This window comes from Homalodisca vitripennis, chromosome 3 (genome assembly GCF_021130785.1).
Source record: "Homalodisca vitripennis isolate AUS2020 chromosome 3, UT_GWSS_2.1, whole genome shotgun sequence".
Classification (NCBI taxonomy): domain Eukaryota; kingdom Metazoa; phylum Arthropoda; class Insecta; order Hemiptera; family Cicadellidae; genus Homalodisca; species Homalodisca vitripennis.
Window position 1 is genome coordinate 8,627,774 of NC_060209.1, and position 114,859 is coordinate 8,742,632.

General features: G+C 32.9%; 4 protein-coding genes across 4 annotated transcripts; 2 read left to right on the plus strand and 2 right to left on the minus strand.

The window, feature by feature from the left end:
* The first annotated feature begins 2,730 nt into the window (after positions 1-2,730).
* Positions 2,731-15,219, plus strand: LOC124356569. The gene is made up of 4 exons (XM_046807648.1): positions 2,731-3,407; positions 10,742-10,874; positions 12,907-13,036; positions 13,778-15,219. Exons 1-4 carry the CDS (start codon positions 3,013-3,015, stop codon positions 13,861-13,863), a joined length of 744 nt encoding a protein of 247 aa, XP_046663604.1. The 5' UTR covers positions 2,731-3,012; the 3' UTR covers positions 13,864-15,219.
* A 4,221-nt stretch (positions 15,220-19,440) lies between these two features.
* On the minus strand, positions 19,441-63,158 carry LOC124356570 (vacuolar protein sorting-associated protein 54-like). The gene is given in 21 exon segments (XM_046807649.1): positions 19,441-24,827; positions 26,186-26,338; positions 27,814-27,994; positions 31,992-32,254; positions 33,355-33,460; positions 38,915-39,047; positions 40,183-40,339; positions 40,628-40,783; positions 41,746-41,846; positions 44,774-45,002; positions 45,004-45,038; positions 45,167-45,296; positions 47,839-47,981; positions 48,119-48,202; positions 48,205-48,220; positions 50,928-51,070; positions 52,247-52,449; positions 52,762-52,867; positions 58,342-58,464; positions 59,905-60,175; positions 62,765-63,158. Coding segments are annotated over 21 exon segments (2,955 nt in total). The 5' UTR covers positions 62,869-63,158; the 3' UTR covers positions 19,441-24,709.
* A 4,838-nt stretch (positions 63,159-67,996) lies between these two features.
* LOC124356571 (retinoblastoma-binding protein 5 homolog) lies at positions 67,997-83,676 on the plus strand. Its single transcript, XM_046807650.1, has 11 exons — positions 67,997-68,132; positions 71,539-71,564; positions 72,849-73,021; positions 74,220-74,337; positions 75,323-75,433; positions 77,156-77,328; positions 78,264-78,383; positions 78,752-78,905; positions 79,615-79,827; positions 80,738-80,978; positions 82,175-83,676. Exons 1-11 carry the CDS (start codon positions 68,114-68,116, stop codon positions 82,258-82,260), a joined length of 1,434 nt encoding a protein of 477 aa, XP_046663606.1. The 5' UTR covers positions 67,997-68,113; the 3' UTR covers positions 82,261-83,676.
* Positions 83,677-85,119: 1,443 nt separating this feature from the next.
* LOC124356524 (probable methyltransferase TARBP1) lies at positions 85,120-114,626 on the minus strand. The gene is given in 13 exon segments (XM_046807578.1): positions 85,120-85,394; positions 96,804-96,940; positions 97,047-97,345; positions 98,308-98,476; positions 100,727-100,900; positions 102,710-102,733; positions 102,735-102,866; positions 104,390-104,542; positions 106,410-106,512; positions 107,529-107,678; positions 110,223-110,294; positions 111,458-111,621; positions 112,971-114,626. Coding segments are annotated over 13 exon segments (3,414 nt in total). The 3' UTR covers positions 85,120-85,213.
* Positions 114,627-114,859: the final 233 nt, after the last annotated feature.

The window sequence follows — 114,859 nt, forward strand, 5'->3', positions numbered from 1 at the left end:
TATTACTTGAATAAGGAAAACTGGGCTGATTTGTATTCATTGACTGACTTAAATGCAAATTTTGAGCTGTTGTTGAGTCACATTGACTATTATTTCAACGTTTGTTTCCCCTTGGTCAGGAGAAAGATCCCTTCAGAGAGTAGGGACAAGGGTAGGATTAAGCTAGATGGTGAGGCGATAAGGGTTAGGGAACAGTTAAGATCCTCTTACTTGGAATCGAAAGATTTGCCTTCTGTCCACCCCCTTAGGCAAAGATATCTTGGCCTCAAGAAGTTGTATCGTAAGCTTATTCTGAAACTCAAGTCTGATAGTGTGGCTAAGCGGCTCAGAACGTCATGTAATAAAACCAAAACACTTTGGGGGATCGTTAATCAGAGTCGAGGTTCACATGACTTTAAAAAGAACCAAAAACCAGAAATCAGGAATAATTTAGGAGAGGTTGTTAATGATCCCTCAGAAGTGTGTAATATGTTCAATGATTATTTTCTTAATGTGGGTGATAAGTCCAACAAGGTTCCGCCTAATACTAGCTCTTCTGCCTTGATCACATGTCCTCTGAATTCGTTTTTCTTGTCGCCTACTAATCCTATGGAGATTGCTGAGTCAGTTCGCAGCCTAAAATCAAAGAATTCCGCTGGTTCAGATGGAATATCATCTGCTTTGTTGAAAAACGTAGTCTTAGAGCTGGCAGAGCCACTCAGTGAATTGATTAATCATTCATTTTCAATGGGTATATTTCCTGACTGTTTGAAACTCGCTATGGTCACCCCTTTGTACAAGAAAGGCTGCAATCTGGACTGTTCAAATTACAGGCCGATTTCTGTAGTTTCAACCTTCTCTAAAGTTATAGAGAAAATAGTATTAAAAAGGCTTTGGAGTTTCCTACAGCACAACAAGCTGATGTTTCAACATCAATATGGGTTCACCCAAGGGAAAAGTACTGTTGACGCAATGTTCTGTGTCGTGCAGAACATTGTTGATACTATTGACTCGGGTAACCGGTCTAGTGGCTTATTTTTTGATTTAACTAAAGCCTTTGATTTAGTTGATCACGTTCTTCTTCTAAATAAATTGTCTATCATGGGGATTAGAGGTGTCGCACTTCAGTGGTTTCAATTATATCTGGTCAAAAGGGCACAGTTTGTTAAGGTTAGTTCTATTGATGCGTCAAATAACATCTGCAATAGTTTTTCCACGAAAGGAACTATCAGCAAGGGCGTGCCCCAAGGTTCAATTTTGGGCCCTGTCCTTTTTTTAATCTTTATCAACGATCTTTGTAAGGGCTTAACTGTGCCAAACTTGTGCCTATATGCAGATGACACGTCACTAACGTTTTCTAATTCCTCCAGAGATCACCTGGAACTCGACACATTCTTAGAAGGGAATGCACTTGTTAATTAGCTTGAGCAAAACAGTCTTCAAGTAAATGTCTCAAAAACTACACTCATTGAATTTTCAATTAACAGCCATTCAAGCAAAAGTTGGCTCAGTATTCATTTGGGTGATGAAGCTGTTTTCTCAGAATGCTCCGTAAAATTTCTTGGCCTTATCATTGACTGCAATTTGTCTTTCCATCTCCATATAGAGCATGTATGTAGGAAGCTGAGTCAGGGTATTTTTGTGCTCAGAAACCTGGCTCGTTTCGCATCAACTGAAATTCTTACTGCTACTTATTATGGCATCATCTATCCATTCATATCTTACGGGGTTTCCATTTGGGGTTCTGAAAGCACCAAAACTAAGTCTGTGTTTAGGCTTCAAAAGAAAGCTTTAAGAATAATTTGTCATGTCCCATCCAGAACCTCATGTGCTAACCTTTTTTCCTTCAACAAACTTTTAACTTTTCCTTCCATTTATATTCTGGAAACCTTATCATTTCTTCATAAAAACTTTCACCTTTTTAATAGATTTTTTCCGACTCACATGTATGGAACAAGAAGTAAACCCAGATGCATTATGAATATCCCGCCACACTCCACCTCATTTTTTGAAAATCATTTAAAATATTCAGCAGTAATTCTTTTTAACAGTCTTCCATTAAGCTTAAGATTAGTCCAAGATTACACAGTTTTTAGAAAAAAATTGAAATGGTTGTTGATCGAGAAGGCTTACTATTCTGTTAAGGACTTTTTAGCTGATAAGATAGTGTAAACTTGAAAAAGTAAAATTATTTTATTGAGAGACATTATTATATTTTGTTATGATTTGTTGACTTGGCATATACATTGTTAACTCTGTCTACATGCTGAATAAAGAATTTGAATTTGAATTTGAAAGTTATCTACTAGACCGCTTGACTTTGACCTCTGTCTGAGGATGGGGAGGGGTTTGTGATAAGACAATTCCTGTTTTATATTGACGAAATATTGTTCTATGCTAATCTAGTAATCAGTAGAAGCAAAATGTGAAATAACGATTCATGTCTGGGTGTGGTCGGTATAATCCCAAAGCACCCTATTAAGAAATAAATAGATATAACTGATACTTTATCGTTGTTGAGTTCAACATTTTTAAATATTAGTTGTTTTAGTTCAACTATTCTAACTTTTGCACATATTTGACGATATTAGAACTTTTGAATGTAATATTATAGAATAATAAAATAATACACTTTCCCAGATATAACCAATTTGTTACATATAACAATGGCAGCTTCAATGAAAAAAAAATATGGCAGTTGTACCGAAGAATATCATGGTGGCCATGAATGTCAAATTCGAAAAACACAATGTGTCAAGATGGCGAAGATGGAGAAACTTGGTGCTGTGGATGTGAAACTAAAAACTGCGTATTTATTCGATCAGTTTGTTATTTTGAACCAAAATGTGCTAAATAAAGGTGCAAATATGAGTGAATTGAAATTTGTGTGTAAAAGTGCACGGACACAAGGATCTTCCCATCGCAGCCATTTTAGACCCGCAATGTTAAAGAAAGTTAGGTTATGTATCAACAGCTACTGTTGTTTTTACATTGTTTTTAAGTATATTATTAAGATTACCATTATTGGATGGTATGATGAAAAGTGCTCTCGGTATTAGATGTTTTTTACCGAACAATTACTTTGTATGGGAGGCTACTCGGCCCATTGCGGATTGTAATATTTGTAGAGGAGTGAATGAAGTTTTAATGCTTCCAAACATCACAAGAGAAGAATTTTTTACGTATGCATATTCTTATAAGCCTATTTTAGTCAAAGGTGCTGCAAAACATTGGCCGGCGGCAAAGTCGTTTTCGTTTAGTTTCTTTAAATCTCTGTTTGAAAATATTGATGGTGCGTATGAAAGCACAGAAGAAGATTGCCAGTTTCTGACATTCAAGACGGACTTTCTCTCACTAAGAGATGTGTTTGCGATGCCACAGTCGAGAGTGACACTTCAAGAAGGAGAGTCATCATGGTATATTGGATGGTAAGTTTTAAACTAAGTTTATTATGACTTTTTGCAGAGTACAATAAGTGGACCCAGTTTTTATATCGCTCATTACAATCTCCGATACTCTATATATAGAATAACAGAACTATCAATTAATTGATATCAATACATTAAATTAAATTCCCATGTTTCAAATTAAAATAAATAGTTTAAACAATTTTGTAATGTCATAAATAATAAAGGAACCATAACCTTAATTTAAACGATAAAATTAAGACAGGTGACAGGAAAAATGTCATTAAAAGTCAATGAACAAAACAAACTTCTTGAAACCGAGAAAGACACAGTAAACCATCTCTTAGTGTAATTTTGTTTAGTTTTCTAAAGTTAACCATCTGTTTTTATTTAAACGAAGTTACCTTTAGAACAAATTATATTTAGAATATGAAAGTGAGTATACAGATGATTTAGTTATTGTCCAAATTATTTACTATTGGTTGATTATATTGATGTGTATAATATTCAAATATCGATTGAAAATTTCTATATAAAAAACCGGGTCCGCCTATTATACTCTACCCTTTACTTACTATATCTATTGTATACACTTTAGACTAGATAATAGTTAAAACTGACTATTTTTCTGTGCCAATAGAATTTATTTTGCCATTCCAAGTTAAATCATTAAGCAAACACAATGTTTTAAAAACTATCAAAAATTTACTTTATTGATCAACAGATAGATTTTGATTTACTTAAATTGTAATAAAACTGAAACATTGACAACGCTCATTGTTAGAATCCCTCTTATTGTACAGTATAAATAAATATATTAATATAAAAAATAAATAATTTAAAATAATGTTTTATCATATAAATATATATATATTTAAATATTTTGTACTTAAAAAATTGAATTTTATACATTTTACAAATGACACCTCCAGCCGTCATTGCATCTTTGGTGCTACCCGTGTTGAAGGTGATAAATGTAAAATATCTCTCAAGATTGGTCCAATCAGTAAAATATAAAATTTCAAAAAGCTGATCACTAACTTAATGTTTCCAGCCAAAAAAAATAACAAACTCACTTAACCATATTATTTTACGTAGCAGGGCAATGGCCGCTAGCCGCTATCATACACAAGGAATTTATATTCACATTTAAAAGTAAAAAAATACAACATGTCTGTCTATTTCTGGTACTCACAATACTATTTTTACAATGAATATCTTGAAAAACACCACTCAGTAGCACCAAAAAGGAGCATAACTATGATTATTTATGTAAATAGCTAATAGAACTGAAATAACAAAGGAAAAACAATGAATAATTTTCACCATGTAGGTAGAAACAAAACATCTTCACCAAAGAGGTACGTACAAACTTTGATCAAAATGTTGAAAAATAGAAAAAGTACCGAACATCTCTGAAATTATTTTCTAATGCAGTTGGTAAATACCTAAACCTGTTCTTCCAGCTAGCTCAAATTTTCACGTGAATATTGACAACTTTGATATAACCTCCTCTTAAACCAACCCCTCTTTAGTTTCTTGTCCTCTCCCTCCCAGAAACCCTGATTCACTTTGATTCCTCTTGATCCCCTAGATAAATGGACTAATAAAGTTTTAACCTAAAATTAAAACACCTTAGTAATTTTATAACACTTAAAGTGTTTTATAAAATAATTATTTATGAAAATGAAAGTGTTTTTAAAATTGTCAAAGATGGTTTTAGATTGTTTTATGTAGGTAATGTTTATTATTATTCAGAGAAAAAAATCTCAAACTTTTTTGTCTATATCTTATTGTTTACATATTAAAAAATTATAGCTACATTTACAAGAATAATTAAGAAGCATAATACACATATATTAGTCATACGTATCTTTAAAATGAGACCCATTTTTTCCCACAAATTAAGAGAGTAAAATTTTGTTGGTTGAAAATGTTTGTTGCGGGTAAAACTTAGGTCACTTCTCAAATCTAATCACGATTTATTTCCAAAATAAATCTAACAGGCCTAATAGGGCCTGAAATTTACAGCACTTCACCACAAAGTACTGGTGGCCTTCTGAAAATTAATGTTATTAGGGTCAGACACAAATTAATTTGAATTAGGTGGTTGTAATAAAACAGAATTTTTATTTGAAATTTAGATGTAGGCAAATTAATTTAATCAAAACTGAGTGTAGGCCTACTTTAAACAGTGAAGACTTATGGGAGTATTACCAAAATTGTAGGGACATGGGTATGTACTAAAATTTAGGATAGCAGAAACAAGATTTGTATGGCTGCAAAGTGTGGCAAACAATCCTTACGGAATAAATTGTGATGGGAAGCAGAGTAACATACTTCTCTTATATAAGAGCACTCAATATAATAACTTAGTTGTTCCGTAGTTGAAATAGTAAGTTTTCTAAACTACTGAGATAACTGTGCGACTTCATTGTACTTCATTTGCCCAAAAGAACAACCTACAAACATGAATAATAAATAAATACAAATACAAAAGTTTAGTGATAGAAGTCAATCATCAATCAAATCATTCAATGCAATTATTAGTTGTGATCATAATGGTTCGTATTAAATATTTGTTTTAATTTGTGTATCAGATCAGAATTAATGTGTCAATCATAGATTTTAATCAATCTGTAAATTTGTGTTGAGTTTTTACTAGGATAAGCCTATTACGTAATTTTTGTAATGGTTTAAATGTTTACCAATGGCACTTTTTCAGCATTTTTTTTAAATGAGTAATTTAGTTTTAAATTTTAGTCTTGAGGTTATATTAATACGCTGCTCTACATTTAGTAAAGGCAGTAGTTTTTTTAATGTCTTTAATATACTAAGTTAGGCTTTTTAAATTGTTTAATTTTTATTTTCATTTTAAGTAACATTATTACTGTTACTACTACTTGTTAATACTTCTCTTACTATTAATTAATAGTATTAATACAGTATAACAAAATATACAGATATTAAAAAAGTAATGAAAAATCACTTCTTAAAGTTAATCACACACAAACACATTCCAGTTTAAAAACTTAAGAGGCAGCTTTAGTAAAACGGCATTGAGTAGAACCGTGGGAGATGTTTCTTAATTTAAAGATAGATTAATATGCATCCAAACGCTTTATAAAGTGTATATATTTTTAAATATTTAAATGATAAAGTACTTTGAGATTTTTTTAAGAATAAACAATTAAAATATTTGTTTGTGTAGTAATCACATCTTTAAATGATATGTCTCTCATGATTCTACAACCAAAAATAAGAGTGTAAAAGTCTTTGAAGCTTAACATTGTTCTTAGGGCGTAGAACTCTAGATCAGTTCTTAAATCTGTCTCAAGGGTGAGAATCAATGTAAATTGTTACACAAAATTAGATTGTTACACAAAACTGACTGTATAATTTAATGTTTGTTAAAATATAGTTACAGAAAGACTACTTTACTTGTATATAAAAGAGATATGTCTGTCTGTGTACGTGAACAGTTTTTCTTATCAAAAGTGATAACCCTTTCTAAATGACAGTATTTCATAGTGAAAACTATAAAGACTCTTTGTTAATACATTCTCAATGTACTGACTCGCCTAATCAAACCAGATCAAATAAATCTTTACCATTTAAAAATGATATTCCATGTAAGGTACTTTTATATATACTGGCGCTGGCTAAGTATTATACTCATTTCTTATTAAATTCTGTTAATTACTTCACACAACTATATTTAATATTGTGATTTTGATTTCACTGCTTATTACATGAACAGAATAACTGGATGTTCTCCAAAATACAGTTGTGTATTATTGAATAGGAAGCTAAAAATAGATATGAGTTATAAATAGGTGATTACGAATCTGCAAATTTAAACACTACCCACTAGTGTTACAGTATATTTCCAACAACAGAACTGAACTGCATTCTGATAGATTATTGAGATTACTTTAGTTTCAGTTAAGTCACATAATGAAGAACTAGAATGTAATTAAATATAAATGTGAAATTATTGAAGACTGTTTCGGCTTGTTTATCTTACTCATCTATCATTAGTCACACTGCATCACATTCTCAAGAGTTTTTCCTGATAATTATATAATAGTTGTCTACTTTTCTGTTTAAATAAACTGATCTATGGTATTGGTTATATATACATAGTACTTTATTTACATATCTGCATTTTAATAAAATAACATGGTTTTTTTTTAATCTAAGAAGCTAAACCAAATTAAAGTAACACAACATTTTTTATATATTTGTATATATGTTTGTATATATTATTTGTTATTTTAGGCTAACTCTGTTACAAAAACTAATAATGCCATATATACAATAGTGCTATATTCTATTTCTCCTCTGCAAAATAAAATAATATTGATATCTCTCTGCTATTGGATAAACAAACAGTAAATTGCGTTATGTCTTATAATTTTTGTTATATTTATATTAAAGCTTTAATAGAGTAGACGATAAAGTATTCCGTCATTGTTTTGTACTCTCTAAGTAAGTTCTAAGCTGTTTTCAGAACTGTAATAAATATTAATTAAATCTTAAATAAAAATTTAAAAAAATATTTTAATACAAACCACTTTATTTTTACTAGTCAAAAATTAAATAACTACAGTTTATTCTTTATATTTAAACTTAACATTGATTTATATAGTATATAAAATAGCAAATGTAAAGAGTTGCATTCACTGAAATAAAAAATGTATTGCTTATTAAAATAAAATTTTAAATGTCAACATTAATTAGAGGAAATTCTATAGTATTCAATAAAGGAATTTTTAACTTATTAATGATTTGTATTAATACACATCTACTAAAGATGATGTTTTTACTTATAATGAATTGTACTTTTTCAATACACTAATTTTAAATGGAAATCAAAGCGTAAAATAAATTAAAAGTAGTAAATAATTTAAATTGGTTTAGATGGTTTAAATTATAATTTTTTTATAAATATAGAATCATGAATCATAAATGTTGTTTTCTAGAGCTGGCAGCTGAGTAGTATTCCAGTAGCAATAGCAGTGGCAGGAAGCCGGGGCAAGGGTGACATGTGTTGGGGTTCCACTTCCTGAGGCTTTGATTTTTTTGCCCAGATTGATTGTAGGGGGACCCTGCCACTTAGAAGGGTTCCAGGTGCTAGACCCACATGCTAATGAATGGCCTTTCAAATAATGGCCAGACCCCTGTTTTGTCTGCCTTTCTACTAAATTGAGCAGCCCAAAATTGTGGGTTGGTTTTATATACTTACAGATACTGGAGCACTTTGTTAGGAGCAAAAAATCTTTTCTGTGAAGAATCCTTTATAGAGTAATTCAGGTGGAAGAGTTAATGGAACTGTTTTGTATTGTTCTTTGGTACAATCTTCCACTATAGTTCTGTCAGAGCACTTCCTGTTAGTCAGCAGGTTTTTATCATAAAATAAATAAACACAACATATATATATATATATATATAAGTTTTTTTTAGATTGACATACTACATAGTACTACATATCGTACACAGGTTTAACTCTAAAAGCATTATATTTAAAGCTAGGATATGTTTAAATCTTATAACTCGTTAAAAGCAAATAGGAGTATGAATTTTGAATTTAAAAAATGTTTGTTTTTTAATAACTTATAAAGTTATATGGAATATGAGAAATCACTGCTTTTCAAATGTAACGCATGGTTCAAAGTGTTCATCCGTACTCGTATGCAATTTATTTGGAAAAAACATTAGAAACTTGTTTCAGAATTGTTAAAAACACCATTGTAACCATTCAGTTTTTTATTAGGCCAAGTTAGATCCACTGAAACAGAATTATTTTGTAAATAACGCACCTTCTAATTTGACATGCTAATTTATTTGAATATTTAACTACTTTTTATTAAAGCAATTTTATAAAGTTGTTTAGTATAATTATGTTAGAAAGCTTTAAATTTTCATTAGCTTTGGAGAAAATTGAGAGTATTCTTTGTCTCTACAGTTTCTGGTAGTTATTTTGAAATATTTTATTATTTTCTGTAAATATTGTTACATTTTCTATTTAGTATTTTAAAATAATATGCCACAAGTACATGTTTTTTATGTAGAAGCTTTGAGACTTATAAGACATGTTATAATTATACTAAAGTATAATTATATAACATGTATAGATTAGATGGGGATTAAAAGGGTTGTATTTAATTCCTCCTGATTGATTTGTGGGAGGTGGAAATAAGTTTATTTAATCTTTTTCTTTAGATCTAGATTGTCCATAGTCAATTATTTAAAATATATAATGTAAAACACATCTTATATAAATTTATTGCCACATTTTTTCAACAAAAATTCTAAATAATGCCATGCGTAACGATTTTAGACAAGTTTGTTAACTAGCAAAATGCAATTGTCATGGAGAAACTTTTGAAAACTATGTTTCTTGTTTCATTTGAGGAAATTTTTTAATAGAGGTAGTACATGCTCAAAATAGTTCTTAAGAAAATTTATATTTAATTTTAAAGTGGTAAAGCTCAATTATGGGACAAAGCAACATTTATCTTTACAGACCAGTCATGTGCTTCTCTCAAAAGCATTTTGATCATTGTAATAGATATCCATAAAACCATAATTATTGAACATAACAAAAGCTTCAACTGTTAATATAATTTATAATCAAAATTTAATTTATTTTGAATATAAATCACATGGGAGTTTAGAGAAAGTAAAGTGAACTAGCATTACATCATACTATTTTATTTCTAAAGCACGTATCTATTTAGGTGTCTAATTTTCCATACAACCAGAATAAATCATTTTCAAACTTGTTAGATTTTCATTAAAAACGAGTGATTTTTTTATAGTAGTTCTGATTTTAGTTATTGGTAACTTATAATTCTTAAATTCTAATGGAAAGTTTGGTGCTTGAGTTGGAATCAGCACATCAAAAGTGCAAAGTTTGCATAAGAACCCAAAATTGAGTACACTCCGATAGTTCCAATTCTTTAATTCCATACAGTTAAATTTCACTCAATTATAACTTTGATTTGTGTTGTTTTACCGCAATTTGACAATTTCTGTTGTACTGAAATGAATGTAGGAACATTTTGAAACACACTAGTTCAACAATATTACAATTAAGAGAGTGAAAAACATTGTTCAACTTTTAAACAAGTAAAAGAATCGCTTACAAGGTTTTCAAAATTTAATATAATAGGACTATGTTTATATATCTTATATAAATTTCCAAATGTAAATTTTATGTTATATTACTATTTTGTAACTTTCATGTGTAAATACGCTTTGAATTTGTTTCTGTAAAAATATTGTAAAATGTGATCTTTTTTAGATGAATGTTATCAGTATGATTGGTTTACGGTGATGTGTTGTTGCAGGAGCAACTGCTATCCGCCCGTGCTGGAAGTGATGAGACAGCATTACTCGAGGCCACACTTCCTGCCAGCAGACGCTGAACATGCTCATGTCGACTATATCTTCATGGGTTACCAGCAGGGTGCCGTCATGCACGTGAGTTAACTTAGACTAACTTATCACCATATCACTAAACATTACAGGAACAGATTATCAGTTATGTAAAATAATGTTGGTTAAATGCTGTATCTGTTGTGGTGTTGTATCCCATAATGCACAAATGCATTAAGATCACAAAATTACAATTTTTCTATATAAAAATTTAAACAAACTTAAAAATTTAATTTTTTAAAATAAGATTTTAGTTTGAAAATTTCAACAGATTTTATCATTTAATTTTATAAGCTATAGCCTACTTTCCCCCCTTATAACAAAACAAAACTCATCCCATTATGTTTATTTTTGAAAAAGCTTTTGAGTTATTTCATGGAACACTACACAAATAAATTAAGGTCATAAAATTACAATTTTTGTATTTAAACATGTTAATATGTTTTTTTTTTTTTCATTCAAATAAATATTATAAGTTATAGCTTACTTTTCCACGTACGTAATAAAACAAAAATCATCACGTTATGTTTATTTGAAAAAGTTATAAATTATTTGGCGGAACACTACACTAACACCAAAAGAGTGCTTGGCACTGAGAGGGATGTCCTGTCAATAAATCCTTAGCACTGACAGCACCACCCCCTCAAAAGTACTTGGCACTCAAAAGGGTTAATATTAAACATGCAAAAACCAAAGTTAAATTATTTAGCTCAGTAACGTTAATAATCAATTCTAGAGAGAACTTATTAAAATAAAAATTTGATATTTATAATTTACTATTTTTATGGCTGATCGACAATCTAAAATAATGAATGGTACATTTACTTCCGCAAACCAGTTTGATACAGTTTGAGTATATATAAAATGTCATAAAAGTATGCAAGAGTAAAGTTCAGATCTATAAGACTCAGAACAGAATGGTGATATTACTTAAATAAATTAGCCCTCATTAATTGAACAATTTTTGCATATTTCAAAAATTAAGAATACTTTGTTAGCGAACACCTATATAATCCAAGAGTAATCCGTGTACCAATGTTCAAGTTCTTAGTCGTTGTGGTGTTGTTTGCTGGATGTAACGTATAACTCGTCCATGTGTGGCCTAGCCCTGGGGTAGGCGGCCGACCGTGACATTGTATGGGGTCATTGCTCCCCCCTTGCAATCAACTGTTCCCTCACAATTAACATACCCACTGTACAATATGAGTGCAGTCAGCTGTCCGTGACGAGCCCTATCTCTGTTTGTTTTAGCATTGTTAACTCCTTCGTTAGCATTAGCCAGTGCCGAGTTTAGAACACGGGAGTCTATAGAGATCAGTTAAAGGAAGAAAATTTAATTCAGTTTTACTTATATTAATGATAAATAATGCTGTCAAGTAAGGTAGTTTATTTTCTAAATTCTAGTAAAATAAGCTTTTAACAAAACAATACTACCAAATCAAAAACAAATATTTTTTCCAATATTAAGGTGTGTCTCCCGAAGGAGCAATTTCTCTTCCTGCATTGTAAGGACAGCTGGTGAAAGCATCAAGCCATCTGGCATTGTTTCTGCTGCTGCTGTTGAAAGAGCATTTGCTAGTTTCTGACAGCTATAAAAATGTCATTTGTTCGGCTGTGTTCATTTGCCGCACTAAGAATTGTTGTTAACAATGGATGTTTTGTATGTGTATGAAAAGAAAGCCAAGTATTTAATGATCTGTTACAGTCTTGTTTGGAAGATCTCCCATTTTCTTCTTCCACCTGTCTTTTCACTTTTAGTGTAGCAGCAGTAACTTTTTAAAGTGAAAGGCACACTACTTCAAAATTATATATGACTAAACGAGATCATTTAATACAACCTAGATTTTGCTGTAATATGAACTTGACTGTACCATTAGTAATTGTCCTGCTTGCTCAAATTGTTACATAACAAAATATTTCTAATGGACTACAAAATATTACAAGCAATCACAATATCGCAACGAGCATCGTTCACTATTACAGAGAAACAATGATCATTTTGGAAGTAAATGCACTTTAATGTCCATCATTTTTTCCCTTTTATTTCAATATGGTACAGTGTAAATGTTTGTTCCAGCTGGATTACATCAGTCGTCTGATGTGGCAGGCCCAACTACAGGGACACAAGACTTGGAGACTGAACCCTCCTCCGGAGTGTGAGAACGTGTGTCAGGGCTTCCAGTTCAGAGTAGAGCCTGGAGACATATGTGAGTACTCATATGTGATACAGAAATTAAACTAAAAATATCAAAAGAAATATTTTTACTAACAGACTTCTTAATAGTCACATAATAGCTCTATCTCATTTGTGTTTAATGATATATTCCTGAATTGGAAGAATTTATTACTATGCATACGCACAGTACAAGTTCCAGAACTGTATTATTTTTTGAAGTTAAAACTCATTGTTTCAGTTTATTAAAGGCTGAGAACAGTTATTTTGGTCATGTGTGCAATCAAGATTATAGCTAATGTAAACATAAGGACTCACTGTAAAACTTTATTTAAAAAGTATGGTATTCTTACAGTACCTGCACTGTATATGTTAGATTGCCTATTGTATACAAAAAGAAATTTACATGCCATGCTTACAAATAGATCTGTCATAACCATATGATCAAGACACTCAAATTCTCTTAGAATATCTCAATTGTAGTCTTAAAACCACTTTAAATTTTGTTGCTGAAACAGGCATTAAACTCTACAACTCTCTTCCTTCTCATCTTAAATCTCTTAAAATTAATTATTAATTGTTTGTTGAAATTAATTGTTTCAATGAAAGTGTAAAAAAACTATTGATTAATATCAGCTCATATAACATCAGTGATTATTTTACTATAATTGGATATACACTTGTTATTAGGCCTAGGCATTGTACATCATAGATAATTGTTTATGCTGAATTTGTGTCTTTGCCTCATATAATAAGTGTATTGTTTGTGTTTCAGTTCTTTTGGATACGAGACAGTGGTACCACGACACCTTCATCGAAGAAGGGGAATTCAGCCTCACCGTCAGCTCTGAGTATGGATAAGATCTATTCTCCACTTCCTTCCATCTCCTCCCTCCCCGTCCCCCGTCACTGCTCCCCCTTCCTTTCGCCCTAGGTTGCACTTTCTACTTAGTGCCGCAGCTTTTTTGTTATTGTTTTGTCTTTCAATTGTATTGCCTTTAGCTTAGTGTAAGACCCCCGCGTTTGTATGTATTTACAAACACAGTTTGTTGTGAGTTTGCTGGTCGGACTACAGTGTAACAACTGTAGATGTTTGTAGTTAGTTGTAAGAGCTTTTTGATAGCTGCTATATTTTTAGAATTAAATTTATTTTTATTGTAATTTTCTTAAAAAATAATATTAGTTTGAAGAATCTTAATTGAATCTAATAATGTGTATTGCAACTATTATCAATTTATTTATAAGTAATGTTAATTGATTCTAAAAGAATTTAGTGCAGTTTTAGTTAAACTTTTAATTGTTTTAAACATTAATTTACCTTGTTGGGAGTACACAATGTTCTGTATTATATCTACACTGCCGTGTTCTTCCACAAAATTATCACCACAAGTTTGTTCAAAACAATCTTTCTTCTTAAATTGTCTTCCTAGTTCTTAGTTTGTAGTGAAAATAAACATTCCCTCAAAACATTAAAATGTTTAATCTTAGTTGATTTTTCTAAATTTACACTCATGTTCATATCTTTGAGTGTATAATTATCAAGTTTTAGTAGTAATATTTCAAACTTTAAATTTTACAACTATAGTTTTAGTTTTTACAAATGTTTGTAATTTTTATTTTACAACATTTTAATATATTTTTTAAACAAAATTTATTGAATTTTTTGAAGCAAAGCTTCAATAATAATTTGTTTGCATTTCACATTTAGCTTCAGATAGTTTTTAAGTGAAAAGCACTAATTATTCCTTTTTGATTAAAAATGTTTTGTAATTGTAAAATTAACAATATTCACTATTTTAAATTTACATACATGCTAAAAATCAAAACATATTTACGTACCTTTGAAAGGATAAGAATATTTTTTTAAATAAAAAATATTACAGAGTACATAGTTTTATGTATTAGTACAAAATAAAATATTTGAGATGTTGTTGAAATGTTTGTGCCATATGTTTAGAATTTAAGGTAATTTGTAGTCGTAATATTAGAACTTTGTAGTTTCATAGTGTTTTTGTTACCATACTTGTTTAGGCTGCTGTAGCACCCATTATAGTCATACATACCAAATCATTGTATGTAATATGTCTTGCCTTTTTTTGTATTATATTTAATTTAGAGTATTTATTTGTTTGAAGATGTTGATACATTTTTCATTGTTTGAATTTTGTTTATTTATTATCAGTGCTGCTATTTACAAAATAAACTTTATTTGAGAAACTAGTGTTTTTATTTTACTTTAAACCATCCTAGTTTCCTTTATTTATATTTATTGTTTTTTTATTAACCATATAAAGAAGTAGCGTGCTTCTTAAGTACATTTAAAATCTACCTTTATGTACGAGCCAATCTCTTTTAGAATCAGACTCCTCAGTGTTTTCCCTTAATTAAAGATTTTTCTAAACTATTTTTAAATTATTAACATTGATTTAATAGACAAGTTCTTTGCACTTAATATTAATAGCGTGCAAAAGAATCCTATAGACAAATGTTTCATTTGCTTTAACAATTCCTGAGGGATTTCATCTACTCCTGATCTGTTATATTTTAATTATATTGGCATAGTTTAATAGTTTTCCAAAATATTTAGCAGTCAAAACTTAGAAAGTACACTCATAGTGTTTCAAGTAATTCCATCCTATTCTCCAATGCTGTAACACAAGATTTAGAGATGCTAGGGTTTGATAAGATGTTGAAAACAGCTGTTAAACTTTTATTTGAAGTTCTCTCAGGTCAGAACAACATCACATTTGCACTTCAGTAGTTACACCCTTACCATTGAACGTTGTGTATGAATCATTAACTTGATCATTAACTTGGTAAATGTTTTATATATATTGATTATCAATTCATATTAATATTTTGATTTATTTGGTTATATTCTTTTGACACTTCCCCCTCCCCTAAATAACATTTGATATTTTGTATTGCTCATAGTGCCTAGCATTTGGGAGGTTTCTAAGCTAATTAATTAACCTGATACCAACTTAGCATGACAGACGGCCGTATACGTTGTGTCCTGAGTTGTGATCTGAATTTCATCCTGTAATAATGAAAGTTACTCGTACTTCCCATGAGTTGGCAGCATATGAACCATTGAGGACAGAATATAAATGATAGGTCAAAGCTGTCGGACATGCGTTATGGGATTTTAGATTGAGTAAATCATCTTCCACAATTCTTTTTTACTGTAGCTCCTAAACGAGTAAGTTTAAAAGAATAATGGCATGAATAATAACATTCTTAAATGTTCTTATATCCAAAATTTTATCAAAGTATAGGATATTCCACAAGAAATTTTGCTACCAAAAAAAGTTGGTTACTATATTGGAAATGGTGGCCATAATTTGAAATTCTAAAATCGTAACAAAATATAGGAGATTCCGTAAGAAATTTTGAAGCTAGTTGCCATATGGGAAATAGTGACCGTAATTTTAAATTCTAAAATCATATTTTTAATTGTCCTTAAAAAGTAGTAGAAGTCTCACATACAAACTTTCCTGTACATTTAATAGTTTTTGGGATACCAATGGTGGCACAGATAAAACAGACACATTGGTATTTCAAAAAATATTAAATGTACTAGAAAGTTTGTGTGTGTGTGTGTGTGTGTGTGTGTATATATATATATATATATATATATATATATATATATATATACAAAACACTTTTTTATATTTTGTATGTATTCAGTGCAATACCCCACACGTTAAAAAAAACCATCCAGAAATTATCCTTTTCCATGAAGTTAAAAGTATTTTAATACTTCTGTTTATAGACGTTTGAATTTAGCAAATTTTGCACTCTTTAATATTTTATTTGTAGAATGAAAACTGAAGTTATTACTAGAAATTTTACCGTATTAACTGTCCCAGCATACAATGGGAGGTTATTTCCATAAATTAGAATTATTTCCCACCTTTACACACATTCCAGCGAGAATAGCCAACTGGAAACAACAGACAATAGAATTGTTATAAATGGTGTACATTCACCTTCTCATTCCTGTTATCTTGTTTTATTGTTCAGGTAAATAACGGTTCTTCATCATTCTTGCAGTCTTTCTGCTGTATTGGAGATACACCAAGAGAGACTTGTCAAATTATTGAAAAATAAAAAACAATGGCTAATGAGTTTTATTTCGAATAAAAATTTATGTTATGTCTCATTGGTTGACCATTAGCAAAGCTCGGTGGAGCTAGACAAATTTTATTTCTGTCCGACTGCACGACATCTCAAAAACGAATTACCCTGCAGATTTCAAATTTTGCATGAAGCTTCATTTATATATTAACAACACTGAGTTCAATGATTTTGCATGTCACTCCATGGGAATTGGCTGAGCATTAGCAAATTTATGTTCCTTGATCTTATGGGGAACCATCATGGCAACGAGAAGATAACAGTGTAAGTAATAAATTTGTAAATATGCTGAGTACAATCATAAGAGAACTTGTGTAGATTATTCAGAAAAGAAATAATAGAGCAAAAGTCTGTAAGCCGGTGACGAGACGATTTCAGTGCACTATTGCATTGTGGTACCCTCCCTACCCTCACCGGAACTTTAATTATTTAAATACTGCTATGAAACAACTCAGTGAACAAAAATGTGAATGTATCCTGAGGCAACATATCCCAATAAAACTCATCTGCAGACTTTAAATTATGCATGAAACTTCAATTCTAGATAAACAATAATTAATTAGTTATATTATGGTGCATATTAAACCATGGCTGTACCTGATAGGCTGGTACAGTTTCTTTTTTATCTACCAGGGATATGTAAAAATTTATTTTATGTATGACCTCTGTCTATCTGACGTAGGACATTTCGAGAATGAAAATGAACAGAAGGGTTGAAATTGTTAATGCTACTCAGCGAAGCCTGTAACGCAACATGCATGAAAATTGTTAGTACTTATGTATGGCACCAATAAATATGTGTATTTATTATACATTATAAAATAGATAGTAACTGTTAGTGAGACTAATCAGATATGTGCTTGATTGTTATAATCCATGATTTACTCAAAATTATTATAATTTTAATTTTTAAATTAATCTTAATATTTAAAGCTAATAGCCAAAAAAAGATTTTATGACACATTTAAAACCACTTTGTCCAGATACAAAGTCCAGATTTCTCAAACAAAAAATGCCTGCTCTCTTTCATTAAACTAAAGAACTATTATATTTTTGTGAAATGTTGGCAATGAGTCAAATACTTTCTAATGACTTGCATTTCCTTATTCTATAATATATGAATGGCTTACCACATTGTATTATATAAAACCGTGCAGACATATTGAAATGAGTGACTATGCTGTAACGTAACTGTGAGTTTCAATGTTACGTTTTTCTTGTCAGGGACATCCGCTGCCTAGCACTGCAGTCTCTACGTGAAGATACTAGTGCTGTGTCTAGTGTGTCAACATCGGAATTTGGATTCCAAAAATTGATACCAAAAGGAGATGCAGCAGGTTTTCAGAAACTAGGAAATGAATTGGGAACTCGTAAAATTAGACATTTGAAGAGCATCGATGAGTTCTTTGTATGAAGGTTTTTATCTATGTTCCTATGAATTTATGTTTTTAAACTTAAACAACAATTGGGAACTCTTTTTCCGAGTATGGTCGAAGTACCAAGGGACATTTTTGTAAGAAAATTAACAACAGTAGAGAAACCAAAATCTGTACGTGCAAGTTAACAGTGATACACTTTTAGCTTTCTATGAAGTAGCCATTGTGAATTGCCAGAACACTCATCCAAAAACTTTAAGAGTTGGTTTTACCAGTAATGTAAAACGAAGTTTGCAACTTCAGAAGACCTGGACTCGTAAGTTCTAAAATATTCGGACTTTCAGTTTTTAGTTTTAAAACCTAAACCCTACAGGAAAGTCTTCTGTTGTCATAGAAAAAACTCCTTGGTACCAATAATTGATCCAAAAAAGAATAGTACAAAAAGTATGAGTGAAAAAGAGTAAAAAACCATTCTCCAGTTTAAACCAAAGCTAGTAAAGATATTTATATTGTCCTAATAAGAAAATAACTACACATACTACTAAAAACATCAATAATATGACTTCTCAATCTCCAGCAAACTTGATCAACTTGTTTTCAGTCTTTTTTAAGTGTATCCCATATTTCACGATTCTCTAATACTTTTGTAATATTTATTGTGCGTTTTTAGTAAAAGATAGTGAATAAAAGGGAAGTCACTTTCAACACCACCACCATCCAAACATTAAATGAGTAGTGTGGAAAATTAAAAACTTTGGTTATTTTCCAAAGAGCCGAAGGTCAGCTGGACATTGTCTACACGACTATACTTCAACATATCTGTTGAAATATTAGTCCTTTGACGTACGCTTTAAACATTTCAAGGAAAAGCTTACTTGACTCAATTAAAAGGGTACAGTTTCTAAATAAAAAAGACAACACATAGTGAGCAGTGTTCTTTATTTTATAAATAGATCTTTGTATATAATATATACAACAGCATCCTCGGTTAATAGTTACTATAAAAATCTTACATTTTCTTGTAATATTACCTTTTATTATTTACAAATAAATATTATCTAGTATATTCTATAACAAGTAATAATCTTATATAGTACATTTGTTTAAATTCAGTTCGACAGCACTTAACATTAAGGCATAAAAACTTGAGTTAAAATATTATTAAAACATTGAAAAAGTGTACATTATTATTAATATTATTACAGTACAGTCTCACTTATCTGATCTAGGTATGGCATCAGGCAACAGGGAGTACAAATAAAATCATAATATCAAAAGGTTTTATTTGTGAAAAGAATGTGAAAATATATAAATAGCTAACAATTATTAAAAATATAGATGTTCATTTGTAAATATTATACAACAAGACAAAGTTAATCATTAATCTTAACCAAAAAATTAATATATTCATCATGATAGATTTGTACTGAAAAGCAGCTTGTGAATAAAGTAAATTTTCAGAATGAATAGATAAGAAATGTTCAACAGAACACAGGAGAATATTCTCTGGATACTCATTTTTTTCATCTTTGTTTGAGTCTTTGAAGTGGAGGGGGTGGGGGGGGTAACGATTGCAACTGCACTCACTGCTCATGTACAGCCGGAGCTACTGTCATACGTGTGCTGTTATTGTTAACCGATAAAAAACCAGATGCGCCACTTACATTGGCCAACCATTTTATTGTTTGGCATACAAATACTTCTGTTAGACCTTCACAGAGAGCACCCCAATACACTGACAGTTCTTTTTGTTTTCATAATTAACATGATGCCTTTATAATATAACGTTTTTCACCAAATAACGTTTTTTTAAATGCTATAGCATTTATTATAACAAAAAGTAATAATTTGTGTGGATATTAAAATTACACATCTTTTTTATATAATACAAAGCATTGTAGAACCGTAATCAGTTTAGTATTTATTTTTAAAAAATGTACCCCTTTATTAGAACTTAAATTTGCCTTTAAGAAACAAAACTTTATTCTCTTAATTAATTCATGATAAATTTATAGGATTTTTATACAACATGCAGAAAGTCAACATTCCGACCTGAAACACGTTATCTTAAACATGTTCTTGATTTAAAGTTGGCCATGATTTAGAAATTAAACAATACAAAAACGCTGTTACAAAAACCTTGTTTTTACTATTTTTAAACAAACGCAATAACAGTACACTAGAAACTAAACAAGATAATATCTTGTTAGTTAATAGATAATTGGATAATATTATAACTGTTATTAAAAACAATTCAGATGACAACACAGGCACCACGAGGGCGGAAGTGATTGGAAAAGAACAATAACATTGGAACGATACTGTTATATTACTGTTTTTCTCCAAATAAATACACTTTTTTGCTGGTAAAAGGGTTTTTTCTCCTCCTGTGTTTTGCCAAAAAAGCCCTGTCCTTCAGTCGGATATAAGGGGTTCTATTGTACATTATTAATTTGTAAATACATAGATAAATATTTTTTAACCAATCTATATGAAGTTATGTAATCAAATGTTTTTACCAAACCGTCAGATAAATGTGACTGTACTGTATTATTATAATCACTCACTGAGCCACCAAACACATAATATAAAATAATCTGTACTGCACAGTATGTTATTAAAACTCTTACAACACTTGTTTTACAACCACATTCTTATATTTTGGTCAAGTATTGTCAAAATATAAAATCACATAATAGACATCAGATATAAATTACCTCATACGTATTTTAAAACTAGAAAAACAATCAACAAAATTCGAACAAATTATAAAGATAATCAAAAGATTCCTTCTACATGAACTTTCTTGTCTTAATTTTGCCAGTTTTTCATATCATGCTATTGCCTTACATAACGCCTACACTCCAAAAGACACACAAGACATTTAACATAACAGTTGAGCGTTTACCAAAAAAGCACACACTGATTATCTAAAATACATAACTAAGGCATTCTTTTCATTTCTTAGTAATGATAATTTGTCGATCAACATGTTTTAATAATAATTGTATGCAACATTCAATACTTACACATATATAATGATGATTGATGACAATAATCATTATTATTTTTTGTATCCAAACACCTTTCATTTGTGCCATAAAATTCCATGCAGATCCAGCTGTCTAATAAACTTGTTGTGCTTTTGGATGAACCAGAAAATAGTTCTGGCTCCATTGGAAGAATTAGGTAGATTCTGTAACAACTGAGTATTATTAATTTATTTTTTGGGATTTACTCAATGTCTCAAAACCTGCTGGTGTGTTCCTCTCGCTCCCCCTCCCACTCTTAAATAAAAATGTCTATCTTTTTCAGTATTTCCAGTGTCAGTAACCAGACAAAATGGTTCAGTTTATTTACAGTTTACAGTCTCCAACACCAGAGGGTTGGTAATTTAAAAACTGTATTTTGTAGGTTGGGATGAAAAGCAGTACTTTATTGTTGAAACAGAACCAATGAGTCCTCAAATCCACCGTTGAGATCAAAGTTGATAATCTCCAGCTCCAGATAGAGATGCAAAGGGATAAAGGGCTTCTGGAGAGAGTGGAGGAAAGCTTCTCCTGAGGATTCTGGTTGGGGTGGTTAGTTTAATTTTCAATTCCGGCTATTGAAATTACAATTTAATAAAATTCATATTACTGTATATTGTAATTAATATAGAATACAGTTCAACTTACTAATTGATTTGAGTCGTTTGGAGCGGGATAAAGTAACTGGCCTATTACAGTCAACTGATCTTAAAATAAAATTTAAATTGAGAATATTAAAATTGATCCTATATACGAACCGTCTGCAAAGATTGTCCACAGTATATTACTTTGACGTTAATACATAAATATTTCTTTACAATTGAACATTTCTGGAATAAATCCTTTACATTTTCTTCAAATTTTGTAGGCAACACAAGTTTTATATTTCTATATATCTCCTAAATATTTGATTTATACTATATTTGGTATACCGTGTTTTCCATGTAGTTTTGAAAATATATAAAAAGTCACTTACTCCCTAATGTTTCTCCACAAAGAAATATTCCAAACATAGAAAGTACTCATACAAACACTCGGTACTTTGTAATACTTAAATCATTTAAATAATATCATAATGGAGTATTTAAATTACATTATTTATTGTTTCTCCAACACTGTATAATGCTAGAAATAAAGACATAATCAAATCTGATGCACATAGAAACATTGTAGGAACATACACACCAATATTAAAAATTTTTAATTTTCAGTAAGTTACCTTTGGCTATTGAAAAAATATTTTAATAGTAAACAATGTTTTAAAAGGGTTTCTTAAAAAATGGCTATTTGGAGAAATCTTCTACACAATACAAGAGTTTTTGAAATTTTATACAGACGCTAAAACTTGATATTAAGCTGTTTTAAGGTTTAAATTCTTGATTTGTAAACATATCAGTCTTGTGTTTGTTAAATTTGTTTATTTTGTCTTAGATTTTGCTGCTGTGGGTTTCAGCTATTGCTTTGAGTTTATAATGTATATTTTCTCAATGTTTTAATGGGTTTAACAATTTTATCTTTTTATTTAAATTTGTCTTTTTCATATTGTTTAATCTAATGTCAACTGTTGGCCTTTTTATCATTTTTATTCATTTTTATCATTCATCCTTTAATTGACCTGGTATATGTAACTGTCATTTTCTCGCTAGTGTCGTTGTGGTACAATATTCATTATTAATTGTTTTATTTAGTTTTTAAGTACATTTAATGTGCTAATTGTGATGTAATGTGCAACTTCGAAATAAATAAACAAATACTTTTAAACATTTTGATAAAACTCTTCCACATTTCTTGGGTATATTTGTATACAAACTATATTGTTTTATAACTAAAACATAATCCCAGCTGATATTCCAAATACTCCAGCACATCAAACATTTAAAACACTTGTTTCTAGTTCAATACTTACACTGGGTCATCTTGCTAATCAGTGATCATTAAGGTTTCTTCAAGGCTAACTATTCTAAATTCCAGCTCAATTAAATTTATAATTGAACTGAATTACACAAACACAACAACAACGAGATAAGCCACTCTAATTTTAATACAGTTGCTTACTTTTTGAAAAAGAAATGAACTCTGAAACTTAAAATGTGAACAGTTTTCACAAAAGGTGAGTTAATTGCAGAAACGTTTGAAATTTATTGACTATCCTTTGTATTACGGTCCTTTTCACTCGATTCCAATACAATCATTTTCAGAAAGTATTTCACGATAGAAAAAATAACTGAAGTGCTTAAAATATCCTTGGAGTCTATTTGTGGAAAACAGCTGATCGGTTATTGGTTGCCACCAAACGGGAATAACCAGATATTGCTGATTGTCGGAAACTCCACTATGAAATTACGCAAAAACTTACGCCACTTTCATTTTGACTTCCCGGTCCAGATAGCGTTTATTACAACCTTGCAGCAGCTACTTTACATGAACCTAGCAGACTCTTTCCGTTCTCAAAGTTCAAGAGAAATCTGAAAGATCACTGTTTCAAATATGTTCTCAACCAAATGGTGAAGTTGCCATAGAGTCTCTGACAGAGGCTGTGGCAGCTAACTCAATGCTTAAGGAAACTATTTTGAAGCTTTTAACTCTATATACCGATCGGAACAATAGTTTTTACCAGACCTAGTCTTATTCGATACTTACGAACAAATTGAATTATTACTAACTGACTCTCTGTCTTTCTTGTGATACCTATTATCATAAAACAGCTTAAAATACCCTCTTTAACATTTTACAAGAAACAATTTAGACTTTGCTTTTGATGTCAACTATATTTTTACTTTACATAGTACTTAATAACTGAACAACTAAAATGAGCAATGTCCAACATATAAACAGTCTCTACAATAAAAAAACAAGTAAACTATTCAGAACTGTGGTATTATACATGACCTTATAATAACTAAAATTACAAGAATATGAATGCTAATGCTAATTATTCTAAATGCAAAACCTTTACAACACTGCATTGCAATGCATCTCTACAGTCATAAAATTGAGAAACCTAACTGACGGATAGACCTGCAAAAAGAACTAGTTATGTAAAAATTCAACAAAACAAAATCTTCTTGTGACTACCAAGAAAAATAACAAAACTGGTAACTCAGGAAAACAAACTTAAGGTTTGTTGGTGTTTTCTAAACCTAAGACTAGGTAATGGAATGTTTATCTCAACTTCGGCTGCCAGATATCGGCCATTGCTTCTATACAAAGTTCTTCTTCAGGTAACGCTTTTAACCTTTTTAGGTCCTCCAGGTAAAATGTCAGTTCTTGAGTGACCAACCTGAAAAATATGCTAGCTCTCAGAGAATGTCTTAAAATCATTACACATTTTCATACATACTATTCACCATACATGTGTTCTGAGCCACAGTTCGTTTCAACCAATCAATGGATTCTGTTGATTGCCACTTTTAGGGTTTAAGTTTCAGTAAGCCTATTTATTACTTTGTAATGAGTAATAGTAAAATGGCATTATTTTGTCACTGGACAGTTTAATTTTTCATTAATGTAATCTTTTAATTAAATAATATAATATTTATACGATCTCTCCTAAGCCTACAATGTAATAAACAATATTTCTATTTGATCTTGAATGCTGTTTATTATTTATTTTATACACCTATTTCTGTATTTCGAATTGAAAACAAAGACAAAAATTAATGCGTTATTTATAAACCGGTCCATTTCTGCCAAACAACTACAGAACTTCTCGCACTGTATCCAAAATATATTTTGGCCTTTTGCACAAATTTTTATTTATAACTTTTAAAACTCAACGAGTCATACTCATAGTCAAACCACTTTATTCATTAATATGTACAAGGTACAAAGAATCACGTCACTGCAATAAAACTAAATACTAATATTAATATTAAAATATAAATAAAAAATGGTAACATTAGTTCATTTAAATGATAAAACTTACATCTTAACAATTTATCTTCAATTTTTCTTTAAATGAATTAATTGGTTTTTGTATTGAAATATTCCTCAAACGAATATAGTGACAAATTAGATTAAATAATCCTTTACTTGTTTTTTTAAATTTTAACAGATCTGTTTCCATTATAAATTTTGTTGACAAATTATGTAAATATCTCACACCTCTGTAATATGTTTTCTTTTTGTAAAATTTGACATTGTGTTGATCGATATGTCTATTAAAACGGGTATTATATGTTACAGTATGTTCATTATTTTTTAGTATAGGATCAAAAAATTGTTTTACATAAATTATTCATTCAAATATGTGTAAACCATATACTGTCAGAATTCAAAGTTCAGAAAAAATGTGTTTAACAGAATCTGTATATCTCAGATGTTTCATGACTCTCAAAAGATTTTTTTTGTAGTACCAACAGCCTACCTAAATTGCTCATCGTTGTTGCTCCTTAAATGCTTATTCTGTAAGCTAAATGTGAATGGATCAATGAGAAATACATTATTTTCAGTGTATTTAAATTACCAATTTTTGCCATTTGTCGCAATGCAATAGACCAGTAGACATCTTATTAGCAACATGATTTACATGTTTTTCCCGAGCTAAATTTTGATCTATTATAAGTCCCAAAAACTTTATGTGGTAAAATAGAGGACTTGAACAAAAATAGAGTAAAATAAACAAAGAGAAGCACTGACCCATGCTGGGGTCCCCCGTTGTTGACAATACCAAGTCGGTTCAGCTGGTCTCTCAGAAGGTCCTTGAAGGCACAGTTGATGGCTCGGAACAGCTCCTGGGTCTGGACTTCCGGCAGGATCCCGGATACTGCCTCGTTCAGCTTCATCAGTCTCCTGACAAGCACATTCAATTTGTAAAGCTTGACATGGACGGAGGGAGATCATATAGTTTATTTGTTGGTTTTTATTCCCAGAAAAAGATAACAGTCAGAATTCATTAAGTGGTTTTTTACACAATTAATTGAGAGTTGAGGATTGTACTGGACATTACAATATTATCAACTCTGGTCACTGAAATATTATGTCACAATACATTATCATTATCAATATTTTTCAAAATACCACAGAAATTTGTGGTGAATACGTGCTGACAATCTGAAGAAATGACAAAATTAAACTCCTTAGTTTAAAATAAATCCAAACTCTGTTTTAAGCTATCAAAAGTCAAAATCAGAAACATAAATTCAAAATGTTTCCAAGTACCCAATTTTGTTTAGGTAGAACACTAATTTTCATTTGATAGATTTCATGTAAAGTTTTTTAACAGCCTACTTTTGTTCAAGTGATTTTTGAGTGTAAGGTATAGATAAAATTATATTCATACTAACAAGTTTTGTATTTTAAAAAGATATGGGAAAAAATATTGTGCAAGCTGAAGATTACACCTGAACCGGTGATTAAACCTAGATCTAATCACTTCACTATCTGACAGATGTTCATTTATCTTTTATGCTTTACTCATAGTTAAATTCATCACTATATAAATCACTATTTAACCCTTCCCACGCCATAGGTGGATATAATAGAATGGTAGACTTTGACCAAAACGCCAAACCCAATTATATCCAACATTACACATTGTCTTTTGGAGTTTTTTAATTCATAAAAGGCCTTTGAACCCTGAGCAGGGGGAGGGGGATCACCCTTTGTCTAGCTCAGTCTACCTGCTCCTCTCTTCTGTACATCCTACAGAGCCATAACCAAATATATCCACTGTCTGCCCAGATGATAATATACAATGATAGACCTCCGCTTTTGTTATCTACTGAAATTTAAATAACAAAATGCTCTAATAATTAGTAGTTTATATAATTTTTCAGTTTTATTATATTGTACCATGAATTAACACCAAAAAAGACCAAATTAACAGTATGGTAAATAGTTATATTTAGATTTTTATCAATAAATATGCTAATTTGAACTAAAATACCCTGTGTTATATTTTATTGTGTTTACCTCTTACAGCGTGTTATAATAAAAAATTACCTTTCAACTTAAAGAAAAGTATATTTTAAAGATTTCTTGGCTTTATAGGGAAATAAATGGATTTATAAAGCGGCATGCAAAAGGTTAGATGCATAATAACTTTAGAATCCAAAAGAATGAAAAACAGCCGATATAGATTTTCTGTGATTGAAGCGATGTTCAGATGTGAAACAAAGTAATAAAAAATAAATAACGTGACAATTAATTGTTATCTAGCAGGCATTTTCTGGTAAGTATACTGTGCAACCACAACCAAATCGGAATCAGACATACAACTTGCAAGGATCAATGATTGTATTTATAATGCATGCACTGGCACGTACTTGCAGATGTTCTGGAAGGGTCTGGAGGGCACAGGTGGGCGAGCCTCCCAGTGGTGCAGCTCGTTGGCTACCAGCGGCTCCATGATGGAGAGCAGCTTGGCCTGCACGTCCTTCACGTGGGTCTTGATCCGGACTGTCACTGCCTCCAACTGGGTCATCTTGGCACTCTCAGGTAGCAGGGCTGCCACACACACTCACAGTGTTACCACTATAACAGCACTTCTGAGGTAATAACTTAACTGTTTCAAAAGTCATTGACATTGAGGAAATGTTACGGTTCTGTGATATAAAGTTCAAATTTATAATAGAACCAACCATAATTCGGAGTTTGGATCAACAAGTTGGATCACACAAATATTAATGTATACTATCTTTAAGTTGTCCTCAATGTGTTGTTACATTGTATACTGAGTTGTGTACATCGTGTTTATGTTTTTAATTAAATTAAAATATTATGTCCTCTAGGCTTCTAATAATTAAAAATAACTAAAAGGAAATTTACTTCTTTCTTAAACAAAGAAGAGAATAATTGTAAAACTAAAAGAAAAGTTCTATCGTTTTCTTCATTTAAATACAAGTCACTTGTGCTTTTGATGCAGAAAAGTGCTATGATTCAATGCAACATAGCAAAATTCCTTCACAAAGAAGCAAAATGTAATTAATTCAGATTTATTTTTATTATGTATATTAAACTTTTACACAGCATTGTAGATCATGAAAAAACAATTGGTCAATTATGATCATGTTATACTCTAAGAAAAAAAACAGAAAAAATAATCAACAATAGGCTACACATCACTATAAAACCAATTACCCAATCCAATTACTGGACCTAAGTATAATCACAGCTTTAGATTACTTGGAGAACAACAAAATGGAAAACATACTTTGATAGTAATTTTTAATCAATTGTTTTTTATCTCACTGATACTGATTTTAGTACATTTCAACATTAATAATTATTTTAATTATTATTCCCATTTGTCAAGTTTCCCTCCTTCCTAATGTCAAACTATCATATTTTCAAGTTTATTATCACCAATAAATTTATACATCTTCCATCCAGAGTACTAATCAGTTATCAACACTCCACATCACTACAGACCAACTGTGCCCATGATTTCAACGTCACACATGGGGTAAGGGTGGGGGAGGGGCAATTTGGATAGATTAGTCACAGCTAGGCTATCAACTGATATTATTTCTCTAAGAAATCATTCACTTGTAGTTTTCATATTACTAGTTGAAAGATTACAACTTAAGGGATTGGGAGGGAAATATAAAGACACAGTATAACTATTTAAACAATAATGTTGTTAGTTATGTCAATATATGTGTTATGTTAGTTTCTTGCAGGTACAATTACGCACTTTATTATGATCCTTCTCCATTGTAACTGAACACCTCTCTGGCTGTGATGGTACATGTACATCTAGCTTGGAAAAATCTGCTTTGGTAGTCTTTACTTTACTACCAGGATTTAAAAAGTATTAATATTTTTTCTGCACTAACAACCTAGTAAATCAAAACACTACAATAGTAATGAGGTACATAGGAATGTTTCAAAATGGCGCCTACTAACAAGAATCCGATAAGTGGGAGCTTGTCCGAAAAAGGTTACAAACAGTTTTGATGGACTTTTGTGTGAAAGCGTTTGTGCAAAACAGTTTCCATTTTGAGTGTGCTAGAAAATTGATTAATCATATGCCAGGGGTGAAAATTCAAATTTTAAATGTGACAGTTTTCAGTCGACAACTGGTAAATGTACCGCACAAAAAGACCCGATGAAGAAGAGATCAATGATGGCATAGGCCATGAAAATAAAGAGAAGAACATGGGCTGCATGTAAAAACTGATGTGCCCAACACAACTTCAAAAAATGCAAGCTCTACTGTGTGTGTGGTAATCATCGTGGAACACCGGTATATGAACCAGACAACATAGGAATGGAAGTGGAATGTGAAAAAATCTATTCTCCAAGGTTATGTATAAGAAACATAAATGTATACAAAAAGAATGTAGTTTTTACTCTGGTAGAAGGCCTAATTTCTTGACAGGCTGTGCATTCGTGGATAATAATAAAACTAATAGTTGTTGAAAAACATAGATACATTTTTGCTTCTAGATTTGCCGAAGATGCTGTGTAAAATTTCAAAACATGTATTTCAAGACTGTGAAATACATACAGACTGTGAAAGACTATGAAATACAGGTTCAAGACTGTGAACCTGGCAACTTTGAAGATACAAAATTAGGTATCCAGGTTATAGCTCTTTCAAAATTGGAGTTCCCCCTGTGTCTATGGAAGAAAGTTTTTGATCCTGATATCTGGCCTGCTGGGACCTACGTGAGTATAATTTAGGTACTCTCCTGCAAAGGCCTCCCTCTAGAGCCTTTTTTGGAGCCTGTCAAGAGATAAATAGTGGAACATAGGGCCTACCTCACCATCAAATCCTCACTGTTTACAGATCAACAAAACCACAACATGTGATAGGCCTAATAGTGATAGGATTAGAAAACATGAACTAGGAAACTTCGTTTAGGCATTAGTTTGGCTACCACACTGCGTTCAGAACTTATTTCTCAACAAGATCATCTGCTTCAAACATCTATTCGTTGATATATGTTGTAAAGATATACCTTCGAAGCATTGAACATTGTTTGTGACATTTCTGTAATGTTAAACAACTAGTATTCACTAGTATTTTGTTGTTTCAAAATTGTAATATTATTAGAGTTGTGTTAGTATCAAACAACAAACTTTTCCTTGTGAAATGTGCCATTAAGTGGTTTAGATATCTTCAAGAAATAAGTAAATTTATTATAAGTGTTTAATTTTATGATCGAGAACTTATAACTTTATAATTTCGAGAGGACTATAGCCGCCATATTGATTGATGCACCGGCATTACTCATTATGTATTCTAAACTTTTATTTGTCAATTCTAAACTTGTAGCTATAAATATTCCTTGATCAATGGTTTTTTTGTGATTCATTTGTTGTACAATAATTTGGTGACATTCACAGGTTCTTAGACAAAATTGTGGGATAGAAAATGTTATACCTAGACCTACACCTAGATTATAAATAATGTTTATTTTATTATTTTTTATTTATTGAACCCTATGAGTTTTATTATAATATAAATTTACTTCAAAAAGTAAAAAATAATGCTTAAAAGTTATTTTCTGACAGTATATTACGTGTTTTTTACAACTTTTATTTCTTGAAATAACACTTTCTTAGGATTTGTAAACAAACATTTTTGGATATAAAAGTATTAAAAAAATCAAAATATATATTTTTATTTTTCAGAACTTTTATTCTCTACAACATAGAAAAGGTTTCAAAAATATAATAAGCATACAGAAAATATCTACAAATGATGGAATTTGAATGTCATTTTTTTGTCAAAACACATTTTATATTTACCAAAAACAATTTACAAATTTTGGTGAAAGTGGAATTTTTTGATGTTTTGTAAAAAAAAAACCATTTTTAAGACATTTTGTATATTTTTTCAAAGTAATAAAAAATATTTCTATATTTTATAAGGCTTTACTTTTGGATTATTTTTGTTTTACTTTTCATTTTTTCACATATAATAAAAAACACCTAAATTTAAGTAAAAATGTAATCCAACTGCATGCAAATGTGCCTTGTTTCATATTGAAAAATGAAATATATAATAGTGTGTACTTTACCTCAATAATAAATATTCTACAAAGGTTTGAATGAAGGTGTGCACAACTAGCAAAATAGTGATGCTTAATGGAATAGGATCCTTATGTAATGGTGTGTAGTAGGAATTTCAACTGCCAGATGCAGGGTTAACCAGAATATCATATATTTTCAAGTAGTGAAGTGTTTTCCCAATTTATGGGAAACTTAACAAAGACCTTTTGCACACCCTTTGAGTGTTATTACAATTATCTGCTTATCCAAGAATTATTGGAAACTAGAATTATAACACTATGAAATTAATAAAATAATTTTTTGCTTTAAAACTGATGTTTCAAAAATGTTTTTTTACAAAAGTATTACACGTTCACTTATGGATTGCTATAGTCCAGTACTAATAGCAGTTTCATTCACTAATTTGTTTGCTGCACCAAAGTGTAAAATAAAATGTGATAATCACTCTTGTTACAATTCTCGTGAACAGTTGCTGGCTCACCTTGGAAGTGCAGCCTGATGTAGGGTACGAGCCAGAGCAGCAGCTGCAGAGCCCGCAACACCAGAGCTAGGTTGGCTGTGGTGATCATCTTGAGCCCAGTCTTCTCCGACACGGCCTCGGCGCCCAGCACCAGCTTGAAACTGCGGGAGTTGAAGGTGTTGAGCAGCTCGACCAGGTAGCCCAACAGATTGGCTGCGGAGAGACTCATATCCTCGGCCCTGACACAGTACTCGGCCACTATGTTCACCAATATCAGCACAGTGCTGCAGCAAACATGATAGAGTGGCTTAGTGGCTTCATGGCCGGATGTGTGAGACTCATCAAAGAGAACAAGGAGGAGGAGAGGAGGATACTCTTGGTACAGTATTGATATAAAGTGCACAGTCACAGACAGATTTGAACGTGCACTATTTTAACTCAGCTCCCCTCCCCCCTCCACGCTTAAGTCCAACAAGTGGGAAAAATAGTAATAATCGTGATTACAAAAATAATTTTATAGCACTTTAATTTGATTGAGTGTTTCTGAAAATGCTCAGTACCGAACTGAGTCATTCTACTGTAAATTGTACATAAAATTTCATTCAAATTCACTTTATAAAAATACCTCAAAAATAATAACACACAGCAACATTTGCTTTGAATTAACTTTTATTTTTAACTTGAGACCAACAAAAGAACTAAAACAATTAGTGAAATGTGTTTACCACAAAAAAGTAGTAAGAATGCTACGCCACAACACATTTACAATTTTTTTTTCCAAAACCCAAGATGGCAGCCAAAAATATCAACTACTTAAAGCAAACTATTTATAACTTGACAAAAAACATTGATTGTTTGGTACAATATTCAAAGAAATTTAGAAAATTATAGGGAAAGGACTGATTTATTATAAACTGTGTTCTAAATATATTACGATTTACATTTAGTAATTGGCTGAGTGTTAGCGAAGCTTATCCTTCGAGAGGTTGAAAAATTTCATTTCTGTCTGTCTGTCCCCACGATATCTTGGGGAAGCAAAATGATCTACAGACGTAAAATTTTGCATGAAGCTTTGTTGCATAGGCAACGGTTTGTTGATGTTTGGTTGTTAGTGAATATTTTTACATTGGTCTCATGGGTAACCATGATGGCAACGATAAAGTAACAAAATAAATCAAATTGTAAACAAACTGAGTACAATCATATGAGATTTTAACATGTGATGTTTTTATTCATAGAGCACAAAAAAAATAATTCATTGGAAAGTCAATGTTAAAGTTGATGACAAGACTTGATTTGTCGTGTCCTTCCTAGCTCGCAGAAACTTATTATTTGAGCACTGTAATGGGTTACATGGGTCTGCTATTGCATTGGGACAACTTACCCAACAACAGCGAACTTGTCCCCTTCAACAAAGAGAAAGCTGGCAGGCTTCCGATCTCTCCCGGAGTTCAATTTATCAGTCTTATCTCTTGATAATGAGAATTTACCTGCAAATATAAAAGAGTCTAAGTGTAAATATTACTAAGTGTAGTTTTACTGATTTTTCTACATTTCAATGTAAGAGCCTAATTTATGGAGAGCAATACAATACAATACAACATTCTTTACTCATGGACATAGAGTACAGAATAGGCGTCACAGTATGCTAAGCTATGCAATAACAATAACAATAATAATAACAATACAGAGATAGAAAAAGAAAAAATGATTTTTTAGTTGTTCCAGGTCATAAATTTGTCAATTGATAAAATGTCTGTTTGATGAGCCATATTTTCAGTTGAGATTTGAAGTTCTTCACTTTACTGCTTTTCTTTAGATGGTCAGGTAGGAGGTTGAAGAGTTATCGTCCCATGTAGCTTGGCTGCCTCTCGTAACTTTGTAAGGTGATGGTTGGGCAGCGTGAAGTCGTTTGCATTTCTGGTGTTATAGTTGTGTGTCTCTCCCAGTCTTGTAAGATTTTGCGAGACAGCAATAGCAGATTACTTCCAAAATGAACAAGGACACAACTGTCAGTATGTTTAGATCTTTGAAAGCTGATCGACAGGGAGTCCAAAGCATTTAGGTTTGCTAATGTTCTCACTGCTTTTTTCTGTACAACTAATACTCTTTGCTGATTTGTTATTGAGGAGTTGCCCCACACTGTCACACCATAATCGTAAATGTGACTCGAACAGCGAGAAGTATGCCGTTTTTGGCTGTGTCCCAGGTTGCAAGTAGTTTTTTAGCCTTTTTATAACATATAAACTGCTGTTAAGTCTTTTACATAGTTGATTTATGTGTGAGGTCCAGGTTAGTTTACTGTCAATAATAATCCCAAGGTATTTTGCTTCAGTTGTAAGTTCCACTTCTGGAAGACTGGGAGGTTTTTATAGTTTTCAGCCCAAAATTTATTTGCTGTGTTTTACTTGAGTTTAGCACAAGCTCATTCTGATGGCAGTGTTGTTTTGCCATACTCAGGGCAATAAAAGATGACACCTCAAGCTCCGAAGGTTGTTTTGTCGGCTACAATTAGAGCAGTATCGTCTGCGTACATCATCACCCGGCTGTAGTCTTGAAGCTCTTTCGGTAGGGTCGTTTGTGAAGAGGATAAACAGTACAGGGCCAAGTAACCGAGCCCTGTGGGACCCTTCTATTGATCGATAGTGGAGTAGATGAGACCTTGTAGATTGTATTGTTTCTTGTGTATGAGATTTCTACTATTTGTGAACGCTCCTTCAGGTAGCTGGTCATCCATTTCATAGTTTTCCCTGTCACACCCATTTTCTCCATTTTCTGTAGAAGAAGTGCGTGGTCCAAGCAATCAAAAGCTTTGCTGAAGTCTAAGAAGAAGGCACTGGTGGAATTCCCTTCTTCCAATAGCTCCAGTATATTCTCAGTGAAGCTTATGAGAGCTGAGGCTGTTGATTTGCCCCTTAGGAAACCATGTTGCTGGGTTGTAAGGGAGGTTATGAGTTGAAAGGTGGTTCATGAGACGGGAAAGTACAATTTTCTCAATTACTTTTGAGATGGTAGAGATAAGGGATATTGGTCTGTAGTTATCTATTAAAGTGGATGGGTTCTTTTTTTTAGTTTTGGATAAACTTTTGCCAGTTTTAGCGCTTTTGGAAAACAGCCTTGCAGAAATGATTGATTTATAACAGAAACAAGGGGAGGTGCTAGTTCTTCCTTGCAGTGTTTGAGAAGAACTGAAGAGATTTCATCTACTCCTGATGATGGTTTTGATTGTATGGAAGAAATGGTGTTTGTGACTTCCAGTGTTGTTGTTGGGAGGAGGATGAGATCATGTAACACCATTATGGGTTACAGGTTCTGCGTTATTCAGTTTTGTAGATTGTCCTGCCTCTTTGAGTGTTTTTTTCAGCGATTGAGACAAAAATATTCGTTAATATACTGTGCTACGAGGAAGGGATCTTGTATTACTTGATTGTTTACTTCAAGTGTGATCTGATTTGTTTGGTATGAGGGTTTACATCTTTCATAATCGATCACTCTCCAGAGTGCTTTCTGTTTATTGGCAGCCTTGTTGATATAATCAGCTGTGGCCTCTCTCTTTGTCTGTTTTTAGTTTCAGATCATAATTTTTCTTTTGGCAGCAGTTCGTGCTTTAGCTTCTTCGGTACCTTGAAAGTATCTCATCCTGTAGTGCTTTGAGGTAGTCTTTTTTAAGGTTTAACATTTCTTCACTTGATATTGCAGTGAGTTTCTTTTTTGGTTTTGTTCTAGTCATCTTTTGGGGACATGCAGCGTTCAGGGCAAGTCTTAGTGTGATGTTTAAGAAATTATAGGCTTCATCTACATTGTTTGATTTGAAAACATCATCCCAGGATTCTTTTGCTAATATGTTCTTAAGATGGTTTAGATTTTCTTGAGTGTAATTTCTGAGTAGTTGAAATTGGTGATGGGGTGGTATTGGTCTGAAAGTTAACTGTACAGAGCTGTGCTTTATGATCCGATAGTCCTGTAGTAATCACATCTGTCATAATTTCTTCATCATTTAAGTTAGAACATATCATATCAATGGATGTTTGCAGTGTCAAGAGTAACTCCTGTCGCCGGAAGCTGAAGTCTTCTGATGTTGTGGCTTTACTAGCATACACTCCCAGTTTAATGTTGTCTTGTTTTCCTGACAGTTTGTCCACATTTATATCGCCCATTATAATTGTGGGACATTTTCCATGTAGGGATTTTCTCCAGAGTTTCTGATATAAATGTCCAGGGCTTCTTCAAGGTTGCTGTTAGGTGGTCTGTAGACGCCTAGTAAGTACACACACGGTTTTTTTCTTCAATTCAATTTTTACCGAGTGGAGTTCACACACCAGTTCTCTGGATAGGTTGCAGTGCTCTTCGATGTTGTTTACATTACTTAGGTCTTCCTTTGAATAAATAGCTACACCTCCATTCTTAGAGTTTTCCCTCGAAAAGCCTCCGACTAGATTGTATCCTGCTAGTCTGGTGTTTTTTAGCTGGTTATCTTTTAATCCATGTTCAGATAGAATGAGTATGTGGGGTCTTAAAATTTCAAGTGTGTGTTCCAATCTTAGTGTTTTATTCCTTACAGAGTTAATATTTTGATGGAAGATGGTTAGGCTGTTTCCGGTGTTTGTGGTTTTAGACCATTTTGTTGCTTTAGGTGATTGAAGAACAGGTTGAGAAATTTGTCAAGAAGTCTTTTTGAAGGAGGTATTTAAGATTACTCTGGTTTGGTATTCTCTGTAACGTTTCTTTCGCTTTTGAGGTTGCCCTAAAAAATTATAGAGTCCCGAACGATGGATTCTTTGATCGCTCCTCCTTTGCTTGAGGTGTTTGTGACCTTAAAAGTTTTATATCGTTGATCTCATCACTTGATACTGTAATGATACGGTCAGGGTCTTCTGTGGGCTGAGTGTTAGATTTATGTTACTGCTGATTTCTTCTTAATATAGTGAGGGATGGGTATATATCTGTTCCATCATCATATTTGTGAATCTCAGGGAAGACAGTGATGCTATGAGGGTAGGAAGTCAAGGTCTCTAATGTTTCCCGTCCGGGTGAGATGTTCCTATAGTCATCTTGATTTATTTGTGGCTGGTAGTCAAGGGTATCGTGAGGAGTGGCTAACTGTTTAACTTGGTTGACAGTAAGTCATTTAATGCTGATGAGGCAGATTGCTTTTCTGGATGAACTGTAGATAGAGAGTGTTTTGAGAGAACTTCATCGGTATACTCACCAGTCATTCTCACCCACTTGCCGAGTGTACAAATGATTCCTGTATGCCTGGAAATCGCAACAGTGCAGTGTGGTAGGGACTCGTAGATATCCTCTGATGTTCTTGATGTTCGAAACTACCACCACGTGCGGTGCTTGTTTTCCCTGGAATTCGTGTATTGTTGACACATTAAAACCCAGTCCATGCAGCTCCCTTTTTTCAGAGATTGTTTTGAAAACGAGAAATTTATATTTATCTTTGTTTGCTTGCAAGTCAATCAGACTAGTCAAGTTTAAAATTTTTGTTTCTTTTTTGACAGCACTGCTCAGTGATCATTCCATGTTCGTTGTATGAGGATAAAAGAGTTGCTACACTGAGTGTGCCGCGGTATGATGTGCTCAGGATTTGAGTAACTTTGGCCATATCAAGGATATTGTGGTGGGTCACATCGTGAGTGGTCCTATTTATGTATGGGATTTGTTGCTTGTCTCCAACTAATAGTGCATTAGATATTCCAGCGAGTGCACAAGTAAAAAAGATCTCACCGGCGTGCAACATCAGAGCCTCATCCATAATGAGCCGTTTGTAATGCCCTCCTCCTTTTTAGATGATCAGTTGAATTTATAAGAAATGAATGAACTGTCCGACATGAGTCTTTTGGTACTGATGGGGTCGTATTTAGGATATTCTCTTTTCAGTCTTAGTCGGAAATCAGACGCTCCTTCAAAAAGCAACAAATCTACAGTTACTTGGTGAGGAGAGTAACTTCTCCCGCACAATCTTTCTTGTTTTGTTTTCCCTTTCAGGCCAGTCTCACCACACATTTATTTTCCTCGCGGCAGAAGAACTCCTGATGATGATTTTGAAGGGAGGTTGGTGCCTACTCCTCCAGCCTTATAGTTCTCCTTCTTAACGCCCATGGTACAGTCCTGTTTATAATAACCCACATGTTATATAACAGTTGCGAGAACTGTACACAACTGGTCAGCACAGTTTTGTAAAAAATGGTAAGAAAACTGTTGCTGCATTCATAATTGTTATCTCAAGCAGGAATATAAATACTAGAATCCAAATGGAGATACTTTCCGAACATGGTATCCATAATTAAAGTTTTATTCCTTTTTTCACATCCATTTCACAACAAAGTTCCTCATAATCTTATATAACATACCATACAAAATGTTGTTGATACCTTGATTGTGTGTTTCTTTCAAATAATCCCTGACCTATTCTCAACTTGGCTAGTTATTTTTTGTAAAACCATCCAGCAACAATTAGAATAGCTAAGCAATGTAATAGGCAGTTTCGTGCTTTATTATTCTAAAATACACAATCAATTTACACATATATGTTAAAAATTCAATCAATCTGTCACCTCTAGAACTTAATGTTCAGGTTAAGCACAGCTTGGAAATTCTTTCAAAAATGAATCTATCATGATCCAGTACATGTTTGTCCTATCACATAATGTGTTGTCATAATGTCGTTTGTTTATCACTCACTGGTTCAGTAATATTGCTGAAACTACAAAAAACCTCAGCCTACTTCCAGGACCAGAGAAGTAGATCAGCAACAGTTTGGTGGTTCTTTAAATTTAAACTTCTATATGAACAAGGTAGGTTAGTTAAACGAGACTGAAATATCCCTATTCCTGTCTTCGGTAATCACTGCCAAAAATCAGTAACAACTTGACTATCTCTTTAAAGTGCAATCTCTGCATGAACCATGAATTTTGTACTAGCTCATCCCAACTTACCAGTCTCTGATATCTGGTCCAGCAGTTGCTGAAACTCCACCGGAACTTCTGCCTGTCTCCAGGATTCACTGTCCAAAATTAGAGACAGCTTAGTCATCCTCTCAAAGTGGAACCTTTGCATGAACCGGTTCGCCTGCGCAAATAACAGAGCTTTAAATATGATAGCAACCTCTCAACCCTCCGACTGATAATAAGAAACTCCCACAATTATACACTGGTTTTTGTATTTGCACAGCATATTTTTCAGACATATCTAAAAAAATTTGTGCTTAATGTAAGTAATAAGAGTTATATATAAATGTTATTTTTATAAATCACAAACAAATTTAAAATAATAAAAATATGCACTTACTACAGTATTTTTTTTTTTTATTTGTACATAAATTCAAAATAGTGTATAGTACATTTTTTGTTTTCTAAGTTTCACTCCAAGTAACTTTCACATGACTTGAGATAGCAAAATAATTTTAAATGTACAAAATATACACAGTTTTGTAGTGAACAAAAGGTTCATAACATATACATAAAGTTATTTACAACGCAAAAAAGTTTATTGATAAAAATGTACAGTACATACTACTTTTTTCGGCAGTACGCATCCTTACTGGTGTTTGATCAATTCTTTGGGCAAGAGAAATATCAGATAATGGTGAATTTTTGTCGCTGTCACTATCAATTTTCACAACCCAACTCATATTTCACCGGTTTATAATCATCCAGACTACCTGACAACAAATCTGACAAAGAAATATCATCATGCACTTTATTTGCCGATATGTCACTTTCAACATCAGAACTAATATTTTCACTATCCAATAGTTATTATATATCATTTGAACAACGAGGATCGCCCATTTCATAACATAAAAATAAATTATAAACAACTAGCCTACATAACAACCTACCAACAGTAGCAGCAAAGAATGTAAAGGCCGTGCAAGCGCGTCACCTGCTGAATATCCGTCAGCTGTATGCTGTGGAGCATTTGGATCGATATCAGCTGATGACGAGTAATATTACGAATGTAAACTATATAAAATGAATTGATATTTATGAGTAGAGGATTCAACTAGTACAAGTTATGTCTTTATAACTTAAATGGTTTTAGCGTAATGATAGCGGAAAGTTGACCGACGGCTGTGCCGCCTTTATTAGTTCACAAGTGGTATTGATGAACATCTGTGCCGTTGGTCACCAGTTGGAGGATTAAAAGCTCCTTGCGATTAAAGTGTCTTCATACAGATACTGAGATTTAATTGGTGGCAGACCTGAGAGCGGAAGGCAGACCGCAGGTACGACGCAGGAGCCTCAGGACAGACGGCCTCACACTCCCGACTGAGCAGCTCCACGTGTTGGTACAGCTCACTCAGCTGTGTCAGTGTCGCCTTCTCAGCCAGCCAGTGCGAGTCTCTGTCTCTCTCCTTGCTGCTGCCAACAAGCCATTGTTATTAATGGATTCAAACCACAAAGGTTAGATTCCTCTTAGTGTACATCTTGTGTCAGTATAACTATAATCTTTGTTTCAAAAATCTCCAACAGTTCAATGTTACTGTGAGGTAAAAATAACTGAACTTGAAGAATTCAAGGTAATCAAATCAAACCAACATCCACTAATCTGCCAATGTGTAAAAACTACATGTATTCTTGTAGCATGGTTCAGAAGTGTGTTTATACAGCACGTTTTATGAAATGGATAAAAGGTGTGGTACTAACTCTGTGATGGTGGGACACTTCTCGTCAGGCCAGATGATACTCTTGCTGGAGAGCAGCTGGGCGCAGCGTTCCTGCGTGTACTGACAAGTAGACGTTAGCAGCTGCTTGAGCTTGTGACTCACCTTAGCGTGGTCTTCTGCGCTCAGAAAATAATCCCTGCAAAATTGTAAATCTTGTAATATGTCAGTGGCTAAGACAGATAGAATGATAAAAGAAGTTTCAAACCACCCATCTCAAATGTCTAGTGGTCAAACGACTAAACACAGAGGTTTAGTTTAAACAGATTACCCACTACATCAACCCTAAAAATTTGTTTTAAAATAATTTCAACTCTGTAAAAAACAAGGTGTTCCAAAAAAAATTCTCCCATTTTCACATCTCAAAACTTTCAAACATTAACATATATCATGTTGTACATTATTTTAAAGGTCTTTGCATTCTAAATGTTGTGGTACAGACAAAATTAATTATCTTTTCTTTTTAAAATGGCAGTCTGAAGTGTACAGAATACAGTGTTGTTTGTTTTTACTACTACTACTCCTTGTAATATGAACCCACATCATAAATTTTGTTTTTGATACTTCATTACACAAACTTTCTAATATGATAAAACGCATGGCCTATAGAAATAAAAATATCCATTAACAAAAAATGTTTAATTGTGAGGTAGGGTTTTCCATTTTCCACTATATTGAATAAAGACCGTACAAAACTGATTAACTTTAAAGTTCTTTTCTATCTCCAACCATTACAAAACAGCGAAAAATAAACTGTATTTATGGGTACCAAGTGAAAGTTTACATCGTCTTTTAACAAATATTTAGAGGCCAGACTAAAGACAATTAGAATTTAGCTACATACCCTCAAAATGCATAATGCTGATTCCGCTTTTCCTTAGAAACTGAATACAAGGAATTACTTTGAACACTCATAATTTTCGTAAGTCCAGCATAAAAACTATTTTTGTCTCTAAAACCTTGTTGGATAAATCAGTATGTATTGAGACACCAACTCACAAAAGTTATGCTACAAATGATTGATCAGACCTGATAATCAATAGTTTCCAGTATTTAAAATTGAACAAAACTGGAAAAAGGAATGAAAACTGTGTTACTCACGTTACAGGCAAGTTAGAGGCAGAAGACTCCTCAGTTGCAGTGTTTGTTGTGACAGTTCCTGTGCTGGCATCAGTGGCATGTTGCATTATGTCAGCAGCTTTCTGTTCAAAGTAAACCATTTTTGGTGTTTAAATACAAAGTCCATTTTACTCTTATATTGAACTGAAATTTAAATGTTAAATTTTATTAAGTTCTAAATTCAGAATTGAGCTAATATAATATAACTATTCAGTAACAAAACCTTGCAAAGATTTAAACAAAAGTAGTCACTTTTTTTAAATATTAAGTTTATAAGTATATAAGTCCATTATATTTTTGTGTCTATTCAGAAACAGTTCGACACTTTTTTTATAATTTATATTAAATTTTAATGTGGTTTAACTCATCAATAATAATATACCACTTATTTGCTATAGCAATGTACACTATTGAAATAGACAATAGACTTTATTTTCATATTCATCAAGAACAGAGACAGCGTCAAATCTTAAAAAAGTATAAGTTAAAACATTTTTGTTAACTTTTATTAGTAGGTATTGATGGTCATAAATTCTTCTAGGCTGTATACAGTCTTTTCACTAGCCACTTGAACATTTTCCTCTTCAAAAACTTGTGGGCCAAGGTTCTTAAGTTTCTCCTGGTAGCATGTTGTACAACCTGGCACCTGCATAGGTTGGCTTCTTGGCGAATAGAGCTGATCTGTGGGCTAGCAGATTGAAGTCATTGCCATGTCTTGTTTGGCGTTCATGGATATCACGGTTCCTCAAGCAGTTTTGTCTGATAGCCAGTAATATTACCTCCGTAATGTAAATAGACACCACTGTGAGTATGCCCAAGTTCTTAAAAGCATCTCTACAGCTTTCTTGAGGATTTAAATCAGCCATGATTCGCACTGCACGCTTCTGCATAACTAGGACTCGCTGAAGGTTGGTGATAGAAGAGCCCCCCCAAAGCACTATTCCATAGCGAACATGTGTCTCGAAAAGCGCAAAGTAAGCGATTCTAGTAGCTTCTGGTGTGCTAATGTGTTTAACTCTCTTTTAAAAACAAAAAGAGCTGTGCTGAGTTTTGAACACATTATGTCTACATGTTGATTCCATGAGAGACGATTGTCAATTGTGACACCCAAATGCTTTGCAGAGAGCACTTGTTCTAGGTCCCAGTGGCAAAGATACATAATCTTTATGTCTTCCCCATATGATGCATTTGGATGCATTGAAAATCAGATTGTTGTTCAGGCAGTAGTGCTTAGCTCTAGTTATTGATGTGTAGGTGTCAATTTCCAGTGCCTGCACCGACTTGTTGTTTGTGACGAGGGACAGTGTCATCCGCGTAAGACACTGGATAGCAACCCTCCCCAAGTGCTCCTGAAGGTCTCCAATGAAAAGCACAAAACAGTACAGGCCCCAAGGACAGATCCTTGAGGAACACCTCTTTTAATTTCCATCGGTTCGGATGTTTCAACTCTGATATTTCCCTCAAGAACCTGTTTGATCTCCACTATGTTCCTTCTACCCTGCAAGTAACTTTCAAAACCACTTTTGTGCTGTACCCTTGATGCCTAAAGAGCTAAGTTTTGTCAATAATAATCTGTGGTTAAGGCAATCGAAAGCTTTGCTTAGACCTAGAAAAACACTACAAACATTTTTTTCCCTCCTCAAGGTTGTCAATGAGGTGCTCAACCAAATCAATGAGGGCACTGGTGGTTGATCTTCCCGATATGAAGCCATGTTGTCTCTCCCATGCAGAAAACGATTAAATGTATAAACAAATAATACAAAAACTTGTCAGACTAGACACTTCAAAATAATACTAATACTAAGTACAGGGCCATCGATAAAGATATGTTGGATTGGATATATATATATCCAAAACCAAACACAACTAACTGTAACCAAGAAACCTGCCTGCCTGCTGTAACTGTAAGAAAGTAGTAACGCAAATGTTACAATTCTTTCTTTTATACTCTTATGTTTGAGTTTATTCAGAAACAAGTGCTCATCTACTTGATTTTCAGCCAATTCACAGAATTAATACACAACAGTTACCACGTTAGTTTGTTTTAACGAATAATAATAAAGCATGTGTGTTTTGGTTAGCAGAGTACCAGGGGCATACGTAGAAATTATTTTGGAGAGAGCTGACATGAAGGTGGTTTTAAAACATATCTACAAAATATGGGGCTCAAGAATCTTCTACAACATAACTGTAAAGCTTTACGAACCTCATGAATGTGTCCTAGCTAAAATAAACAACATACTAGAGGATTTTGTATGTCTATTTTTTCAAATTTTCAGGGGGCTTAGGGGCCTTATATAGGGGCCCATGCAGAATAAATACCATGATTACTGTTGTAAGTATGTTTTACTACAAGGACTCATAGCATAGAACAGTGGTTCGAGCAGTTAAAAAGAACAGGTAATGTGAATGTGGATCAATAATCAGCCAGAAACAAGTTATATTTAAAGATTCAATAATATTCAAATTTATTGTGTCACGAATAAACAATTGCATTACTAAACTAAATAGATTTGGGGGTTTTGGAATATTGTACAATATAGCTAGAAAAGAGTTAAACATAATTATATGATCACTACAGCTGCTTGTTATAACAGGCTATTTTAAGCCTTCGCATGCCACTAATAAATTTCATTAACTTTCTTATAATGCCAATACAAGTAAAAAATGTTGTTTCTTTATGTTCAAAGCTAATTTTTACTATAATTAAAATATAAAAGGGTAAAAGAAAAAAGTAAAAAAAAACTGGGCATTTGACTTAAAATTAGCGTATTTATTGATAAAAATAAAAAGAACTATTTATAAAAACTCCAAGAGACATAAATCTATCGGACATCATATCGGATATAATTGTATTTGGCGTTTTGGTTAAAGTATGCCATTCTAATATATCCGTCTACGGCATGAGAAAGGTTAACACTCCCATTGTAGCACTTAGCAGTGAAAGTTTTAAAGTTTTGTAGCCAATAAATTTAAACCTGCTTTCTTTTCTAATGATCAGAGAGCTCACCTTGACTCTTCGTACTAGTCTGCGCAACGTTGGTGGCAGCATTCTTCAGCAAGCTGGGTCCACTCCTCTGTGGCCAAACGCCTTCAACTGATCCTCCAGACTGGAGTCGCCACTGATCCGGTGGGCTGTGTCACTGGTCGCCACCACTTCTATCACAGCCTGCTTGATTGCTGCCTTGATAGCCGAGATGGTTTCCTGCTGATAGGCGTCGATGAAGTCGAAACACCCTTCGCAGCATGCCCAGCACGATACACGATAACTTATCCTGCCGATTCATTGAATGAAAAACATATACATTCCTGTGGTTTATATTGTATTAGCTAATAAATTTAATCACAATAACATATGAGCTGAACGCAATTTAATTTTAGAAGCATAAAAAGGATTCAATACCCCTTGTAGGACTTGGTCCTCTGACTCCAGAAGTGGTCTGTTGAGATCTGCCGTTGCGTAGCGCTCAAACTCCCCTGTCATCAGAGTCCCGATTACCTTCACCATTTCATTCAGCTCGGAGCCTAAATGCCTGAAAATAAAGTCCACACAATGTAAATTATATACTTGGTCTATTTTGGATATTTTCTCAATACCTTAGCTATTAATAGTGTATTTCCTGCATATAAAAAATGTAGAACCTATCAGAAGTTATTATTATACAGGGTGTCCCATGAAGAGAAACAGAGAAACTGTCAGGACTTGTTCTTACGGTGAAAATAACGAAAAAAGTTCATATACACATAGGTCTAGAAACGCTTAGTTAGCGAGCTATACAGGGTGACAGATTTCGACCAGATTTCAGTGCCCACGTTTAAAAGGGAGCCCTATTAAATTATTTTTGGGCGTTACCCAGGACGTAACATTTAATGTATATTATGCAAATTGAACTGAAAAATTGGAATAAAATTGGTACCAGACCAAATTTCTAGTTGCAGTAATTTTTAAGATATCTGAAGAAATACGCAAAAATTCGGTGACCAAAAAACAAGTTTCATTTATGTTTCAAGTAGATTAACTTTGTTAAATGTGTAACAAAACACGTTAAAATTCTTTAACAAAACTTGTAAAGAATTAATTTCTTAAGATAATGATAATCAGCCTGTAATGATAATGATTTTCAGTGTTTTTAAAGTGTAATTATTTGCCAGACACACTATATAGAATATCAACATAGCTTATATTATGGACCATGAATTCCTTTTCTTGACCTCACCGAAGGTTATACGCCCAAATTACCAAATAAATGGACAAAAAAAAATGAGATGCCACATTAAAAAATTAAACATTCTAATTCAATGCCCAAAGTAATTAACCTTTGAGTGTTGCTGGCATTTTCCCAAGCCTTATGCATAAAGTGCCGGGCTTTTTTTGTGCATATTTGTAAGCTTTTGGGAAAATAGCTGTTGTAAAAATAAACTATACAAACAGATTCTCATAATTTTATTGTTTTTTTTATAATTAAATGAAGAATATGAGACATATCATTCATTACAATACAAAGTTTGCTTTATAAAAATTTTCAGTTTTTAAAAAAGTTTTTAATTTTTTTTAAATAAAAAGATGAGTTTGAACCCAATTTCAGAGTATGGTATTTTTACGATTTTATTTCTTTACAACATGATAAAAGGCCATAAAATTCTAAATAAATCCGTGTATAATATATGACTTGACAATAAAAATAAAACTTGTCATTATATGTACAAACAAATACTACCCGGTACCGACATTTTATAAATTCTACTTCATTTGTCAGAGTATAGAAATTACATAGTAATAGTGCAGTTTTACAAAACATTGAGATAAGACAAACAAATATGATTAGTAGTAATGTAGAGACAAATACTTGCTTATATTTTTTTACATGGGTGTCAGTAACTTTGTAAAAACCAAAAATAACCGTATTATATTTACACTGAAAAACTCAAGTTTTTTGCTGAGGACACAACTCAAATCTCTACATTACTTTTATAAAGAAGTACGGTAAAACTCTGTGTAAGTTACTATTTTAGTTTGTATTTACTCAAATGCTGGGTTATCGGCACATATAAACAACAAGAATGGCTGTTGCGCAACACGGTACTCGTCCACTACGTCATAACTGGAGGACAAAATCATCGCATAGGTACTTTGGTGTTATCGCAGCAACACTATTTTTAGAGAAGTGTTCCTTATCGGGGACCAAAATAAACTTCATTATACGTTCCTTCTTCCATAATGAATCGAAATGTCCTCAATGAGTTTTAAATCGCCAACAAATATGCCTAGACGAGCGAACTTTCAAGGAGGCCCTGGCCTAGACGCTCGAATCACCTGTCACTTTCGAATAATAAAAATTGTTCTTAAAGTTTTTTTTTTTCCATTGATTGTCGTAATAACTTGTAAATTTCAAAATAGTTTAAAAAGTCTGTTCTTTTAAATACTGTAATTTATTTTGTCCCTGATACGGAAAAACTCTTCCAAAAATAGTGGCTTCCCGATAAGTACCCAAACATATGTTCACATATCAAAGAGTAGAGAAACAACATAAAACTCGTATTTATCGATAGTTTGGAACCTATTGAATATATATAAGTAGATAGCAATATGGGGTTTCTAGCACACTTTTGGAGCCAACAGTAATTCAATGTAAAATCACATTAAAAAGAAAGTAACGTGAACCTAAAACACAAAAATTTTACGTTCACGTTAAAAAGGAACGTAACATGAACATAAATTTTGTTGTTTTACGTTTACGTTACGTTCTCTTTTAATGTGATTTTACATTGAACTATTGTTGGCTCCGAAAGTGCGCAAGAAACCCATATTACTATCTACTTATATATATATATATATCTATTTGGCCAAAATAACCTTGTACTATATAAAATATTATCAAATTACAAAACGTCAAAATTAGCGACGCTGCAGCACTTTAAGGGTTAAACGTACACTTTATTCCTTTTTCAATTCAAATAGAAATTACACAGAGAAACATTAAATGCTTCAAGTCATATTGGGAATTTGTTTCAAATGAGAATTCTGATTAAAAAGATGTACAGACTGACCACAGAAAATAAGAGAGATCAACTGACCTGAAACTGTGGACACCAGCTAGGTGATGGGACAACAGCTCCTGTGTTGTGTAGATCAGGTCCAGAGCTGCCACATAGTCAGGTGCTGATAGCAGCAGCTGTATCGTCGGCTGAGTCTGCAGCACAGTTGACATCAGCTTTAACTGCAATCAAACACCAAGGTAAAACACCCTGACATTTTAACAAATAGAGGACACAAATAATAACAAATTTAAAGTGATTGTTACGATAATTTTTCTAGGCTACACAGAGATGAGATTAAAAGTAGAACCATATATACCTTATTATAAACTTGTAGATAGTGTGCTCGTCTTCGTTCACATTTTATTATCGTTAAAGAATCCTTCACCAAGGACACTGTCAATACTGTTTGATCTTCTCCCTGCAGTAACAATACGATAGTTTAGTCAGAAGTAACATCAATATATTAACCCATTGGCTTATACATATTTTTACTATCAGCTCAACTGGAGTTATCCTATTAAAAATGCTAAAAAACGCTAAATTGCTAAAAACATATAACGTTTTGTTATATGTTTATAAAAAAATTTATTTTTCAAAGTTATTTGGTTATATTTTATATCTTTTTGGATTAGCATGGAAACGGGCTTTAATAATAAAATAGATAATTATATATTTGGTCATAATTTAAAAACAATAATGGTGTACAAACTAAAAAAGTTTTGGAATTTTTTAAATAAAAAAAAGTTTTTTTACTCAAATAATATAAAATAAAATACCCCATTGTTGCTTTTATTTTATTTGAAATGTATTTTCTTACCTATCAATACTAGAATATGTGTATTTATATGCATAGTTTGTCAGAATAAATATTTTTTCTAAATACTGAAAATTCCAAGAATATTGATTTTTTTCTCTTGTAGTACACTAATATTCTTATAGTAACTTATTATTCATTTTAAATTTAAATTAATTGTAGTATTGCAGTGTTTCTTATGTGTTACAACAATATTAGTCTAATTTATACTAACATTTGGTTGAAAAAGGAGTTAAAAAAAAATATTTAGATGGCGCTGTACTTGTCACGGAAACGGTTCCGTGATATAAATTTTGAGCCCAGACTAGCTGTCACGGAACCGTTCCGTGATACAAGGCCAATGGGTTAACAACACAGGTTAGATAACCACACAACATATATTTGATTAACCCCGTAACTGCTGAATGAGTGCAACCGAGCATTACCAGCACTACTCTCATGTTAAAACGTACAGCTGATTATTGTTTATTTCTTCCTCCATACGGAGTAATGACTGCTTCTCTGGTGGCTATTTTTCAGTACTATGACGACTGAAGCACTGTTTCACAAATGTCTTAGCCTGGTTTTACAACTTTGGTAATATGTCAAGGCACATGTTTACATCAAATATTAGCTCTTGTCTAACTGCAATTTATTAGCGCCATGTCATGTTTTGTTGTTGGCGTTTTTTATGATCTGTTTATTTCAGAGTGTGAGGTGGCTAATAGTGACAATAACCACAAAGTTAAAATAAGACAATTTCTTGAAAAATGCAGTTTACATTTTAACAATGTAAAAACCTGGTTATCGGAAAATGGCGGATGTTACAACAGTATAACCCATTAATTAAAATTTAGGCAATGAAAAACCGTTTTTTATTCTAAGTACAAGCAGTTGTTGAAACAGCACGCCGACATCCATGATCTAACCTTGAATCTCTACGCTGGGAGTGCCTTGCATCCCCCATTCAGCTGCGGTAAAAGCTCAGACTATACTATACGTGTTAACACGCCTACAGCTGTCAAGGGATTAATGAACTTAAAAATAGTCAAATTTTTAGAAGAACATACTTTTGATTATAGTCCCTTCAAACATAATCAAGGCAATACGTTCTTCAACATCATAGCCAACAGAATGTCAGATTTTACACACTCATAGAAGAGAGATGTCTTATTCTTAATTAAAACCCTTTTTGTTTTTTTTATTTGAAATATCAAAAGACTAAACTAATTTTTTAACCTTTTGATTCTACTTATTTCATTCAAATGTTATACTTCAAATTGTTTCAGAATTGCGTGATGATATGTTAAGATGGTTATTTTGTAGTAAATAATAAGAATTAATGTCAGACTCCATAAAAGATTAATGATCAGAATTTTATATGTAGTATATTCTGTCATGAAAATTGAACTTTTTTATTTTAATTTTTTGTAATGGTATTAAAAATATTTTTTAATTTGGCAAATGTTTAACTATATCAACAATTAGTTTTATAAGAAAAACATCAATTTTGTTTTTTTAGGTTCCAGAACTTGTTTTAATTTTATGTAATGTTTTACAAAATATTATCTACTTCTAAAAACAAACAAAACTCAAATGATAGTCATAAATAATAAATATAAACCACAATGTTAGGAATGTTTACACCACAATCACCAGTTTGTACAGGTGTCAATGACAAAAGTTATCTGGCTAACTCTCCAACAGCTAAGTGAATTAACATTCTGTTTCGACTGCAAAAAATATAATATGCAGTATATATCATTTCAAAGCGACTCATCTAAGAAAGAAACCTAAATTTGGCACTTAGGAACTGTAGAAACAGTTTCTGTATGTGTCAGGAGTGAACTGAAACCACGAGTAAGGGACCAACCACGTATGTTCGAGTGAGTCCACCAATGGGAGCGGAATAATGATTTAACAATGTCAGACTCTGTAAAAGAATAATGATCAGACTTTTACATTGTATCTCAATTAAACAGGTTATAGATTATATAACACGGATTATACATAAATTATACATAAAATAGGTGATCAGAGGTCGGACCTTAAGCAGGTTATAAGCAGGGTCCCCCAGGGCTCAGTCCTGGGTCCCTTCTTATTCACGGTCTTCATTAATGATCTTCCCAAATTTGTGCCTAATAAAAGTATACTCTACGCTGACGACACTTCCTTCATGTGCTCTAACTTGCTCTCTCTGAAATAGACGACTTTCAATTTGTTTTTACGGTTTACTATTTTATTGTTTATAAATACAGAACATTTTTACGAAATAATGCAATTAAATCAAGATATAAACATAGTTTCAGGACTGCTGGAGTGCTGAACACACCTGAGAGTGCGCACCATAGATATCGTGTGTCCCAGCTGTTCCATGAGAGTGTCGTGAGAGGTCATCGCCAGGAAGAAAGCATCAGACTTCTGCGACACTTGCTGGGCTATCTGGACTTCCACAATGTCCAGGTAATGAGTCAGCTGAAACAACACCATTGGAGCATTATATAACTTTAGAATTTAGATGCATTTTATAAATTTAGATATTAATTAACAATGAGAGTTGCTTTTCTTATTAAGAATCTGACAGATACAGTGTATTTGTAAATTTCAATTTTCTTAGAACTGTGAACATTAGTAAGTGATTAAGTAAATTCTTAGGTTTACACATCCAGTTCATAACTATAATGTAAGTGTTCTGAATTGCAGTGTCAAAATATTGTGAACACAATTGAAATCTTAAAATATTTCAACCTTACTGTGAAGAGACTACACAAATGCTATAACAACATAACTTCAATCAACAGATTACATATTTCTCAGTTTCGGGTAACATCTATTGACTCAAATTTGCTCTCCACGATTAGGCCTAAATATTTCAATATTTTGTGTAAACTGGAAAACTTAGATGAAAATATTGCGTTAACAGGTAAATACTACTGACCAAATCAGATTAATTCTCGCTTTTAAAAAAGAACATATTCCTATTTTCTGAACTTGAAGAATGTATCCAAATAGAAGGAAACAAAGCATTTAAATACAAGTAATCATGTGGTCATGATGTGGAGAAATATACATTTTCAAAGAATAAAACATTCACAGTATTTATAACTGAATTTGACCAGTTTTAAAACTGGAATAAAATGAGTCCTAAAAATGCAGTGACCGTTATGAACCAGAAATGACATAAACAGCATATTTTTATGTAATTGTACTGGGACTTACAGCTTTATTAAGAACATTGTTTTTTGCATAGAAATATCTGTAACCAAATCAGGATAGTTTTAGTGACTTACTGAAACATTACCTGAAAGTCAGTGAATACAATTGGGTGAAGATTTGGAAACCTGATGCAAACTATATCATGTGCATACATAAAATATGTATTTATAACTGTAAAGCAGTTGCACATTCTTTATAATGAAGAGTCATAGTATGAGTTTAAGAATTTTATATCCAAATTAGAGCTGCATTACATTTTTACCATTAGATGCAAAATAAGGCGAGTTTGATCGATGTAAAAACATGTATTAATTATAGGTACCACCTGTACTTAATATATATTGAAAGTTATCAACAACTTTATTTTTTGTTTCAGAGCAACATTAATAAATCATTTCACACCATAATTAGTTGATTTGTAATACAATAATTTACCTTTTCCTGTAGAATCTTGGCAGAGTCTATAGAGGTGGGACTACCGGCTGCGTGGGTCGAGGAAGGGGCAGTGGTGGAAGCCGGTAGTGTCTTGAGCTGGCCGAGGTGAGGAAACACTGTGTTGAACGTTTCTATATTGTTCAGAGCAAAGTTGTTGTCCAGAAATATCTTAGGAATTACGCTTATATCAAACTGGTTCTTTTCTGAAACAAAGCAGACCGGTTTTGTTATCATTTTACCAAGTGATCTAAACTGAACAGTGATAAAAGATTTGCGAGTATGATGAATTTATAATATACAGTAGAAAATTATTGAAAATATGAATATACAATAAAGGAACACCAATTGAACAAATATATCAAGTCTAATGGAGAGTATCTTGAAGAAGATGGGGATAATTTCGTTCGTTCTAGATAATTACCTAGAATGCAAATTTTCAGTTGCTGCATTATAAAAATTTAGATTAAGGTATATAAATTATTATTGATAAACACGTAGAACGGCTGATAGATTACCTATTGATTTGGAAGACACCCTTAGATTTGGGAACGTCTGCAGCAGCTCAGCATGAGAGTAAGGTTTGAGGGCTACGCTGTTCAGACGAGCATGCTTACGATGTCTCTGGAAAAACATAATATAGACCATTATAAACATGTTAATGTAACACATTACACCTATTTATAAACACACTAGACTTGATCATCGTAAAGTTTACTATCAAGAGTCAGATTGTTAACTCATCGGTCTAAATGTTGTTTGAAACCTATACGGCCCCTCTAAGTTACTAGGAGTTAAAATGGCCAGAATTACAACATTCTATTAAAATCATTGTAGTATTAGTTAGAAGCATTGTAACTAATTTTGGTTTTCACCTTCTTCTAAAATGTTAAATTTATTATTTACAAATTAATTTCCAATATTTTTTAAGACCTACAAATTTTTAAACTAAAAAATCAGTCACAACAGTAGAATGCTACCACACAGCTGTTCTGTGCTGCCAAGATCAACTTTTCCTCCCATGCTACACAGAAAACAAAATTAAGTACTTTAACTTCAATTTTGCATTTCACTCGTTTAGTTATCTTGAATAATTTTAAAGTAACGGCTGTTAAAAATCCTGGTATTCTTTTTCAGAAACCCTGTATAGATAGATAAAGCAGACTTTTAGAAAATAATTTTAAGGCCAAATCTGTTTTGGAATGTTTTATTAACCCATTGCGGATCACTGACGAGCTGGGCTCGTCACGCAGCAGCCGGGCCTAACGATGACGAGCTCAGGTCACAAAAGCGGTCTGCTTTTAAGTTTCCCTCCAAATAGTTCTATTAATGCCTGATAGATCGGGCGATCGTCTTTACTTGTCAACTAAGTGTTTAACAAAGGTCTACGTTTAGAGTTTTCAAAAGTTTTATAAATATCCTACAGATCGCAGTTGTATGTCGAAGTTGAAAAATCATTCATATGAGTTTACTCTCTGCTTTTTAGCGCTTCTGATTGCGTGTTTGCCTCAGTTGTTATTATAATACTTTTGAGGTTAGTTACACAACTAAATGATGCAGACGTACATGTTAGCGGGTTTAGTCTAGACAATGGCCTGGATTTTAATGGAAAAGACATTCTTTTAGATACTTCCACATTAAATTTTTAATAAATTTAATGTGGAAGTATCTAAAAAATGTCTTTTCCATTAAAACCCACCTACTTCCACCAAGGATACAAAGCAGAAAATGGCCCGGATGTTGTAATCGCTTCGCCCGACCCGCTTTATTTAGACTATGATTCAGACATCATCCCTGCCACCCCGGAATGTTGCTCTCGTTCCTACATCACGGATACCCCAGCAGGCCCATGTTCCATCTGGACGAATACGTTCACAGCTGAATTTTCTAGTAAACAATAGCGAGCGATAAGATGTGGCGCACCATTGCTGTTCGTGCGGCCGCTGACCGTATATTAATTCGTGCCCTCTGGTGCCCGCGCACCAAAACAATACGATCCGCAATGGGTTAATAACTTTACTAAAAATACATATCCCTACAGTGCATACTGTAGCCGTTTGGATACATTAGTTTCTATGGCTACTTATAAAAAAATCTGTAGCTGTTTGGCAACTATATGCATTTAAATGTGAATAATGAATACTCTTCTGTATTTTGCAGGTCTCTGACATACATTGTCCCAGCTGTTTTACTCTATGATATTTATTCCAATTGGAAGTACGCAGTGTTTATAGTCACGTGAGATTGCTTGTTTCGATAGTTAGTTTTCAGTGATAATTTGCTCTAAATAAACAATTAAAATATACAACGTTGTTATTCAGCATCCTAAATATTAGTTAAAAGTGATTTTCAATGACATTGTGTGGTTTACAAGTGGATTTGTGTGCAAAATGTGAGTGTAGACTTTTGGCTACAGTATGCAGTGAGCCTACTATAGGTATTCATGAACATAACCTCAATTTATACTGATGTCAACCAGTTACTGTAATTATTGTGAAAAGGTTATCTATGCAATTAATGTTTTAGTTTGTTATTATTAATTTTAATAAATAAAATGGCAAATAACGTTAGATTTATAGGTCCCAAAACGGACAAAGACCATATCAGTGAAGCCGATATTTTTGATTTCAACGAAAGTGAAGTTGAAAGCTTATCAGACGAGGAAGACAGTGATCCTAAGCTCAATACTAATAAAATATTTGAGGAACTGGATGAAATACAAAATATTTTAGAGGAACCCATAGATGCTGAAAACACCAGTTGCTTGGACAATTTTATTGAAGGAGCCAGTGATAGTGAACTAATTGATATCGATAAGATCTTTGAATCTGATAGTGACATAGATGATATGATGACTGCTGTTCGGCCAACAAATAACACAAACTTGACGGTGGGAATAAACAACGCACAAGAAAACGGTATGACTATTAAAAATATTATATTAGATCATAGTTACACTTCACCATCTAAACTTAGGCCTACTCCTGACATTGACCATCCAAGTGTGTCTATAATAGCTACTGAATCCTCTACGTGCTCTACAGTTGATCATACAGCAATTCCTCTTTTAGGAAAAGGTTGTAAACGGATGAGGAGTCCTTCTACAGGTTTTCCGATACAGAAAGTGGCAAAACATATGAGACAAAAAAGAAGCTCTGTTGTAAACCCAAAACCTGGCACATCTTCAAAAGGCAGTGCCAAAAGAGTTTATACTAAGAGTGTAACATATAAACCCCCCAAAAAAGTAAGTAAAACTAGATCTACAGTGGCATGGAAGAAAGAGGCACTTCCAAAAATTGAATGTACATTCAAAGGTGAATGTAAATTACCCAATGATGTCCAGGTCCTTGACTCACCTCTAGATTTCTTTTTGTATTTTTTCCCCAAAGAACTTATTGAACACATAGCATCACAAAGTTCTCTTTTTTCAACTCAAACAAATCCAAGCAACCCATTTGTAGTGACCGAGGAGCATGTTCGAAAGTACATTGGACTGTGTATTGCTTCGTCCATAATGTCTATTAGCAATGTGCGATTGTACTGGAACAGATCTATATCGATATCTTTGTTTGTAGAGACCCTACCACTAAATGTATTTGAGAAGATCAGACAGTTTCTGCATTTCAACGATAATTCTCTACTAGTACCAAGAAACGAACCTGGCCATGATCGGATGCACAAAATAAGACCTGTGATTGAAACCATATGGAAGAGATTCAATTCTATTCCAGTGGAGGAGAGAGTTGCATGTGATGAACAGATGTGCTCGTCAAAAGCCCGACATTTTCTCATTCGTTACATGCCAAAAAAACCTCATAAATATGGTTTTATTCTGTATGTACTGTCAGGTATGTCTGGATTTTCGTATAATTTTGAGGTGTACACTGGCCAGGAAGGAGAAGAGGAAAGGCTGCCTAATGAACCCGACATCGGAGCAACCGGTAATACCGTTGTGCGTCTTACCAGAATCCTCAAACCTCACCAGAATCATAAAATATATTTTGATAATTATTACACCTCAATTAGCCTTTGTGACTACTTGTTGTCCCAGGGTGTACATTGCGTTGGAACCGTACGAACAGATCGTATACCAGACTGTCCGCTTCCTGACAAAAAAACTCAAAAATCCATGGTAAGAGGCCAATCAGTGGAGTATGTGGGTGAAATGAAGAATGGGAAGATAGCAGCAGTATCCTGGAAAGACAATAAGTGTGTCAACCTCCTGTCAACATTTGCAGGGGTTGAACCAGAAACAAAAGTCAGGAGATATGATAGATCTCGAAAATTGCATGTGGAAGTGAACTGTCCTAGTATAATATCTGAATACAACAGACATATGGGTGGAGTTGACCTCCTGGATAGTCTCCTTGGGAGATATAAGATAATCCAGAGAAGCAAGAAATGGTACATTAGACTGTTTTATCACCTGCTGGATTTAACTGTTGTAAATGCATGGTTAATTTACGTCCGGGTCCACAAAGAAAGACAAGAACCACACCTAAAACTAGCTATGTTCCGGTTACAATTAGCTCAAAGTTTATGCAAATTCGGAATGACAACAACACCAACAAGAGGCCGCCCCTCACTTGCCAGCAAGAAACCTAAGAAAGCTGTGGCTTGTTCTGGTCCTCCTAAAGAAGTCAGATTGGACAACATTGGACACTGGCCAGACCATACAGAAAAAAAACAGCGTTGTAAAATGGAACAGTGCAAGGGGTTTACTGTTATAAAGTGTGTTAAGTGTACAGTTCCATTGTGCTTAAACAAAACAAATAACTGTTTTGTCAAATATCATACTCTTTGATAACTGGTCAGGCACTGAGATTGTCAGGGCCCGAACATAGACAATGGCAAATGTAAGGTTGTGACATATCATATTTTGAAAGGAAATGTTAGTAATAAGAAATAAAAATGTGTTTTAAATGTAATATGTGTTGTTTTTATATGCAACAACAAATACAATTAAAGTTGTGATGAAATATCATTCGTTGCCATATGGCTACAGCATGCATTGTGTGCATAACAAGGTATATTGTAGAGCAGCACACTGCATGTTGTTGCCAAATGGAACATAATTTTAATTTCCAAATTATTTGCACTCTATGAGTGGAGGAATTTAAAAACTATTTTCTATGATGTATAAGACCATTTTTCTAACGAAATAAATTTTTTCCAACCAATAAAAAAAAATCATGCACTGTAGGGGATTCATGGATGTTTGAAAAACTTTAAAAAAATATGTATATACTTAATTTATGAACAAACACTACAATAATTAAGAAATTTTATATTTGTGAGACCTTTCGTGTTCAATGAATACATCATCAGACCCTAACTGAAATATGTATATGTAATATGTATATAGCCTACTAAAGCATTTTCTTTGCCAACATGCAAGGTTCATTGCCTATTATTTTCCTTAGCTTTAGTTAAAATGCCAAACTAAAACAAACCAATTACTCATATAATATAATAAATTAACACTCATGTTAATAAAGTAGATTTAGAATACATTTAGAATAAAGTATTGGATTATAGCATATTAATAAATATATATGTATACAATCTATATGTTGGGTTAAGCTGTATAGAACAAATTTTTGCGGTTTCAGAATGTTGGATCAACATAGAACATGAAATGGAAATAATAATTCTGTGTTTACCTCACTGCACATCACTATTTACAATATAATACAACAATCTAATACATGACTATCAACGTACAGTTGTAGGTAAATATGTGTGTAAAACAACATAAAACCCTAACCAAAGACTTATAAAAGAAACTGACAACAGTGCAATCTATCTATTAATCTATCGATGTTGCATAAACCGTTAGATAGAAGACCTTTTATTTCATAACCGAAGATAGTGAATTGTGTCTATAAATAGGCCCATACCAGGTGAATGGAACGGTATCATATGTCTAAACCAGAGGGTTAAACAGTTTGTTTTTATTAATCAATCAATCTTTTTGTCCCATGTACACTTTACAATAGAAAACACATAAACAGTATTTTTAAACTATTAAATAAACTTGTTTCTAAACACAATAATCAAGAGTGAATAAAGGCAAAAACTAATGTTACTCTACTTACTTTAGCAGTCTTCCTCAAGTAGGCTTGGAAGTTCTCCAGAGAAATGTGTGGCAGATAATGAGGTGCTGGTATGTCTGTCACCTCCACAAAACTGTCACCCCACGTTTTGGTGAAAAAGTCTTTCTGCAACAATTTGTTCCTTTTATCTGACTGAACCCCCCACTTCATCACATGGTGTTTTTCCATGGACAGTAGCAGAAAAATACCACTGCCTCTACACCAAAATATTGCTAATGATAACATCAGTCAATAGTTTTTTTTTCTTCTTATTTATACATTGTGTAGCACATCCATCTGAATAATCACAAATCTTTTTTGGCACTGATTTGAAGAATCATCTATATCATTCTTCTAATTATTATTTATGAGTGTCTTCTTACATTTTAAAACAAAGTGCTTAAAAAATATTTTTAAAAACCAATTATTTAGTAAATAACTACATTATTGCTGCCTTAGGGGCAGCCCTCTCTTAAGTACACAAATTATAATTATGATAATAATTTTTAGTTATAATAAATATATAAGATAATACCAAAATTCAAGCTCAAATCATGTGAGGATATCTTAAACTCTGTGGCAAACGGCCATCAATGTGTCACTCCGCAATTCTGACGAAAAAAGAAAATCATCCCTCATAAAAGTACCCAAATTCAGGCTCATACTACATGAGCGATTGAAAAAATAATCTGTAACTTTGGTACTACTAATAACATATTTATGATAACCTAATCTAAACCTTCTTATATAGTGTAATAACAAGAAGTAGATAGACAGAGTAGCCTACATCTTGCTAACATCAATTGCTTTTGAGAGGCAGACTACAAGAACTGATCATCTAAATGACATGTAATTTCCATAGTAAGTCAAATAAAGTCTGTTCTTTCTAATAATGTAGATTTTTTAGGTCTCAGTAAGAGAAACTGTTCCAAAAATGGTGACTTCCGGATAGTACCACAGTATCATAATATTTAATATTTCCAAGAGTTCTCATGATTGGTTATGAAAACGTGCAAAAAACTCTATCTTGAGCATATTTGTATGACTCTAATAGGACTCTAATGGTAATTTAAACTACTCTGAATGTGACCAAAATATTCTTTAAAATTACACAGATTCCACGATTAGGCATTGAATTTTTAAAACCATTTCTTAGCGAGCACCTACGAGGTAAGGCAAAATGGCTATGGTAATGGTTGGACTATGATGTGTACAAAATTCAATGTAAATCCACTCCATAGCTTCAAAGATTTTGTTAATGGTATTTGGCTTTTATATAACCAATAATGTGACTTTTAATGTATCGGAAATTCACTTCCAAAGGATGAAATGGCAGCCACTATGAAACATTACACAGTTATTATTTAATTCAGAATGTAATAACACAAACATCTATGCAAAACTGTCATAACCTACACTTGTGAAGTATTAGATTTTAATTAAAATTCTAACCTATAGCAATGTTTTTAGCAAGAGAAGGGAAAAAAATCTCCAAAAGGTAATCAGAGAACCTATAAAAAGTTTATATTTTCTAAATTGTTTGCTAACATTAATGACAAAATATACCTGCTTCCCCTGCCGCGGGTCGTTGAGAACTGCAGGCAGGTTCTGAGCAGTGGTGTGTGAGGTCCATCTCTCTCCTCCAGTTTCACTCTTACTCTGCGACACCTTACGAGAGCCAGCCTTGTTGTTGGCTGTGGTGTGATGCTTGAACACATGGCGTTCATAGTCCAGGTCATTCACTCCCTCCACCGGTAGAGTGCAACACACATTGTTCTCTCCATAACGACAGACAAACGAGCCACCTTCTTGAGTGCAGTGCTTGCTCCTAAGATGCCTGAACAATACCATTACCAACCTATACTGAACCACTCGTGTGCAGGCTATCAATTAAGAACTGTAATGCGACGCAATCTTACAAGAGTCATGAAAAATTATAAAAGATTAATTTAAAATTAATAAAGCACCTCAAACTAGTATACCTTAATATGAGGATAATCTTACTCTATGAACAATGTAAGGGGAAGTAAATACAATTTAAATTAATTCATGCATTTGTTTAGATTTTTCATCTTTGTAGTAAGGAAAAAGATAATGGAAATGATTGAAATATATGCCAATAATAATAAAACACAAATTAAAAAACTGATTCCATTACCTCCTATCTTTTTCACGGTAACTTATACATAAATGAGTTGATATCTTAACAGTGACATGTATAATATATATAACAGTAAACATTGGGTTTGGTAAGTTATAGATAATGGTCTAAAACCACATTTAAAATATACCTGATGATGTAAACTGTCATAAGCACTAGGGTAACTGCCCTGTCTAGCAGGGTACATATGAAAAAGACAAACTCTTGAGAAAGTACTCATCAGGTGGAGTAACTTAAAATATGCAGACAGGAATTTTATATCGGTATTAACAATAAATTTTTTTTATGTAGGACTATTGATAACTTTAAGCTATTGATTGAATTAGCACCTAACTTATTTGATCAAATAATTTAAATTATCTGTATTAACTTTGAAAAAGGTTTAAACTGTAAAGATATATTTGTTATAAAAGTAAAAATAAAATAACAGCTAGATGTAACTTTTTAATAATAGATGAAATAGCTTTAAAAGGTAAAAAAATGTGTTTTACCTGACTTAAGGATGTGGAACTGATACGAAAAAGGATGCAGTATAGTAAGCGGCCACTACCGCAATCAAATCAGGGTATGAAATTATCAGTTAGAAATCTACCTGTACACTATCAATATTCTAATTACAGTTATTTAAAATAACTTATGGTAATTGTAAACTTAACAGCCTGAGTGGCAAAATATGAGTTTTGTTTTATTAAACTATTGCTATTATTCTTCTGAACAAAACAGGTAAGCTATCGGGAGCAGAAAACGCTAAAAATCATAGATAACAAGAAGCACAATACACAAATATAGGCATAACCAGAAATTTACATTTCAAATATTAAAAACAAAATCATTTATGATTTCTACCACCTAAAACTTAAATATTTGTTCAGAAGTATGGGCAGACTACGTTAATAAAATTGAAATTTTGATTGGCTACTCCGGCTGTTAACCTCACTGATAACTTAGTTATTGTCAGCTTTTTTTAGTGTATTGAATAGCAATATTGTTCCAAATTAATTCAAACAAAATAAAACCATTTGTATTGTATTTGAGTAATGGCTAAAAGAAAAATGGGAATTGACATGTATTATTCTTCTCACAAGCTGTCAGATACGTTTATCACTCATAATAGTAAAAAGTAACTGAACTATTTTGTTTGTTACATTTCATAAATACACATGTAGTCTAAGTAGATATTTTTATTCATATTTAAATTATTACTTTTTATGTATGAAAACCGCTGAACTATACTAGGCTAATAAATTTAAATAATATAATACTGTTCAACATTTTAGTTTTGGCAGTTTAGATAATCATGATATCGATGATTCAATTGTGGTGGTGGCTACTTATTATAATACAACCACTAAATAAAGAAATGGTAGCTTAAATGTGAAATTTGCAGTATACAAATCTGTTGGAAGAAGAGCAAAAATATTCATCTTCCAGAGTACAAAATGAAAGGTATTTTAATGTTAACCATAATTTTAGTAAAACGCACACTAAGTTAACCTACTTCAGGAAAACGTTGGGCATTGTTAGATAGGAGAGAGCATTTGAAAGGCTTCACAAACATTGTAATGTACTCTCTCATTGTAATCTTAGATTTACACACCAACAGTGAAATAGCAAAATAATTTCGAATATAGAGCAAGTAGGATTGTCAAAACTCAATATGTAAGCATAGAGATCAGACTTTAATAAGTGGCCTAAACTCGTTATTCTATTTTTTTATCAGAATGAATAATTTAACTAAAGATAATGAATTCAACTTAGAGTGCTTTTTAATGTAAGCAATAAACAGGAAGAAGTAACAAATTTTTGGAGAATTTGACAGTAAAATGGAGATGAATATGAGGAATTTATGGAAGATATTTCTATATATATATATATACATGTGGGTTTGGCTCCTGTTTACTATGTGGAGAATCCTTTCCTCCATTTCACAAAAAAGGTTACTCACTGCTATCCGGGCAAGCTTGAAATATTGGGCAGTTTTTCTGATATATATGTCTAGACCATATTTGGGTTTGTTCTTTTATAATTCAATTGTTAAATTTGTTATTAAGACTGTAATGCATTATCCTTGTTGATAATGTATTATAACTCTTGTTGCATATGATTACATAATATCGAGGCTTCATAGTAATCGAGGTAGGTTTTCAAGGTATGGAATCGTTTAAAAGTAACAATCGAATAACAAGTGTAAGGCAAAAACAAATGCACCTCGAACAGGATCCCAGAAAAATTACTAATTTAATAGTTAAACATTAAGGTGCTTACTCTATAAACTGTTGCAAACTAGTGAATGACAAATTTGAACAATATGCACATGATTGCCAAACTTGTCTAATTCCAGAACGATTTTCTCTATTTGTCTCTTCCATTACAGTTTAACGAGTTGAATTTATTCAATAACAGAATCTTCCTTATGGTTGAAACAACATAATGTTCAAACTCAGTTGTTGTTCTACAACTGTAACAAATATATATTATACATTTGTTCACAAAACACTGTTAAATCAAGATTATTTACTGCATTTTGACATTAATTCACACATATATAATTCACAACATAATAATCCAAAATAAATCGTTGCCTTTGTTTAAATTATAAACTTAACTACACCAAAATAATATATTTGTAAATTTAGTTGACTCAGTTGACTCGGCTCGGCTCGGCTGACATGACATAACACTAGCTAAAAAATAAATTTGTTAAATCAGCTGATAATAAATAATATCTGCGTGGAGACTAGTAGAAATTTGTGTTTAATGTATTAAATGAACAAGTACATACATTTTTATAATACGTGTTTCAACATACAATTTACAAAATTGTTAATATAAAGTAGACTTGAAATTATAGTGAAATATAATATAAGTACAATCAGATATATAACCATTGGTGCAAAATGTAATAGCAATGTGCATATGAATGTAATAAAAATGTATTCCATAATATCAATAAAGTAATATCATATAACATTTTCAAGAATTATTCCAGTACTAACACACATTCTACATGATATTACCATTGCCTTTATCCTACTAGTTTAGTTATTTATTTCCAACGGACACACCTCCAATGCATACAATATTGACAGGTGACTCATAGGCAAATAACTATAAAGTCCAACAGTTTAACAAAATACACAACTAAAAATTGTCAGGGAAAACACAGTTAATAGTAAACAAAACCCACGTACAAAAAGTAAATAAATTAGTAACACGTATTATTAACGTAGTATAGGTGACAAAAATGAAATAACAGGAATTATTAACAATTGAACAAAACGTATTATTTATTAACAATTACATTACCGATATTAACTAAAAATGGAATTATTAACAACCAAAAACAATACAATAAACTTTATTTAGAGAATAATAAAAACAAGATAACCCATGTACAAAAATCTCACTCCAAATACAACAGGTGTACCTAAAAAGGCTTAACACTAGCTAGGGGAACAGAAAGAAAGTTCAAGTGACTATATATGCGACTGCCAAGCCGTTGTATCCGCTGCATTGTGTTGTTGGACTTCAGGAAGACGAGTTCTGCCTTCTCTCAAACAACTGCAGGGATCAATTATACGACAATGTCATATAACATTCACACGTTCCAGGATGAATGAAGAATCTAACAAATTGTTAATAAACTTAGAATAAGAAACATAGAATCTTGAACGTCTCTTCTGGCCTGCAGAGAGTTCAAATTTAGGTTGTTATCCAAGTCGAAGACTGGCACTTCATTATAGCTGTATCCCGATCTGTGCCAACAATTCTAACAAATTTTCGCTGGACTCGCTGGAGTTTTTGAATAAGGCAAACTTGATGATATGGCCGTACGGTGGAAGAGTGTTCTAAAATAGGGTAGATGTGTGCAAAATAAATGGCTCTTAATGACATTGGATAATTTATACAGCAAGAGACCCGAGACAGCATTCTCAATATTCTCAAAGCCTTGCCGCTCACACTATGCCTATGCTCAACAGGAATTTAACCCTGGTAGAGTAAAACTCCCAGGTCTTTTACTGATGATTGCCAGTTCACGTAATAACCACAAGTCACACTGGAGATATTTTCCTGTGTAATGATATAACAAAGCATTTTTTCCGAATTTAAAGCCTTACCATTCTGCCTACACCAATGCTCAACCTCACATATGTCATCCTGTAATAAAGAACAATCACTCATAGCTATAATATGGTAGTTAAGCCTAATATGATCAGCAAACAAAAGGTAATTCACTTTCAGCTTGCTGTAATGTCATTTATGAACATACTAAACAATAAAAGGGCTAAGGTAGGAGTAGAATCTAGGGGATGGACTGACCTTCAGTCGGGTGGTCCACAATAAATTGGGAAAGTACCTCCTCAGAGGTGACACAGTCTATTGCCACTGCAAAACCAATAGGGTATCCTAGTAGTGTTGGGCTCGGATGAACGCTAGTTAAACGTCCTGCAAGAGGTGGTCCAGCTGTAAACTGAACCCCACTGTCTAGGTTAGTGTTCCGATTGTGCACTCTTCGGCGGCGGTTGCCTTCGGCGCTACCCAATAGTGATGCCAGGTTGGATATGACTAGTTTCGACTCGTCCTTTCGGAATCATACCACATACATTCTTTTTGTACGGACTGGGGAGTTCCAATCTCAGGGTTTGAAGCAACCCGTTCTTAAGGAATACATAGGGAACGAGTGCGACATGAATGGATTACTTGGGAGTTGGGCGTCTCCCCAAGGGTAAGCAATCTTACCTGATTATCTGAGGCTCTGACTGGGCGGGCCTTTTACTTCCTCGGTACTCGTGGGACATTTAATGGATCCTGAAATAAAAACCCCAACAGATCTTAATCTGGAAAGGTTACAGCAGTCAGTTGCATCTGGCAGTTTGGCTTTGGGTGTCTCTGTCTGTTCAACACGCTCAAATACCGTTGACGAAGATTCAGCAGTTGGTGGTGTTGATGTAGATGTTAAGTAGACCAACTGAGGACGCGAGATGTAGCAACTGATCATGGGGATCAAGGTCATTTAGGTCAATTTGGAGCACAGCAAAGCTGTTTCAGCACAGATTATGCAGACGTTTTTGTCGGAAGAATTTCACATGGCCCTGATACAGGAACCCTGCATTTATAAGCGGCCTTGTGGCTAAGGTTAAAGTGTGGCGTATAAGGGTAAAGTATCAGTGCTTTCCATGATAGGTGTTAAAGTTTTTACTGTACATGTTAAGGGGAGTCGGTTGACTATATAGCGCACATGTTAAATTAGATAAGTTTAGGAACATGTTTCTCAATAACCAATAATCATATCAAGATAAGGTTTTTTTATTTGAATCTGCTATTACTTATCTACATTTACAGCACAGCAAATTTCCATAGCATAAATTTAAATATTAAAAATATTTTTTTTATAAAAGTAAATTTTTATCATTTTTTTAATAAATAACTTTTTTAATTATTATTAGACTACATACAACACTTTCCTGTGCTATAAACATTGCTCTAATTACGAGGAACAAATTTTTTTTAAATCATCAAAATATGTTGAGTGGTTCTAGAGAAACGTGTTCCTAAACAAAGAAAAACAAGAATTTTCAGAAAACGCTTTTAAAGATTGCATATGCATAGCCAAAATATGCTGAAGCCATTTACATAATATTATGGCTTGATAATAGCCCAGTGTATAACAGACCTAGGCGTTATATTTGCCAGCGACATGGGATTTTCTGGACATATAGACCACATCAGTAGCAAAGCAAACAAGATGCTTGGTTTCATAGCAAGATTCTCCAGAGGCATCGACAACCCTTCTGCTCTTCACTCTCTGTATTGTTCCCTTGTGAGACAGCTTGTGGAATATGCAAGTCCCGTGTGGTCGCCTTACACTGTTGGCAATAGGACGAGACTGGAGGCTCTACAAAGGCGTTTTCTTCGCTTGATTGGTGTCCGGCTGGGTTTTGCCTATCTTGATGTGCCTGTGGAGGAACTGTCCAGCATTCTGAACTTGTCACCTCTTGCCCTGCGACGTGACGTGGCTGATGTTGTCCTTCTCTGGAAGATAGTGAATGGTCGCATGAACTGTCCAGATCTCCTAGCTGAAATCGACCTCAGAGTTCCGGCAAACACAAGATCTCGAGATCTGCTGGGTCGAAGATACCACTCAACCAACTTCGACTTCAACAGTCCTTTCGCAAGGTTTTCGCCTGGGAAATCAGGTTGCGTCTGGGTGTGACCTGTTCTTCGATGGACTTCACCAGGTTCGCCGGCAGGCCTTCTCTCTTCTTTCTGTGAGGGACTAGTGATTAGACCTACAGTAGTTAGCTTTAATCTGTGTTAAGTGCATGTTCATTGTATTATATGTTGTATTTATTTAATTTCACTGTTATTTGTTAAATGTTATATATTATTTTTTAATTTATTAGCACAAGTTATTTATGTTCGCTCCATACTTGAATAATTATTGTTGTTTGTTAATCTTTATTTTTATTTTTTGTTATGTTTTGGATATTTATAACTTGTTACATCTTTGAATACTAATTATTTATTATCAAATTTTGTATGATACCTATTTTGTTACTTTATGTAGATTTTTCATCTGTTCGTATTAATTTTATTTTCCGCTGTATCTACTATCTATGCTTGTATTTGTAAATTGGCTGCTGCCGTTGGAAAATAAATAAATAAATTATATTTGGGTGTGATATTGTTGGCCGACTTGAATAAAAATTGCACCAAATTAAACAGGAGAGTAAAGATTAAAAGAAGCAAATAAAATAAATGTTTTTTGTTTTTTTTTTAGATTTTTTTGTCAACCGACTCCCCAGAGCTTGTATTGCTGTAAGCAACAAGGTGAACAGCATCCCTGTTCTGGAACTTTGTTCTAGAGACCTCTCCACCGTTAGGCTGATTGAGACTGGTACTGGTTGAATCATACTGCCACGATATGTGTCGCCCTGTATGCCAAAACTATAGCCTTTACCTCCTACATTGTTAACTCTCCTTACTGAGGATTCAGAATCATGGAAACACCATACCCTCTAACCTCCACTTCTTCTGCTCTACATATTCTTCCCTCAAGCGTAACCTGACAAATCGAAGTCTGCAACTTTACTAGTGAACACCTCCCTTTTTCTGTGATGATTTTAAGGGGCCACGAATAGTGTAACAAATGCCCGCGTCAAAACCCACGCGCGCACACGAAAAAACACACTATTCTCTTCTTACATTTGTTATTTTTGTATTTATTATAATTGTCTTCGTAGTCTTTGTTATTTATTTAAGGCTATCGCTGTTGTTACATAAAGTTTATTTTTGTTATAATTATTGTTATTTATCTTGATACTGTTAGTCTATATCTGTTTTACATTTGTTATACTTTGTAAAACGTGGCTTTGCCGTTGATAAAAATGAAAAGAAAATAACGGCAAGAGTGTACTTCGCAGTTGCATAAAAGGTTTCTTTGGCCTGGCACTTTGCATGAGAAAAAAATACGAAACAAAAATACAGTTTTGTGCTTGTTTTTGTTTGTTGTAGTATGGGTTAGTGGGGAATGTTGAGTTTTAAAAACTAAATATTGACTTTTGAGCTGAGTGCATCTTCAAGTGATAAATATTGTTCCCGTGTAATTTTGAAATGAATCTAGAACTGTTAGGTAAGTCTTTATTACTATATAAGTGACTAAAGTTTCAGATTAGCCTATTACAGACATTTCTGTATATTCCTCTTTTATATTAAACCTAGCATACCAAATTTCATAGTGTGCTTGGCGTTGATATATCAGTCAGTCAGGAAATCCCCTTATATATGCATATCTTAACACTTTGTTATCAAACTATTTTATGTCGATTTATTATTTCAGAGCTAATTGATCTTATATTCAATTATGGGTTGCAAATAGACATGCTGAATGTCATTATGGTTGAAGGAATATATTTGACATGTATTCTATATAGGCTACATTAGAAAAGTCAGCAAGGAAAACGTAGAATGGGTAGTCTTATACTTGGGTACTAAGCTAGTGTACCCTCTCCACATTTTTTGGGTAGGGTACGATAAGCGGACCCGTTTTTTATATCGAAGAATGTAGTCTTCGATATCTAATATTCGCATCTCAAATCCTATATTATCAATCGGTATAAAAGTGTCTATAGTCCTCAATAACAATCATACGTTTTAAATTAAAATATGAATTTAATATTTACAGTGATCAAAAAAGTTATTATAACAAAAATTAGGAAATCTGAAGACTACCATATTTGCTCCTCTCACAGTTACAGTTGTTTCTTTCCCACAAATTTCACATAATGGGGTTTTCGGTACGAGTTCAACATGCTGAAGCCACAAAAACAATATATTTTATTTATGTCTTATCATCTTTCAAAGCAATGTCGTGTAGTTTCCTCAAATTGACTGCCATTTTTAATAATTAAAATTACTTATGTAAAATTGAAATATTACCCTACGTGTATTATTTTAAAGTGTTTACAGCTGTTGGTATAGACTATATAAGTTAATAATTCAAAATAATTAATCAGTATCGATTGATTATATCGATGGTTATGATTAAGTAATATCGTTTGCCAATTTCGATATAAAAAACCGGGTCCGCTTATCGTACCCTACCCCATTTTTTGAGTAACTTAGGAAAGAGCTTAAGAAATAAATAGGATATCAAAATTATTAAATAAAAGGCCTAATAAGTATTAAACATTTCCCTAAAAGGGAAGAAAATCCTCTGTGTAGGATGGTAAGCCCTCAGGTATTGCGATTGGCTCTTGGGTAGGGTGGTAGACCTTGCAGGGCAGTAGACTTTTGGGTGGGATAGTACGCTTTCAGATAGGACAGTATGCCCTCGGTAGGAAAATTACTCTCAGGTAGGGTAGGTACATTAGCATACATGCACAATAATTAAGTACAGTGTCGCTAAAAAGTTTAGGGACAGGCTTAAAAAAAACACAAATTTCTGACAAAAGTTTGTTTTTAATGGAAACAAATATTTAAATTATACAAAATAGTAAAATGGACATGAATACATACAAATCAGTAATCAATAGGTCCTCCATTAGCTTTATAACATTCTTTGATCCGTTTTGGCATCGAATCAATGAGTGTCAGACAGTCTTCCTTCTTGATACTCCGCCATATCTGTGCCAACATGAACTTCAGTTCAGCTTTGTTCTTGGGTTTGTTCTTCGCTAGACGACTGGCCATGGTATTCCATAAATTTTCTATCGGATTAAGATCCGGGCTTCGTGGTGGCCACTTCAGAACCTCAACATCATGATTACTGAACCATTCTTGTGTGTGTCTTGATTTGTGGCACGGTGCATTGTCTTGTTGAAAGATGTAATTTTCACCAAGCAATTTATTGGCAGATGGTAACATGAATTATTCTAGAGTTTGACAATATTTAATACTGTTCATTGTGCCTTCAACGAACTGAAGCTCCCCAGGACCCTCACTTGAAATGCAACCCCATATCATTACTGCTTCGCCACCGGCCTGAACTGCAGGCGCTACACACATGCTGGTAGAAATTTTTCAGTATTGGTACGTCGTACCCTAACTCTGCGCCTTGGAAATAGTTCAAAACGGCTTTCATCAGAAAACAAAACACGCCGCCAAGCTTCTTTTGTCCACCCTAATCGAGCCTTGCACCAAACTTGGCGTGTCTTTTTGGCCTTGTCATTTAACAAAGGTTTGCGGATAGCGTAAAATGATTTCATACCTGCATCTCTAAGTCTGGAACTCACAGTTGCTACACTCACATTGTAACGATCATCATCTTGTTTCATGCTGCTTAGTAAATCAGGTGCACTTGCATTTCGGTCCTTTTTGCTCATCACGAGTAGCTTACGATCCTGCCGAGGCGTGGTTTTACGTGGCCTACCACTCCGCGGGGCATCAATCACGGTACCGGCTAGGTTAAAACGTCGCACTGTATTTTCAACACATGTTTTAGACACATGTAACTTGGATGCAATTGTTCGGTATGAACTACCGGTTTTATACATACCGATAACTTGCCATTTAATGTCCTCGGACACAGATGAGCGGCCCATAATCACAGCTTTAACTTTCACAAAACAGCGAAATAAACAAATCACAAAGAAGATTGCAGTACAACTGTCACAATGGCAGTGTGGAATGCGCGCGCAGGCTTGTTTCACAAAACAACCGCCAGAGGAACAATGACGTGCAGACCGCATGTCTGTAAATGAAGGCGTCTACTTGTAGAAGCGAAATTAAAACTCACATTTTTTGTTATAAAATGTTCGAAAATAAAATTTTATTTGTACCCTGACCAGTTGAGTACAAAATTTATTTGTAACATGACATATTTTTTTAAATGATCATCATATTATAATAAAAGTACTGTGCAAGTTTCATTACAATATGGCAAGCCGTTAAGAAGTTATAAAAATAAAATATCTAAAAAACAAGGTTTTTTTGGCAGTTCCTTAAAATACATTAATGCATGCTTCTTCCACATTTTTGGAGATAAAATATTGAAATTTTGAATAAAAACTTGAATTGATGTCCTTAAAACAGCCAACAATCAATAGCATTGAGAAATTAGTTAGTTTAGGGCCAACTGTAACATTTCTCTTTCAGACAGGTGTCCCTAAACTTTCTAGCGACACTGTAGATAGGTAAGTTTTCATTAGTTTTCTCAATAGGTTATAATATTTATTGACAGCATTTGACAAATAATTGACAGTATTGACGAATTATCAATATTCATGATTCATCTTCATATTCATCGAATCCTCAATACAAGCTACTTAAACTAAATTACAATAATTTAATTGAGCCCAAACACCTTCACAATGATTTCTATTGAAAAATGAAAAATTAATTCGGTACCTGAGGGTAAATATATTTGGATTTTAATTAGTAATTAATGGGTTAAACCTTTTTTTAAATTCTTTATAGGCACATTGATAGATGATGCCTACCTACCACACCCAGTCTTATTTGTATGTAAGTTACTCCAAGTGCCTTTGTACCTTAGAACCCTCCTCAAGCCTACTTACAATTGATATTTTATTTTTCAGAATCATTTGGCCAAAACTACCCAGAGGTAAGTAATTTCTATTTGTGTGTGTCGGTATTCTACTAGATTATTCAAAATTTTTAAAATATTTTATTAGGCCTAGTCCAGTTTAATTTTCAGTGGAAACGATAGGAGAAAAGATATATATTAATAGTTTACACTGGGAACATTATTCAGTAGCTGAATACACTTATATTCACTATGTCTATGTATTTATACATGTACACACAATCATGTGGTCTGCAGTAAACACCTTATGACCTGGTTGGTGTCTGTTAGAGAAAAGCTCTGTATAAAGTCTTGTTGCTAAACTGCTAAACTTTCATTACCATCAGCCAGTTCATAGACAGTGAATATCAGTGTATTCAGCTACTGAATAATGTTCCCAGTGTAAACTAATTATTACAGCACAACTAAAAATCATAACACCAATATTATAGAAACACAGTATATGGAGGTTAGAATCAATATTAGTTCCAAGATAATACTTAATAAACAATTCATCTCAACAATTAGATATCTCTTAATTTATTATCAGCTGTTAAATAAAATCAGCTGTTGTGCAATGCCTTATTCATCTGATAAGGATGAATTCCTAGTGCTGTACTTTAAGAATTAGTTTATTTAGTATTTGACCGTACTTTTATTTGAAAATCTTAATTTTTTAAAAATTACTTATTGTAGAATATTCAACATAGTACCACAATGTTTGTATTAAAAAGAGCAATTTTTATTATTTGTTAATAAAATCACTCATCTTACAATTATTAGGCTTTAAATTTGGTTTCCGTTTGTTTCTCTAAATAATATTATTTTCAAACTTTTATCTAATATGTACATTAATAAGGGCATTGTAATTACTATCTTAAGCCATTTTATAAGTAAAAATTATTTTCTAAAAAACACATACAGCCAGACAGACAAAACACTAAGCAAGATAGGATTTTACATTACATGATGAAATTTGTTTGTTTTCACCTGTATTATACTTTGGTAAAGTTTTGGTTATTAATTAGAGGATGCCCTGTATAATGGTAAGGCTTCACGTTACCCACATCTGACCAGCAGCTATTTTAGGTTATATATTTGTATATATAGGTTATATGTATAAAAATCTTTTTGTTGCTCAGACCTTGATAATTTAAAACAAAACTACATTAAACATATATGCAGGTCTAATTTGTTAATTTCTGACTGCAGAAGATTCATTAGTGTATCATGCTTATTCTAGTTAAAATCACTCAGTCTTGAGCTGCAGTAAAGGTGTCTCAAATAATCTGGTTATCTGTGATATTGTTAAATGTATGTAAGGAGTTTGATGGAGCACTGGATTGTATCTCGCTGGCTGTAACATGTGCTTTCAACAAGCGAGGCACTCTCCTAGCGGTTGGTTGCAATGACGGACGCATCGTCATCTGGGACTTTCTGACTAGGGGCATTGCCAAGATCATCAGTGCCCATATGCACCCTGTCTGCTCTCTTAGGTGAATATCAGTTACCGTTAGTTGTGTTTCGTATATATCACTAAACTTGAAAAAGTCATAAAAATCCAAACTCAGTAGGTTTTTATTCTGTAAAGCCTTTACACAGCTGGGCTGTTTTTACCAGACACCTTACAAAAGTATACAAACATAATTTTTTATTTACTTTTGTGGAATGTCTGATGATGGCAATCTTGCTGTCAAAATGCTTCTAGAAATGAAAAAAGTTATTTAGTGATATTTCCAAAACAGTAACAGTTAATCAATATAAGTTCAACACTATTAATTGTGTTTGCTCAAGTTCTTCTTAATTGGCTATTTGTCAGCTCTGCTCTGTCACTCAAAAACTGCTCTTGTAAATTATTTTTTTTATATTTAAAAAATACCTTTTCAGATTTTGAAAATGTACAACTTTAGAAATGGTATGTCAACGAAAAATATGACTTATTCTTAAGTTCAATAATGATTGCTTTTAGATTCTTTCATATTTATTCTCAAAATAACCTTAAAAAAATACTCAGGAGGGTTCACTTCTCACTGGTTTATACCTTCCAGTTGAACTTACCACTGGGCACAGCAAAAACCAATGTGTCACGTAAATCTGGGCAACCTTATGGATGTCCAGGAGCGGCACATCACTAACTACAAATGTTGAGATTCTGGGGTGCAAGAGTAATTCGATAGGTCTAGTCTACTGCAGGAGATAACTGTTGGAGTTGGTGGAGTTCGTTTTTTAAGAGTCAAAGGTTCTTACAGCACATGTTAGCCTAGACATAAGGGTTTGTCAACTCCTGCCCTATTTGACTGGAGAGGCTGGTTCAGAGCTGGCCTCCCCTTCTTCCAAAGGGGATATGATGAGATTAGTGCCCTAAATTCTTCCTCATAGATCTCAACAAGAGGCGGCCCCTAACCTCATCTCTTAATCCTGTCACTCTGGAAGCAGCGCAAAGGATATAGGACTAGGTGCATTTTCTAAAATTCTTGTTCTACGAGACCAAAAATAAAAACCTTAAAAAATACATTTGTTTTTTTGGTATTTTGAAATTAAATATTCTTGTATGAGTAAATTAACTTTGTTCATTCAATTCAATAAAGGTGGGCCTAACAAATAATTGTACATATCTCATGGATCTAAAATCAAATGTGTTGTGATTGTTAAGTATTATTATTATTGGGCTTGATCACTTCTTATTTATCACAGTTGGTCTAGAAATGGCTTCAAACTACTGAGTGCTTCTACTGACAACAATGTTTGTATCTGGGACGTGCTCTCTGGAGAGTGTGAACAGAAATATCGCTTTCCATCACCTATCCTCAAAGTGAGTAGAAAGTGTTGCTTTTTTTTGTGATTTTGGTCACCAATTCAGATTTCTCTTCAATATCTATCTGCCTGTCAGTCTGCTAGGTAATTATTAATGTCACATAGAGAAATACTTTTTAATTGGATCACATGTACAGAGCAACCATAAACACTTTTTTTTTATTCTGGTACAAAGAAAAATAATATCTTTAACATGTTCCTTAGAATCCATTTTCCAAATGTTTTAAAATTTTATCAAATTCCAAATATTTGTCATATTGTTTTGAGTTCTGGACTTGACTGATCTATATAAAAAAAATTGATTTTTAATTATATATTATTATTGATTAAAAACATGCAAATAATTTTTAAACTATCAGTGACTAGTTAAGTTTCTAGCTCATGATTTTGAAATGTTTACATTTAAAACCAATTGATAGAGAAGAATTGTCACATGCTTGAGTCTTATTGTATTATTTGATATGTTAATTCTCTCATTATTTAGTATTTTTTGTGTACTCCTGTGTGTTGTATGTATTAAATTAAGAATCAGTGTTTAAAGGTCAAACACAGGTATTGAACATTGTAAAGTTTTTTTGGAGTCATAGGATTTGAGGTCCTTTAATCTAAAGAATTTGTTCCACCATTTATCAAGGCTATCATATAATAGGTGAACTATATTATCTAAGATGTGGAAAATTCTTTATGGTAAGAAATTGTATATTTTCAAATCTGAACATACTTTGTACTTAGGTTAAGTGAAGTGAGGACTTCATACTCCTAACTTCGCCTTTGTTAGTAAAGCCAAGTTTCATTTTGTTTTTTTAATTTCCGATTAAGTTGTTTTTAATCAACTTAAAATTTAAGTGGACAGCTCCAAATGGTATGTGTATTTATATTTCTGAAAAAATAAAGTAATAACTAACTGACAATCTAGATAATGTAATGAAACTACAAAAACTATTAATTATTAAACCAACAAGTTCTTAAAACATGTTTTGCAGGTACAGTTCCATCCTCGTAATGACAAAGTTTTCCTTGTCTGTCCGATGCGTCATGCTGCTGTTTTAGTTGACACGGATGGAGATCATAAAATCGTACCTCTCGATGAAGACGTAAGTACAAATTTATTTCCGTTTATCGTAGTTGTTCCAAACCTCTTGGATAATACGTTGAGTTGAGATCACCATGCTGAAAGTATAATAAAAAAGTTTCTTGCAGTCTTTATGACTCATACAAATAAAAAAATGTGGTTTAGAAACCTTACAAATGGTTCATTTTGAACAAACGCAGTCCCTTATATCTTTTGGAATTAGTATTTATGGAGCCATCCCTAAAGAAATAAGGATAGATTAGTACACTCTGTGACCTTGTACGTGACAGGCAAGATGGCTCCTTATCACCTCCTCCTCTCCCTATTCCCTCATTAATGAACCAGATTAATAAGTTTTGTATGTTATTTTACAGAAGTAGAAGCTTTCAATTGAATATTGAAATTAGTTTAAAAGTATTATAAATATATATTTAACTTAAATATTGTGAAATTACTTAAAAGTTAATATAATAATATTAGATTAGTAGATTCTTGTGCAATAGGAAAATTGTGATTACAATTTTGAATTCTACTCATAAAATATTGTGATGATGGGACAAAATATGTGTTGTCCAGTGTTATTGGAACTTCAATTATTGGAAACCTGGGTTATCGAAAATGGCTTGAAAAGTAGTGAAAACAGTTCCAGTGGCCGCGCAGCAAGACGCTACAGAAAGAACAAACAATTTGGACACGCTGCAACCCCAATATTGACAGCACTGAAAATATTTATTGTGGGGACTGCTAATGGAGGAGAACACCTCAACTATCTCGCCACTGTTCCAAACAAGAGCAATAAAAATCCCTTCTCCTCAATACCACCCATGCTTTAAGGAGTCACGCACCCAGTCATATCTGTACCGGTAGATGAGTCACCCTCCCTTCCACATCTCGGATTGTCAGTGGCACACCCTGCAACCCTGCTGGCAGCAGCAAAACCTGTTTATGAATATCGTTCAGTGTTCAGTGCTTGTAAAAACTGGCAACACAGATTAGTAAAATCTGTCTCCTTACACAAAATAAATTGTGTATCATTTTTCAACAAGTTAGATGATTCTGCTCAGATTGCTCCATTCATTAGTTTTAAGAATAAATTAATTATCTGGTTGCAGAGCAAACCATTTTATCCTATTCAAAAGTTTTTAAATAGTAATGTAAAAATAACTTTTAAAAATAAATAAATAACTTAACATGTCATCTAACCTAGATTAACCTCACATATTTTTTAAATAAATTATTGACAAAATGCATTGTAAATGCATGTATTGTGTTTTTTTGCATTGTATTGTATTATTGTTACTAAATATTGTACTTGACTATGCTTATTTCATATTGATGACCAATGGCATGATTTGATTTGTATTGCACTGGCGAGTTTACTCTTATCTCTGATTATTTTAAGAATAAATAATTTTGTATTCAGTTGATTATAAATATTTTTGTAAAGTATTATTCTTGTCCCATATATATTGTAAAATAATAGTTATAATTTGAGTATACCTACTAATATTTCCTGGACATTTTTTTGTATTGACATAACCATGTATTATTGGAAATTTTGGTTATCTGAAACTTGTCGTCAGTTTGGTTGTCACTTTAGGACACTGTTTATGAGAACTTTTTAAATTTATTTTGCTGTAAGGAATCACATCATGAAGTTTGGTGCAATGTCATGAAAACAATCTCATTTCTAAAGTTCTTTCCGTCTTAACATTGTTCACTAATAAATCTATGTATTTTGCAGACGGATCTAACAATAGTTGCATCATTTGACCGAAGAGGGCAGTTCATCTACACAGGCAACGCCAAGGGCAAGATACTTGTCATGAGCTGTCCGGACCTCGAACTCAAGGCTTCGTTCAAAGTTTCGACCAGTGCTACGGCCGTGAAAAGCATCGAGTTTGCAAGAAGAGGAGAGTAAGTCGAGTACAATTTCCACATCATTTATAAAATATTTTTATAGCAACACAGAATATTTTAGGTGAAATTTGTTTTTTGAGGCTGCAGAATATAACAATTAGCTCAATTATTGCACCATAGATTTTTGTACCAAAAAGTTTATATAATAAAAGCATTTTAGCAATGAAAAATTACTTTGCTAATGCTTAGTTCATTATAAAAATAATGTATAATTATTTAAATTAATTGCATGGATCATAAGTAAGGTTGCCTTTCAATTAAATTTCATTTTATTGCTTATCATTCCTGCTACTTTTCGAAAATGTCTTTTTCTCTTTCTCTATTGTAATTCCAAACTGACCTTGAAATCTCTCAATTTGATCAAATAAATATGTAACAGATATTCACATTTATAAATATGTATATAACCTAGAAAAAACAATAAGGTAATTTGAGATTTAAATATAATAACTTTTAATGTGTTAAAACACACACACACACACACACACACACACACAAGACACATTTAAGGTTTCAAGACAATAGCTGCAAAGTTTTGATGTATCATCTCAGTTATAAAGTAGTATATGTTAAAAGGGAGAAAAATTTTATTTAATTCTTGTAACTCAAGTAATGCTTTTTACTGAAATACATTTTTTATTTAATATCCAGAAGAGTTTCTTTCTTATTGATGACAAAATAACAAAATGTTTATATAGTTCAAGTGTATAAAATGTTAAACTGTCTAAAAATATTAAAAATTCTCTTCACAAAATTTCTTTATGAATTCATCTTCAAAATTCTAATAATTGTAATTATATTTTCAAGCTATTACAAGTTCATATGGATAATTCAAACTGTTGGATGATATATTAATATAACAAGAAGACATGTTGGTTGACTCGTTGTTGTAGCCTCTTACTGGTACATAAGGATTGTAACTATGTCTGCAGGTGTTTCCTGGTGAACTCGGCAGACCGGGTGATCAGGGTATACAATTCAGATAAGGTGAAGAACTGTGGCAAGGACGGAGAGCCAGAACCTATTCAGAAACTGCAAGATCTCGTTAATAAGTAAGTTTTGTTTTTACTCAAGAAACAGTGTAACAGGATTTTTGTCTAACACTTTCCATCGTTATGTGAAGCATAAAACAGTAATACTATGTTTTAAGACATGTGATTTGATTTTCTCCCTGGATGGATAATCAACCTAAAATACACCCTATATGACTTTCTCTTGACAGGGTCTGGAAAGGATAGAAATGTGTTAATGGCAATAATTTAATGATTTTGTATGAAGTAATACCATGTTTTTATAATTCCTTTTAGATTTTATGCTAACTGTCCTATAATGATTAATGATTTCAATATCCTGATAGGTGAAATTTAATTATTTTATGTACAATAGTGATAATTTTGTTAAAATGGGACATTGTGTGCAGGACAATGTGGAAGAAGTGCTGTTTCTCAGGCGATGGGGAATACGTGTGTGCCGGCTCAGCCAGACAACATGCCTTGTACGTTTGGGAAAAGAGTATCGGGAACCTGGTCAAGATCTTGCATGGAACAAAGGGTGAACTGCTTCTGGATGTTGTGGTGAGTTGTTTTGATCAATTCTTAACTCTCAGTGAACAGGTTGAGGAAGACACTAGACCACAAAGATGCAGAAGTTTTCATCGGTTATGACTCCTCTTTGTTGCCCTGTATTTTGCAGCTTGAGTAATGACCTACTGGATATCACTTAAAACAGTATGTGTATTGTTTCTGTCACTTTCTTTTTTTCCTTCTACTGTAATTTTATTTATATTATTGATGAATACACCTTAGGTGCAAATAAATAAAACTCATTAAAAAATAAACGTCTGAAAAATGGTTTTTTCAGCTGTTTAGTTGTCTACACAATATACCAACAGTTAGCCATATTAAAAAATTAGTTGTTTATATTTTATTGTTGAAACTAGTCTTACTTATGAAATAATGTATTTACTAACCAAGAAATTGACATGCTCAATCTCAATTTACCATTAGATAATGGTATCATATTAGAAATTTTAAAAAGTTTACCTTTTTCAGCACTCTTCAAGCCTGCGGTTATTTTTGTATTGCCTAAAGAATAATTATTGGGATTTGGAGGCAAAAATGACACTTTTGTCACAGTTAAAACAATATAAGTATATGTGGTTCTCATTGTGCAATATCAAATTGAAGATGCATTGATTGACATTTGTAAACCTTTAATTCTTGAAATTCTGTATTAAATTATGCATAGTTTTTAACGGATGAAATATTTGGTGTATGCTTTCAGTGGCACCCGGTAAGACCTATAATTGCGTCGATATCCAGTGGTGTAGTGTCGGTATGGGCTCAGAACCAGGTGGAGAACTGGTCCGCCTTCGCTCCGGACTTCAAGGAGTTGGACGAGAATGTTGAGTACGAGGAGAGAGAGAGTGAGTTTGACCTGAGTGACGAGGACAAGTCGGTCACAGAGGGTCCTGAGAAACACAATGAGGATTTGGAGGTAAACTAGAGACACATAAGTTTATTGATTAGAGTCCTTTATTTAACCCATTAACAGTTTCCTTTGTCCTTTCCCTTCCGTGTCGAGTTATAATCCTATTTCTGAGAGGTCATAACTAACAGAAGAAACATGCTATTGAGGATGCCAGACACAAACAACACAACAGAAGTTACGTCATGGAAAGAGGCAGTTATCCTGTGATAAACAGGCAAAATTGTTAATTTCATTCAAGGACACCAGAATATTAACCAACAAACAAGATGGCATGGGTATAAGGAGTCCAAAAGTCAACAGAGGCTCTGTCCTTACTTTCTACTCCTTCCACTTGTTCTGGATCTCAGTGTATGTACAAAATTTATTGGGTCATGTTTTTCAATTTATATAATTATGTTAACTATAAAGCTTTCTAGGAGGTTGACAGGGCAGTGTTGTATATTGTATATAAGCATCACAACACCAAACAGTTTTTGTATTTATTTTAGTAATTTTTGTTCAATACAATAACTAACCAGAATTTAAAAGTAAAACATTATGTATTAGTTTGAATAAGGTCATAAAAGTTGCTTTTAAAGCCATTCATTTTCGTTAAAAAATAAATGCAAGTATATGGAAACAGCAAGGGTCTAGGTAATTTGAGTAGAAAGGGTTAAACAAAGGTAAACTTTATGTAAAAATAAAACTTATAATGGTTGAGAGTTTATTATATAACATACTAAAAGATTATTGCCTGTATTATGAACCAGCTTATATGGAATCTGTGTTGACCGATTATGATTTAATTTGTTTTGTCTTTGGGCTTTTAAGGTGATGCCAAAAACTTTCACCACAAAAGATTAGTGTTTCATTTTTCCTCTTGAAGAAATGGAAATTTTCATGTTTTAATTAACCACTAACTGACGGCTGGTGGCAGGTGGATGTCACCTCTGTGAACCCTGTTCCGGCTTTCTGTAGTTCAGACGAAGAAACGGAGGACACAGAAGTGCTGCAGTTTCTGCCGATAGCCCCCGAGGTGGAGGACCCAGAAGAGGGACCCACACTGCCCCCACCACACCCCGTAGCTCCAACCTCCTTCCCTCCGTCCGGCTCACCCCCTCTCAAACGTCCTCGTTACCAGTCTTACGAGATTACGCTGCAGGGTGCTCCTGTAGATGGTACGTATTCAGTAGAAAAAATCTTTTAGTTGGTTTAAGTCTGTACAATGCAGACAAAGAGTAAGTAAAACTGGTAGATTAATTTTTCTTTCCACTACTTGCCATCTAATGTCGGCACTGTTTATCAGTAATTTATATTGTTCAGAAAATTTAATTGTACAGGCCCTCTGTAATATCTGGTACTAGCAGTTCTACAAGTATTTATGGAACAAAACACATTTGCATAAGCTTTGAGAAACTCACATTTCTATAAAACTAATAACAGGTAATTTATTTTTGTACAACAGTTAAAGATACTATTAATTATTGTACCAACCACTTCAAATTGCTTATTTTTTGGAATTGGAAGATCAATATTTCAGATTATCATTGAGATCAATTTTAGGTTTATCACTGAGATCAATTTTTTCAGGTGATATCAATTTCAGATTATCATTAAGATCAATTTTAGGTTATCACTCAGATCAATTTCAGGTTATCGCTGATATCAATTTTAGGTTATCACTCAGATCAATTTCAGATTACCATTGAGATCAATTTCAGGTTTATCACTGAGATCAATTTTTTCAGGTGATATCAATTTCAGATTATCACTGAGATCGATTTTAGGTTATCATTGAGATCAATTTCAGGTTATCACTGAGATCAATTTCAGATTATCACTGAGATCGATGTTAGGTTATCATTGAGATCGATTTCAGGTTTTCACTGAGATCAATTTCAGATTATCACTGAGATCAATTTCAGATTATCACTTAGATCAATTTCAGATTATCATTGAGATCAATTTCAGATTATCACTGAGATCAATTTCAGGTTATCACTGAGATCAATTTCAGGTTAACACTGAGATCAATTTCAGATTATCACTGAGATCGATTTTAGGTTATCATTGAGATCAATTTCAGGTAATCACTGAGATCAATTTCAGATTATAACTGAGATCAATTTCAGATTATCACTGAGATCGATTTTAGGTTATCATTGAGATCAATTTCAGATTATCATTGAGATCAATTTCAGGTTATCACTGAGATCAATTTCAGATTATCATTGAGATTGATTTTAGGTTATCACTGAGATCAATTTCAGGTTATCAGAGACATTGACGGCATCACAATGCCATAAATTTATACTCAATTTGGCTTAGGTATTTTATTTGAAATTATAAATTCACATATGGATTTTGTTTTCAGAACCTCACCCTCTGCTGAGCAATCGACCTGGCAAGGATAAGTCTTTTTCTGGCACGAAGAAGGGGACGAAGCGATTTGCCAAATGAGACAGTTTTTCTTACGTATTTTCCTAAAAAAGATAGTTTTTGAAGGATGTGCAAATATTGAGATTTAAAATCACACAAACTATATAATTTTTCAGAGATTTTGAGATTTGAGACGAAACTCTCCTTTCAAACTTCTCAAATATTCAAATGGGACTTATATTACAAAACTGATGCAAAATACAATAGTGGAGAAATTCAATCATTTTATATCACAGACTCTTGCTAGTTGATAGAAAAATTGACAGGCTTACCTTGAAAATTATCCTCTAGGGTCCACTGATTTGAAAGAAACGTTAAGATATATATATATATATATATGTGTGTGTGTGTGTGTGTGTGTGTGTGTGTGTGTGTGTGTGTGTGTGTGTACACGTTTCAAAATTTTTGATTGCACTGCAATCTTTTCAACCAGTAGAGAGCATTGTAGTTGTCTGCCTACTTTGGGACTCAGAGTCAATGTGGGAAGCAGTGTTGCAATTTACTTTTTTATAATTTGCACTGCAGGACCCTTTCAAATCAGTGGACCCTAGAGGGAAGTTTTCAAGGTTTCCTGAAAATTTTCTTATCAAGTATCAATAATGCTTGGCTTTCACCTCTATTAATTCAAACATATATTATAGACTTGTTATTGATTATATATGTAATAAAATAAATCTTGTCTTCCTAATGTTTTTAAGAAATCCTTCAATATCCTTCAAAATTCATTATTTCTTTGTTCATACTTGTGATTATAAAATCTTTATCAAATTGTTCCTGTAGAAACCTTATAGGATTAATGAATTTTAATAACTAACAATATTTTTTCTCAGGGAGGATAAAAAAAGACAGTGTTAAAAAAACTATTCTCGTCAACAACGGATATATATCTCAATTGGAAAATAACTTAAAATGCAACATTTAATGTAATTCTTACTAAATTATGATTGGTTTACACTTCAGTGTTGTACATTAGATAAACGTAAGAGTTTCAATGATCGGTTAAATTGTATCATTTTGTAAATGAATTTATATACAAAATTGAATTATTCCCGGATAATAGATTTTACTACCAAAGTTTCATTGTTTTATATATATATTTCAAATATTTCATAGCATATATTAGTTTTTGTAGAAATCTATTCATGTTAAGACGTATTGTTAGATTATTATTTTATTCCAAGTCAAATTTCATTATTTGCACATCCCTGATTGTATATAAAAATTTATTTTTATCTTTCGTATTGTATGTACATAATATTATGTTAGTGTAAATTTTAAGATGAGTGTCAAGCTGAAATGATATTAACTTATCAGACAACTCCAGATAATTAGTACAAAATCATTACACTCATTCAACATTTTTCATATGTACATAATTTTATATATTTGTTAAGAGTTTAGTGTGATTTTTACAATTAAACAGTACCTCGGTAGTCATTTTGTTTTGTTTTAGTTACCTTATCTCTTCGAGTATTGAGTTGAGTTGTTGAGTTAAATCTTACTACTTATTTACAGCTTGAGTAAGACCAAATAAACTGTAGCAAAATTTTTTAAATTTATAATTTTATTTAGAAATATAACATACATACATTTTAGTGATATTTTACCTGAAGTATTATAATACTTCAAATAGTATTATAAATAATTTGAATAATTGTTTTATTAATACCAGCTTTGATAGATTGTTGTTCATTTTTCAACCAGTACATATTGATGCTTCATAACAATATTGTTATATAATAAACTTATTGTAATTCATTAGTTTTTAAATAACAATTGACTGATGTCGAATATTTTTTGTGAAAAAAAAGAATATAACATAATACTAGAATTTACTTATTATATGAACAATTTAATTTTAATTCCAGTATGTTTGTACAAAATTAAATTGTATTTGATTAAAATTTATAAAGAGTTTTTACATGCTGAATATAGGTTCCATGTGTCTGTAAATAAACAGTAGCTTATTACCTTTTATACTTTTTTTACTATAACTCTGCCAAATCCTTTTGACTAAACGAAAGCATTGCATGTTGACCCAAGATTTCTCAGCATTGAGTGAAATTTATTTTACTGGTTGATTATTCAAGTTCCTTTCCAATCCATTTTGGCTGAGCATTAGCGAAACACTCAAAGTGCTGGAAATTTTTTATTTCCGTCGATCTGTCTCTCAACATGAAGCCTCATTTCTGTATAGGAAAACTCATTTTGATGATGGTGCTTCTCACTCCATGGGATTTGGCTGAGCATTAGCTAACATGTTTACCAGTAGCTTTTTAATTAAAAAAATACAAAAAGCTGGTTAGGAATTAAATGCACATTTCTCTACCTCTGTTCATATACGACATTTATTGTTTGAAACGATGAGTTTCTTCCATTTCTAAACACCCTGTACATATGATGTTTTTCTCTTCATACATTAATTATTAAGTCTATAATATATCAATAGTAATTATTATAATATTAAAAGAAAATTTTGATATCCTTCAGGATGACTTCTGGACATTTTTCTTAAGTACCCCAAAGGAAAAAGTCAATTCGGAGATATTAGTGATTAGGACACAATCATTTCTCCAATTTACCAATTCTGTGGTTGCGAGGCTGTAGTGGTGACCAACTTAATTTTAACCCTATAAGAACAATGTCAAACCTCAAACACTGTTACACAAAAATTTCAAATATGTTTTTATTATAAAAAAACTTCATTGTTTAAATATTCAAAAAAGTATAAACTTTCTGAGAAAACCTAAAAAGGTACCTTTATTATTTAAGCTGGGCCATATAAATTGTTTCAAAATTAGCTAATTTATTTATATGCACGCACAAAATTCAGAATAAGCCTTACCAATGAAGTAAAGGGGGTAAATTAAAACACAAAAGTTATAAAAATATAATTGTTTTGTAAGATTATAAAATGCAATATAGAATAAATCATTTTAAACTCTAATCCCGACCTTATTTTCCAAATACTGTGTTAGTGCCTGTCCTGGAAGGCATTAGTCGCACTGTTGGCCACGTACTGCTTGGTGTACTCCCATATGAAGAGAGCGCCTGTGACATGCACGTTGAGAGAACGCACAAGCCCCAGCTGTGGCACCTCCACACAGGTGTCCAGCAGAGGCAACAATGTCACCGGGACACCCTCCTTCTCATTCCTGACATTGGCAGTAACAACAATGAGAATGAGGATGCACTGTAAATGCTAGAAAATTGTTATCACATGACATATACAAATATCAGATAAAATTACATCAATCATACTGTGTTGTGTATTGATACAACAAAAATATTAAACCATTGTGGATCGATCCTGAATATCCCAGCGGGCATGAATTAATTTGTGTGTCAGCAACAGAACAGTAATGTTGCACTGCATCAATGCAATTCGAATAACTGTAAATTTTCGATTTTAACAGCACAATACAGAAAACCATAACCGATGTTGTAAAATGTGAAATTAGTTGTTGTAAAAACAGCTGAGGAAAACAATAAATCAGTACCGCCACAACGAAGAGTAAAATCAACTGCTTCTTTAATTATTACATACAACTGCAATTTGTAGAATATTTACAGATGTGTTTGAGGAAACTAAAGAAAATTGCTGTTAAAAATCATTTAGTAGACTATTTATTAGTCATGCTCACAGAGTCTACTAGGTATTATTAGAAATATTAGGAGGTAAAATTAAATAAGATAACTTTTGCTTCCAGGCCCAAGTACTGGATGACGAGTCAGTGATCCGTAACGGGTTGAACATGGTTGGTTATGTTAATAATAAATGCTCTCAAATGAAAACCGTGGAAACTGGTGTTCCACAGGGTTCTATTCTTGGGCCTTTTTTCTTTATCGTTTATATTAATGATCTTCCTAAAAACCTCAATACTCATTCAGTGATTTACGCTGATGATACCATCTTACTTTCTAGTCATCATAATTTAGACTGTTTGGCACAAATTACCCAACAATCTGAGAAAAGGGCTTATGAATGGTTTGCAGCAAATAAGCTAGCATGCAATTTGGATAAAACACAGTGTATTACTTTAAGCCTCAAACAGGAAATCAATTTGGTATCGGTCAAGCTCCTAGGAATTAATGTAGACTCAAAATTAAACTGGTCAACTCATATAGATACTGTCTGTAACAAAATCTCTAGAGTAAATTACTTACTTTGGAAACTCAAAAGTTTTGTTAGTCCAGAGTATTTAAGATTGGCATATTTTGGGCTTTTTCAGTCGCACATATTGTATGGTCTACTTGTATGGGGTCATTCTTCACATGTCATTGACATTCTTGTGCTACAGAAAAAGGCTGTTCGTAATATTGGAGGAGCCAACCCACTTGAACACTGCAAACCTCTTTTTGTACAATTTCAAATTCCCACAATAGTAAATCTTTATATTTTTCAAGTTTTATTGTATACAAAATCTAATTTGAATCTTTTTCATACAAGACAGGAGATCCATCAATACAACACTTGGGGAAGGAATAAGATTGATATATTGCCTCACAGACTAGCTAAAACTAAAAGCTCGTTTAAATTAAATTTTATAAATTTTTTTAATAAGCTGCCTGATGATGCGAGACTTGTTTCCTTTAAAATATTTAAAAAAAAGTTATATGATTGGCTAGTGAAAAATCCTTTTTACAGCATTGAGGAATTCATGAATTGCCATATTAATGTTCGGTTTTAGTTAGACATTAGACATTAGACATACTTTATTTGCACAAGACGTTTACAATATGTACATACACATAGAAAAACAGGTGCATCGTCAAACCTTATAAAAAATTAATAAGGTCAATTAGTATCAATTTACAATTACAGAGAAAATAAAATACTTATCCTAAAAACCAAGATACAAATCACTTTCAAAATATTCTTGTAATGAATAAAATGCTGTGTTCAATAGTTTCATTTTTCAATTTTTCTTTGAACTCTTTTTTGGTTCATTTCCTTATATGCCGCAGGTAAACCATTGTACAGCTTCAACCCTGCATATATAGGACTTTTTTTGAAAAAGAGCTAAGCGATGGGATGGATATCTTAAAACAAGGCCATTTCTTGTATTATAATTATGCTGAAACCTGAGATGGTCTGGCAAAGCATTTTTTTTCAAAGTGAATATAAGTTAAGGGGAGCAGGTCGATGAAAATTAAAAAAAATTAGAAAAATTTTTTATTGCATTTTTTAATAGTTTAAAGTGTGTATTTTAAAAATATGTAAGTATTAATGCTCAAATAAATTTATAAATTACCAAAAAAAATTCACAAACAAAAGATGTTCACTAGTTTTTTGCAGCAGTTCGTAAGATGTTGGCTGACCACAATCATATATATCATGTGTGTTAGTTATAAGTATGTTATGGCTTTGCTCTGTTGGTCAACCTGGTACTGACAACTGGGAATACAGATGACAGAAAGAATATTGTTTTATATTTGTTTTGATATGCTTAGGAGGTTATGTTTATATGTGTTTTGTGTCGATAATTGTGTTTTACTAAAAGTGTTGCACTTTATTCATAGTTAGTGGTAGATTAGGAGTGTGTATTGTTTTCTTGAAGTGTTTTACAACTTCTTATAACCATGCCAAGAGCAAAGGTTAGTTACAAAACTAAATCTAAACGTGAGTTTAGAGGAAACAAGTACCGTAAGTTGGACTCTAAATCTAGGCCTACCCAAACAGATTCTGCTAGCCCTAGCCCTAGGCCTACTACTAATGCAAACATTAGCTCTTGCTTCTAAAAAACTGTCCTTTGATAAATATGACAATTATGAAGGAACTGGAATGGGTAGTGTTATTTGGATCTTAGTTTATTTAGTGAGCAATTTAAAAAAATTTGTAAAATGTAAATTCTGCGATAGCGAAGACTGCATAGAACTTTGTACTACGGATAAGAAAAGATTTGGATTGGCTGTGAATATTGAACTGAAATGTTGTGTTTGTTTGGAATCAACTAATTTTTACAACTCTAAAAAAAAAATGAGAATGGAAAATATGAGGTAAACTTGAAATTTATTTACGGCATGAGAACGATCGGAAAAGGTATCAGTGCAGGTAACATTCTGTGTTCATTATTAGACTTACCTTTACCACCTCAAAAAATAGGACCTTGTAGTAACATAATATATCAGGCTGTTGAAAATTGTGCTAGTGAAAGTATGAAGCAGGCAATTGAGGAAGCTGTGTCTGTAAATGAGTGTGAAGAAACGTCAAAAAGAAATTTGACGGTTTTGTTTAGATGGGTCTTGGCAAAGGAGGGGGACACAAGTCACTGAATGGGGTTGTCAGCGTAACATCATTAGATACTGGCAAGGTGTTGGATGTTTCCATAATGTCCAAATACTGTCAAATCTGCACTGTACATGAAAATAAAAAAAAAAAATAGTACCTGATCATATATGTTCCAAAAACTACGAAGGGTCAAGTGGCGGCATGGAAGTTGCGGGTGCCCTAGATGTTTTTCCGAAAGTCCAGAGATCGAAATGTACGGTATGTACGATACTTAGGAGATGGTGACAGCAATGGTTTTTAAAAAGGTGGTTGACGATAAGCCATATGGAGATGAAGTAGAAGTAAGAAAACTGGAATGCGTCAATCATGTCAAGAAGAGAATGGGGAGCAGACTAAGGGAATTGAAGAAACGGTTGGGAAAAACAAAACTAAAAGATAATAGAGCAATAGGGGGCAAGAATAGGCTAACAAATAATGACATAGACAAGCTGCAAGAATATTATGGCCTAGCTATAAAAAGAGGTGGATCAGATCTTCAACAAATGGTTAAAAATGTGTGGGCAACTTATTTCCACAAAATATCGAATGATGACACTCCGCAACATGGCCTATGTCCAAAGGGGCCGGAGTCCCGTGGTGCGGTTATAATAAAGCCGAAGCCCTACATCAGACTTTCAACCATAAGTCACACAATTTGCCATATGAAGTGATGGTACAGATCAAACAAATTTATAGAGATTTAGCCAATCCGGATCTTCTAAAAAAATGCCTTGACCAAAAACTCAAAACCAGAACGAAAGTTTCAACAATGCCGTCTGGTCTAAGGTGCCTAAAAATGTTTTTGTAAGGCTAAACACTCTAAAACTTGGCATATATGATGCAGTTTTAACTTTTAATAATGGATTCACCAGCAAATTGGATGTGTATAACAAGCTAAGGAATCAAACTGAGCGAGAAGTCTGTTGCCGCATTGCGAAATTTTGATACAATACGATTGAAAAAGGCAGAAAAATCTGCTTTAGACATGACCAAGGAGGCTAGAGGTTGCTAGGAGGAAAAGAAAACTTGCATTAGAAGAGGAAAATGAAGACCCAGATGACCCTGAGTACGGAGCTGGGATGTTTTAAGCAGCAAAAGGTTAGTTTTAGCAGTCATTTTTTGCCTTTACCGGAACATTTCCCGGAAACTTGGTTTTTTTCATATAAAGGTACATGTATCTCAAAAACTATAAATGCTAGAGAATTGAAATTTGGTATGCATATAGAACAGTGCAATTCCAAATGGTGTTGCATCTTTTATCATTCTATCTAAAAAAAACAAATGAGAAAAAAAATTTTTTGGTATATAAAAAAAATAATTTTTTTACACACAATATTTAAAAATTCCTAAAAAAATTTTAAAGATTTTTTTACTAAAGTTGCAAGAGATGTTTATAAAGGAGTACTCTTTGCCTACAAAAAAATTTGAAGGTTGTAACTTACTTAGTTTTGACAATACATGTACCTAAAGTTTGGTAAATTTTAACATGCGCGGGATAGGAACGACCCGCTCCCCTTAAAATTTCATAGATGTACAATCCTATTACTGTTAAAATTTTTAAATTCACAAAATGAGTTCTACATGAACTACGTGGGTTGGAGTTTGTAACTATGCGAATTATTCTTTTTTGGATATTTAAAACATACTTGATATTTGAGGATTGGCCCCACAGAACTATACCGTATCTCAGGATTGACTCTACGTATGCATGATAAATAATTTTTATGGTATCAAGGGGGACACAGTCTCTCATATGCAAAAATACAAAAGATATTGACCTAATCTTTTTTACAACATTTTCTACATGTACTTTCCAACTAAGGTTTTCGTCAAAAAATACTCCCAGAAATTTATGAGAAGGTACTAAATTTGGAACATTTAAAGTTTCAGCCGTTTTCCTTAATGAGAATTTTATAATTTGGGTTTTATCAATGTTTAGTTTTAAACCATTAGCACTAAACCAAGAATCCATAGCATTAGATACATCTGAAATTGAATCAGGGAGCTCAGTATTTAATCTGTTTTAACTAATGCTGTTGTATCGTCGGCAAACAAGATTAAGTCTATCTATGGCTTTTGGTAGGTCATTAACATAAATTAAAAATAAAAGGGGACCCAAAATAGAACCTTGAGGGACACCTGTAGATATATCCTTCCAATTAGAAAAAAATTTTGAATTGTTATCCAATATAACAGTTCTTTGTTTTCGATTTGTGAGATAGGATTTCAACAGACTAAAGCAATTTTCTTTTATACCGTAATCGTTTAATTTGAGTAACAATACTCCATGGTCCACGCAGTCGAAGGCCTTAGACAGGTCACAGGAAACACCCGCTGTAGCCTGCGACCTGTCAAGTGCCACCATCCCCTCATTTGTAAATTCTGTGAGAGCTGACCTTGTCCCAACATTTTTGCGAAAACCAAACTGTTTACTGTAAAGTAAGTGATTATTTTCAAAATAATTTACAAGTCTTAAGTTAATTACTTTTTCAAATATTTTTGACAGATTACTTAAAACTGATATGGGGCGATAATTGCTTAAATCCTTTTTTGAGCCTTTCTTAAACTGGTGAACTGGTGATATTTGTGAATATTTCAATTTTTCTGGGAAAACTCCTTCTCTCAGACATTGGTTGATAATTAATGTGAGGGGCCTTGATATTATATGAACAGTGGCTTTTATCAACTTGATAGGTATTTCATCCCATCCTAATGAGGTTTTATTTTTCATTGATAAGATTATTTTAGTAATTTCACCAATATTGCAAGGGTTGAAGCTAGACAATGAAACCCCAGCCTCACAACAAGTGAGCTTCATTGACATATGAACTCCATTAACGGTGGCTCTCTTTACATTGGTATTTAAAACTATATTTGAAAAATAATCATTGAAGCTCTCAGCTACAACCTGAGGACTAGAAATGTCTTCTCCATCCCTGGACCCATTCAATACAATACAAGTTTTTGTTTTAATACCATTGTGGCCAAGTTCTGTATTTACAATTTGCCAGGTTAGATTTATTTTCAGATTGAACTATGTAGGCGCTATTTGCCATTATTTTTGCTGCCTTTACTACTTTTTTGAATGTTTTTTTGTAAGACTTGACATAATTTAAAAACTCTGGATTTCTGTTTATTTTTGCTTCCCAATGAAGTTCCCTTTTCTTCTTACTAGATATTTCAATACCCAGAGTAACCCAATTCAAGACTACCGGTTTAGTCTTGGTGGTCCTCTTAAAAGTTTTATGAGGGAAGATATTATTCAATGTCATTATGAAGTTACTTAAAAAATTGTTGTAATTTTTATTAACATCAAGAGCTGGGTCAAAGTCTGAGATACCACTTCTTTCCAAGCAGTGAACAAAACTATTTAAATTAATATCTGAATATATTCTCTTTTTGATCATAACATTATTTTTGTTCGGATTTTGGATTTTTTTTGACCAGGTATATTTAAAAAGATAGCATTATGGTCAGACAACCCTAAATCCATATTGATTTTAATCTTTGCATTGTATTTTTTATTTGTTATAATGTTGTCCAAGCAGGATGATGAAGACTGGGTTATTCTAGTTGGTTCCTCAAATTGTAGAGAAAACCCGTAACACTCTATTAATTCTCTAAACTTGCCTGAAAATATACTATTTTCTAAAATATTTACATTAAAATCGCCTGTGACAAAAATTGATTTATTACTCATTCACTGTTGCAAAAAGAAGAGAAGCTTTTCAAACTTTGCAAAAAATAATTTCTTTACCTCATAATTAGGAATTGTATATACAGATATGACAATAGAGTTTAAATCAATGAGTTCCACAGCAGAACACTCAAATATTAAATCCTGATTCAAACCTAAGGAGATATTATTCAAAACTTTATATTTACAACTAGCTTCTACCAATAAACATGAACCTCCTCTCAATGAATTTTTCCTAACATAAAAATCAGCTATTCTAAAATTATTTATGTTCTCTAATAACACAATGGAATAATTGTTAAGCCAGTGCTCGTTTATAGATATTACTTTAATTTTCGAATTTAGCTGAGATAAAAATAAACATAATTCAGAAATCTTATGGGGGTTAAAACCTTGAATGTTATAGTGCATTATCAAACTGGAGTGAATATTGAAAGAAGCTAGTTTTGGGTTATTTAAAGAATTACAGTTTGCAGATACATTATCTTTGTCACCTAAAGTCAGTTTAAATTAACATTTTCCACTAGTCCTGTACTATCAGTTATACTACTATTTATATTACTCTTGTTTATGGTACATTTTTGTGAAACTTGGTCAGACTTAACACTAGACACATTACTCTGCTTTTGTACATCACTCACTAGCGTAGACCTCACTACTTGGCTGTACTCTTGAGAGCCTGGCACCACCCTCGGGCTCACTGGACTCTGTGTGGTGTCTGCGTTGTCTCCAAGTTGAGTGGGTCTAAGTCTGATCGGGCTGACAGAGGGCGAGTTCACTGTAGTAGTTGTTTGGGCTGCTGCTTTACTTCTGGAGTCATTCATTACTTGTCGCAGTTTCTCCAAAAACTCGGTATGAGTGAGACCATGCCACAGCTTCCTTCTCGCAGATGGTTGGTCATAGGATGTTACACAGATTGTAGCACCTGTGGTTTGCTGAAGGCGGGTTATGTTTTCACATAAATTTTCCAGTCTTATCAGGTCACGCACACCTCCCATGGGCGAACAATAGAGGGTTTTTAGCTGCTTTTTCTTGAAGTCCTTGATCAATTGTTCAAAAGCCTCATTATAACTTTGTTGGGTCGGTTTACCATTGTAATTTTCTTTAGTGACCAAACTGTAAACTGTTGCTCCGCTCTTAAGTGTCTGACATGTTAATTTTGTATCCACAAAGTCAGAGGTTTGAGGTCTTCCGAAACTTTCTCTAAAAACTACAGCAACCCCAGCACTCATGTTTCTTTCATGGTCTAAATCGTTAGAGATAGCGTGCGCAAAGGCTATTGTAGGATCGTTTTGGTGTTGTCTTATTATTTTTTTCATGTCTGCCTCAATTATGTTGATAGAGTAGGGTTTTATGGTTGAAGATTGAGAAGGAAGTTCTATTTCAGTGTTTAGGTGTTTTTTTCCTTTGTGATATTTGAAGGTTTTTACCAGGGAATCAATTATCATATAAGATAGTTTCTTTTTTCCTCGATAATTTAGGTGTAGGCCATGTCGAGTGAAATGATCTCTTCCAAGTTCATCCAAGTCAATGATGTGCACATTGTCCATTCTTACAGCAATTTCCTTGATATAATTATTTGCTATGTTTATATCGTGATGTGTTGGATCAATCAGGTTTGTATCATAGCGGTTAGGAATTGTTGTTACATGTACAGTTCTTTCTTTGGTTAAGCTCTGCAAATTCCTCTCTAAGTTAGAGTAGATTTCTTCAGTTGATTTTTTAAGTATGTTATTCGTCCCTGCAATAATGACCATGGGTCGATGAAGAGCTCCTTCAGCTTGTCTGTACACTTGGCACACTGTAGCCCCGGGCATAACCAGACCACTCACTCTAATCCTACCCCCACTACAGGCACCGATTGTTTCAGGAAGACTCCTTCCATGGCTGTCTGCGTAAAATTCAACATCCATTGTTTTTCGACCATCTTTACTCTTCTTGCCTGTTGATATTGGTTTATTGATTGATGTTTTTTTTTTCTTTTTCCTGCTTTAAATAGTTTTTTTCATTACCAAATTGTGCTACATCTCTTTCTTTTGAGTCGCATTCTGTGATGTTTAAGGTTTCAAACCTGCCACTTAAAGGAATAACAGTGAGATCTTGAGCCTTGTTGTTTAGTTTTTTTTTTTTTTATTTCCTTTCCTCTTTTTCACCTCGTTCCATTTTCTTAGGTTGGTAGCATTTTTATCCATGTTATATCTACAATTTTTATTTATGTTTATGTTGGAATCAGCCGTACAGCTTACAGGAGTATGATCAATGGAGCCCTCTAGTGCTGAATATCCCAGAAGATCCTGTGTAGGGGTAGGAGTGGGCATCTGGTACATCATTTCAGCAACTGTGTCGGGTCTGAGTGTGGTAAAGTTATTGTTATGTAACAGTAGAGCTAACTGAGCCCGCTTGGTTAATATATCACTTTCTTTGATGTCTGGCCAGAAATCTCCTCGGTTATTTTTTATTTCATAAATTGTCCCTTTAATGATACATTGGATGAGTATATTGCCAAATATAAGCATATAGATACCGCAGTCCACTCCATTGCTTTGTTGTGGTACTGCTACTTTGTTTATAGGTGTAAGTTCCCCCAAGCCCAGGTGTTTAGATATCTTTTTTACCACCTGTTTAGCATGTGATAAGTTATAATCACCAATTGAGTCAAAGTATAAGAATTCATCATGTCCCTTCACATACAGCAAAAGACTCCAGTGAGATCCCCCCACTTGGTCAATGGCAGGTGAGTCACTAATAGGAAAGAAGATGAATGACTTATTTTGAATTTGAAGAGGCTCCACAATAGTGTTAGTGTCTTCTAAACATTTGATAGCTTGTGTTACCACGGGATTCATCAACAATATTTCCTGTTTAACTATTTTTGCCGTAAGCATGTTATAGTATAACTCAATAGAGTCATCTGTAATATACTTTGATTCCATTATTGACATGCAGATTGAGAACCTATTACAAGTATTTGTTTCCATGTTATGAACAGAATGTGAAAGCTGGGTTTGGATTTTGACATTCTGATGTTTACTCGCCTTGTTTTTAGGAGTAAGTAAATTATTTGTAGGAGTTTCACCGGCTTTCGGTTGTGGAGATGGAAAGTCTGTAGTTTTATTCAGCACAGGAGAGATAACATGATTTTTTAGAGAACCCCTATTACAGTGTTTTCTTTGCTTACTTCTCAAATCGTCTTCAATTTCTTTAAATGCTAAGGTGTAGACTTCATTTTTCTGCTTTTTATCCTGAGGGATTTTATGTTTTTGTTCTGTATAACTTGATAGTTCACTTAGTCTACATGTTCCTTTTTCTTTGGAACCATAAAAAATTACATTGAAAATAAATGTGTTTCCTTTTTTTTCCACATTTTCAATCACTGCAGGCCACGGAGCATGTCCCTTTAACTTTGCTATTACCAGATCACCTGGCTGATGTTTTAAGTTTTCCATTTTTGAATTTTTAAATCAGGGAAATAACATCCAATATTATATTTCCCAATATAGAAACATTTATATTTTAATGTTAAATAGTATGGTAATAACGGTTTGTATGTAATTTCTCAATGTCTAATAAGGTTTAATCAATGAACCATAGACCATAGATAATTGGTGGGCACAGCAATTAATTGAAGATTGAAGATAGCAGGCAATAGTGGCTGACCTTGAGCTGTTATTGTCTGCCTACTAGTTTTACCTGCCGTTGGACTAGGTAAACAGGTACAGCTGACTGACAATGCAAGCTATACTCTGCTCACCAACTGCCTGTCACTACTAGAGTCATGTCAGTAGGCCACTTCCTGCCAGTTATAATTTGGTTATTATTGTTATTATTTTTTTCGCCACAAATTACTTTTCAAAACACCAAGTCTAATTAAAATAGTGAGTGATGCTACAAACAGTCAAACTGTGGACTGTCCAAACATCCTTCAAATGAGTGTTCAAAGTATGCCCACAACCATGTGGTTTTGTCTCCTAAAAGCATGACTAAAAGAGTAAGTAATTTTTAATGCTTATATTTCCATTTCCAACTAATAGAAAATTAAATTTATTACTTGTGTGTAATTCAAATACTTATCCAAAACTTTTGTTGCACTTTTAAACTGTTAACAATTTAATAAGACACAACTTAGAGTTAAAAAAAACTGGCACACTTTTTCACACAACATGATGTCACACAACTGACGCAGGGAAGGCTTATAGAATTATAGAAGTTTATAACTAACTATAATTACTTTTATTTATTGCTACATTACTTAAAATTCTTGTGAACTTTTTACAACACTTTTGTGTTAATGTAATTTTTAGCTCTAACAATGTATGTAATTTTAAAATGACTTGTCCTATTTCTGTAAACAGATCAATGGAATAAATGATTCTTATTCTTATTCCTAATAACTTCAACTTAACTGAACTAAAGTTGTAATATGTAAAACATATAGAAAGATTTCCGGAGAGACGATTGAACACTTTTAAGTAAAACTTGGCACATCTCTAAATATTGAAACCTCAATTTCCTATAATTTTAAACTTTACAAGAATTTTTGTCGTGATTTATTTTTTTAATGTGATTTTATCATGATTGGACCAATGACACACTTACCCAAGTAACAGAAGGCACTTTCTGGGGAACTTGAAAGATTCCAAGGACACGCTGGATGCAGTTTGTTCTGCACCCACCAGGGTATACCCAGACTTTTTCTTTTCTTTCAGATATTGAGCCAAGTCGTGGGGCTTTACCTGAACACACAATCAAATGTGGATACATAAGTGTTATCACAGACTTGTATTTCATTTCGAAATAAAACTGTTGGAGAACTCAAGTTTAAAGAGGTTGTCACATTACCTCGACAATATTTATGTGTTTTTCTGCACTCATGCTGAGAGTGGAGAAGAGTTTATCCTGCGTGTGCTCCAGGCTGGCCACAACGAGACTGTGAGCTGCGAATATCTCGCACGATCGTGCCAAGCCACCCAGGTTGGGCACCTTATCAATCAGTGATGCCACAACAACAAGATCTGTGTGCGACGACGAGGACTGTGCATCAGCATCGCCCAGCATTCCCAGTTCCGCTCTCATTCCTTTCCAGGGAACAAACTTTTTCTGCATCCCACTTGCTTCCAGTTCCACGCCAGCTTCTGGTTCTGCCACAAAATGATATTGATTGTATTACAAGTCAGAGAAATTGAAGAAGAACAAGCATCTTATAATGTTTACCCTTCGCACGCTACTAATAAATCCGTTAAGTTTTAGATTAAGCTATATATTCACTGAGAAAAATATTTTGACATTTAAACAGCTATACAGAATGTATAAGTATTCGATGGTTATGTACATTCAGAAATATTTACACAACTTTGAGTTTAAACAACAAAATAGATTTACTATAAGATCAGGTCAGTTTAAGTCAATATTAATTCCATTTTTAATCAAAGAATTTAGCAGGCATCAATTTTATAACTTGAGTAAAAATGTTTGTTTCCTTAAGTTCAAAGCTAATTTTTATTATAACTAAATTATAAAAGTATAAAAAAGGCATTTTACTTAAAGTTAGCATATTTATAGATAAAATAAATAAAAAGACTATTTACAAAACTGTTTATTTCAAATTTCATTATAAAATGTAATTAAACTGAAAGTAACTGGATTTTGGCGTTTTGGTCAAAGTCTACCATTCTAATATATCCGTCTGTCTACAGTGTGGGAAAGGATAACATAATATCCAAATTACATTAGATCTTCTTGGACAAAGGCATTAAAGAAGCTGTAACAGTGACGACTGGTTATTAATTTACTAACTGACAGGATTACAGATATCACAATATTCCCTCATTTTCTGCAACTATGAGACAAAGGTCTATTTTGTAGCTAATTCCCTGAGACCACTCTTTGATATCAATTTCCCATCACTCTCCAACAGACATAATAAAGAATTATATTTGTATTTTTTTCTATTAAAATCAAATTCACAATTTTTAAATATAATTTCATACCAAAATGTTATTACTTTTATTTATTGTTTGTTTGACATTATCTTAACTAAATAACAAACGGACAATTAATTTACAAACACTGATACTGAAACTGACAATGATTGTTCGTTTACCTGTTGCCTTAACCACCCACGTGGCTGCAGTGAACTGCTTCAGCGAGTTGTCTCCATTACATAGCGGAAAATGCAGGTCGAGATTACCACAACACTCTTGTAGAGTGGACAGTGAGATCCACTCATCTCTGGATATGTTTGACAGCCGAGGCAACTTCCAGAAGATTGTCTGAACAACCATCAAATTATTTCTGTTCTGTTAAAAATGTATGTTTATAACTAGTGGGCCTAGTAGAAAATCTTAAATATTATTACACATTGTCTGTGTAATAAATTTTATTTATAGTCTGTGCTTGAGAGAAGAGCGGACAGAGAACACAAAAAGTAAGTAACTAGATAAATAATATGTTTAATTGGAAAGAACTTCTTATGGACATGTATTCTTCATAAAACCGGAGTTTAAGCTGCATTTGTCGCATTTTGCGAAACAAATCGTGAAAATGCTTGAACTTAAGGATGCGAGTGGACTGCGCACGATCATTGCTTGTTGCAACATCGCCCTCGATGGTGTGACGGTTCGCTCATTCTGAGCAGACGCCAGCCATGGCAAATGAACAAAATCTCTTTAACGAAGTTAAAACAATAGTTTTAATTTGTGTTCACAATAACAAATTGCGTTAAAAAAAAAAAAATTACTTCAAGCTCAATAACGTGACCAATGCCGATATTTTAACCGTATCCGGCTGAGAGTAAAAGTTAAAATGAGAACAAACAACAGCTTTTATCCAGATAATTCAACAATTCTAAAATCAATCTCTAACTTTCTACTATTGGACATATCTTGTATAAATTTTGGTCTTAATAGGATCACAAGTTTTCCTGCTTATGAATCTTCAAAATTGTAGTCTGGTTGAAAAGCATCAAAACAGGCACAATTTTTCATTCTTACCGACATAAAACTTAAATTTAATTCTTTGTTTGAAGGTTATCTACTAACCACCTATTATGTTATTTTGAAGACGTATTGTGACCTGTATTCCGTAGTTTAGTTTTAATGATGTGTGTGTTAATGATTGATTAATGTGAGTGTTTTGTATGGTTTTGTATTAAGTGCATGTTTATAGAGTTAGTGAAGTTGACAAACAACATGTAGGTTGTGATTCCTGACTTAGGCGTGCCACAACGCTTTGGTAAGATTTGTTTATTTTAAGCTAGTTTGTAATTATGTATTAGGTTAGTTCTTTACCTGAAGAAAAGATCAGATTGCAGATCTCAAAACGTAGTGTTAAATTTAATGTTTTTAAACAATTTGATTTATTTCTAGACGCTGAAATAAACAAGCTACATTTTAATTTAACTCCCGTGGTTTTTGCTTAACTAGTTAGTTAGTTTGTGGTCAATAATCAAAGATGTTTATCTTTTCTGTTTGATGTGAGATTAGTATCCAATGAACGCCCAAGCTTCAGATACAACAGTGGTTCAGATACTGATACTACAGCTCCTTGGTTGACATTTCTAAACGTCTTGTCTTAGTGTCTGTAACTGGTACTGGAGATTTGAGGTTATGTTAAAGTCAGATTTTATTTTGAAATGTCAAGACATTCGTGCAAGGTTAAGCATAACCAATTTAAGCTATTTGTTAATGATGTCTATAATTATAATAGAATATATATTATAATAGAAAGGTCCATTTAAATGAGGATTAAACATTGGTGTTTACAAAACGATGAAGGCTACAGTTTGAATGACCTAATTAGGTTAGGTAGGACCTAATTAGTTTTTTTAAAGATAAACTGATGTTAAAAATAACTTGTTTTATAAAAATAACCAAACTATTTCATTTTATTTTGTATTTTAAACTGAGAAAAAGTCTTGGTTTTTTGTGTGTATATTTCAACATTAAATTTAAAAATTTTATTTTCTAACTACTACTTTTAATAAAATGTCTTGACAAAAATCGTTTCTGTTTTAAATACTTTAACAACAGAATATTTATTAATGTAAATATTGATTCTGGAGGCTAAAATATTATAGAACCGCAGACTGTTTTTCAATAAGTATTATTGTAATCTTCAAAGAATACCAATACTATTAATAAGTGCTACAAAACAAAAATATTTGCTAAAAAGTCAAAAGAGTTTTTAATATTTTTGCTACGAGAATTTTCATTTTAGTTTAAATCCTGCATAAAACCTTTAATTTGTGAGGTAAAACCTCAGCAGTGAAGCAAAGGAGACCACCCAAGATAAAGGAAGTCCTGATCTTATGTCTCCAAGTAATCTTTCGCCAGCTACGTAAAATGTATTATACTTGCATATAATACACGATAAACATATATTTCCAGTGATACAATTATAATTACTTAAGTCAATACATCAAAAGAAACCAAATTTTTAAGTTTATTCTTCTAGTATGGAGAGAAAGATAAAACCCATTAACATAGAATACAAATACACTCTTTACATATTAGCATATATACCTCTAAGGAAAAATGATTGATTGCGTGAAATGCAGTAAAGTAAAAATCAGTTTTTAGTTTTTCTGCATTGCGCACTGCATTTCCTTGATTGAGACTCTTCGTCAGGCTCCTGTGGATTGCGCTATACTTGTCGGCCACTTTGCTGCTCAGAGGCCACAACTTTTGCAGAACTACCTGTAACAAAACATACAGAAATGTTACAGGCAACCTAATTTTAAAATAATCTGCAGTGTAATTGAATACATATATATTCCAGACTGATATTTTCACTTGTAACAGGTTGATAAAGTTCTCCTTCTTCTAAGGGGCAGCCTACTGTTATGCACTTCAGCCTCAAGGGCCTTTTGTGCACCCTGGAAGTACACCATGAGGCCAAACAGTTTACATTTTTAGTAAACACAGTAGTGGTTCATAACATAGGCTACAATCATTAAAACTATTCTAAATCCTGTAAATTAGTATGTGACACACAAATTTATACTTTGGGTTGAGTATTAACCCTTTAAGCGTCAAGAAAAATTGGACCTGATCTTTGATTAAGTTACAATTTTTTTAAATTTCCAATGTGTAAAGTAAAATTTATTTTTGTTTCTGTAAGTCAAAATAGAATTATTTAACGGTAAATAAAATTTGTTTAGCCCTTTTTGGATTTGCTAGGCTAATTTTTAGCTTTTGAGAATATCGTAGAATAGCAGTATAGTTGTCACTAATTTTTTTTATCATTTATTCAGTAAGTAGGGGAATGAAACACAGTTTTACAGATAAACATATACTATATTACAAACTAATAAAATTATTTAGTTCCCGGGTGTGCGAGTGTAGATGGCGGGGGGGTGGTCGGAGTGAGTGTGGGCGTTGCAGATGTGGTTGGCTCAGGTGCCAACTCTTGCTCTGGCAGCTGAATAGGACTAAGAGCAAGAGGTACTTTGGGATTATACCAACCACACCGTTATTTGAAATGAATCGTTATTTGACATTTTGCTTCTACTGATTACTAGATTAGCGTAGAACAATATTTCGTCGATATAAAACAGGAATTGTCTTATCGCAAACCCCTCCCCATCCTCAGACAGAGGTCAAAGTCGAGCAGTCTAGTAGATAACGTGACTGCAGAGTATCGCTGCCCTTTCAGCTGGTGCGTCGCATTGTTGTACTTTCGTGCCGCAGTGTCTGTCGAGTACGTCGCTTTGTTGTACTTCCGTCTTTTACTATGTGTGTAATAGATTAGTGATGGGTGACACTATGAGAATTTGGGATTTACCCGGGAGCGAAGAGGGGGCCATTCGTTAGAATAGGGCACAACAGAAAATTAGCGATAACCGAAATACATGTGCGTGTACCGGACGCTTCTTACTAACTAACTGGCTAGATGCCTTGACGGGAGCTCCCGTCAATAACTTTGTGAATGGCGCGGGGCCACGTCCGCTAGACAGTGTTTGGCCAATTAGAAGCCACTGCCACTCCCATTATAATAGAATTCGAGGTAGGGCAACCCGTCTGTATGTCGCATGACTACTAGAACCATCTAGCTGCAAAATATTTAACTAACATAGCAGTAAGAAAATAAAGAATGCAAAAACGCGGCCCTACGGCAATAACGTTTTGAGCTTGTAGTGGCTCTCCGCGGATCCGCGTCAATAACGCTGGAAAGATTAAAATATGCTTTCCCAGGCTTGGTTTAAAATCAAAAATAATTAATATTGTTCTCTATGGATAAACATACAATTATTGCAAATAAATATGTAAAAATTCTATAATTTAAGCTTTTACTAAAAAGAAGATCATTAAAGAGTTGAAAATGTAATCTGCTTTTTCAGCAGTAATTTGATTTTAAACACAATGATAACTAAGGGCCAGACATAAAGAGCTCATTTTTATGGAGCTTCTAATTTTTTCCACATTTATTTTTATGAAATTATTTGTCAAGTAAAAATAAATAGAGATAAAACGTAAAGTGATATTAAAACTGTCAGAGGAGCTAACCTGGGCGTACAGTCGTACGTTGAAAGTGCTGAGCCATACACCACGGCAGGATCTCGGTGACACAACTGTCAATGAACGACTCATCCTGCAGAGTTACAGCAAGGTGATAGGCTACAGAGATAAATGAACAGATGCTGCCTGTTCTTACTTCACTGGCCTAGGAACAAGTACAATATTAGGTTTCTTCTACACATCATACAAATAAAGAGCTATAATTGGTTCAGTATAAATCTTATTATTAGAATAAAATCAGTTTGGTGCAATAAAAAATTAAAATGTTCAAACAGGATCTATTATATTGATTTCCTCGGTTTTAGTTACAATTTCACATAAAATTACCACAGTCTATATTTTAATTCCTACTAGCAGACTACAGCTCTAAGTTTCAAGTTCATTATGATAATGAAATGAAAATTGATTTTATTCAAGGGGAACTTGAGAATATGATCAAAATAATAAGTGTGTATGATAAGTGTTTTTGCAAAGAAATTTGCCATTCTTATGTATTATAAAGATCATGTATAAATCCAGCCACAAGTAAATTCTTTAATAGACACAATGACTTTTTTAATACCTGATAAATACAAGGTCTTTGACAAAAAATGCTGGGATTTTGAAGGGCATTACTTAACAGTTATTAACCCTAGAGGTAGCATTGTAAATTCTCTGTAGTGGCACGGTGTTTTAAGCCAACTGTTTGTGTATTTTTCTAATATATGTTACTACCTCAACTAACGCTCCAAACTTAACATATTATACATAATTTTTTTTATAAAAGAACACAGAAAAACATATTCTACAGAAAAACACATTTTTTTGTCATAAATTTTTGATGTGGCAAAAAGATTTAAAAGAGTAAAAAAATTAAATTTTATCCTTGGATTCCGTATTGTACTTGACTTCAAGCGTATAAAAAAACATTTCTAATATATACATTTTATCTCGAATTTATTGGTGATATCAGAAATATATAATTTATATGACTTTTAAAATCCATATTTACACTTTTTGGTTTTTACGGAAATTTACCAACGCACTTATTTTTTACACAGGGGTAAGACATAAAGCAGATATATACATGTTGACATATAATGTATTCAATATCCTAAAATCATTTTTATGAATCATTTTGGTTATAAATTAACTAAAAAATAAATAGAGGATATCTATAAATAGTATAAAACCTAATAAAATACGTTATTATTGTAAAGTATGATTCTTAATCTTTCCAAATATGTGATTTTTATCACAATGAGATATATTTACTCCTTAAAAAATAACGTAATGCAACGCAATGTTATCGGCCCAGAATTCCGGCGCTGCCAGTTAGACGACGGCCGACCGCACCGTATATCCGTCGCCTGCCACTTCTAGAGTTAAAGATAACTATAGAATTTAAAAGTCAAACTGAAATTGAAACAACTAAGTTTTGTTTCCTAGTAGCATGAGAGAAAACGTTGATCATGGCATGCACAAAACAACTGCGAGGTGGCAGTCCACTGTTGTGACTGATATGCCTGGCACCAGTTGTGAACAGAAAGCACAGTACGTTTTGTGGTACACAAAATTGAAATTGACTGCTAATGTGCACCATTCGAGGTACATATCAAGGTAAAAATTCGCTACTACATGATAAAAATACAATAAAAATATAACTAGTGAGTTCAATTAGTTAACTACCTGGCCGAAGATGGTCCAGAAGCCACTGAGTAACTGAGGAGAGTGGAGGAGTGAGCGGACCAGTAGCCACTCCAGCTGATATCGTACACTGGGCTGTTGGCTCTCTCCTTGCAGTCTGGCACTGGTCCACTTAACCAGCATCACAACACAACTCTGCACACAAGCAATACTCTAACTTACTCACGATTTGAACCAAGAATGAATAGTATCCATTCAATAAAGAGTAATATACTTTCTAATGGGGCAGTTTACTTTTAACTGTAGCGTATTTGTTTCAAATACATCTTAATATCAGACAAAATATTTAGAGCTAATAATAACAGAAGCTATTGTGATATATGGCTTGTTAATTGGAGTCTTGAATTAAACAGAGTAATATGTGGTAAATATTTCAGAATAAACGTGCCCCTACATTTAAAAATTTAAGGTTTTTGAGATATTAGCTTTAAAAATTTAAATGGTGGTCAAATTTTAGTAAGATCCTGTATGAGACACAAATGATAAAAAATTTTAAATGACTGCCATTTTAAAAATAAATGTTATACAAACATGAAACTTTTAAGAAATATCAAAACCAATATTCATACTAAGTTTCATGATTGTGTCTTAAGTAACTCCTGAGATACTAAGTTTTTTTGTTAAATCACATACAGACAGATGGAAAAACTGAGTGTGACAGACCATATGTTCAACTCTGGAATAACCTCCTGAAATTTGGTACCTACATGGGGACAACTGTATGCATATATATTAATAATACAATTCCAAAACTTACGTTTCAATTCTTGAATGTGAATTCAAATACTAATAGCTACATTGTCACTTTTTAGTGTTGTTCTACACTCAATTTTAAACTAAAAATCTAATTAGTCTTACACAATTGCTATACATATGGTTTACTTGTAATTGGGTTCATTCTGATTGTTTATATACCAACAAATTTATAAAAAATAAAATAATTATCATGGTTGGATTTTTACTGTGAATCAGTTCATAATTACCAGTTCAAAATTTATATTTACTACATGCCGTAGCTGAAATTATGTTATTTACATGTCAAATTTCTATTTATCATGTTATTTATATGTCAAATTTCTATTTATTATGTTATTGTCAATATTGGAATTCGATTTATTTTGTTATTTAGTTTGTAAGTTACGTGGTGCTGCAGTTAATTGTATTTTGTATGAAAATGTTTGCCATCTAATTAATTATATCATGTACTGGAAATTTTGTCTCTCTCCCCACTAGTGGCATGTGGTTGTTGTTTTTATGCTTTGCTCCGAGTTTGGGAGGGGTGCGCTTCCGAGACCTCCTGTTGTGGTTGAGGAGACTTCCGGTGAAGTCTAGTTTCGCTAACTCGGGACAGTCCTTATATACGGACATTGGCATTTTTCGGTAGTTTACGGGTACGCATGTATGTATTCACGGGTTTGGCACTAAAAGGATTAATATAAGTTTAATTTTTTTATGCTCCTTAAAACAAAAAAATAATTTACTGAAAAATTTAAATTCTTATTTATCTAATTACAGAATTAAGTACTACAAGGATTTTGCATACAGTATGTAAAGTATATATAGAAGTAAAATAGTAAAGCTTATTCCCATATTATTTTTCCCTTTTTGGCTTTTTTATTTTTGATGGTTTTATAACCATGTCTCTTCAATTAGCCTAAATCTAATTCATTCTAAAAAGTGTTTAATGATCTAAATAAAACTTTTACCATCATTAAAACATTGAATGTTCCACAAAATGCCATAAACTGGTCATTCACAAGAATTGTAGTTCCAACAATATTACAAATTAAAATTTTGTATGAAAATGCAACTGAAACCATAAGAGCCTGAATTTCCAGAACCTTGACTACTCAAAAAGTTCTGTGTGTCCAAATGGCTAAATACAATATTTATAAGTTAAAAAATAAATGTTATCCAATATTTGACACAATGTATTCCACCGTACTAATACCACAAAAATGGTCTGATATTTGTTGTTGTTGTTACTGGACTATCCACTGACCTTAGAGAGCGGTGAAGAACTGTTCGCCAACACAGTTTCCAGTACTAACAGAGCCTGCAGTATCCGGTGTTTGACTCGATGGCGCAGAGAATCTCCATGATACCTGACAACAGATCAAAAGTGCACTAATTCTCATCCAGCCTTGGTCAACAAACCACTAAAATAGAATATATATTATAAAAATCTTATAATGCAATTAAAAATACACAATGCCAGTTTTTACAAGTAATTCATTCACTCGACTTTCCATAAATGTGTACTTAGGCACTAAATTTATTCACACAATCAGTTGTGGATTAATCTCTACAAATACAATATTGTCAAGAGTGTGTTTACATGTATGTGTTCACAAGCTACAATTGATGTTTTTTCTCTTAGGTCAAGAAGCTTATAAATTGCACTTAGTCCTATAAGAACCTTGAAACTTAGTCCGGAAGAACGCTACTTCTGGAATGAGAGGATATTCTGTAAGGTTAGGGGGTAGGGGCCGCCTCCTATAGAGATCCATGAGGAAGAATTAGGGTACTAATCTCAAAGTAATGTCTCCCCTGAAGAAAGGGAGGCAAGCTCTGAACCAGCCTCTCCAGTCAAAGTAAGCAGGGGGTGGCACAACCTTGTTGAGGCTAGCAAGAACTTCTGATATTTAAGAAACAAACCCCACCACCAACTCCAACAGTCATCTACCGCAGTAGACTAGATCTATCGAATTACCCTTGCACCCCAGAATCTCAACATTTGTGGTTAGTGATGTGCTGCTCCTAGACATTCATAAGATTGCCCAGATTTAACTGACAGATAGGTTTTTGCTGTGCCCAGTGGTAGGTTCAACTGGAAGGTATAAACCAGCCAATAGTGATCCCTGCTGAGTTACAATTGATGTTACAACCATACAAGGAATTTAACTGCGCCCTACTACGCCAACTATGCCTAAAAAGGTATTCACAAATCTGAGACTTTCTTTAACTCCTTGATAAATCTAAATAATTTAACCAACAATCAATTTTACTAAACAATGGTATACAAATAAAACTAAAGTGAGCTAGAGAATAATGAAATTAAATATAAATAGTTATTGAAATTTATTTTTAAGACTGAAATTTTGCAGTGAAAAAGTTGTACCTTGTACGACGAGCTGTTAATTGGTCATCCTTCGCAATTAGAATGTGTACTGTTTTCACAAGTAACTCCAAACCACCCTCCTGTGATGCTACAGCCAGTAAGGTTGCTAGTGCATTGGCCCGTACTTGCTGGCTACTTCTTGACTCATCCCTAAAAAAACGACTTCATAAGAACAAGATTAAGACCTTACAAAATATAATAGCTTTATATTTCTTTGTTTGAAGGTTATTTTTTATGATGGAAGGATTGTGCAGGAATCAGGATTTTTCCGGACATTTGCCATCGTTCAGTGAAGCAAGAAATCAGGCAAATGTCCGGAAAAATCCTGTTTCCTGCACAGCTTTATATTTCTAAGAACCAGCTTAGATCAAAAGTAAAGACAGAAGAATAATAGGATCTTAGACATTTGCCATTGTAATATGTTGCAAAATTAGAACAGTAGTTTTCAGGACTGAAATCTATTCTCTTTTTCAGGTGACATTACACAGGATTAAGCATTTAAAAAATATATAAAACTAATCAATGTGTGGCAATAGATTCACCAATTGTAAGTAAGAAAGCCAAATACAAACTTGAAAGTCCAAAGTGGTAAAAAGGAGCACAAACTATACTACTTCACAATACAGTGCACTGCACAACACATGCTGCACACACATGAGTAGGAGAGAGACTGGATGAAAAGACCAAACAAACAAATGAATGGATTGTGCAATGCTTTATTTTAGCCCTTTTTCTGACACTTTTTTAAGACTATTTTTCTCAAATTCGCTCAAGAAAAGAATTCAAGAGTATACCCAAATATGGTTCATGAAAGGCCAGTAATGGAAATGGTTTCATTAATTCATCTTATTTGTTAACAGTATCAGTATACTTTTATTTATAACTATAGCACTAAATAGTTATAAACTAACAAAAATAAAATACCATAGTATTTAAAATCTAGATATATAATTACAATATATCGTATAAATAGGTATACATGTTCGATTTTCAGTTGTTTGCTCGTTCTGTAAAGTACACACTCCTTTAAAGAGATAAAAAATGCTCTACGATAACTAAAACTGTCTTACATGAACAGAATGGTGGTTTAAAGTAAAAATAGCTTAAATAAAAATGTTTTTATCAAAACATTGTTTGCAAAATTAAATTCTTCAGGCATTTTAGTTTAACATCTGTTGATTGTATACAGCTATCGACAGTGAGGCTGTGATATATTTAAAGAATTTAATTGTGTTAATAGCAATGTTGCTACGTAGTGTGGACCAGAAAACTTAGATTTTAGTCAATGACAACACCTGTATAAGTTTTAGAACTAAGAATACAGCTTTTGTTGTTTTGAAAACCACTCATCATAAATTATTTTTATAATGTTCTGCTTCAGTGGTGCAGCTGTTATTAGTTGGAATGAAAGAGTTGTTAGGTTTAACCCTTCCAACACGGCTAACGCCTATAGACTCGGAACTGCCGATGCTTTAAACGCGGATAACGTCTACAAACGCAAAAGCTTTACTTTTGAAATGGCGAAGAATTAGTTGTTAAAACTTCCGTAAGAGAGCAGGTCGATGTTCCTTTCAACTGTCGGGACTAGACAAAACGTTTTGTCACCGTTGGTGGACGTTGTAACGGTATCTACTCGGGTTGAAAGCAATCGCCGCCATATTTTGTATGGCCTTTGACGCGGCATACGCCTATAGACGCGTTCGTTTCATTCAGCTGTTTAACTATGTGTGTGTTGGTCGTATGTTGGTTATATTGTTAAACAAAGTGTTTTGAATCAGTCCGTTGTTATTTTAATAGTGTTTTAGTTTGTTTTTACGTGAACTGATTTTCCAACTTTTATCAATTTACTACGAACAACATAGTTTGAGCGCGTTTTTGGTATATTATGTGTAATATTTTTTTTCAATTATTTGTTTTGTATTTTGTACCAGTTTCACTATACAAGTCCAGTTTATTTATTCTAAATAAATAAGGTTTATAAGTACAATATTTGTTTCATTTCCCTTGTAGGCTATTGTATAAATAAGTTTGTGTTGAATTTCATATTATTACATTTCAAAATCTTATACTGAACTTATTTATTTTTATGTACTAATTATACAGAAACTTCAGTTACAATTTACTCATTATAAATAACCTGTATAAATGTAATGTAATCTGTCAAATAGTGTTCCTATGTACATTATCCTGCAATGCAGTTTATTCAAAATTTCAAATGTTTTAGTGCGTATAAAATTCTCAAAAATATGTAATATTACATGTTTATTATTTTTTTCTTATAAAGGTAATACCGAAGAATATGAAAAAAAATTAGCATTGGGAAATTTAAAAAAAAATATTTTTTTATGTCTTAGCATTTGATGCTAATTCAGCGCTTTAAGGGTTAAGAAAGCATTTAACAATTGATTATAATACTACAATACAGAAGTTTTGCGTAGGACCATGAAAATTGTTATTGTGAGCTACCATTACACCTCTACAAATATCAGAACGTTGCAATTATCACAGAACATTTATTCATAAAAAGCATCCAAATTCCCAAAATGGTCATTGGAGAAATTACCGAGCAATATAAAATTAAACTTGCATATACCTCTTTGTGGAACACATGAACTCTACATATGATAACTTCACTAAAGATTACAAGCTGAATCATAAAATCATATTACTAAAATAGCAGAAAAGCATACTAACTGTGGAATTAAAACGTTTACTGCGTAGTCAGAACCCAGACTTCGAATCAGTGTGCAGGTATCATTTTCAATCCTGAAAAAAATGGTGGTAATCAATATTATGGTGGAGTAAATTATTTTATTCCATATTATATTTTGACAGCTAATACCTTCTAACTGACTAATATTCAACAAATATCAACTCAACTAATATTGGTTCTTCAACTAATATTGGTTAAATATTGCCGATTATTTTACTGTAAAGTAGACTCCCATCCAAGTCTGCTCAGCCACATTGTTATGCATGAGTTCCAAAGTACAGATAACTAGACAAATCTACAATCATCAGTTACACTGCTAACTTCCATTTACGGATTTCAATTCAGACAGAAAATATAGCAACATCCTTGATGTGTCTTCCAAACATTAATGAGCATTATAAGTTTAATTCCCTGCTAAGAATAAAAATCTGAGAAATTTAAATGCATTATTTCAACCGGAGGAAATATCAGTGCGGTTTCAAGCTTTTCCTTTGGTACTTAGATTAGGAAATTTTCTTCCTTTATCTCAACACCAATATATTTGTCCTGTGTAGCATAGTATAAGATACGGGTATAACAAGTTAAGATACAGTATGTGGGATGTCTGTGAGACATTTATAGTTAAGTAAGTTTTTGTTATTTTTAACAGAAAATATACACAAAGTAAGTGTAATCAGTGTAATGCATAGGTATCAAAGGTGAAATTTCATACTTTGTGATTGCGCAAAAAACGCCAAAAGTGGCTGTATTGTGTACATTTCATCACACAGTTGTCAAGACAAAATATCGTCTTCATTATATTAAACTTCAAATAAAATGAACAATAAAATATTTTTAATGCTATTCTTTTGCAATGTTTTGGCACAAAATATACTAGTAATCTCCTTTTTACTTTAACACAAATACATTTGTGTAAATTAACTAGTAAGAAGATTACTGTGTATTTTGAACAAAAACCTTAGATTATTTTATTTAATGGAATTAGATATATTGAAACATAAAGGTCTAGTAATATATTTTAATATGTATATAATGTAAAAACATCGGATATCAATACACAAGTAACCTATTTTATTGCTTCAAGATTGTTCACTTCTTGGAAAATAGGTTTTCTCAGTTTCTTATTCTAACAAAAAATCCTACTTTTTTTACTCATAAAGCCAATGAGATGATTGGTTAATGATAAAAGTAAATATCACTCAAGACAATAACAAACCTCTGGTCTCGACGAAGAACGGGTCCAAAAAAGAGAACAGAAGTCAGTGTTGGTAACATAATTTCCACACATCTAACACTGTTTAGCTCTTGCTTCAAGTGGGAGATAAGTAAGTTGGCGAGACCACTTATAGTTTCTCCTTGACTCATAATTTCCTCTGAAAACTGAACACACAATGTATTAGGATATAAAAATGTTGTATGACCCTTTAACAATGGAAACTCAGTCCTTGTTTGATTTAGTAGTGATGGTGGAACCAATTACTCATAGGACCAGCAAAATTTCTCTTCTCATATGTCCGCAGGGTATCTCGAGAACAAATTGAGCTGTACACTTGAAATGTTGCAAGAAGTTACATTTCTATAGACATCACTTTTAATGATGATGCCTGTCCAATGTTGTTCCATGGGATTTGGCTGAGCGTTAGCGAAGTCTAACCTTTGACAGGATATCATTGAGAATTGAGCTACAAGCTTAAAAATTATATAACTCCATGTTTGTAATGGATGAAACTGTAATTATAGACAAAAATATGGTACCCTACCTTGTCAACAGTTCCGAAATTTGTTTTAGGTAGATTTAACACTACGGTACACTGTTTCAGGATGAAAGTCATCTTTAAGGTGTTTTAAAGTGTAAAAGTCAATGGAAGTAAAAAAAAACAAACAAAACAAAGTAACATTTAATAAAACACAAACAGATTCAATAAATAAAACATAGACACGCAGCGTCTGGGCTACCGAACAGGCGGTTCGTGTGTGCGGTAGGCCTATAATGTATGTGTAGGGCCTACCGTAAATGATCTTTAGTGTCTGTTTTATTTACTGTACTGAATCCGTGTGTGTTTTATTGTGTTACTTAACATGTTGTTAATGTCCGTTGACTTCATGTATGAAACATCTGATGATGGGACTTCTATCCTGAAACACGTTATGTTAAATCTACATGTTATACAACACAGGATCTGGTGTACCATATCATCGTACCTAATAATTCACCTACTAATTAACGGGATTAAAGTGATTACACTTAATTAATTAGCCTGATTAAATAACATTATGTTAAACTCATAGTTAATAAATACCACTTAATATTATATTCTATCTAACATTGCCTAAATAATTTATATTTGACTAGTTCAGCTTTGTGCATCACAGGAGAGTTTATGATTTTGTATATCCAAATAATTTCTTATATTGAGATGTACTAAGAGAATCCATTGAATTTGTATTACACGTTTGTGTAGCTAAATAAAATAAAATTGTTAAAAAAATAACTCCCAAAGCACTTCTATTCCTATTTTTGTGTACTATGAGATCTTGTACAGAAACCATTCCTTCAGTACATTATGAGACTTATCTAGATGAGACTAAAAATACATAAAGTATTTTTTAGGAATTATGCATTAAGTAAATAAATCATTGAAGTATTTTGTTCTAGTAGCCAACCTATCCAACAAAAATATTCATTTTAACAAGATAAAAACTAGGATTACTATACAAGTGATACTTACATTTGTTATGATCTTTTGTATGTCTTGCTCCATTATTATCTGCCTATTGAAACACATTTTAATCCAGGAATTAATAGATGGCCAAAACGCAGCAACTTTCCTAAGTTCAAAACATGATTTCCATGTAAATGTAATCAATCTTTCAACCAACTCTACATTGCTTAATGCATGAGGAAGCACACTTTGAAGTACAGTGAGAATAGGCACCAGTGAGCTACGCTGCCCAACCTCAACTGACTCGATAGCCAAGTCAATTATTTCTTCTGGAGAACTTATACTAAATATCTCTTGCAGAGAAATAATACTTGCACTAATACACTGTTGAATAATACACCACAGGGTATGCATGCACCCAGACACAAGTTTACTCCAATCTTCATGGTTTTTAGTCGTGTTGTTATCTAAGATATCCTTCGGCTGCTTTAGAAGAAGATGAACATCTTTAATAAGCGATAAGTAATGCGATCTGATATTTTCATTCAACTTGCAACTTTCTTTAGACTTTGAAATAAGTGTAATATACATTAGATTAATTTTTAGGCTTAAGTAGCGTTGACCAATATTACAATTTGTACAGTTATAGGAACCGATAGCTCTCTCGTTCAATATTTCAATGTCAGTTATCAACACCAAATCATTTTCTGACATGGTAGAAAGGACTTTTGCGTAAAGTTCAACACTTTTTAAGTGTACACAACTGATGCCATCTAGAAGCCTTTTCTCTGTGTATGGGATTATCTCACTCATGTAAGGTAAAATACTTCCAATTAACTTGTCATTTTTTAAGTCCAGTCCAGACAAAAAACCTGTTGACTCTTCCAATATGCATAAAATCAACTCAAGGCATCTATCACTCTCTTCAACAGAAGCATAGGGGCGTTTATAACTGTCCTTAAGAACATTAAAATATTCATCCATGACTTCTTCAAACTTAGAATTTACATCAATCAATCTTGCATCAACAAACAAAACCAGAGTTCGAGCTTTTGATATCAATGATAAATTATTACTGGTAGTTAGCAAAAGTCTGACAATGTCTGTCTCTTCTTGAAGTTTACAAGATTGTATCCACTGTTTGGCTATGTCCCAAGTAAGTAAGCCTCGACAGAGACATTCATCTTTCTTCAAAGAACATAAAACCCTCGCTATGCTCAACAGATTTATATCCTTATTTGTATGCATTGTTAGTAAATTCAGAATGGCACACTGAACTGCACCCCTAATAAATACATTTTGGGTTCTTACAGTTTCTTTCAAAAATTCACAAAACATTGTCATCTTTGATTCATCAAATATTTCAGCCTCTGGAGTAATAGACATATTGTAAAGTACATGAAATAGAGGTATAGTACACCAACTGACATTTGCCATTGCTTCAACAACAACAGAAAAGAATTCTGCATGAATTTGGGAGTTTAAAATTATGTTAGTAAACCACTTTCTTAGAGCAATGTCTACATCAGACCATTCAGTGTTATTAGATTGACAGGAGTAAATTAACATATCATTGAGCCTTTGAAACAAGATGTTTACCAAATACACATATGAACAGTTGACATATAAAGAAACATTTAGCTTCAAGAAATGTAACATTCCAAGTTTTGCCACTTGTAGAGAATCATGAGCTAGCAGTCTAGTATAAATCACCAGAATCATGAGCTAGCAGTCTAGTATAAATCACCAAAAACCATGAAGCATGAACATTTATAAAATCTTCACTTAATTTCAGTGTTTCTTGTACTACTGGAATAACCAAGTGAGCTTGTTTCTCTTCAAGTATTTCAAGAAGGATGAACATTTTTTCCCAAAATCTATTCAAGTGATCAGAAAGGAAACAATTCCAGGAAAATATATCCAGTTCAAGCTGCAAATTAGATCTAGCAATAACA

Coding starts and splice junctions, on each gene's coding strand:
- LOC124356569 (XM_046807648.1), top strand. CDS start 3,013: ATGATGAAAAGTGCTCTCGGTATTAGATGTTTTTTACCGAACAATTAC. Junction 10,875..12,906: donor AGCAGGGTGCCGTCATGCAC/GTGAGTTAACTT, acceptor TGTTTGTTCCAG/CTGGATTACATCAGTCGTCT. Junction 13,037..13,777: donor AGTAGAGCCTGGAGACATAT/GTGAGTACTCAT, acceptor TTTGTGTTTCAG/TTCTTTTGGATACGAGACAG.
- LOC124356571 (XM_046807650.1), top strand. Junction 73,022..74,219: donor CACCCTGTCTGCTCTCTTAG/GTGAATATCAGT, acceptor TATTTATCACAG/TTGGTCTAGAAATGGCTTCA. Junction 75,434..77,155: donor TCGTACCTCTCGATGAAGAC/GTAAGTACAAAT, acceptor TGTATTTTGCAG/ACGGATCTAACAATAGTTGC.